At 45.3% G+C, this 140793-nt stretch overlaps 6 protein-coding genes across 8 annotated transcripts in view; 4 read left to right on the forward strand and 2 right to left on the reverse strand.

Moving 5' to 3' along the window:
• The first annotated feature begins 30790 nt into the window (after positions 1 to 30790).
• Positions 30791 to 44172, forward strand: LOC128946955 (excitatory amino acid transporter 4-like). Of its 3 annotated transcripts, XM_054290991.1 has the most exons (11): positions 30791 to 31012; positions 31878 to 32015; positions 32809 to 33013; positions 33845 to 33887; positions 34416 to 34756; positions 36942 to 37175; positions 38205 to 38399; positions 38828 to 38962; positions 40354 to 40457; positions 42653 to 42679; positions 43347 to 44172. In XM_054290991.1, exons 1-10 carry the CDS (start codon positions 30799 to 30801, stop codon positions 42655 to 42657), a joined length of 1614 nt encoding a protein of 537 aa, XP_054146966.1. In that variant the 5' UTR covers positions 30791 to 30798; the 3' UTR covers positions 42658 to 42679; positions 43347 to 44172. The 3 variants fall into 3 exon arrangements, with proteins under 3 accessions (XP_054146966.1, XP_054146965.1, XP_054146963.1); XM_054290990.1 differs by lacking the exon at positions 42653 to 42679; XM_054290988.1 differs by lacking the exons at positions 42653 to 42679; positions 43347 to 44172 and having other exon boundaries at positions 40354 to 40552.
• A 2836-nt stretch (positions 44173 to 47008) lies between these two features.
• On the forward strand, positions 47009 to 68459 carry LONP1 (lon peptidase 1, mitochondrial). Its single transcript, XM_054291079.1, has 18 exons — positions 47009 to 47214; positions 49178 to 49266; positions 49675 to 49794; positions 50941 to 51169; positions 51687 to 51748; positions 52313 to 52442; positions 52914 to 52997; positions 54687 to 54907; positions 56170 to 56308; positions 57048 to 57226; positions 60612 to 60699; positions 62543 to 62665; positions 63396 to 63512; positions 63800 to 63940; positions 64026 to 64191; positions 65131 to 65339; positions 66601 to 66765; positions 68069 to 68459. The coding sequence occupies exons 3-18, from the start codon at positions 49718 to 49720 to the stop codon at positions 68231 to 68233; spliced, it is 2295 nt and encodes a 764-aa protein (XP_054147054.1). The 5' UTR covers positions 47009 to 47214; positions 49178 to 49266; positions 49675 to 49717; the 3' UTR covers positions 68234 to 68459.
• A 956-nt stretch (positions 68460 to 69415) lies between these two features.
• RPL36 (ribosomal protein L36) lies at positions 69416 to 71128 on the reverse strand. Its single transcript, XM_054291100.1, has 3 exons — positions 70948 to 71128; positions 70105 to 70239; positions 69416 to 69546 (listed from the first exon to the last, which is right to left on the reverse strand). The coding sequence occupies exons 1-3, from the start codon at positions 71038 to 71040 to the stop codon at positions 69457 to 69459; spliced, it is 318 nt and encodes a 105-aa protein (XP_054147075.1). The 5' UTR covers positions 71041 to 71128; the 3' UTR covers positions 69416 to 69456.
• Positions 71129 to 89847: 18719 nt separating this feature from the next.
• On the forward strand, positions 89848 to 126631 carry LMNB2 (lamin B2). The gene is made up of 12 exons (XM_054291002.1): positions 89848 to 90088; positions 98048 to 98184; positions 110150 to 110306; positions 110991 to 111116; positions 113423 to 113593; positions 116642 to 116767; positions 116981 to 117201; positions 117769 to 118060; positions 118544 to 118651; positions 119459 to 119578; positions 120993 to 121094; positions 122183 to 126631. The coding sequence occupies exons 1-12, from the start codon at positions 89852 to 89854 to the stop codon at positions 122222 to 122224; spliced, it is 1839 nt and encodes a 612-aa protein (XP_054146977.1). The 5' UTR covers positions 89848 to 89851; the 3' UTR covers positions 122225 to 126631.
• A 2088-nt stretch (positions 126632 to 128719) lies between these two features.
• Positions 128720 to 129438, forward strand: TIMM13 (translocase of inner mitochondrial membrane 13). Its single transcript, XM_054291063.1, has 3 exons — positions 128720 to 128912; positions 129064 to 129132; positions 129208 to 129438. The coding sequence occupies exons 1-3, from the start codon at positions 128787 to 128789 to the stop codon at positions 129304 to 129306; spliced, it is 294 nt and encodes a 97-aa protein (XP_054147038.1). The 5' UTR covers positions 128720 to 128786; the 3' UTR covers positions 129307 to 129438.
• A 2039-nt stretch (positions 129439 to 131477) lies between these two features.
• TMPRSS9 (transmembrane serine protease 9) overlaps positions 131478 to 140793 on the reverse strand; it is a 16926-nt gene continuing 7610 nt past the window's right edge. Inside the window, exons 8-19 of the mRNA XM_054291156.1 lie at positions 140683 to 140793; positions 140366 to 140502; positions 138875 to 139190; positions 137891 to 138062; positions 136208 to 136479; positions 135393 to 135529; positions 134536 to 134893; positions 134331 to 134447; positions 133521 to 133692; positions 132943 to 133208; positions 132258 to 132394; positions 131478 to 131785 (exon numbers count right to left, since the gene is read on the reverse strand). The exon at positions 140683 to 140793 is cut by the window's right edge and continues 164 nt beyond it. Coding sequence (XP_054147131.1) covers positions 131624 to 131785; positions 132258 to 132394; positions 132943 to 133208; positions 133521 to 133692; positions 134331 to 134447; positions 134536 to 134893; positions 135393 to 135529; positions 136208 to 136479; positions 137891 to 138062; positions 138875 to 139190; positions 140366 to 140502; positions 140683 to 140793 — 2357 coding nt within the window. The 3' untranslated portion in view covers positions 131478 to 131623. The remainder of the gene's footprint in view (positions 131786 to 132257; positions 132395 to 132942; positions 133209 to 133520; positions 133693 to 134330; positions 134448 to 134535; positions 134894 to 135392; positions 135530 to 136207; positions 136480 to 137890; positions 138063 to 138874; positions 139191 to 140365; positions 140503 to 140682) is intronic.

Raw genomic sequence — 140793 nt, forward strand, 5'->3', positions numbered from 1 at the left:
GATAAGGATACCATGTGGGACCATGTCACAAGCTTTACAGAAGTCTAGGTGGACAAAATTGGTCATCTTCCCTTGACAATTGTTGCAGTAGCATCGTAGAAGGCCACCACAGTGGTCAGGCACAACTTGCCCTTGGTGAAGCTGTGCTGGCCGTCTCAGGTCAACTCCTTGTCCTGTATGTGTCTTAATATTGCTTCCATGAAGATCTGCTCCAGTCCCTTCTGTATCAGGGACTGAAGATGTGTCTAAGCCTGCCATATCTGGTCCGCTGTTATGTACGTTAACAAGATAATGTAGAAGAAGACCTTATTTTTAGTTAGTAAGACTTTAACCTTCAGAAATGAAACTATGTATTGGTCACCTGGCAGGGGATTCACTTGTGAAAGGGGAATGGTATAGAATAAAGCCATTGTTGGCCTGGAGGTGTTATCATGGCCTGTTGTGACCTCATCTCACACACTGGCCCCACATGAGATGATGTTGAAACTGGCCACTCCTGAGGAAGAGGTATAAGGTACGGTCCTGGGGTGGAGGGGAGAGGAAGACATGATGCATTCTGGTTTCATCCAGGGGATGCCCTGAAGGTGAGCTGCCTCCCTGCCCCTCCCACTCAGGAGCCATACTCCATCTCCTTCTCCTGTTCAGCAGCTTCTCTAGAATCCAGGGGCCAGCATGTATTAATTGCTAGTGCAACTAATAAAATTAATTTGCTTTGCAATTCTGAGTGCATCTTGAGTTTTTTGTGCACGGGCATCCTCCCTAACTTGTAACTCCTTCCCAGGCACAGAGGTGACAGTCACTGGCACACAGTTCCATGGGTCAAGACAGAGTTAATGTTCTTGCAGTAGCTATGAGGAGGCAGAGCCTGGAGCTGTGTGGGTGTGACCAGGTTGTAGGATCATTCTGTACGATCATTCTGTACGATCCATTTCAAGTCAGGGGTGAAGTGGGGGATTCTAATTTTTGAGAAAGAAGGGGTCAAAAGGTGGTAGGCCCAGGGACCATTTTACTCATTGTCTCAGAACCATGCAGCACCTGCTGGGTTGGTTGGTTAGTCCCCGAGCACTTTTTTAAATGTAAATCACCCTCTTTTTGTATACTTTTGTTATTAAAATTGTTGCTGTTATTGTTCATGTTCTCATCACATTACTGTTTCCAGTAAATTGCTGTCTCTGACTTTTGTTTCTCTCTTATGGGAGGGGTGAAAGGAGGTTGTAAGGCTGTATAAGGCTGAATTTCCAGCTGGACTTAAAAGCACGACACCTTTTTAAAAATAGGATTGATGTTTTCCTTTTTCCAGTCACTGGGACTTCACCTGACCACCATTTTCAAATAGGATGGAGAATGGCTTGGCAACTACACCAGCCCTCAGGACCTTAGGATGCATCTAATCAGGCTCCATAGATTTGTGCCTATTTAGTTCCATCAGGTGGTCTCAGATCTGCTCTTGCTGACGGTGGGAGGGAGGGCTGTGGTCCCCCAACCTTCACCCAGAGGTTTAGCAACTTCGGAGAGGTAGGAAGTCCAATGGCCAATGGAGTCTGAGGCAAGGTTGTGCATGGGTTCAAGTCTCTGCAGCTTGTGCAGCAGGAGAATGACTTACAGGGAAATTATTAAACAGCCAGGCTTGCTGATAACACCTTCTAACAATCAATACCTTGGGTCTCTTCAATCTTTACCTTCATTATGTTTTTAAAGATCCTTCAGCATCCTGGAACATAACAAAAGCAGTTGAGGCCTGTCTTAGCTTCAATCTAGTACTTAAAAAATATCATCAACTACAATTTGGAAAATTGGAATTGCAGACTCTGGACATTTAAAACTGTGGTGCATATTAAGGAGGAAATAAAAGTTTGGGGGGACGGTTGTCATGTGCATCATGATCAGTGTCTGTCCCAAAGGCTCTTGCTAGTTTGGGTTATCCAGTGTGACTTTTGCCACAAGTTTGTGATTACTTAGAATATTTTCTTGGGAAATCACTGAGTATTGAATTCCGTCTTGTATTCTAAATGGCATCTTTTTAGACTTGAGATGTCAGAGAAACATCTGAAGCAAGCAGAGCATGGAGCACACAAATGAAGCCATCTGACTAAGAATGGAGATCTGCTCATTCAGTTATGGCTCCATCTCAGGAGCAGTGTTTCTTCCTCTGGCCATGCTGAGCAGGGCACTCACTACACCTTTGTCAACAAGGGCACCAGACTTATGCTAGCCATGAACTAGAGCAACCCTGACCCCTCTCAGGACCCTCCCTGAGCAGCTGCAATTCATCACAGGCTTCCCATGTGTTTTTACTTTTCCAGTATGAATTCAAAGACACTCTTCCTTGGTTAACATCATGGCGGGCTTAGCCTCTGGGGGCAATAGGCATGGACACAGCAGCTTTCTGCTCAGCTGAAGTGGACAGGCTACACACATGCTCTCACACCAGGAAGCATGAAGGGTCAGGGTGCTGGAAAGGCTGAGGACAGGGTGTGGGGGACGATCCCAAGGTACCAGGATGGCAGCATACCTGCCCTAATTTCTCAAATCAATTTTCTTTATGGCCACTTGAGAAGGCTAGTGCAGAGATAACTTTTCAGAAGGCTACCTTGACACTGCTCTTGCTACCACTTACACCAGCACATCTTATCTTCAGGAAGATTACACAGTACGCACTGTGCAAGAGATGCAATGGGATATCAGCATGTCAGAGCTGTACAGGAAAGACATATGGTCAGTAATGAAAATCCTGCAATGATATAGACAAGCAACCCCAGCCTCACTGACAGATTGGGACAAGCTCCAGCTCCCTGCCTCTAAAACTTTACTCTGGGGCCAAGCAGAGGCCTAGCAGCAACATACCACCTGGAATAATGCAGGCACCTTGCACCACTCAGAGTAGATGGCACCAAATATTCCTGGCCAATTTATACCCTGTACTCCTGTACTGGAAACTTAAGAAACCAGCAATGCTACATTTGCCACCTCTGCCAGAAAACAGCACATTACAGGGAGCTGAACTGGACAGTCCTCTGCAACTTGCCCTTGAAGAGGGGTCTGCCAGTGTAAGCAGAGGGGTCATTGCATGGAACTCCCTCAGCACCAAAAGCCCCTTAGCTCCACTGAAGCTTCCAAAAGGCTCTAAAAGATGGAATAGACTTCCCTAGGGGAGGAGCTGCAGGGTTAGACAGCACAGCTTTTTGCATTCCTGTCTGGGACTAAGAGTGGAGAGAGTGTTTGTAACCATAATGACTGATTCTCCAGCAAAAATACCTTGGGGTATTCAGTAAATCTCTGAAGTTCAGTAAATATCACAAATACCGAAATTGTTACATGCTTTTGCATGTCTGTGCCCATAGCAGCCACACCCCTTGCTCCCATTGCCATGGATGGGGTGTCACTTCCCATGCTGGATGTGATCAGTGGTCTGTTTCCTTCTGCACCATGTTTGCTGGGTGCCATCTCAGAAGGTGAGTTACCCTTTTTCCAAGCTAAGTGCTCATGTGCAAACTGAAATGAGAAAGTGCTAGGGGGGACAACAGGACCTTTCAGATGTGAGATTTATGCGGAGAAGGCAACTGTCTCTGTACAACAAAAAGTTTCCTGAAATATGAAAACATGAATTTTGATATAAACAAAACATAAAAGGGAACACTTTTGCTGCTCATTTTTAATTTAAAAAAAAAAAAAAAAGCTTTCAGGACCTTTAAAGTTTGATGTAAACACATTCAAAATGTACTGTCAGCCTCCTTCCTCAGCTTTGCCAAACAACCTTATTCAGACTTTCACAGCAACATTGTACAAATTCAGTATCAGTATCCAGCAGTCAAACTTTTCATGTTTCAAAGCAGAATAAGTGAGCATTTTCTACAAAGATTATTCTGATTATTCTTGCCATTCTGCTGATGAGATCCATCAGCTTCCAGCAGATCAGAGCCACAACAAGTGTGTCTATAACAACTGGCCCAAGCTATTGATACTTGTTTATTTCTAGAGCCAGAAAGGAAATGTTGCAAGTGGAAAATTAGGCCTCTAAAATGCAGGGCAGTGGTGAACCTTCCTCAGGTATTGTTCTTCTCTGCAAAGCAGCATTGCTGACTGCCTTGTACCTCACTGGCCTAAAATAATTAGAAATACAAAACTGCGGAATTGAGCCTATGTAGCCATTTCTTCCTTGCTAATAGTGTGATCCTGATGGAGGTAGGAAGGCTGCAGATGATATGGCTATAATAGTGAAGGCAGGCTATGAAAAGTGCAGAGTAACATGGCAGATTGTTTCATTGGCTTTCACCCACAGTCAAGTCTGTGGAAATTGGTTCCTCCAAATTGGCAGAGAAGAAATTGTGTGTAAAATCTCGCTATGAAAAGCCAGTGTCCATAAAAGAGACAGAGGAGTGTTAAAAATGCCAATCATTCATTATTAAAATTTTAAAAGTTTAATAGTAATAAAATGGTTGTAAAAATAATAATGTAATTAGAGTAATAATAATTTGGACAATTTGGATTAGGACAATATAAGACAATAGAAACAAGAGTTATGGACAGTCCAGGTACCTTTTTCTGGGCAGCATAAGCCCGAAAAAGGGCCCACGTTAACAGAGGATTAACCCTTAAAAACAATAACCTGTTGCATATTCATGCATCTCATACATGATACATAAATTCCATTCAAACACAGGATTCTGCCTGGTCATCATCAGCTTCTTCCTCTTAATTCTAACCAGCGTCATCATGGCTGAGCAAGGAGGGAAGAAGTTCATTTCTCCTGATAAAAGAGCAATAAATTCTCTTTCTCTGAAAGATTTTCTGAAAGATTTAGTCCTGTGGCTGCTATCTCCCTGTGAGTCCTTTCTTTAAAAAAATATCTTACATAGCATAGTTTCTATTTTAACATTTTGTTATAACCCAAATCTATATTTAACACACTACTTAATAAAATTAATACAGCGTAACTTTATAACACAGCACATACAATATTCATTTCAATATTTGCGAAAAGCCAATCATAAAATATGCATTTTTCACAGGAGTCCTGCAAGTTTATTAAAATCAAAAAAGGAGAGAGTCCACTGGGACATATCCCCATGGGGTCTTTCTTGATATTTTGGAGGGTGCAGCCTCTCTTTTTATCCCAAACTCCCGGCCGCATGTTGCCCTCTTCCTTTCCCCATTGTCTGAAGTACTAGGAAGGTAGAGCCTTCCCGAACTGCCTATTGCATATTCCCCCTTCAAAGTGTCATTTTACCCCGAAGTTCCTAAGTTCAGGCTTGTGCTGAGTCTCCCACTTGTCTGTTTCAGGAGTTGGGCTGTCTGGGCTCCATAACAAACCTGCTGCTTGAAGTTAGGGGAGAATTAAGACCCATTTCGAATATGTCAATCCATGGAATTGTTTGAAAAGACATTAGCACACATTTGCAAGGTGTTATCAAGGCCTCCTGGCTTGTGTTTGTGTCCTGCCGCTGCAGCCCAGCATGTGCCCGGCATTTCCCCGAGCCCTACGAGCGCCTGCTCCAGCCGTGCCGCTCTCCACAGAGCGCCGGGGCCTAACCCGGAGCCCGCTGTCCGCGGCCGGCCCTCACGCCGTGCCCCGGGCCTGGGCAGCGGCCCCGCACTGGGCGGGGAGCAGGCCTCGCTCGCTCGCGGGGGCCGGCAGAAGTCACGGGCACAAAGAAGGAATAAGGAGCGAGCTGTGGATATGATGCTTGTGGCTAACCACTCCTCTCCAAAGGCTTTCTTTCCATCTTCAAAAGCTAGGTGCCCGGCGTTACCCTGCAGTTGGAAGTGGGCAGAACCTGTGATCCGACCTGATTCAGAGCTTGGTTCCTGAAAGAGTCTGAAATCCCCCCTTCCCCCGAGCCCTGCACAAGCTTTACTCCAGGTCTACAGTTTGAAGGTATGGTGAGCACCCTGTAAAGGTAATACTCTGCTCAATTTTGCATGAAGACTTTGTTAATCATACAGGAGATCCCAAATGTGGGCAGGATTCCCGATCCAGGGAATCATTAAAGATGTTAGGGGACTTGAAAGGATCAAAAATACTCTTTTTTATTTTTGGTTTTCAGAGATCTAGTGCATTTCCCACTATCACAGGAAGAGAGGAAGATGTATCACTAATATAATTTGTCCTTTCAGATTTTACGTGAATCCAGGTTTTGTGAACAGACGTTCATACACTTCTGACATTCAAAAAGTAGCTTGCTCTTGGACTGTAAAGGAGCTGAAGTGCCTAAGGCAATATATTGGTTATGCCGCTGCTTTCTATCAATCTTTTACATATTCTCTGACAGCTATGCAAAATATATATTTTAACCAGAACTCAGTATGTAATTTTTTTGTGCTCGATGCCTGGTTGGTTAGACTGAGCAAGCACAACTTCTTTAAATTTTATTCTCTTTTCTGACACCATATTTCAAATTATTTTACTCGGAAAGTGCTAACAGACCTTCCCATCAAGTGGTTTTTGAAACAGTGTTTTAAACATGTGGATGAAACGCATATTCATATAAAACTTCATCCAAGGGAAGCATATAATGGAATTGAAGCCTTACTAAATAACCTTGTTTCTGCGTACCTAAATAAGATCCCTCAGAGAACACGTCTTTCCTGAGGCTCGTTCCCCTCTTTGGCAGTGCCCAAGCATGTTTCCCCTCCGAGGTGGACGAGTGGCCTCCCCGCACCCCGCCGGGATCGGGATCGTTCGTGGAGGCACTTGCTCTGCATTTTCTCTTCCCTGCTGTGATCAGAGGCAGCGGTGCCTTGTGGCCATCAGCAAGTGAGACGCTCCATTGTATAGGAGTGTTAGAGAGAACAGTCTAAATAATATTATATGTTAATAATGGATACTTTATTTGCTGGTTTTGTATCATTTAATTGCACAGCGTTGCAAGGGAACCAGCAATAGCACATTCACGGTGTGTAGCATAGTTGCCAGGATTTAAAGCTGCGTAATTCCCATGGGGTTCACTCCCATTGGTTAGCACTGGCTGTGTGCTGGTGACCTGAGTGACATTGTAGCACAAGGCATTTCTGCCCAGACACTCGCACGCTTTTCTCACCTCTTCACAGGGAACTAAACGAGCCTGCTGTGAGCACAACTGCAGATTAGAGAGGTAAGAGTGTGTTTGAGTGTGGAAAAGCACCGGAAAGAGGGGCAAATAAGTCAAAGGAGAGGGCACAAAGGTTTTCAGACCATCAGCCGGGATTCCTGAATTCTTGAAAGGCTGGCATTTATTAGTCACTTTGTCATTCATATCTTCAAGTAAGAAGAGCCTGTAAGTCTGTAGGTTTAACCAATTTTACAGGTTTTGAGTTAACCTGGGATGAGGAGATGTCCAGAGCTGATCGCTTAGCACAGGTGCAAGGAGTGCAAGCATCAGGGAACAGGTTTCTTGTGCTCAGCATGCCCAGAGCTAAAGGAGAGGTCTGTTCTGTTGGTCCCCATGCTGGAGCCTCACCCTTCATGTTGCACTGCATTGACCGTCAGCAGTGCTTAAAAAATATTTCAAAGCCGAGCAAAGTGTGCAAGATATTGTTCCAGAGGCACTTCTTATCACTGTGCTAAAAGAGGGCTGAGCAGATAGTGCAGGTATCCTGGCAAATGTACACAATTCATGGGACCGAAGCAGAGCAGCAGCCTGGCAAGCAGATAAACACACTGCTGGTTTGCTTCCCAAGTTCTTCAGCCTGGTATGCTGTGATGAAGAGGAGTGGAATTTTCCATCTGGTTAATCAGACTTTGCATGCCATCCTGCCGTCTCCCCACCGTCGATGCTTGCAGATGCCCATTTAGCTGCAGGCTATGAACGATGAGATTTCTCAGGGGCTTCTCCTAGGTCAGGAACAATCACTGGAAAAGTAGATCAGAGAGCTCACAGAGGAGGTGGCCTGATAAGCTGGGAACGTGCCTTCCCTTCGGCTCAGTTTCTGTAATGAGCTGAGAGATAGCTTGTGTTGCCTGTGTTGACAGCTTGCAGCCAGCACAGCGCCACTCCAAGCTTTTCTGAGTAAGGACTTGAGACCCACATGCCTGCCTGAGCTCAGCCTAACACCTACAGGCATCCGGGGCCACCTTATGACACTTATGCTTTATGACCCATGAGAGGGGATGGGGAGAAAACTCCCTATGTGGGAATTTGGAAAGGATGCTTGGTTGGAGGCAGGAGTGATCCCATATCTGTGACTGCCTGTACGTGTCTGTGCTGTGTGCTGGCACAGGACAGCCAGCTTGGAGCACCCTTCCCTCTATGGAGACCTTCTGAATCACAGCCCTGTACTGTCTGTGCATGCTGCCTGCATGGGCCAGGGAGATCCAGGCACCAAATCTGTGCAGTCTCAGTGGGTGAAGTGTGCTCAACAAATCCTTGTATAGCACCAAAGGGGCCAAACCAATCCCTGAGACACCAGCCCTGGAGAACTGTTTGAAGAGGTGGCCATGCTTCCCCCTGTAGTACTTCAGAGATGTAGCAGAAGTGGCAAATCTTATAAAGCTGAGCCTGTTCAACTGTTAATTTGAAAGCTGCTTTATTGACTTCAGACTGCATTAATATGTTAATATATTAATATATAAAAGAGTGATTTGTCAGAAATCCTGCTGACAGGACAAGATACAAAGATAGGCAGATAGCTACATATGCCTTTGGTATAAGATACCATTTGACGACAAAAGCAGTTTGGCAAGGAGATGCACGTAAAGTCACCTGCAGTCTGAAAGAGGAGATCCTGTATCTTTCTGATACAGCTTCCAGGAGATACAGCCTTCCACAATGGGAAAGATTTGGAGATTCCTGCTGGATCAGGGAACCTTTGAGTTCTCCGCTTGGGGTCTTATGGCAAGGCTCTACCCCAAGGTGAACACATGTTTTGTCAAAATTAAGAGCCTAAGAAACATGACAGAAGAGTGTCATTAATGGAGTGAAATAAAGTGTCTGAAGAAGAGGAAGTTAGAGTGTGGTTTTTCTAGACAAAACTTGAGAGAATGAAATACAGTCCATGAGGAATGGTTGAAAGCAGATGGTTTTAGGGGATTCTGCAATTCAGTGAAGGAAAGCAAATGGGGTAGATTTCCTCTAGAGTTGTTTGCATTCTCTGAAGTCTTAGTCTCTGATACCTTAGGTGGTATCATTTAAATGACATATTACAATCAGACACTGTGTTGCAAGTGGAAGATACAATCATCCATTTAGATGAGCGAGGTATTTCCTGTATTGACACCAGAAAAAGACATGAGGAAAAAAATTCTGAGCTTATAACCATGGGGCCAGCCATCGCATAAAGAGCTGCAGCCCCTTCTGTAGATTTTCTAAGGTATAGCAAAATTTTAAGAAGTTGATCTTGCATAATTTATTTTTCCTGTCCCCAGGGAGGGGAGGAAGATTTTAATTCTGGATTTTAATTCTTCTCCTTCCAGAAAGCCATTCAATAACAGGGTAGACTCCCTGTTATTGAATGGAAATCAAATTGCAAAATCAAACCCCAGAAGTCAACATAATGCTTCAGTCTGTAGTTTAAGATCTCACTTGGAAGGAGAGGAAGAGGAACCATGTGAATCCATGCTGAGGGAAGTGGTGATTTGAGGGAGCATCCGGAAAAAAATTTGGAGGTGCTGCTGTCCCAGTGACTGCTGCAGGATCATCCACCTTGATTAAGACTTTCATACCACAGACCTCATTTGCATTGTGTCTAACTCTGCCTGCAGGTGCTGTATGCATGAGTGTTTGCCTGTCCATGGTGATTAAGCTTCAGCCTCTTGGTGTGTCAATGTCAGCATTACCATAAGCATTAGTAGCTTCCGTTCAACTCCTCTACAGCAGCAGCTGACTGCTTCTTCATAGTGATTATGCATCATTTCCAGGGTCAGGTAGACCCAGGCTTATATAATTTGCCTGAAACTGTGGTGAATTCATGACCACCAGAAGACAGTAATGCAGGTTCTAAAATTTCTTTAAAATAGTATATTCTACTTAAAAGAAAATTAATTAAAACAGGGCTATTCCTGTCCTGAAAAAGGAGGTCAGATTAGATGATCACACATGGTCCCTTTTGTCCTTGTAATACATATACAAATACACAGCATTGGGTGCTGTTGGAGAAGACCACAATGCCAATGGTAATACAATATGGAGAATGGCAAAGAAAATTGGCCAAGTTAAATCTGGACAAATATATTATCAGAGCAGCAGAGCAGCCTTTCCATCCTGTTTTCCCAGCTCAGAGGAGGCAAACACCCCATAGCAGTATCAGACCAAGCTACTTAAAGCAACAGAAAGGCTTTGTGACATCCTCTGGTTTGTACAACTTATCAATAGAGTATGCCCAAATGAGTGACATGCTGTTGTTGCAAAATCATGCAAGTTATTCCCTTGAAATAATTAATTGCTACTTCAGACATTTCAGTCTATTGGCATGGAACAAGGTGTATATGAAAGGTGCTCTATTGCAGAGTCTTAGCCACAGGAACAAACCATGCTCAGAACAAATAATAATTGTGTCCACTACTGTTCATAAGAGTGTTGCTGCTACTGCCAGTGATTGTTTGCTTTTTTTTTTTTTAATTGCTTGGCTACGTCAAACAATATAGTGTAACCTAAACATAGCTCCTCTCAACACAGCTGTTCTTCCAGTTTTGGCCTTCCTACTACCATGGTTGTCCTATGGGATAACAGCACTCTCTACTGAAGATTCTTGGGTTACCAGGGACCTTCTAATATCACTCAAGCCAGAAACTGTTCCAGAGTGATTGCTTCCAACACAATAATCTTTGCTTCTTAAGAACCCAACTCTTATTCTTGGGTGGGATTTCCTTCTCTCTAACCATTCTTTGTTACCTCATCATCACCCACCTGTGGTGGCAGGGAGTCTGGGGAGTTAGGGAAGAGCAGCAGGAAAGTGCTGCTGAGGAGGGAACAGAGCAATGAAAAGACAAAGTGAGAAAAACTACAAAGGTGAATAACCCAAGCTCACTAGGGATAAGTCTAGGTGCACTGCGCCGATGTCAGAGAGATGGTGTGCTAATGAGATCCTTCAGACTGTAATCTCCATGCTTGGGGAAGGGATGGAGATTGAAGTGGCAGCAAAGAAGCAAGGGTTGTTGATGGGTTAGAAACCATGGAATCATCTGAGAATGGTCACACAGGAATTAGGGCTTCTCCCTCCAGAAAGATGGTGGGATCAATAGGCCAACTGACGTGCCAACTGGGCACCTACACCAGTACCCACAGCGTGAACAACAAACAGGAGGAGCTGGAAGCTATGGTGCAGCTGAAAAACTATGGCATAGTTGCCATCACAGAGGCATGGTGGGATAACTCACATGACTGGAGTGCTGCAATGGGTGGCTGTAGACTTCTCAGAAGGGACAGGCAAGAAAGGGGAACTGTTGTGGTAAACCTGTGTGTGAGGGAGTGGTTTGACTGCCTCAAGATTAATGATGGCAATTGATGCCACAGGACTTTTGCTTTTTATATATATTTAATACATTTATAGCTTTGTAGACTATTGTTTTATTATATCATTATATAGTTTCATAGTTTACTTCAGTACTTTTCCAGTACTCTGTTAAAACAGATACATTCCTGGAATCCTATTCTAATCTTAGTTCAGTGAGCCAAGGCCATTCTTCTGCTTTCCTATGTATGTAGACTTAAACAATGTGGGCCTAGAACCAATACAGGAGGCTTCACTAAGAGGCTAAACCAAGTGGGGATTAACTTCTTATTGGGGATTCTTGTCAACTATGCTAATATGCTAAACTTATAAAAGTGTCATAGTCCTATATCACATGTGCATTTCAGTGTGCATTCTGCTGTGCATTTTGGGCTGATAAAGGCATCTCAATGATAAGGTTGAATGCTTATGTGTATGGTTAAGGGGGAATGTCAATGACTGTCATAGCCTGACCAACCCGGAGGAAGAGACAGACAAAACCTTCTATAAGCAGCTGAAAAAATCCCCACAATCACTGGTCCTTGTTCTTGTGTGGGACTTCAGCTTAACCAGATGTCTGCTGGAAATACAACACAGTGGAGAGAAAAGAGTCTATGAGGTTCCTGGAGTGCACGGGAGAGAACTGCCTGACACAGCTGGAAAGTGAAACAGCGGGGAAGCTGCCCGGCTGGACTTGGTGTTTGTGAGCAGGGATGGACTGGGGGAACGTGACAGCTGAGGCCATCCGGACACAGCGATGGTGAAGTGACAGAGGTTTTGATACTGGAGAAATAAGGAAGAAGGACAGCAGAACTGCCACCCTGGACTTCTGGAGAGCGACTTGGGTCCGTTTAGGAGACTGATTGAGAGCCCCTTGGGAAGCAGTCCTGAGGGGCAGAGGGGTCCAGGAAGGCAGGACACTTTTCAAGAAGGAAATCTTCAAGGCACAAGAACAGGCTGTCCCCATGTGCTGAAAGACAAGCTGGTGAGGAAGAGACTGGCCTGGCTGAACAGAGAAATTTGGCTGGAACTTAGGGAGGAAAAGAGCATTTATCACCTCTGGAAAAAAGGACAGGGAACTCAGGAGGACTTATGAGGATGTTGGGAGGTTAGGCAGGGAGAAAGTTAGAAGGGCCAAAGCCCAGCTAGAAATTAATCTGTCCCATGCTGTAAAAGATAACAAAAAGTGTTTCTATAGATCCATCAGCAACAGGAAGGCCAAGGTGAATCTCCATCCCTTATTGGATGTGGTGAGAAGCATTGCTACAAAGAATGAGGAAGAAGCTGAAGTACTTTATGCCTTCTTTGCCTCAGTCTTTAATAGCAAGAACAGTTGTCCTGAGGGTAGCCTGAACTAGAAGACAGAGATGGGGAGCAGAATCAAGACCCTAAAATCCAAGAGTGAATGGCCTGTAACCTGCTATGCCACGTAGACCAGCACAAGTCCAAGAGTACAGCAGGAGGTGGCGAAAGAGCTCACCAAGCCACATGTTTTACCAGCAGTTCCCAGTCAGCCAGAGACGTCCTAAGTCACTGGAAGTCAGCAAATGTGAGGCACACATATAATGATTGGAAGAAGGATCCAGTGAACTACAGGCCAGTCAGTGTAATGAAGTAGATCATCTTAAGCTGTCACATGGCATGTGTAGGACAACCAGGGTATCAGGCTCAGCCAGCGTGGGTTTATGAAAGGCAGGTCCTGCTTGACCTCCTTCTATGACAAGGTGAGTGTTTAATGGATGGGGGAAAGGCTGTGCATGTTGTACACCTCAACCTTAATAAAGCTTTTGACACTGTTTCCCACTGTATTCTGGAGAAACTGTCCGCTCGTGGCCTGGACAAGTGTGCTCTTTATGGATAAAAGCTGTCTTGACATCTGAACCAAGAGAGTGCTGGAGAATGGAGTCACATCCAGCTGGAACCAGTGGTGTTCTCCAGGGCTTAGTTTTAGGCTCAATCCTGTTTAAAGTTTTCATCAATGATCTGGACAGGGGGATCAAGGACACCCTCAGTCATTTCACAGATGACACCAAGCTGGGTGGGATGTTGATTTGCTGGAGGGCAGGAATGCTCTGCAGAGGCAATTTGACAGGCTGGATCAATGGGCCAAGGCCAACAAGGCAAAGGGCCGGGCCCTGCCCTTGGGTCACAAGAACCCCATGGGACAATCCAGGTTTGGGGTAGAGCGGCTGGAAAGCTGCCTGGTGGAGAAGGGCCTGGGGGTGCTGGTCAACAGTGGCTGAACGTGAGCCCAGGTGTGCCCAGGTGGCCAAGAAGGCCAATGGCACCTGGCCTGTACCAGCCAGTGTGGCTGCAGGACCAGGGCAGTGACTGTCCCTCTGTGTCAGGCACTGGTGAGGCCCCACATCAAGTCCTGGGTTCAGTTTTTGCCCCTTCACCCCAAGAAGCGACTGAAGGGCTGGAGCATGTCCAGAGAAGGGAACAGAGCTGGGGAAGGGTCTGGAGCACAAGACTGATAAGGAGCAGCTGAGGGAGCTGGGGGGGTTCAGCCTGGAGAAAAGGAGGCTCAGGGTGACCTTACCACTGTCTACATCACCCTCACTGGAAAGTGGAGCCGCGTACGGGTTGTGCCTCTTCCTGGGGAGCAAGGGACAGGACAGTAGCAAATGGTCTCCAGCTGCACCAGGTGAGGTTTAGACTGGAAAAAAATTCTTCACTGAAAGGGCTGTCCAGCTGTGTCACAGCTACCCAGGGCAGTGGTGGAGTCTCCATCCCTGCAGGAATTTAACAGCCGTGTGGATGTGGCACTCGGGGGCACGGGTTAGTAGTGGGCTTGGCAATGCTGAGGGAATGGCTGAACTTGATGACCTCAGAGGGCTTTTTCAAACTGAACGATATCATGGAGACCATGGAAAAAAAACACCTAAGGTTTGCTCCTCACTATTTGAAAGCGTGACTCAGAAGGAATGGAGTTAGATCAGACACGGCAGGAGATGAAGGGGTAAAGTCAGATGGCATTCATGTCACTCTATTGTGGGTATTCAGGTAACATGCTGGTCTGAAATGCCTCTTCCTGAGCAGATAGCAGTTTTTGGAAATAATGGTCTGGAGAAAGGGACAGTCTTCGTGTGTACACTGCTTTCTTCTGCCTCTGTGGCAAGGCACATCCAGTTTGTGCTGTATTGAAGTCCATTCTTCTCCACAGCAGGAAATTCTCTTATTGGAAGATTTTGCCTGAGTTTCAAGAAGAAATAATGTATTTGTAAGGGCAATCCATGGGAGTCATGCTGCCTGTCATTCTGGCAGAGTGTATTTCATAGTGCTTCAGAGGGTGTACAAAGATGGGCCCTGATAAATGCTTCTACCCACTATGAATTCACTTGCATTGCACTGTCTAAAGAGAGTCTTTAGAGCAGCCCGAGCAGTTGGCACATGTAGAATTCAGTTGCCCAAACTTATAAGTGGTGCAAGAAAACTTACTAGAGTAATAAAGAAGAATCTCATATAGGTATAAATAGTTATGTAATAGTTAAAATGCCAAAAACACACAGAGAAGGCACCTCTGGTATGTTGCCGAAACAGACAGTGATTTTCCAGCTGCTGTGACAAAGAACATAAATCTTGTGCTGATATTCAGCCAGGCAGCTGATGACTGTTGGCATCTTCACTGAAACTCCACTCTGCACAGAAACTGCAACAGTGCAGTGGAGAGAGCTGCTAAACCTGGGAGTCTGAGTACCAGGGAGGCCAGTTGTGTAGTGGAAAGCACAGCCAACCACAGGCTGCAAGAGGCAGAGCAGAGGTGGGAAGGAAGGAGAGATGCAGACTGATCATGGAAAGGAAGAAAGGAAAAGACAGTACCACATTGGCATTGGAATCGTCTCTGTGCAGCATAAGCAGTGGAAGAAAGCTGCATTCCCAAGTCATGGGAAAAACAAAATACAGTAGAATAATACAGTAAAATAAATGTGCAAATACAATAAGGCAAGTGATAATAAAAAGGTTTTAAGAAAGAACTTGTTTGTGACATCAAACCTGAATCAAGTCTCAAGTAGCTCAGGGAGAACAACTGCTAGTTTGTAGTGCAGCAGACAAGCACAGGTTTATTTCGCAGTGGCAGTTCAGTTTCTCAAACTGTATGAAAAAAATGGTGGTTTTGAAAAGTCAGGTATCAGAGTAACCACTGTAAGAATCTGCAGTTTGCAATGGCTGTGCCTGTATAGTGATTTAAAGGGATTGCTAAAAAAAAAAAAAGTACATAACAAATCACACAAACTCCCAATGTGGAACTCCTAGGAGTGTGCCACACAAGTTCCCAGTTTCCCAGTGTACCTGGAAGAAGCAGGGAGCATGAGCTGGGATTCAAAATAGCTAAAATGCCTCAGTCACACATACTCTCAGTAGAGTCAAGAAGAAAATGAGGGCACTTTAGAATGACAGAAACTTCAGCAATTCACAAAACTTTGTCTCACTCATCAGTTGAACCTACCCAGGCAAAATTTGGGGGTAATAATTTTTGCCTCTGAATACACAATTTTTTAGCTTCACTGTCTTTGTTTTGTTGTCCCATCAGAAATTCTAACCAAATGTCTTGGCAGATGCTGTCAGTGAGAACAACATCACATGCTCTTTCTCTTTTAGGGCCCTGTTCTCCTTGGCCCTTGCTCCTCCCTCCAGGCTGCGTGCAGGAAAATTCACCATAGCAGCTTGGCTACATGGGGACACTGCAGAGCACCATGAGACCTTGAAGTCTATAAAAAATGAGGTAAAAAAATTATGAGAGGCACTCACATGAAGAAAAACTGCAGCTCAGGTAGGAGTAGATTTACATCAGTCTGATCCAAACAAAAATATTTATTTACATTTATGAATTTTCATAAGCTTCATGTATGGTAAGAGTTGAAATTTTGACTTTTTGTTTAAAAATAGGGCAAAAATAGATGTTGAGAGATTGGTATTTCCCATAGGAAGGAAATTCCATTATTTGAGTAGCTCTGTGAAACATGAAGGAAGTTCATTTGCAGAAAGTCTGCTAACTTGTAATGAAGGTCACAGCTGCATAATTGGACTCCGTTCCCAGGGCCTGTGAGCAATGCAGGAGAAAGAATTAATACCAACCCCCAAATGAGGGTTACTGTAACAAGGAGAACAAGACTATAGAATTGCGAAATCCAGGGAGGGGAGGGCTGTAGGATTGCTGAACACAAAAAGAAATCACATCTTTTCTCACAACAATTAGCAGCAAGGAATATCCCAGTGGCTTTTTACACTCCAGCAGAAAGTATCCATGTCCTAGGACAGGTCTAGGTATGGATGGTCCATATCCATCCTCCCAGTCACCACATGTTCAGTTGACAGGGCTATGACAGTTACCTGCCATTCATTACATCATGGTCCTGAACGGTTTTTTCCCAGCAGTTCAGAAAAATCAAGTGCTTTCAAAAGACTGATATGCAAAGTGCTTGCTGGAAGCCAGGAAAGTCGTGGGACAGTGGATGCAACCATCTGCTTGTGTTTTGTGTCCTAGCCCCACAGCCTCAACGCCTCCTCCAGGTTGTGTGTCCAAACTGGACACTCTAACTGCATTCCAACAGAGACTGACATGGGAGATTTACCTTATTACACATTATGAGTCAACTCTTAGCCCATTTATAGGCGTTTTGCTTTTTAAAGATCCAATAGAAATTAGTCTTTCTTAAAAAGTAGAGGTGATAAAGGACTTGTTCTGCTGGACCTGCAAACCTGTCCTTTAGACACACAAGCCCTTTGTCAAAATTTGTCTCAAGAGTTATTTGCCCAGAACTTCACTCATTTAGGATCTGGGTCTTTCCAATTTGGGCAGAGATACTGATGCTGTCTGGATTTATACCTTTCTTTCTTTTACATATTTTCTGTATTCTTTACACATAAATTTGTAGCTTTGTAGTCTATTATTGTAACTTAGTTTCAATGTTTTCCTAGGCAGAAAGACAAAACAAATTCCAGTACCTTTATGCTGTCTTGGTTCTCCTTAGAAACCAAGGTTGAAACCAGCTCTTCGAGAAATATTCTTATAAACAGGGCCTGGTTCTTATCTGAGGGAGGAGGATTTAGATGGTGCTAGAGCTAGGGAGCATTACTTTATGGAGTGTACTTCTAATTGGGAGAGGGTCTTGTCAGATATATTAATTTGCAGAATCTATAAAAATGGTACATGGGTTACTTGGGGCAAGCATCTTCAGCATTTTTCACCTAATGGATTGTGGACCTAAGGTTCCTTATATAAACATACCCCTTTTTATCATCCTGTGTCTGGCTTCTGTTTCTAGGACTAGAGAAAAGGGCATCAATACAGACCGAGGACGTATCTAAGGATGGAAAGGGTGCAAAACAGCCCTGTCCATATGTAATACATTTTGTCAACTTGTGGAATTAGCTGAAATAATTCTGAAAGATGCTCAGTGGAGGAAATTTCCAGGGGGCTGATTTTGGAAAGCTGTTTCCCATCAAGCCCCTCCTTTATCTTCAAGCAGCTGTGCAAGGACAGCATCAGAACACCCTCCGGAAGGTGACTCCATGACAGGAGGTGCAGTTGCCATGTCTTTTGTCATTACCTCTCACAAGGTGACATTGTGAGTTTCCTTTTTACCCATTGTTGAAAACTTAGAGCATAATGTGGCCTCTGATGTGGATGATCAAGTGGGCCTGGCACTCCTAGAATGAGGAGAGACTTGGGAGAGTTAGCTGACCATGGAGTTTGTACCCAAGGATTGCTCTACCCTGGAAAGACTGTCTAGGCATCAGGCAGCTCCGTCCTGAGGGAGCAGAGCTCTTCACCTCCTCCATAGCTTCAGGCTGCTGCTCTGTGTCCTATTTAATAACTTTAAGTTGCCTGGAAATTGCCACAGGTACAAGTCAAAATATGGAAAAAGTTACCAAAAGAGAAGGTTTAAGGCACTTGTCACTGCAAGTATGGCTTAAAAAGGCCTATGGGTGCTAACCAGGGGATTAAAAACCAGGGCAGGAATTAAGAGAGATTCTAGGAGCCAAGCTGGACTTCAGGCATAGGAGGTGGAAAGGACAACCATTCACTGTTAGCTAAACACTGCTGCCTGAGGTGGAATCAGACAATAGAACAGCATTTGAGGGGTGGCCAAGTGTGCAGGTGCTGTGCCACTCTGGGTAGCACCAGAAATGCACTAGTCCCACATAGGAGTGCTCTGCTACAGGTCATCAGCCCCCAGCAGTTCCAACAGTGCTGTCAGGAGCCCTTCTGCCAGAGCAGCTTCTGGCCAAGCTATGTGAGAAGCAGAGGCATGAGGAATAGGAGATGCCCTTTCTCTGGGACTGCCTCAGCAATGGCCAATGTGAACCATCAGAAGAAGCAAAGAAAATCAACCATGTACCAGGTTGGGCCACCACAATCAGTCTCCCTGTACGTCTGTGGCTGGACTGCCTCTCAGACGCATCTCTGCAGGGTTTTGGTGCGTGGTACAGGCAGAACACACCTCTTCCCCAAAACTAGAAGCATTAATTTGGGAATAAAAATATTTTCTTTGGCAGCCCTTTCCAATATGTGTTTTTCTGGAAAGACGACTGAAACCTTGCAGGGCACAGTACTTGAATTTACAGTCCCCAGCTGACACTTGCATGACCTGAGATGTTCTTGAACTTTCAATAAAAAGATTAATGTCATTAGCCATGGAATCATGTGAAGACCAAGCAATTTATTGGGTTCAGAGAGTGTGTCCTTGTCTCCTAATGCAGCGATGCCTTGTGTCTGGAGCAAGTTTAAACAAGGGAGAATGACAGACACAGTCATGACTCCAAATGGCTCATTGAGCAAAGTCCCATCTAATCGCCATCCTGATTTATGGTTGCACTCAATGATTTTAAAGTTCTTTTCAAACCTAAACAATTCTATGATCAATGCCTGAAAAAGCCATTTGGTGCTGGGAGTTGTTGTCTAACCTGGGCTGAAGAGGTCCAGTTCTCCTCTTCCTACAGCTGATGAGGACACAAGATTTGGGGGGATTTAATTTCCAGCGTCATCTATAAAGTGAACATGATGCTTTGCCTTTTACCTATGCCTGACTAGATGAGTTCAAACTCTGTGGCAAGCTCCAGCTGCAGACACAACATATCAGCTTTGGTATGCCGAAGCCAGAGCACACAGCAAAATCCCTACACTGGGGCCACCTGAATTAAGGAGAAGCCTTCTTTCATTAAACAACTATGTCCATGGTGAATCATGTATCTGGTAGGACTAGAAACAGGGGTGCTCTTGTAACTTTAATGCTGTGGCTTGATTTTTGGATATAATTTTTCACTCTGCCACATTCAGAGGCCAGAGTGGGCTCTGTGGTGTTCACACCTGTAACGTGACTTGTGGTTTTGACATAGCGCGTTGATCAAAATTTTGAAATGTGGGACTTTCATCTAAGAAACTGCATCAGGAATCAATATTTAAGAAGCCAGTGAGCAGTGGAAGTTTCGCCTGCTTCCTTGGAAGCAGAGTCTGTTTCTCTGACAGACTCTGCAGCTACTGTATTTTCTTTGCATGCTCAGTGAACTGATTCTCCATAAGATGTGCCTAATACATTGAAGAGAAACTGCAGCAGTTTGGCTGAGGCACAGACACATGTCTATCCCCTAAGGCTGCTCTGGACAAACCACAGGAGTGTCTGGACCTCAGAGGTCCTGTACACACAGACTGGACCAGTGAAGGACCTGCCTGTCCAATACTCAGCTGTTGTTGCTGGATGCATGCAGCCTCCCTTGTGGAAGGAACCCTTGTAAGGGCAGGAATGGAATGGGGATGAGATTTGATTTTCATTTAACAGCTGCCTTGCTCTCTGTTATTGCTAGCTCTCCTTGAAGCTTGTGTGAGGAGGCAGAAGAAAGTGCATACCCACTGGTACTGTGAAACCCAATAAGGGCTCTATGCAACCTCCTGATGACAGGTGCTTTCTGTGCTCTGGTCTGGTGCAATCATCAAAGATTTTTTCTGTCTCCTCCTACATGCCACTCCCCCACCCCTTTCTGCCATGTATCCTGAGCATATACAGTCTTCCTTTCCTCTCTCAGGAGGTATTGCTCAGAGGTCTCTGCTAACACTGTACTTTGCTAGGGAGAAAATCCTGCTTCCTGCCTTTGAAAGAATTAAAGAACAAAACAACGCAGAATAATCCCCCAAGACAAAAACGTCTTGCTTCCCTCTGTGCTTGGCAACCTGCACTGGTTCCAGGTGAGTGGTTTTATCAGTGAATCTGAATGCATGAATAAGAGTGATGCCAGTAACAGGGGCTGAAGCAGGGAAGGAGATTTCCTCGGGCATCTTCATGACAGTGGCAGGGATAGCTCTCATCTGCTTTAGGACAGGGAGCTGCCCAGTGGGGGGTGCTCTAAAAATGGGACTTTGTGTCTTGGCTTGGGGTTAAATGCCTGGTGGGAAGCTTGAGCTAGACAACCTTATCACAGGACTTTGGCATGAGTAGGGAGCATTGTGGAGAGTGGCACTTGTCCCTCCAGTATTGTACTTAGATCCCAAACCCACTGCTCCACTGGTGTCATTGTAGAGCGCAACTGGGCTGAAATTCCTATTGTAGATTCCTCTCCCTTTAGCTGGTGCTCTCTTGTGGGATTTCAGCACCTCAGGACTGAGGTGCAGAGTGACCAAGACCACCCTTGGGGGGGCTCGGGAGTCCTGGAATGTTGCCAGAAGTGTCTGGTGGCTGGACTTTGATCCTACACGGGAGACGACACCTGTATGAGGATGGGAGGATTTCACCGGGGTAAATGGTGAAGGGATAAGTTAATTAGAGTGTAAAACACAGGGTTTAGGATTTCTGTACAGGGGGGTCTAGAGAAGTAAGATGGAGGAATTGGGGAGTGTCCTGTCCTTCTTCTTCTTCTTCTTGGCCTCCATCTTCTGTGGTGATGGTGGCACTTTGGGATTGGTTATTACTAAAAGTGCACCGGTCAATAAGGGTAAAAGGTATTGGAAAGAATAGGTAAATATTGTATACGTAATTTTGAGTATAAAGATAAGTGACCGCCCCGGGGGCGAGTAGTGTGCCCGTGGCTGGCTTGCTGTGCGGACCTCTGTCAGGCAGAGAGAAAATCTTTTAGATAAACAACCAATAAATACTGAAGTCCGAGAAAGACCTGAAGTTTCGTCTCGTCCTTTGAAGCGCGGGCTGCCCAAGGCCATCTCCGAGCCTTTCCAGGCCATAAAACAGCCAAGAACCGACACTCTCTCACAGAGATGGGCCAGTGGCTGGGCCCTGAACAGATCTGTTCTCTTCCTGGGTCCATTGTTGTGGTAGGAGTTGTCTGGGAGGTAGCTTGCTGACAGGTATCAAGAAAGAGAAATGCCCTACTGAGCAGAAAGCCCTTCCAGAGACTGCTTTAGCAATGCAAAGATGGCTGAGTTGGGTTTGTGAATGGAAATTTTCAACATAGGCTCTTTAGTTGCACTGCTTTCAGCTTTCCCTTCCCAAGGGCAAGCAATGGGCCAGGGTGCAAAGGATCTAATAGCATGAGGGGTGAGGATGCCTCCAGCCAAGGGGAGTCTATGAACCCTGTGAGGATAGAGATCCTGGTCCTCAGGACTGAAAAAAGGCAATAGCACAATAGCTGGATTTAATGCTCCTGATCACAGGCACTGAGCTATCGATGAGGGGATGTCAGGTGGGAGTGGGGACATCTGCCCCTCCTTTGCCATCTTTGCAAAGACAATCCCCACAAAGAACCTCTTTTTACTCAGCTGGCAGTAGGGGGACTGTAGCTTCCCACTCTGGAGTGCCCATGGTCTGCTTAAAAGCCAGTAGAACTTGAGAGCTGCCGACAGCAACTTTCAGACCACTGAGCAGAGTGATATACCCCTTCCTCATAAGCACTGAGCCTCCCCTCCCACCATGTGAGGATGGGCTATTTAACTCCTCTCCCTTGGTGACCCACACCAGAAGTCCACCTCAGAAAGACTGGCACAGATTTTTCAGTAACCCCTTGCCTTGCCCTTCCATATCTGCCTAACTCTGCATAACTCGTTCCAACACCTCTCCTTCTGCAGAGATTTCTCCTTCTTCTCCCACTTTGGGTGCTTCCTTGCTGACACCTGCAAAGACTTCCCTCACTGAAAATTCTGCTGGTTTTGATGTTGAACATAAAGCAAAGTTTCCTTGGAGACAAGAGAAACAGTGGACTCCAAGTGCCGGTTATTTCACATTCAGTCTGGCTTTCAGCAATGAGAACTAAAATGGGGTTGCCTTAGCAGAGGGAAGAGGGAGCCTGGGGCAGCTGTCATTGAGGGGGACACCTGACATGCTTTTCCAGTGTCATCCTTTCAGCAGCATGACTTGACCGAGTGCCATGTGCCATGCCCCTGGCAGGGTGTGATGGTACACACTGTACCAAACACTGCTGTCTTGGGATTATATTGCCTCTCTTCCACCAGCCCCTGGAGGCTGGCAAACCTGGGAGAGGGTTTGCAATGGGCATTTCTATTTTGGCTGACTTCTGCCAGTCCCAGGAGTAAAACTGGCTAATTAGATTAACCCCTTTTTGTGTTCTTCTACATAGACATTAGCAATAGTGGAGCAATGTGTAAAGCAGCTGCATTTTAGTCATTGTTTCCCATCCATTTTTTCTGAATACTCACAGCTGGGCCCATCCCAGCCAAGTGCCTGAACCCTCTGAAAAGTGGAGCTCTCCTCTGCTATGCACAACATGCAGATTTTTGCCTCTCTTGGGGCACATTATTTGATCATCAGCTGATATCTCTTGGACACATTAGTAATCAGAAAGCTGTGTCAGCATGTCCATGTGAGGGCAGGGGAAGCAGGCATGAGATGGCAGCTGTGTTCTGCCTCATGAGATAGTGGAGCACAGGGCAAGAAGCCAGACACAGTTTTCATCTGAAATTTTTGTTATTTTTTCCAATCCCACACACCATGGCAAGAATGCCCTGTAATGCCACGTCCTGCCAGTCGTCAGGAACTTCCCCTTTCCAAGAGGAGTGTCTCACAGTGGATCCACTTGATTGATTGCTCCCCCTCTGCTGTGTCACCCCTGAGTCATCACAATCTGTCCAGCAGCCACAAGTGGCATTTGGCTGTTTCAATGAAGCAGCATTTTCTTATTTGACTTTCAGTGCGGTACAGAAGTGCTGTGCAGGAGTCAGAGGGTGAGAGGAGAAGAGTGGAGAACCAACCATGTCTCTGTGCTAATTATAAATGTAAATCACCTCCAGGACACTGCCATGGACAGGATGTGTCAGTGCTGTCTGAAGTCTCATAAAGCTTTCTCTCACAGCACATCAGCAGAAGGAAGGTCACAGCATTGCTGAGGTTGGCAGGGACCCCTAAACATCATCTAGTGCAATCCCTCTGCCCAAAACAGACTCAGCCACAGTTGGTTGCTCAGGACTGTGTACAGACAGCTTTTGAATACCTCCAAGAATGGAGAACACCCTGCTAGCCCATTTGGGCAACCTGCCTCAGTGTTCAGTCTGTCTTGCAGTAGCAAAGACACTCTTTATTCTTAAGGAGAATTTCCTGGTACTTCAATTCATATCTGCCACCTCTCATGGTCACTGTGCAGCACTGAGAAAGGTCTGGCACTGAATTCTTCACACCCTCCCTGCAGGTATACATTGATAAGACCTACCCCAAGCCTTCTCTCCTTCAGGCTGAGCAGTCCCAGATCTCCCAGTCTTTCCTCATGGGAGATGCCCCAGTCCCTCCATCACCTTTGCAGTCCTTCAGTGGACTCTCTTCCCTATATCCATACTGGGAAACCCAGACCTGGGCACAGCATGCCAGCTGTGGCCTGACCAGTGCTGAGTCAGAGGGGAGGGATCACCTCTCTCAATGGGCTGGCACAAGCACAGCAGAGTTTCTGGACTCTAGTGCTGGTCCCACCTGGGATGTCCTGGGAGTTCTGTGGTCCCAGGGGTGATGTACCAGATGCAGGCCTTAAGAAACTGTTATTAGGGGTTTGATGTTGAGTTTTGTCTGGACCCTTTAAAGTAGTCAGATATATTTCTTCGTCCACCACGGCCTTTCTCTAACCATTACCTGGACAAAGCTAGGCCAGAGATCTCTGCAGCCCACCCCCACGCTCAGAGCACTTGCTTCTTTGTGTCCTCTGAGCTGTTGCATGTCTCTGGAATGAGGGCAGAGTTGCATACAGGCATGAAGTAGATTTATTTTTATTTCCCTACATATAGTTTTTCTTCTTGCCATGAAGTGGTATTAAAGCATGAGAAACTCACGTGAAACAGAGAATAATCCCGTTTGGTTCCAAACTGTCAAACAGCTTCTCTGCAGGCAGCAGAACTGTCTATTCTCCCTGGCAAAACTCAATGTACACTGCTCCACAGAACTGACCTCCTCTGGCCAGCCCCACTGCCCTGACCTCTTGAGAGATGTTTTCCATGTGGAACTGTGCCTTCTGCAGATCTACATGCTGTCTAGATCTGCATATGCAGATGCAAACTATCTCCTCCAGCTCTGCCCAGATCTTTCCTGCAGATGCCGCCCTACTGCCCCAGCACTGGGCTCTGCTCTGTGCTGATGCTGCCCAGTGCAGGCACCGCACCCACGGGGCTCTGCAGGGCTCCCCCAGCACCGTGGAACACAGAGACTGCCCAGGGGACAGGCTGGATTCATGACCAGTGCATTTCTGAGGAAAGTCTGCCCTCCATCTCTGCGGATAGTCTGAAACATGCACGGCTCAGGAGGAGCTTGCTTGTGAGCTCCCATGGACGCAAACTCTCTTAATACAGACAGTGCAAAACTTGGCAGCACATGAAGAAAAATTTATAAATACTTATAGCCTGCCTCTTGATGTTTTAATAACTGAATGCAGGAACATTTCAGTGATGACAGCTTTATAACAATCAAGCTGAGTTTTTTCTGAAGCTGAGCCTGCACAACAAAGAAAGTAAGTAATTGAAGACTTGCACATCAACTTTCCTAGAATCTGAGTTAAATGCAAAATTTCTTCAGCAAGCAACTTGAAATTTGTCCGAATAATTTCATTTTTCTTCTGTTGTTGTGATGTAGCAATATTTAAGATGTGTATATGGGTTTCTAAATACAAGTTTCAAGCATTTAATGTTGCAATGTGAAAGCTGTATCATTCCCACAAGTGAGATTCATGTCTTGGCATTTTCCCTTTATCAGAAGACAAAGTCTGAGATTATTCTCACTCTAAATTTCAAACACAGCACTGTAACAACTATTAGGAGGAAAATTAAATCCATCCCAGCTACCACTCATCCTCTCAGGGATGAAGTATTTTCTTCTTTGTCCCCTAATGTCTCCCAAATAATTCCTAGTACTTTCTTCTGTCAGTCTGTGCTTTTCTGGGTCTTTCCAGTTTCTTTGTGAGTCAACTCACAAATAAACTGGAATTGAGAGTTTTTCTCTCTGTGTTTACTGCTTTTCATTTATGCATAGAACAGATCATTCTTCCCATCACTTGTGATCAGATGGACAGCTCAGCCCTCTGCACACTTTCTTTTTGGAAATCTGAACTGAAATCTCTGTTGGCATCCTGTCACCAAAAGTGATGATGAAAAGGGGATCTCTCCTTTCATTCCCTTTCATATCCATTGCTTTAAAAACCTTTCATGCATGAGCCTTTACAAAAGTTTTTAAAAACCCTGACTGATCTGGCACTGAAGCCATATCCTTACTGATGTGGATTTTCCTTCAACTAGATGCATTTGAACATTGCTTTTTACTTCTCCTGCTTCCCTAGTTCTTCTTTTAAACAAGCTGGCCTTTTCTCTGGGAGAGGGGCATGGTCAAAATGTGGGAGGCTGTGTGTCTTTACAGAGCCTGTTGTCAAAGATTACATTCAAGATACTATTTCAAGAAGTTTCTCTGCTGTGTACAATATTTTACTCTCAGATTTTGAATGTGGAACTTTGTGGGACCAAAATTATACAATTTGTGAGAAGGAGATGCAAATCTGCCCTGATGCTTCCACATTTGGCTCTCCAGCACTGTGAGTGTGCCATGGCTATCTCCAATCTCCCTTCAACCAGAATTTTAATACCTTCTATCTTTAAAACATGCTCACAGGGAGATGCTGCACACTGAATGCTTTTTTGATGTCGGCTTTTCTGATGTTGGCTGCTTTAACAGAGACAAAAGATAAAGAGGACAGATGTCCTTCAGTGTTCAGTACAACGCGGAACAGATGCATCTCAGTTGATTCAGAGCTTCCCTGTTTTCTAGCTTTTTATAAGTGCTTAAGCTCTATTGCACTCCTCCCCCCATGTTGGAAATCTCTTTGGGTAGATGGGGAGATAAACACAGAAAAATCTGCAAAGAGCAGGACAAAATGTAGTGAAGAAGCCTTCCTTCCCATTTTTTACTTTCACCAACATCAGACTGATACCTCTAAAATAGCCAAAATTCCTCTGTTTATGTGAAACCTCACTGCCAGGAACTAGGTACTAGTTTTGCAACACTGATTCTTCTTGCAAAATATCTTGTGCTCCCTGCTCAAACCTTGTCGTTACCTCCAAAAATACTCTGTCAAATATCTTGGTGTTTCTGGCAGAGTGGAGACTGGTGACGCAGTCACTGATAAAACAACCTTCACCGAGAGAGCAAAGCCACCTTCTTCCTCACAAGAAGGAAAATCCAAGCCATGGACAAGAGAATTTTTGTGACTTTACTGCAAGAGTCTGAGAACTTCCTGCTCATGCAATAGAACATTTACAAAATTCCAGACCAGCATCACAGAGAGAATGTGCTGTGGAGGGGGCTGCTCTGTTGCAAAATATGCAAATAGAGAAAGGGAGCAAGACAGCAAGAGGGTGGGGACATCAAAGGAGCAAGATCTGCTAATGAGTTCCTTTGGTGCAATAACTTTTGCTCTAAAAGGCTGCTGAACACATGGTGCAACATGGGATCTAATGATTAATCCTGTACTTTCTCCTATCAAAATAGAAATTTCATTTTGTTTGGACAAAAATACATTTTCCAGATGGGGAGACATCTGGAGAAAAAATTGTGTGAGTCCTTTTATATCTGTGGGTTCTGCTCCCATCTTCCCTGTACAGGAAATTGTGCCATTGCTGTGGTATGGTCCAACTCTAAGAAAGGCAAGGTTTGCAGGAGGAGGAGCCCACTTTTCCCTACTCAAATGGGTCTTCTCTCAGGTCACCACAGCAAAGGAAAAGTTTGGTTTGTGTGTAGAAAGTCTGAAGTGGGTGATTTTAGAGTAATCAATGTGTCTTTTGACTTCACTAAACTGTTTGGAGCTTTCCACGTCAAAGTAAGGTAGTACTTCACATTACCAATGTGTGCTGGGTCATTTGATGAAGAGTGAGTGGTTTGGTAGTAAGAAGAAGAGTGTCTGGGCCTCAAAAGTTTCTCTGAAGTTTCTTTTGGAAGTGATTGCCTCAGTTGCTCTACTGTAGAAGCCACATGGCATCCCTGCTGAGTGAGAAGCAAGCCAGTGTTATTCTAGTCTACCAGAAAGGTGTAAGGGAAGACACAAAGAACTACAAAAAGACCGATGAGTCTAACCTCAGTTGCTAGAAAGATTATGGAGAAGGTCCTACTGAATACTACTGAAAAGTATTTGAAGAATAATGCAACCTTCAACATGGATTTACAGAGAAAAAGTCCTCTCTGACCAGTTTGATTTCCTTCTAGGATGAGGTCACACCCCAAGTTGATAAAGGGAAAGTGGTGCATGCAGTTTTCCTGGCTTTAGTGCAGCTTTTGATACTGTCCCTCACAGCATTCTTCTGGACAGTTGTCCAGCTGTGGGAGGGGCAAGTTGATGGTGTGCAGTGTAAAGAGCTGGCTGGACAGCAGGGCTTGAATGGTTGTAATGAATGGGGCTGTGTCTAGCTGGTGAGTGGTCACTGGTGGTGTCCTTGGGGTATAACACTGGGACCAGTATTGTTCAGTATTTTTATCCATGATCCAGATGCAGGAATTGAATGTCCCATTAGTAAGCTTGCTGACAAAATCCAACAGGGAGGTGCCATTGACTTTCTTGAGGAACAAGAGGCCTCAAAGGAGAATTTTGATGAATTAGACCGTTGGGCTATCTCAGGCATGAAATGGAAGTAGTCCAAGTGCTATTTTTTGCAGCTGGGAGGGAGTAACACTGAGTACAAATCTAAACTGGGAGAGGAGCAGCTGAAGAGCAGAGAGGGACCTGTGAAGGTCCTCAAACATGTCCAGGGGAAGGGAATGTAGAGTGAACTTTCTGGTGAAGAGCTGGACTACGAGGAGCAGTTGAGTGAGCTTGTCTCCTTCAGAGAAACAGAGGCTGGGATGCATTGCTTTCTGCAGCTTCCTCAGGAGGGAATGTGGAGAGGGAGGTGCTGGACTGTTCTCTCTGAGATCCTGGGGCAGCACAACTGGGAATGGTCCAAAGTCGTGCCAGGGAATGATCAGACTGGATGTTAGGAAGTCCTAATGCCCAAGCAAGAGGACAAGGAGTAATGGCCTCAAACGAAACCACAAAAAGTTCCACGTCAGCATGAGGTAGCGCTTCTTGACATTGAAAGTGGGAGACGACTGGAACAGCTGCCCAAGCAGGTCATGGAGTCTCCCTCTGGAGACATTTAAACCCACCTAGGTGTGTTCCAGTGTCACCTGTCCTGGGTCATTTGTTGAACTCTATATCTGGAAGGCTATAAATGATACGAGTTTATTGTGGGACACAAGGGGATCGAATTCATAGTTTCTAAACCTACTGTCAGGTTCAGGTGGCACAATCTCAATGAACTGAATGAATCTTGCCATTTCTTTTTCTCAGGTGTAGCTGTGAAAAACAGGACTGGCAGTGAAAGGAAGGAAGATAGGCAAACTTTTCACACAGTCTGGTGTATATTGTCTCCAACAGATAAAAGTGGGGTAATGGTAAGGTAATGGTAATAGTAAGGAATGGAATGCTTGGTCAAGCTGGAATGAGTGGATCAAAATCCATGGAATGCTGTTTGCTGACCTAAAAGCTGGGGTGACCACAGCAGCACTGCTAGGTTCCTGCAGCAAATACACATCCTCTTTGCCAGTGGCCTTTGTGCAGCTTAGCCTTGGGGCGCTTAGAGTGACCTGGCTGGGCCACCTCAGATGTGTCTGCTGTTCTGAACCTCATGAAGGCATTAGCATCTATGCAAACAAACCTTGTCTCAGAATGGAGGTTGATCTCCACCTTCTGTGCACGACCTTGCAATCTTGTACCACAAAGACGCTCCTCTTTAAGGCAATGTCTTCAGTTCACTATAGGCATTTATTTGGGTCCAAGTGGAAGATACTAGGTGTGTAATTTATGGAGAACATAGTCTCAATTTTAAGGGTTTCTTTGATTTAAATTTAGGATTACAAATGGACTAGCTCTTATTTGACTTGCAACACCAAAGGCTTTCCAGCACTTGCTGATGTGATAAGGTGACTTTGTTCTTCTTTGGTTTCATTTAGGTTTGTATTACCTTTGCAAATTCCTGGGAATAAGAATAATTTTCAGACCTTCCATCTGTCAAGGCACAGTGACAGAAGGAAAATGGCACCTGCATAGTTCAGCAATAATCTTCCTCATTATGTGAACTGTTTGGGTGGCTGGTGCCTTCTAGCACCCTAGAGGGGACTGATTTGCCTGTGCAGCCTCCTTATTCTTCTGTTCTGAGGAATATAGAAATAACAGCAAAAACTAAACCGATAAAGTACAGTAGACTGTCCAGGCCTTTCAGCCAATTGGCAATGGAGCAGAATTAATTCTTTATTTATCTCTTTGGAGTAGGTTTGATTTCAGTCTTAGTATTTATCAAGACAGAACATCAGGTTAATCCCATTAGTGGAGTTTGACAAGAGATACTACTTTAAAGTCCTGTTGTGTTTCAAAGGAAAGTCAGTAAATAAAGTCTTATCCTCAGACTTCATGTAAAGCAAGGGGATAATGTTCCTTTCTACAGAAACAGCCAGCACCAATTGCTGTCATGGGGAAGGTTGTTGTGGCAGGGACTTGTCCACCTTGGAGGTCCATCAGAAATGTTGTTTGCTGCTTGGTTTTCTTTGGAAGAGTGGTGTATGGGAGGAGAGTTTGTTGCCAGGTGATAAAAATTAATTCCATTCCAAAGTGGTCAAACTTTGAACAAGCCTGGCTGGCTGCGGAGCCCATTCTGGCTGCCCGGGCCAACATAAAACACTCCTCAGTCCAGCTTGGGTGCTATAGGGGCCAGAGCTTCTCTAGAGGCACCAAAGCAGTAGTGACAAGACCCTGGCAGCCCTTTACATACCCTTCACCAAGGGCTGCTCCTTGCAGATGGTCAGAGGAGGTCATTAATCAGCTTTAAATAAACCTTTGCAAGCAGGCCCCAGGGAAATGATCTAAAGACAAAGGCAAGGTGTGCTACAGCTTATGCTTTCCTGCCTGTACTTTTCCCTGCCCAGCCTAGGCAGAGCTGTGCTGACCATGAGCGAGCAGAGCCACGTCAACAGCCTGTTCCTCAACGAGGATGCAGCCAAGCGGCTCCACGCCGACAGCCGGGTGCAGCGGTTCCAGCAGGCTGTGCACAAGCGGGCGGCGCGGGCCAAGAAGCGGATGCACAGCATCACTGCTGAGAGTGCTAAAAGCTTCTTCAGGAGAAATGCCTTTGTCCTCTTCACCATTGCTGCAGTCCTACTAGGTATGGAGCTGGTGGCAACACCAGGCACCATTTATAAATATGGGGAAATGCTTGTTTATTTTACGAAGATTTTTATTTTATCACAGTGATTTGACTGAGGAGTTGAAGCTGATGAGCTGGCAGCTCAAAGTGCTGCCCACATAACGAGTACTTTTGTGCAAGAGCAAGGGACCCAACAGAGTGTGTATGTGGGAGGGAGTCCTTGTTGATCCTTTCTAGCGCAGTATAGAAACACTCTATGATAGAAAGAGTTTGATGGTCCAACTCAACCAATCCTTGTACAAATCATCCAGGTTTATTGAGAGGTATCTTGTGAGTGCAGCTGTAGGCACAAGGGCTTTTCAGATTTGTCCCAAAACTGTAGCCTGACAGGACCAGAAATGCTGCAAATGGCTGTGATACAATGCAAACCAAATCTGCTTAGCAGATAGCAGGTTGTCCATACCTTTTGATCCAGGCTACATGACTCTAACTGGCTGAACTCAGCTTTAAGAGGTGGGTAGACAAAGAATCTGAACTATGTAGTCACACTTATTTTAGTCTGTGAGATCATATCTCTCATCACAGCATTTTGTATTAATGAGCTTCCTGGGAACAGACTCCAGAAGAGCAATAGAGGAAGACCAATAGGGAACAAGGAGACCTGTGGTTTCGCACAAGACTCCTCTGCATATAAATACGTCAGAGAGAGAGAGAGCATATAATAAAAACTGGATGATAGCCTTTTAGAAAATGACCATTTGTTCCTTTGTAAAGAAGAACAACTGAGAGTAAATGAGAAGAGAAAAAACACATTGTAGGACTGAGGGACAGACCACTGGGTCACACTGTGCTACTTCCATTCTGATCCCTTGCTGATCCACAGGAATTATCCTGGCCTTCTCCCTCCGGCCCTACCAGCTGACCTATCGCCAGATCAAGTATTTCTCCTTCCCTGGCGAGCTGCTGATGCGTATGCTCCAGATGCTGGTTCTTCCTCTCATTGTCTCTAGCTTGATTACAGGTGAGAAGTATTTTCTGCTGCTTTCAGCCAAGACAGTGGTCAGCAAAGCTGTTGTTGGGGTACCTCTTCATGACCCAGCTGGAGGTGCTTGGATTAGCTTGGCTAGTAATGACGAGCCTGAATCCACAGCCATAGGGAACATGATCCACACTGAGACCCCTGCCGGCTCAGTAGTAGTGCAGAGAAGCAGAAGGACTTGTGCTTTCTCAGAAGACTGGGGAGAACACAATGCAGTGATTCCAATGCCCAGCACTAACAAGGATTTAATAACCTCAAATGGCTCCAAGTTTGTTGCCCAAGTAAATTTCAGGTTTTCTCCAACCTAGAGAAGGTTAATTTTTGTTAGTCCAAAAGGATTGAATTTGATCACTGGCTGGAGGGCTTGTTTCACCCAGATCCTCAAGTAAGACATGACAGACAAGTTTTCCGACAGCAGTAGGGATTGCAAGGTGTTCCACCTGCTGAAATCTCCCACCATTAGGGATTGAAAGGCCCAATGTACTAGGAGGGGGTAATTTCCCTTCTGAGAGCTTTAAAAGAAAATTGCTACATTCTCAAATGCAGACTAAGATCCACCAGTGCTATGCTTCTTCATGATCACAAGCCACATTCTTCCATATCAACGTTACCCTGGAACTCCAAATTCTGTTCCTTGTAGGCTGTGCTTCCTAGAGACCTTGGCTCCCTGTCCAAATCATGCACAAGCCTTGCACCCTTTGAATCTTCCTCAAGCTTTCCTTTTCTCTCTAAGATGATAGGCTTCCTCACATAGTCTTTCTGTGTGACATCCCAGGAATGGCCTCACTGGACAGCAGAGTCTCAGGGAAGATGGGGATGCGGGCTATCATCTACTACATGGTGACCACAATCATAGCTGTCTTCATTGGCATCTTCATGGTGATCATCATACACCCAGGAAAAGGATCTAAGGACAAACTTCACAGAGAAGGCAGAATTGAGCAGGTGCAGACTACAGATGCCTTCATGGACTTGGTGAGGTAGGTAAACAAGATGGTCTCATGTTGAGACTATATCAGTGAGATTACATTCCTCCATGGAGCATCCTTTTGAAGTATCACAGCTTTAAGCATACAGTCTTAGGGAAAGAGGTTAAAGGCTGAGTCTTGGCAAGCCTAGTATTTCTAGTTTAGTCTAGCTAACTGGCTTTGCCACTCTGAGACTGAGTACATGGCCTGGAATCCAGCCCTTCTCCAGAGGTATTAATGTAAGAGGTCATGGTGTGCTCCACAAAACAAGAAATGAAAACCATCAGTGGGCTACCTAGGTTTCAGAAATTCACCCGGCAAAGGCTACTCCAAATATCCATCTTTAATGACAAAGGAAATCAAGGAAGTGGTTCCCAAGACATTGCCTTTTCTTCCCTTGCTGTGACCTTACTCAGTGAATTGCAAAGCTGTACCATGTCAAGTGGTTTTTGAGGTGGATAACAGAGAGCTCACATGACAGCTGTAGAGGTGAAGCTGAGAGCAAGGCAGTGTATTAATCATTGTAGTATGGTATTGTTTCAAAGTTCGGTTTGCTTTGATGATGGTTTTACAATGTACCTATATCCCAGGGCAGTATGTGTGTCATCTCTTTCCACATACCTGAATAACCTTCTGGAGTCTGAAAGCAAGTAGTGGAAGTCTGACAAGTTGCAAGATCAGCATATTCCCTTCTTCTGTCAGTCAGACCAAAAGGGCTTAAGTGGACATTGTGAAAGTTGTGACCTCAGACATTGCTGCAGGACAAAGAAGTTGGCCAGGAAGCCCATGTTTTCTTCCTAGGCCAACAGGACAGTAACTCTTTCTTTGTTTTATCTACTGTAGGAATATGTTCCCACCCAACCTGGTAGAAGCCTGCTTCAAACAGGTATGAAATCTCATCTTTGCACCTTGTACCCTGGACCATGGTCCTATCTACTTCTCTGAGGGATGGAATAGCACTTTATTCCCCAGGTCTGACTGCTGCAGGAGGCACTGCAAACGTTAGTCTGTATTATAGCATCCCCCATGCAAGCTTTTCAAACTGTCTGTACATGGGGGCTTCAACCTCCCTCCCATCCCACAGAGGCAGGAAGGGTTTGCATGAGCTCGGGTTGCAAGCTTGGGCTGGCAGTGATATGGAATAGATTCTCCAAGAATCTATCTCTTCTGCAGTGCTAGTGCCCTTAGAAGCAGCACAAAAGGTTATCAGAGAAGCCAGAATATCTCAGTTCTAGCGACATGAGATGCTCTAATGGTCTCTTCTGACCTTCTGCTCTATGAACTTTCTGACCTTTCTGGTGAAAGCACTAAACTGGGGACCTTGAGAACAGGCAAAGCATATAAGAGCCCAGCATGTGTCCTGATCATCTGAACTGGAGCCTGTGAGTGCATTTGATAATCTGTGTCTTTTCAGTACAAGACTCAGTACAGCACCAGGGTCTTCACCAGAACCATCCTCCACAGCAGCAATGCCACAGCAGGTGTGGTAACCACTCAGATCCCTGTGCCTGAGAATTTCACCAGCATCATGGAGAATGTCACTCATGCCCTGGGAACCATCTCCGAGGTGCTGACCTTTGAAGAAGTCATTCCCATCCCAGGCTCAGCCAATGGGGTGAACGCGCTGGGGCTGGTGGTGTTCTCCATGTGCTTCGGTTTGATGATCGGCAGCATGAAGCAGAAGGGACGGGCCCTGCGGGAGTTCTTTAACTGCCTCAACGAAGCCATCATGAGGCTGGTGGCCATTATCATCTGGTGAGGAGCACGGCCGGTTGGAGCAGGAGGTCTGCAGGTGCAGTTTCTATTGACATGATGAGAAGTGGGGTAGCTTTAAGGATTTCATGCACAAGACAGGAAAAGCAGATGGGCACAGCTCTACTTTGGCTCCATCAGGCTGGAGGGAAAAGTCTGGATGGGATATTTGTTCACATTTCATTTCCTGGTTTGTTTTTCTTTTTTGTTTTTACCTTAGAAAGATCAGGTATACCAGGACTTGCTTTTCTCGAGGCCTCTGGAAACATCCTTGGAAGACCAGAGATCTGGAGTGGAAGATCTCTTAGCCTTACCAAGAGGAGTAGGGTGTGGGGCTTTCTCACCAGAAGCTTTCCTTCCAGCTATGTTCCAGGAGTTTGACTTAGCTATGAATCACAGTAACCCTTTGCCCCTTTCCTGCTTTCAGGGTAGCAGCTGTATGCAGTAATGCAATAGCTCTGAGAGCTGAGCTGGGTTGAGAGGATCAGCTCAACTTCCTTTCAGATCCTTCCCAGATCATGACTCCTCTGGAGCTCAGCTGCTCATTGCTTTCTGTGTAAGGCTGCCTATGACACATGGTGCAGACAAACAAGGCATTGCTGAGACAAGACTCTAGAAGACAGCATTTTACCAAGTATTGTTATTTTAAGCTTTTTACCCAGTTGGGGCTCAAACTTTTGTCAGGTACTGAAAAATAGGACAGATGCAGCTTTGGCAGAATACGTGCAAATGTCTGACAGGGAAGAAAACTGTCAGCCTGACACCTTCTCCATTTTAGATCACTCCAGCTTCCTTTCCTTGGAAGTCTTCTAAGTCTTATAAGTCACAGTCTTGTATCTCAAAGCAAAGTCCTGAGCACAGCAGGACAGGCCTTACAGAAAAAGGCATAAAGGGGAAGAATATCCCAGAGCTCATAGGAGATGTTGGGAAGCCCCACGCCCCCAGGACCCTTTACTCCATGTCTGAACCAGAATTTGGGGCTTTGCTTTCCTAAGAACAGGTAAGACTTGCCTGGGGGCACAGAAGCGAGAGCATGAGCACAGTGGAACAAACAGACATGCATACTACTCCAGAGACCTTCGACACCCCTTCTTAAACCTCCCTTTAGATGAAGGAAGGGAGGGTGTTTATGTATAGAACATTGATTACACTTGGGACACTGCCCGTGCATGCCTTCCAGTAGCCACACTCTGCAGACCATCTCCCAGGAGCTTGTTTTTCCTGGGGAGATCTGATCACTGGCTGCAGCCAAGGATGTGTTCTAACAGGAACATCAGAGGAAATGAAATATTTATTAAATCCTTTCCTGAAACTTTTCCAAACCTCCCGGGCTAAGCTGCAGTTTGGCATGTGGAACTCTGAGCCTTGTGCATGAAATGCATGTGAGCTCTTGAGCTGCAGAGTCCCAGCCCAGAGAGATGTGGCCATGAAGCTGGAATTTTCCTTGGTCTGATTATTATATTAGTGCCCATGATTCTCTCCATATCTGACTTATGTATTTTCTGTGGAATCTCAGTGCTGCTTGTTAGCTGCATTGTTATGGACGGGGGGAAAAAGACACGAGGAATGGAAAAGATAGCAGGATACCTCAAAATGGGGTTGTATGCGAGCCATGGCTGTTTTTACAGATGTTGGTGTGTCCAGTCCTTGTTACACCAGATCTGGAATCCCTACATGTTCATATTCCCTAAATGTGAGCATCTGGATAGCAAGGCTCATATCCCAGAGCCTATAGGATACTCTTGCTTTTACTCCCTGATTCCCTTTTTCTCCTGTACTTTCCTGTGCCTCTCAGGAAAAAAAATACGGTCAGCCCAAGCTGTGTTAGGAGAGGAAGGGACTCTGAAGGTTTCTCTACATAATCTTCCTTATCAATTCTAAAAAAAGTGTTGTAGAAATGTAGAAAACCCAAAAGGAGCAGGAAACCACCACTGCCCATGCTGTGTGCAAAACAGAGTGCTGAGGTCTCCAGGCATGCACCAAGAGCTGATCTTTGACCATGGGATAAACAAGTCCCAGCTCTCTCCAGGTTTCTAGAAAAGAAACCAGCAGTGTAATCCAGTGATTAGGCTCAGTGAGCACTTATGGTATGCTGGCTTATTGGGGATTTATCCAGAGAGCACGTGTTAAATCTGGTGTGAAAGTGTGGGAGCCAGTCCTGACCATCGACCTTGTGTTTCTGTCACAGGTATGCTCCAGTTGGGATCATGTTTTTAATTGCGGGCAAAATCCTGGAGATGGATGACCTAGCAGTGATGGGAGGCCAGCTGGGGATGTACACACTCACTGTCATCGTTGGACTCCTCATTCATGCCCTTTGCATCCTGCCTCTGCTCTACTTCATTGTCACTCACCGAAACCCCTGGGTGTTCATTGCAGGGCTCCTGCAGGCTCTCATCACAGCCCTGGGCACCTCCTCCAGGTATGATGGCTATGTAGGAGTGGGGTCTGAGCTGATACTATGTAGATACTACATCTCAGCATTCCATTGCTCTCAATGCAGCACTGTGGTCTCACAATTTCGAGCACTTGCAGCTTTTTGCTGTGAACCAGCCAAACTCATTAGGGAATGGGAAGGTTCACACTTGCCCTGCTCAGGAGCCCTACTCACATGACCAGCTCTGACCATCAGTGAATAGCCATATTCCTCCTGACCAACAGGAGGGGGAATTTGCTTACTACTGAAATACTGAGTTCAGGACAAATATCCTGCTGAATCACAGTACTATTCCACATGCACATACCTCTCACACACATGTACTTGCAGATATTTTCATGCCTGTCTCTCTCAGGCACACAGACTGTATGCAGCTGTCATTAACTTCATAGAGACCTGGGCAAAGGCATCAACACCAGTATGTTCAGTGACACACTGCCACGTTGCACAGCCAATAAGGTAACTTATTTCACTAAGTGCTATGTTTCTTGTTATATTGGTGTCCTGGCAAGCACATAGCAGGCTCTTTCACATACATTCCCATACTAAAACACACAGCATTTTTCCTGTTCATGTTCTCTTTCAGAAATAGTTCTTTGCTTTCTCTGCAAGATATATTCTCAAACATGTATCATTCTTGTCTTATGGACTGAGAGGGATGAGAAAGGGCTCAAGTATTTTTAACAGCAGAAAAAGGAGTTCTGGTCTTGACACTCTGCCCTATGTACCCTGAATCCTCCTTTTTTGGTGTTATACCAGCATCATCAGCCTCAGGGTTATACAGCCCCTGTCCCAACACCCTGAGAAAAGCCATGTCAAAATGTGTAACTGCAGCATGCATCATATCTGAGGAAGCCTTGCTTAGACTGTTCTTTCTTCTAGCAGCTTCAGGCCTCTGGCTCACATGGCAGGGTGAAAAAGCAGGCAGGTAAAGTCATAAACCAGGCAGAGGCTCAATCCTTCTTCCAAAGTTGGCATACATGCAATTCATGTGGTTTTGTAAATTCCTTTCAGCTCAGCGACTCTGCCCATAACCTTCAGGTGCCTGGAAGAAAACAATGGTGTGGACAGGCGCATCACAAGGTTTGTGCTGCCTGTGGGAGCCACAATTAACATGGACGGCACTGCTCTGTACGAGGCCCTTGCAGCCATCTTCATTGCACAAGTCAACAACTATGAACTTGACTTTGGGCAAATCATCACAATAAGGTGACTTTTGAAAGAGTTTTGGGACTACACAAAGGGTTTCAGTTTTGTTGGCTTATCTGAGGTGTGATCACATTCCTCTTTTGCTCAGAAGAGACAACAAGAAAAAAAAAATATGGGAAAGAAGGGTTGTACTACAGATCCAGGTGTCAAAGCACATGTGGACACCATGTCTTTGAGGCTCTACTTGAGCCCTTCTCACATGTCCAAGCTTTAGGAAAAGCTGTGGTGTGCAGTCTTTTATGAGGGGGTGTCTGGCAGGGGCAGCCTGGCATTATGTTGATGTCCCATGTGTCACTATCCTTGTTGGTGACCAGAGCAGAAAGGCTGCCAAGACAATGATGAGTTTGAGCTAATTCCTGACATTTCTGCAAAGGCGACCAGCTCTTTTCTTCCCTTTGCTGATAGCTCTGCTTTCCCATTCTCTCCAGCATCACTGCCACAGCAGCCAGCATCGGAGCCGCAGGTATTCCCCAGGCAGGACTGGTGACAATGGTTATAGTGCTGACATCAGTGGGGCTGCCTACTGAAGACATTACACTGATCATCGCTGTGGACTGGTTTCTGTAAGTTCCTTGCCCAGCAGGCATGCACATCTGTGCATTCCTGCCAGTGCTTACAGACATCATCTGTATTCCCGATATCTCTGCTAAAAACACGCTCACTAACTTGAACCATTAAGGTTAAAACACACCTGTGTCCCTGAGACCTTTGCACAGTAGCCCTCTCTGCCCATGCTGGAGTCTTTGCCATATGCTTCAGTGACTCAAGGCATCAGAGGTCACTTGCTGATCAGCCTGGTGACCAAATAGAATGTCCTCCATTTGTTTTATTTAAAATGCATCCAGAAATTATTTGCAGAGTCATAGGGAAAAGCTGTGCCAATAATAAGCAAATCCACACTACAGAATGATAGTTCTGGGTTACCAAACATTGAGAGAGGGATGAGACTGGGCTGTACAAAGTTGAAGAGTGTTTACATGGGTGAAGCTGGTCAGCCACACTGCTTCGTTTGTTTTCTTTCCCTTTTAAATAAAATCACTTGGGACAAGTGATTTTGTAGGAGTGCTCTTAGGAACCATATTGAAGAATGCATTTGTGCACAGTCCCACCTCTCTGTCTTCTCAAATACCAAAATCCTGACAGATGGATAGTGTCAGTGTTCTCCTTTTTCTTCTGTACCTTGTATTGTTGGTTTGTAGCCAAAGCAGGCAAACTCTGCTCCCAGCCATGGCTGACCAGTTGGAAAGAGTTTTGCGGAACACCTTCACTTCTCCTGTGGATTGTGCATAAGAACAGACTTGGCTGGGAAGAGCCCTGCCTCCTAATAAGCCAGGTTACTTCTTGTGCTTACTCAGAGTAGATTATTTCAATCAGTCTCCGCTGTTACTACTGAAGGATCTGATGGGACGCTGAACTGGTGACAGCTTCAGCAGCTCTGACATACTGTTGTGGTTGTGGAGAATATCTCATTGCAAAGGGTCTTTTAGATGTGCTGTTTTGCACAAAGAATCTGGTGCCTTGTCTTACCCCATGCTGAGTAAATCTGTGTCCACAGCAGTACTGTCATAGGATTGCACCAGAATTTCAGCACTTTTTGTAAAGCAAAACGCAACTTAAGTTAAACAGATGTGTTGAGGCCATCTGAGTCTGCAGCAAGGCTTTTGGAAAGGACAGAGTCCATGTATAAACACAGCAACCTTCATCTTAATTTGTGTCAAATCCAAAACTGTCCAGTAATAAGTTGGGAATGCAATAAAATGGGAATGAATGTGAGGCTTGAGCTCAGGGATGTCAATCAAAGAAAGCTCTCTAGGAGTAATTTTCCTATCAGTGTTGAAGTATCCATTATTAGAATGACTTAGAAAAATTTTCACTGAAGATGTTTCTTGAAATAATCTTCATCCCCTTAGCTGCTACTATGAACTCTATTTTGTTTTTCTCTCTGATTTTTCAGGGACCGCCTTAGAACGACTACAAACGTCCTGGGGGATTCTCTGGGGGCTGGCATTGTGGAGCATCTCTCCCGGCATGAGCTGGATGCGCAAGACTGCGAACTTGGTAATTCTGGGATACAGGAGAAAGAACAGCTCTCCCACCTGGTTTGCCCACAGAATGACACCCACAGGCACTCCAGGAGGGAGACAGCACTGTGAAATCGGGCAGCAGAGTGCAGATTAATGCTGTAAAAAGCATTAATGAAACAGAAATCCAGAGTGGAGGACAGAGAAAGATCCATTATGCAAGACGCTCACTTTTCTATCGCCTCTGCCACATGCAGTCTTCCTTAATCATGTTGTTCTCTTATTTCTGACTGGCATTAAAAAGGAGAAAATTAAAGTGCAAAGAAAGCCTAGTCATTCTTATGAGGCCCAATAGTTAGACCTGAGTAAGGAAGACCTAGTGAAGGAGCTGGACTCCTAGTGAAGGAGCTGGACTCGGAGCTCCTTCATTTCTGAACTAGGTAGCCAGGTGAGTTGGGAACACCACCATCTGTGGACTGGCACCAAAATGTTGCTGTAATTCTGTCCTGCAAGATACAGCTGCAAAGTCTTCAACTGGTTAGTACCTTCACCCAAATAAGCTTTTAGCATTTACCTCCTTGCTCACAGTCCTGGTGTTTGCACAGATATGCACTTGAGGCTTCCTGAGAACTCCACTGGCAACCTGTTTGGTTGCAGATACTAGAGTCACCCACTTCCTAAAGGAATGTGGGATCATACAGCTGGGACAGCTGGCTAGTAGCACCAATAGGGATCAATAGGCTTCTCATTAGTGGAAGATCCTAAAGGATTGTGAAAGAAGCAAACAGTTACAAAATTTATTATATCCATTATTCAGTCTTGAAACAGCTCTCTCCTCTACCAAGCTCTGCCAAAACCCAGTTAACTTAAATTCTCTTTAGCAAGCTCTTCTCATCCTACTGAAACTAGGAGGAGAAACACAAAGTTTAAGAACAATTTGCCCATTTGAGCAGCTGGGTGATACATCCATGCCAGGAATGACTCCCTTCTATGCAAAATTTGCTCAGAAAACAGTTTCACTCCTTATCACAGGATTCCTAAGGAAACGATTCCTGTGGTCATCTCTGCCTATTTTCAGAAGTGACTTCTCCTCAGTCACATTGCTTTGGAATGTGCTTTCAAACACCTCTATCTTTCTACAGATCCTTATCTTTTATAGGCAGAGACAAATCACTTAGCACTTGCACAGGTTTGCCAGATCCCAGACTTAAAAATTCAGGATATCTTTTTCGATTCCTACCAAATGGAATTCAGCTTCTGTTTAACACACTTGGACATAAGCCCAAATTACATCCATAACATATCAGAGTCTAAAGATATAAGTAGGGACCTGCTTCATCCATGCTCTCTCCCCCTTCCCTGGCATGGCCAGGAATACAGCTGGTATCTCTCACACCAGTGAAGAGGACCACTAGGACTTGTTCCATAACATCCAGGTCCATGAACATCCAGAAAAATGAATGTCTATAACTTAACCAGGAAGATGTTAAGGATCCACAGTGTTGGGGCTGCTGCATTATAGCTGTCCTGCTTTTAACAATGGCTAAGAGCAGGAATCGCAGTGAGCAGCCTCCTGACCCATCGAGGTACTATTTAAACTGGCCGGTTTCACTTGAGATCTGCTCATTATTCCCAACCCACTATCACTTACACCCCTCTACCCTGGCTTTACACATTGATGTTTTACATACCTAGCCATAACCATACACTCAGAGGTGCACATTGTGGAAGGAAGACCTCAGAGGCATTGCCCGAGTCAAGTTTGCCAATCACAACTGCACACCTGCCCCATCACCAGCCCTAACAAAGCTTCCTCAAACACATTTCTTGAGATGTTCAATGCCAGATCATGAGGCTCTTTTTAGTTGTTTAGAAACTGCAGGGTTATATACTGGTGCTGCTACATTCCACATCCTGCAGGCAGAGTATTCTATTTTTATTGACTGGGCAATTATTTGGAGATAAATGCACAAATGCATCTCTTTCATGTAAGACTGGTAGCAGAACAGGGTAACTAGAAGTGTGTTGTAACTCTGTTTAGCAATGGCTAGCTCCACACTGTAAAGCAGCAAGTTTTTTGCTGACTGTGGAAGGCAGGTTGCTTATTTTGACAAGAGATCTACTGTGGCAGGAGGCAACTGAGCTGGATAACAAATGATTATCCTTCTCTTTGTAGCACTTTTTAAAATCTTGTTTGAATACTTTTATAATGTCTGCTCTTCTCCTTTCTAGACTAAACAGATCCTGTATGTATCACAGGTAATAATCATTCATGTTCCTCTCCTCTGGACATTCTCCTTGCTGTTCTACATCTTTCTTGAAGTGGAATGACTAAAATTTGACACAACAATCCAACTAAAGATTTATTATTACTGAGCACTGAGGAAAGAATATTTCCTGTACATTAAGATTTAGACCTTGGACTCATGTTACTATGGTTGTTAGCAGGCTATGCATCAGCTGATCAGGATAACTGCCCCTGATGCATACATACAGCAATCTCAAGTCTGTTCATCTTATCCTAACTCTTAGCAAGGTTAGACTCTTACTTTGATGAGATGGCTCTATCTGAGGACTGGATCTTAATCAAAGAGTTTTCAGATACACTGCATCAGCTTGTATCTATAGTGAGCTAAGATAGCACTAGCTTATCAATAACACTGCTCAGCTGACGAGTCTAAACCTTCATAAAGAACAGACCTGCTTATAAAACCCAATGAAGTGCTTTATTTTTTAACAATAGCATGATAGCATTGACCCTAGTCCAGTGGTAATGTATGATAAATCCCACATCATATTAAACAGGACTGCTGCCTATCAAGCAATTTCCCAGCTTGTGTTTGTGCAGTTGATTATTACTACTAAAGTATAGTAATTTCAAGTTGTCCATATTGAACTGCTTCTTGGTTTTCTTTTTCTTTTTCAGACTACTTGTCCAACTTCTCAAGAAAACATTGAATTCTAATCTTGAAGTGACTTCCTGTATAAAAAGGGCAAACTGAAGGATGAATCAGAAGATTGTTGGATTGGATTCTAGCTCAAATGGGAATGAATTCTGGGAAGTCCTATGGCTTGGGTTACACAGACTAGATGGTCATAAGGGTCCCTTCTGGCTTTATAATATATGCACGTGCTTTCTGGCTTAGAGATATCACAAAGGGTTTTTCCAACCCAATCATTTCTAAAAGCTATCTGAAACAATTCTAATGATACTTTAATAAAACTCAGCAGGAGTCTAACCTGTTTTCAGTTCCTGTTAGCAGACATGTACACATATCACAAAAGGGACTCTCCATACCACATTGCATCCACATGTTCACAGATGTTCCCACAAAGCAGTATGCACCAAGCCTTGTCATTTGTGATTTCCTGCTTTCCACACAAGATTAACAGAGCAAAAACAAGTAGATGCCTCATTTTCCAACAATGCAAACCAGTATTCCTTTGGGAATTTCAGAATTCGGTTTATAGCTCTTAGCTCTAGTGTTTACCCATGCTGTAACCAGATTATGATTGGAATTATCGGTTTACAGTACCTGAACATCAAAATATTGTCAGAAATTTGCATATACTTACATATATATTTATAAATATATATGAAAGAGGTCTGTGTGTGCAAGCATATGTGTACATAGAATCCAATTTTTTGTTACTAATCCAAGAAGGAAAGCCAATATTATAGTCTCACTATGTGTAAAGCTGCATATTTCATTTTGGTGCACACCTGGATTTACTCATTTAACCCTGTACTTAAAAAAAAACAAACCCTGAGGCTGTTCTACTTCATTCCAGAAAAAACGAGTCTTTCAAAGCCAGATTTCCCAGAAAGGAGCTCAATGCATGCCAATTTAGACTTGTACCTTCTGGTGATGAAATGAGAACTTCTCAATGTATAGAAAAACCTCTCCACTGTGTCCTTGTCTGTACACATCCCAAAGACCCCCATTTGCACTGCATCAGTCTTGGCAAAGGCCGAGCTTTCAGAGCTCAGTCAAGAATACTAAAGTATTTGTACTTCTTCCAAATCCAGTGCTGACCTTGTACTAACTCAGCCTTCAAAACTGGATAATTGAAAGGTTTTTTATAATTTTATCCACTGTCTTTTAAAATTACCAGATATTTGTGAGCTTATACACTCTTTACTACAGTCCTGCTGCTTCTACTTGCAAAACTTTCTAAGTTTCTCCTATTTGCAAACAGATCTCTTCCTAATGGTTACAGATGGGATGAAACAGAGAGCTATCTCAATGCTAAAATTCACAAGTAGCTCTTGGATAAGGACATACCTCTTCAATACTAATTTGAAGAGAGAAAATCCAGGAAGAATATGGATTTTCAGTTAGGCCACATGTCACTTTATGTATGTTGCACATTGCTCCAGGAGTAAGAGCTGCCCACAAAAACTGACCTGAAATTGTATGTATTTCTGCTCTGCCCAAAGAAGAACTGGAAATCAGTACTGTACAGTGTGTTCATGGCATTCGTGCAATTTGACTCTGTTAATTCCTGAGGGCTTTTTCTTCATGCTGTTATTTTCAGTCTTAATACAGATAGTTTCCATATTTGAAAAATAAAGGAAATTTTTTCCACAATACTTTTCCTTTTTTTTTCCTATTTTTTTTCCTCAGTACTGTGACCTTCCAAAGTCAGAGACATGACTTTTCGCATGATATATTATACTTTCTTATCTCCATGTGCCTACGTCATGGGTCAAATACCAATCTCAGATTTTGACAAGGCCTTTCCCTAAAGCTTCTTCTTTGATGCCATCTTTGGCATATGTCCATAAACTGACAAAGTTACATGAGGTTTGCTTCATCTGCACCAAACAGCACATAGACACATACTTCCATCTCAGAGGCTTAAACAATAATGGTTTTACATTACTTGCTAAAATGTTGCATTAATGGCATAGCATCTGCAGAAAGTGAAAGCTGTTTGTTCTCCTCTTGATATCCCTTGTTCTTGTTTTCTGTTCCCTAAGGGACAGGAATCAAGCTGAATAACAGGGATGCTGGGGAAAGGGCATCCTCAGTCCCACAGCACCCAAGAAAGGCAACAGCACAGACTCAGAAGTCAGACCATAAGACAACAGCAAGTTATGAGCAGGTCTGAGGTGTGGGTCCCAAGGCAGGTTGCTCAGGGCCATTAAGGCCTAATAGTCCTCTTGGGGTACATCTGCAATCTAGCCCACCCCTCCTGCCCCCCAGCCATGCAGACTCCTGTGTGGTAGCAGCAGCTTGGCTGAGGGGTCTCTGAAGATGCCCAGTGCAAACCCCTCTGCTCAAGAGCAGAAGCAACTTGGGCAGGCTGCTCAGAACTTTGTCTGATTGGACTTTGAACATCCCCAAGGATGCACGTTCCACACATTGTTCCAGCACTCAATCACCCCCATTGTAAAAATGCTTTTATTTGTTTAAATAGAATTTCTTGTCTTTCAATGTGTGCCCATTGACTATTGTCTTTTCACCAAATACCACTGAGACAAGCCTCAAGGCTCCTTTGAATCTTTAAATTTAATTTAATCTTTCAACAGGATGGAAATATGGGTTGACAGGAATATCACGAAGTTCAGTGAAAAAAAATGCAATGTCCCACAGCTGAGGAGGAATAACCTCAGGCACCAGGACACACGAGGGCCAAACTGCTGAAGAGCAGCTCTGCAGAAAAAGACCTAAGGGCTCTGCCGGTGCCCGAGTTGAACCCGAGTCACTGCTGTGCCCCTGCCTGTCCTGGCCTGGTGAGGTTCAGGGACAGGAGCCTTCCCTGAGCACTGCGGAGGCCACGGCTGGCGAGCTGTGTCCAGCTGTGGGCTCCCCACTATGAGTGCCCATGGACACACCAGGAAGAGTCCGGAGAACGGCAGACATGATGGAGGGACTGGGCATCTCCCCTCAGGAAAGGCTGGGGCACCTGGCACTGCAGCCTGCTGAAGGGAAAGCTCGGGGGTTTCATAAATGTACAGCAATACCTACCTAGGGGAGGTGTGAAGACAGAGCCAGGCTCTTCTCAGTAGTGCCTGATGACAGGACAAGAGGCAATAGGCACAAAACGAAAGACGGGAGGCTCCCTCGGAATATCAGGAAAGACTTTTTTACACAGACGCTGCCGGAGCAGTGGCACAGGGTCATTAGAGAAATTACGGAGTCGCTATTTTTGGAGATATTCGGCAGCTGTCTGGGCAGCCGACTGCAGGGAACCGAGGAGGAAAGGGAAGGCTTGGCAGTGGCCAAAGCCACGGTCAGGCCGGCTGCGTCCCTCGCTCGGGTACCCGCCCGGCCGGGCGCCGGACCGGGGCTCGAACACGCGCTCACGGGCGGGCTCAGACGTGCGCGCCGCCACGCGAGCCCGCGCGGGCGGGGCGGGCGCTGCCGGGAGAGCGGAAGTGAGGCGCGCGCGCCGGCAGCATGGCGGCCGCGCGCTGGTGGCGGCTGTGCGGGCGCTGGCGGCCTGCGGTCACCGGGCCCGCCCTGGGGCCCACGCGGCGCCGCCTCTGGGCCCCCGCCGCCGCCGTCCCGGCCCCGCTGGGCTCCGCGCCGCCGCCCCACGCTGCCTTCAGCGCCGGCCCGCGCTGGCACCAGCGCAGCCCTGGCGGTCTGTCGGGGGGAGACGCACTGGAAGGCGGCGGCGAGGACGGCGGCGGTGGTGGTGGCGGTGGCGGGGCGGACAGCGGCGGGGCCGGGCCGGTCATAACGGCGTTGACGCCGCTGCTCGTCCCGGAGCATTTCCCCAACGTCCCGCTCATCGCCGTGACGCGCAACCCCGTATTCCCGCGCTTCATCAAGATCATCGAGGTGAGCTGCCGCCGAGCCTTCGGAGGGGCCGCGGGCCGCCGGGGCTGTAGATGCTCTGGGCTGGCTCGCAGAGGGGCCGGAGGCGGCTCAGCCCGGCCTTGCGGCCTCGGGCGGGGGTCCCGGCGTGGTATCACCCCAGGCCGTGCGGGGGTCACCGACCGAGCCCGCCGCTGGCGGCGCCGCATGTCCGGGCCGCTCTCTTTGCCTTGGCAGGTTCCTTGACCTGCAGAGCAAGGCAGCCTCGTGCGTGACCTCCACGGGCAGCCGCTGCTCGGCCTTTGGCTCGGGCTCTGTAGCCGAGTCCTGTCGGGATAACGGTTTCTTTTGCGCCAGTTGAAGTTTCACAGTTATTGCGTCAGCAGCTCTGCTTCTAACGGAGAAGGTCGGCGATTCGCACATTATCTCTCGAAGTTCGCTGTCATTTTTGTGTTCTCTGCTGAAGGTTAAGCAAACGTGTCCTTGTTTCGGCGCCGTAGGTTGGTGTCAGAGCACCGAGACCCGTGTTGGTGAAGGCAGCAAGCTGTAAGCTGCAAGGAAAAAGCAGGAATTCGGTGTTGAACAGTACAGCTGCGGTGGGAGAAGTGTTGAGTGATGGGGATGGTAAACACCATTTCAGAGTCTGATCTTTTCCCTCTGCACCCCATAAAGATTTTAAGTTATGAATTATATCACTGATGTGTGACTTGAGCTTACAGGCCAGAAATACTTTTTCCTTCTTAAATGACACCCAATCTGGAACAAGTACTTTTATTTTTGTGCCTCTCTGGTATGTTGCTAGTCTGATTTTGATGTAAATGTAGTATGAAATAAATCAATATTTTCTTGTTCCTGTAGCATTATTTAGCATGATGTTATTTCTACTATATATTTTTCTGCATATCCAAATTTAATATGTGCAGCTTTATAGATGTGTCAGGGAAAGGAGAAGATTATGTATTATTAAGAGCATGCAGTCATACAAGACTTATGTACAGAAGTCATCAATTTCAATGCTTGGGTCAACAATGTCTCACAGAATTGTTAAATGTTTTCTCTTATCCTGTGAGTTCATTGTGCTGCAATTTTCCTGACAAAGTCGAGTCTCTACAGTGCCTATGGAATTACTAATTTTCTTCCTGTTAATGTCTCTGACACTGGTGAGCATATTTTTCTAAACATTGTGCAAAATTAGAATAGGTGTGCTGAGATTAGAATAGGCCAGCGGTCGTGGTATTACTCGTGCTGTTCTGTCAGAACCATGCTGGTTGTTAGCAAAGCGTTGAGCAATGCAGCTTATGTCCATCACTTTGAAGAGCAGGGTGACTCCATGCAACAGCAGAATTCACAATGAGTCATTTTCTTGGTCACTGAGGATTCAGCCTGTTGTGATTACAGTTCCAGTGGTGCTGGGAGATCTGCCAGGGACAAGTGTGTGGCATCTAGAGATCAGAGGGGAGGAAGAAGGTAAACTAGGAAGAAATACTGGCTGAAACTCAAGGCAGGAACTCGGATTTGTGGGTGTAGGAGAGGAATTGAGCAGAGAAGGCTTTGGAGAAGAGGATTTTAACTAGGGTTTTTGGGCAGAATTCAGGCCACTGATAGGGAAGGGTGAACTAGCTCCCCATCAGGAGCAGGGAGCTAGGACGTACAGGTATGGGAGGGGAAGGGAACAGTGATAGCAAAAGAAATTTATAAGATACTGTTCAAGTAACTCGGGTTGTACAGATTAGGTCTAGTTCCTTCCCCAGCCTTTGAGCTTGTCTTATCTTGACTGGGAAGTGAGTTGTTTAAAATACTTAAATTTCATGTTTATCTACCTTTTTTCCCACTTCTATATTACTGTGCTCTAATGGAGGCAAGAGTAGAACCATACAAGCTCCAGCTTCATAATTTAGTTGTAGGATGTCATCGTGCCTGGCCTTACAACCCTGGGAGTGCAAAGATAACAGAAAATCCACCTCTGATTGCATACCTGTTGTCCTAGGTGAAAAATAAGAAGCTGGTTGAACTGCTGAGGAGGAAAGTTCGTCTTGCCCAGCCTTATGCTGGTGTTTTTCTTAAAAAGGACGACAAGTAAGTTGTTTCTCTTGATCTTTTTAAAAAACACAGAAAAAAGCTGTCCAGGTTTCATTTACACTAAAAGCTGTCATCCTAAATGCCCTGCCTTGGATAGCATTGCAGAAATTGTGGCTGATCTTGGACCATCCTCATGCTATGAAGGTCTTTGTTGCCACCAGCAGCACTGCTGGGAGCTGCAGTCTTGGTTTAGAAAAGGGTGTTTTTGTTTGGGGAGGAGATGAGCTGTCCAGATACTTGGATAATTTGGAAAGGGGTTACATGGTGATAGCAATGGGGATTAAGTGTCTTTGCCCCTAGGTCCAGTTTAAAGTTCTGCAACCAGTGATTGTTTTTTTCTTTTTTAATCTGACCTGCTATCTCAAGTTTCTGAGTATCTACTCCAATTTTTTTTTTGCTCAATAGCAATGAATCTGATGTGGTGGAGGATCTGAATGAAATATACCAAATGGGAACTTTTGTCCAGATTCATGAAATGCAGGATCTTGGAGACAAGTTGCGTATGATAGTCATGGGACACCGAAGGTTGGTTACTTGTACTTCACTACATCTCACCAGACTGCTGTATAAACAAAGACATCAGTTTCACCACATACATGCATTTTTTCTACACAACTTGTGTATGGCAAGTTTCTGCTTTGTTACCATGCCATATCCTGAGAGTGCCAGGATATTCCATGTACTGTCACAACTGTGACAGGTTAGCTGCAAAACAAAAGAGACAGTGCATGTCATTGTCATATCAGCTGTGATATGATGCAAGCAAACATTCATTAAGCTGAAGTTTAGCAGTTTGACAATTACAGCAAGGCTTAGTAATGGTGAAAAAAAATCTCTGGAATTAATTCAAACCAGTATTTTTGCTTTTAAAAAGAAGGAGTGGAGGGGGGTCCAGAATTTTAGTTATGTCTTGCCCCAGACGTAATTTTGCCCCAGAACTGAAATGAAGAAAATATGATTATTGCTGAAAATCTAGTTTTAGCCATTTATGCTAGATATTTTTAACAAAGTTAAGAAATTGTATTTTTAAAAGCATCAAATAAGTAATTTCCATTAGAAGGAAAAATACAAGGACAGAAACATGGCAGAAGAGACAGATCCAGCATGAGTTTTGCTTTGAAGCATGGGGTCTTTTCCATCTCCTCACTTTTCTTCACTTGCATTTGTTCTGGACAGCCAAGAATGAGCAGTCCTGTCAGAGCTAAATTTATGTGAATTCACAAGTCAGTTCCTTTTCAAATGAAATCTTAGACCTCTTGCTGCATTATCAAAGCACAGCCATATTTAAATGCATTTTGGAAATGAGCTACTGGCTTGGGGTTACTTGGAATAGAAATATTTCCCTATAACTCCAACGGGTTTGTTATATATTCCTAAGATGTAACTTGGGGATTGGTCTTTATATTTGATTGAGATATGGAGCGCTGGTCAATCATGTCCATAGGAACCACACTAGGTACCAGATTTGAGGAGCATTTATAGGGAAACACACAGAAAAGGAAACTCCTCTCTAAAAGCCAAAATAATGAAACATGGTGTCTTGCAAATGTGTATCCTTTCTAAATTTTAGCTTGCTCAAAATACAACTTAGTCTTTGTCCTTTTCATGCTGAAGAGCTGAAATCACATGTAATAGGGAAATAGATTGTTGCTGGTTTCTTTTGGCTTTCAGGATTCGTATAAACAAGCAACTAGAGGTTGAGCCTGAGGAACCTGAGAACAAACAAAAAATTAGAAGGAAACAGAAGCGATCTAAGAAGGAGCCTGAAGAGGAGACTGGAGCAAAGGACCAAGCTGTGGAGCTGGTACTAGATCCTGTAGCTGCTTCTTCAAAGGAAGTTCTCATGGTAGAAGTAGAGAATGTGGTTCATGAAGATTTTCAGATCACAGAAGAGGTTAAAGTAAGTGAATTAGTTTACAAGCTTGGACTTGTCCTGTAGAATTGCACGTACACTTCTTGCTTAAAAGGAGAAGTTCTAAAATCAGGCTCTGATGACACCTGCAGAAACTAGCACATACTCCCTTCTTCTCACAGTCCCTGCACAAGGGGATTATATGAAAGTAAAGAATTTTCATTATAACAGCTCAGTTCCTTAAAACTGTTGACTTCAAAATGTTGCTGAATGAAGAGGCTGGTCTGTGCTTAAATCTGTGCGATGACCTCCATCAAACTGAGTGTTTCCTCAAAGATGGCTTGGGTGTTCAGCCTGATTGTATCTTCTGGCCAAGAGCCAGTCAAGTTCTGTGCATGCAGAAAGCCAGTTTCTAGGCCTTGTTGCCTTTCCTGAGAGCAGGAATTGCCCCAGTACCAAGAACCATCACAGCCCACCACTGCAGTGTGTGGCTGGACTATATATTTGTGCTAAGATCTTCCCTATCCTTTTCCATTTTTTTTATTAGATTTTGTTGTGTTTATAGGCACTTACTGCAGAAATTGTTAAAACAATCCGGGACATCATTGCCTTGAACCCCTTGTACAGGTATGTCCTTCCCATGCTGCCCTGCTTTGGCAATAGCATGTTCTCAGACTGAAAGATGCTGACATTTTCTATACCACTTGCCTTTCTGTTGTAATGAAGTAGAGATATTTGCTGAATTGTTACATAGACTTTTAGTGTGGAATGTAAACTCTGTCTGTTGTTGGAATCAAAGTTTTGAAAACCTGATTTGCAATTTAGAAACTACATAGAATGATTAAGTCCTAAAGATCTGGATCTAAGGGAAACCCACTGCAATAAGCATCATGATCTGATCCATGTCTTACAAGCAGGATCAAAGTTTTGGAATCCTGGCCCAAAAAAATCCTACATAACTGTTTGGAGAGCATTTCAGATACTTAGTTTTATATATTGGTCATCATTCCTCTAACCAAGTGATTTATCTGTTTGTTACTGAGTATTGATACAGTCAAATTTCAAAAATAGTTTGCTATGAAATTGAGCTATGTTTCATTTTATTGTACTGTCATAACGAGTAAATTAGGATATTCCCTTTTGAATGTAAATTTACACAGCATTTTAGGGTTCTTTACTTTTTGTTTTCAGAGAGTCTGTACTTCAGATGATGCAGGCTGGACAGCGTGTGGTAGATAACCCTATCTATCTGAGTGACATGGGTGCAGCCCTAACAGGGGCTGAATCACATGAACTTCAAGACATCTTGGAAGAAACCAGTGTAAGATGAAGTATTTAACTCAAGCAATGTGAATGGAATCAGTACATCTGTTGGATGTCACCTTTTCTTTACCAGCCTCAGTACAGAAGAGACTTCAGTCCTACTTTTGATGATGTGTTAATATCAGTGACTAGATTCCTGTTGAAGGATTTAGTAGGTCATTAGTACTGATTTACTGTGGGTAAATCAGAGTGCCGTGCATCTTTGGCAGGAAATAATTTTCTTTGCATGCTGTGGAGTTCCTACATGTTGATGTTTCCATATCTGCAAGTGCTGTAAAGCTTCCCCAGACAACCTGTTGTTGGAGTTTTTTATGCTACCTTTCTCTCTAGGACAGAGAAAGTATGTATATATGTATGTGAGAGTGTGTGTGTGTGTGTGTGTATATATACACACACATATATATGTGTGTGTGTGTTACTTAACAAGGGTATCACATCTCAGAACTCATTCTGTGTCTATCTTCTGCAGATTCCCAAACGGCTTTATAAAGCTCTTTCCCTTCTAAAAAAGGAGTATGAGCTGAGCAAACTTCAGCAGCGTCTTGGAAGAGAGGTAAGTTTCAGGAGTAACAAATACCTTGTGTGTATTTATATTGTGTCCACCACTGTGATGCTTAGTATGTGTATGTGCTCTAAAGGGTGCATTATTTAGATTTAAGGTTTTATGTTCTTGATTTAGAAGTGTGTTTTTTCATGCACATGGTAGAAGTAACAAGACATGAGGCTACAGCATCTGCTGTTAAATTGTGTCTAAGTTGCATTTTCATGCAAGCAGATAAATCTAGAGGTGTGCAGTTTACCAAGCATCGGTGCAACAATGTACAGCCTAATACTGTATGTAGTGTGTACTAACGTAAATTGCACAATGTTATTTCAAATTACCTTCTGCTAACTCTTGTGAACTGCAATAGTTTCGGTCTGTTGTAAGATTTAATCAGAATACAATAACTGTATCTAAATGGTAATGAAGTATGTGAAGTGCAAATATCTGAGAATATTGAGTCATGTTTTGTTTGTTAACTCCCAGTAACTGGGGCTTTTAGAATTCATGTTAAGTGCAAAATGCTTTTAGACCGGGATTGGAATGTTTGGAGACTTCTTAAGTGAATTGAACAGTTGCAGTCTGTGGGACCAGATATGCATCCAAGGATGCTGAGAGGGCTTATCAATGTCATTATTTTGTTTTTTCACTCATCATTAAAGCACTGTGGTCATGGAAGAGGTTTCTGGGAAACAGAAAAAGGTAAATGCCATTCCCGTCTCCAAGAAGGAGAATCGGGGAGACTGTAGGCATGTTAGCCTGCCCCCAACCCGCAGGAAGATTATGGGGAAAATTCTCCAATAAGTCCCCGACAGGCACATGAAGAAGGACATGATTTGGAATGGCCAGATTTCCCAAAAGCAAACTGCCTAATTGTCTTCTCTTATGAGAAGGCTGAGAACACAGAAAGGAAACATGGTTTAATGGTGTGCTTGGCAGTGCTAGGTTAATCGTTGGACTCAATGATCTCAGAGGTCTTTTCCTACCTAAATGATTCTAGGATTCTAGCAATGATTGTTGTATATCTTGACATTTGCATGGCCTTTGCTGAGGTCAACTGTAATAGTAGTCTGACTGAATTGGGATGTTACAGACTGGAAGTATGTAGTATGAGGTTGGTGAAAAAAATTGGCTAATGGGCAGCAAAGGTTGTGATCAACATGGTAACTTCAGCCAGCTACTAATGGTATCCCCTTGGGGAGTCAGTACGAACCTACTTAAGTTCTGCCAAGAGAAATTCATAGTCCCAGACCAGGCCTGGAATAATCAGGGTAGAAAATAGCTATACAGGAAAGGATTTTGGAGCCCTGATGTGGGGGAAGCTGACCGTGAATTAGTAGAGGAAGGCCAGCTGCCTACTGGGCTTCAGTTGCCTCCGTGTAGGGCAGCAGATGGAGAGTAGTGCTTAGCCCTCTCTGGTACTAAGGTGATCACATCTGGATTACTCTGCCCAGTTTTTGGTCTCCCCAACACAAACAGAACATTGAAGCACTGAATCAGGGCCAGTGAAGGCCACCAAGATATGGAGGGTGCTGGAGTATGTTTTTAAGTCACTTCTTGTGTTAGAATACACTGCAGATGAGTTCCAAGTAGTATTTTCAGTTGCTGGGAATGTCATAACTGAGAAGTATTTGGAAGAGTTTGAGGTTAGATGGGCTGTACCAGGAACACATTAGTTACTGTATTTGTTGCTTTGTCTAGGTTGAGGAGAAGATCAAGCAAACACATCGCAAGTATCTTCTTCAAGAGCAGCTGAAGATCATTAAGAAGGAACTAGGTCTGGAAAAAGAGGACAAGGATGCTATAGAAGAGAAATTCCGTGAGCGACTAAAGGAGCTGGTAGTGCCAAAACACGTCATGGATGTGATTGATGAAGAGTTGAACAAGTTGGGCTTGTTGGATAATCACTCCTCAGAATTCAAGTGAGTGCCTGGCCATGTCATGCTGTCAGGGTTCGTTGGGAGAGTGAAACATCAGTGCAGTTCTGTTAAGCACTTACCTTAGTCCCTCCCCGCCCCTCTGTTCCCTGTAGCATGTCATTGCATTATAGTATTTTTTCTCCAAATTGTCTGTGTTTACTTATGTAGTCTACCTCTTTTGATCATTTTAGGTCTTCTGTCTTCTCTTGCAGTCTGATGCTAGAGATTCAAAATGTGCAGTTAGTTCCTCATGAGGTGTGCAGTGATTCTTTTTCTGCCTTGTTTTGGCTCTTCTTTCTTGTACTTTGGTGTCTTCAGTAGATGTGAGAGAAGTGATACATGTCATTGGCTACCTGAGATGGTCCTTGAAGTATTGGGGCAGGGTTGGAATTGCTAAGGAGTGAATGAATAGTTTGTAATATGTGTTCTGTGATGTGAATTGTCAGAAACTGAGGTTGAAGTGAACGTTTCTTGTCTGTTGAGTCAGGGTAAGCTGTATTATACAGCAGTTGGTGTACTCATCAGCTGTCTTAATGTTCTGGGTCTCTGCTTTTAAAAGTATCTTTTACAGAGTAAAAGACTGTGTTTAAGGGCAAGCATGCCTTTGGATGAGCAGCATCTTGGCCATCATAGAAAAGACATACTCGGCTTCACAGGCAGTGTTAGTACCTTTCCCTTTCCTTCAGAGTTGTAACAGTGGTTGCAAATTTGCAAAGCAAGTACTTGGGAGAAAAAAGCCAAAGCTCTGGTGGCATGGCAGTTGTCCTCAGGTGGATCCTGAGCTCAGACAGCCCAGCTGTGCTTCCCTGTGTCCATGACTGTGCACAATTTGATAGTTACTGCATTGTGCAGACCTTCCTGTAGACTTGAATTTCTGATCTAAGTACGTAGTTTTAGAACAGTGTTTTAGAACAGTGAGTAGTGGTTGTCGTAGCAGAGTGCTGTGTTCTTTTGAGTTTGTTTATGCTGATTATCTCTACTGTTAACTTCCATACTGGCATCATTTTCCTCATCTTAAATCTTTCTCTGTGGTGTTGGAGATTATTTATTTCAGAAAAGCAAAAGCTGTGGAAAAAAAAGCTTTTTTTTTTTTTTTTTGGGAGGAAGTTGAAGACTGTGAAAAAGGTTAGCAGTGACAGCCCAAATAGTGATGGCTCTTTTCCATGAGTAGTTTATATCCCACTTGTTCTGGATGAGGCTGTTTTGGAAGGTGGTGGAGGAAGACATGAGCTGGTCAATCACTCTCATTTGTGTGTTTCTGTCAGTGTTACACGGAACTATTTGGACTGGCTGACATCTATCCCATGGGGTAAGTGTAGTGAGGAGAACCTGGAGCTGGCTAGAGCCCGAGCAGTTCTGGAGGAAGATCACTATGGAATGGATGACGTCAAGAAGCGAATTCTGGTAAGGCAGGAGTAGGCACTGTGTCCCATTTCACATTGCTTAACATCAAGCATTTTAGATGTGTTTTAGATTGCAGTTGCCATTTAATTGGTGCTAATTCATGCATCAAACAGAAAGTTGCATGAAAGACCCAAGTGTTCTGGTAATCAGTGCTTAATTTCTTGTGGCAGTGAAGGTTGCATTCTCATTTCAAACTGCAGTATTCTGGTTTGCACTAAATGCTGGGCAAGAAATGACTTGCACAGTTATTTCTTCACTGTAAGTGTATAATCAGTTGAGGTTTCAGTTTTGAACTGTGGTCTTTTGATTCCTCAACTGTTTGGTGTTACTTGAGGGTTGTCTGTCACAGAAGTGTGAAATAAGACAAGCTTAACTTAGCGCACGGGAGTGGTACAGTAGGAGATGCTCACATGTCGCTTGAGAGACTCAGGTGAGAACAAGAGAAGCTGGGAGAAGAACTTAAACTCTGTCTTCTCACTCCAAGGCAGTGGAGAGAGACTGCTTCTTCTGGTGAGATTGATACAGAGCACAGAACCTTGGTAGGGGACAACCAAGCATATAAATAACCAGCGGCAGAACAGATGCATCAGTATCCTGACTTAGCCTCTCCCCTTGCCTTCCCCCAAGTCCTTTGAGAGCCAGTTTCATTTTGTAATCACTGCTTGACCTGATAACAAATGTGTTTTGGTGTTGCTGATCTTCCCTTCTGTTCACTGCTGGTGCTTTATCTGTTCTACAGGAATTTATTGCAGTCAGCCAGCTGCGAGGATCCACCCAGGGGAAGATTTTGTGTTTTTATGGTCCCCCTGGAGTTGGCAAAACCAGTATTGCTCGCTCCATTGCCAGAGCCCTAAACAGAGAGTACTTCCGCTTCAGTGTTGGAGGGATGACTGATGTTGCAGAAATAAAAGGACACAGGTCAGTGTAACTTGAAAAATATCTCTATCCAGCAGTTTTTTACTAAAGTAAATAGGAATCTAACTGAAGTTGGACAATGTATGTAATTCTCATCTCTGTTCTGCCAACCCTTGCTGACAGGAGTTGAGATACAGAAGGAGGTGAAAAAGATAACAAAGGGTGGAGTTTGGAAGATAATTATATTTGTGCTTTTAAGTGCAGTTGCTCCCTGTTTCTTGTGTATTCTCAGTTTTGACAAGCTGAGTGAGCTACCCAGAACCACTGGAGTTTCTGTAGATGTCAGAGGTAGAGAATGGTGACAATTTAAGCAGGGTCATTCATATGTGTGTTCAGATGTGCTTGAGACTTGGTTTCCAAATAAGCAGGATGGAGATGAGGAAAACCTGGAAACAAGAACATTCATGGGGATAACAAGAAGTGAATAAAACATTGGTAGATTCATGGAGAAAACAAGAAGCTAATAAAATGGGTAGATCTGACCCTTCCATAGGTTTATTTTCCTTCCACATACAAAAAATCCTTAAATGGTTGGGATTGAAAGTGACCTCTGGAGATCGTCTAGACCATTCTCCTACTAAAGCAGGGGTGAAGGCAGAAGTGCTTAACACCTTCTTTGCTTCAGTCTTTAGTGGAAATATGGCCTGTCTTCAGGACAGCTGTCCTCCTGGGTAGGTAGATGGTGTCAGGGAGCAGAATGGGCCCCCTGTTATCCAGGAGGAGGCCATCAGAGAGCTGCTGAGCTGCTTGGATGTTCATAAATCTATGGGACCAGATGGGATCCACCCCATGGTGATGAGAAGCTGGCAGATGAGCTTGCAAAGACACTCTCCATCATTTACCAGCAGTCCTGGCTCACTGGGGAGGTTCCAGATGACTGGAAGCTGCCCAGTGTGATGCCCATGTACAACAAGGGTGGGAAGGAGGATCCTGGTAATTATAGGCCAGTCAGTCTGACCTCAGTATTCAGTAAGATAATAGAACAGTTTATATTGAGTGTCATCACACAGCACTTACACAATGGCCAGGGTATCAGAGCCAGTCAGCAGGGTTTAGGAGGGGTAGGTCGTGTTTGACCAACCTGATCTCCTTTTATGACCAAGTGACCCACCTGATGAATGCAGGAAAAGCTCTGGATGCTGTCTGGAAAGGCTGTGAATGTTGTCTATTTGGACTTCAGCAAGGCCTTTGGCACTGTCTCCCACAGCAGACTCCTGCAAAAGCTGCAGCCCAGGGCTGGGACAGGAGCACTCTGTGCTGGGCTCAGAACTGGCTGCATGGCTGGCCCAGAGAGTGATGGTGAATGCTGCTGTATCCAGCTGGCAGCCAGGCACCAGGGGTGTCCCTCAGGGCTCCTTGGGGGGGCCAGTTCTGTTCAATATTTTTATTGATCAGATGGATGAGGGGATTGAGCCTTTCATTAGTAAATCTGCAGATGAAACTAAGCTGGGAAGGTGTGTCCATCTGTTAGAAGGTAGGAGGGCTCTGCAGGGAGACCTGGAACAGTTGGAGTCCAGTGAGATGACGTTTAATACGTCCAAGTGCCGAGTTCTGCATTTTGGCCCCAATAACTCCCTGCAACATTATAGGCTGGGGACAGAGGGGCCCAGGCAGAAAGGGACCTGGGGGTACTGGTTGACAGCCAACTGAACGTGAGCCAGCAGTGTGCCCTGGTGGCCAAGAAGGCCAATGGCTCCTGGCCAGTATCAGGAATAGTGTGGCCAGCAGAACCAGGGAGGTCATTCTTCCCCTGTACTCAGCACTGGTGAGGCCAAACCTTGAGTGCTGTGTCCAGTGCTGGGCCCCTCAGTTTAGGAAGAACGTTGAAATTCTTTAGTGCATCCAGAGGAGGGCAACGAGGCTGGTGAGGGGCTTGGAACACAAGTCCTATGAGAAACGACTGAGGGAGCTGGGGTTGCTTAGCCTGGAGAAAAGGAGACTCAGAGGTGACCTTATCACTCTCTACAGCTTCCTGAAAGGTGGTTATAGTCAGGTGGGGGTTGGTCTCTTTCGCCAGGCAGCAACTGATGGAACCAGAGGACACAGTCTCAAGGTGCGCCAAGGGAAATTTAGGTTTGATATTAGGAAAAAGTTTTTTACAGAAAGAGTGATAAAGTTCTGGAATGGCCTGCCCAGGGAGGTGGTGGGGTGACCATCCCTGGATGTGTATAAAAGAGGACTGGATGTGGCACTCGGTGCCGTGGTTTAGTTGAGGTGTTGGGGCTGGGTTGGACTTGATCATCTTTAAGGTCTCTTCCAACCTGGTGATTCTGTGTAAAGCAGGTTCAGCTACAGCAGGTTACACAGGACGGTGTCCAGACAAGTTTCGAATGTTTTCAGAGATAGAGATCCCACAGCCTCTCTGGGCAGCCTGTTCCAGGGCTCTGCCCCCCTCAATGTACAGAAGTTTCCCCTCATATTAAGGCAGAACTTCCTGTGTTTCAGTTTGTGCCCATTAGCCTGTGTCCTGTCACTGGGCACCACTGGCAAGAATCTGGTCCTGTCCTCTTGACACTCACCCTTCAGATATTTTTACACCTTGATAAGATCCCCTTTTGGTCATCTGAAAGCTAAACAGTCCCAGCTCCCTCAGCCTTTCCCCTTGAGAGATGCTCCAGTCTCCTAATCACCTTCACAGCACTCCACTGGACTCTCCCCAGCAGTTCCTTGTCTTTCTTGAACTCCTAAGTCCAGAACTGAGCACAACACTCCAGGTGTGGCCTCACCAGAGTAGAGGGTCTGCATCTGAACATAAAACCAGCGGTGTTTTCAAACCAGTAAGAGTAGCCACTCTGCAGAGTAAATTGAACCTGCAGGGCTCTGCCTTACCCAGAAGCAGAGAAAAATATTTTCTATGTTTTTCAGTTGTTCTCTGTTCTGTGCCTCTTGGCCTTCACTCTGTTGTTACCCTCTTTGCTTCTGCTTGTTTCTGGATACCAGAAACAATCTCTAGCAGGAAGCTTTTATTGTGCTATTAGCAATTTGTTCCTTTAGTATCTTTTGCTTTACACTGGTCTTTTTGTCCCTGTCAAGTGAGGAAGCGAAACGTTACCTCTTCTAACATTTCTTTCCCAAAACCTATGAAAAATCAAACATCTCTATTCTCAGCCTAACCTCTTTGCTTTTCTCTAATTGAGAAGTGGTTTAAACTAAAGATAAAAACTGTAGTCCAGGAGTGTTTTGCCAAAATTCATGTCAGTTCTTTACTAGAAACAGATTAGGTGGGTCTTGATGCTTAATATGGTGATGGAGAATGCTTTTGGAGATGTTGAAGAAATAAAGAGTTGTTTCCCAACAGGATATACTTGTTCTGTCAGCTGTGTGATGTATGCTCTGATATATGCTGTGGTTTTCAGTGGTTCCCTAAATACAATCTCTGGTAAAACAGGAGGACATACGTTGGAGCAATGCCAGGAAAAATCATCCAGTGTCTGAAGAAGACCAAGACAGAGAATCCACTTATACTGATTGATGAGGTGAAGTATTTGGTCTTTCTTTTAAGTTTTGCTCTTAAAGACTTGTATCAATTTGTGATCCCCAGAGAAAAGGTGAAGCACAACAGTCTTAAAAATCCCAGGTTCTTTCTGTTCATATGAGGCTGGGCTTTTAAGTTCTCTGGGTGACACTGGTACCTTAGATGTTTTGTTTTCTCTCCTTATAGCAGACTCCAGCTTTAAAATTCTAGTTGTGTCCTTCTGATTAAATTATACCTGTTTGGATTGTAATGGACCTGGCTGGATATTCAGAGTTTCCGTAGTTCTTGTGTTTCCTTCATAGGTGTGAGCACATCACTGTGCACAAATCCACTGTTGCCTGTGTGATTATTAGCAAGAGTCACTCTCAGTAGGTCTAAAGCAGGACTCTAAGGAATAAGATGCTTACAGACAATTTGTGGTCTGATTTGAGAATAAATGAGTCAAGGCTACCAGCCTAATGCTTTGTCAAAAAGCAAATAAAGACAGGATATAATAGCAGGTGTTCAGAATAGAGTCAAGGTATGGCCTTCTTGTGTGCCATACCTGGGAAGGACCAACAGCAGATGTAGCCTCAGGTCTCTTCACAGAGAGCAGCAGGCACAACTCTGTCCTGGGATTTTTCCTGGGAAAGGCAGAGAGAAGTTCAGAGAAGAAGAGATAACAATTCTTATCTCTACTTGCTGCAGCCTGTGGTTTGGCATGTGTGGAATGTGTTATGCAGATTGTTTACCAAAAGGAGTTTGTTAATTGGATTCTGCTGATGATTGTTTTGATTGATTGGCCAATTGGGTCAAAGCTGTCTCCAGACAATCTCCAGACAGTCACAGGTTTTTCTGTAGTATCTTTTCAGTATAGTATCCTTTAGTATAGTATCTCTTTAGTATATAATTTAGTATAGCATTAGTGTAATATAGTATAGCTTAATAAAGCATTTGTTCAGCCTCCTGAATCATGAAGTCAGAGCACATTATTCCCTGGCTGGGGGATCACCTGTTTCTGCAATAAGCAGATTCTTGGGAGGAATGGTATGTAGGACCAATAAACTGTCATCTGTTGCAGCATGATGTAACCAGTGAGCATCATGATTTGAAAGGTAATGGAACCTGTAGGTTATGATACTTGACTGGTGTTGGTCAGAAGCCCTGCCTTGGCTGTAGCAGTGAATTTCATTAAGGCCATCCAGTTAATGCTACTCATAAGGGAGAAGAAGCAGCAGCCCTGTTTGTATCCTCAGAAGGAAAGTTCACAGTGCTAGATGAGCCGATGACCTTGGCCATGGCCCTGGGCAGCTGGCTCTAGTGGCCCTACTTGAGCTGTGGGGTTGTTCAAGATGACTTTGGCAAGTCCCCATGAGCCTCAATCAACTTAAGACTGACAACAGCCCAAGGCACTAATGTGGCTCTGCTTGAATGGCTGTGTGTAGGCTTTTTGAACCTTGGGCAGAGTAAGGAGTGTGTCTGCACTTGCATATTAGGGAAGTGGTGTAAGCTCACACTCTAGTCCTCTCACTGTGGAGTATGTGTTCTGGTCTGTGCCTATAGCTTATCTCAGTTTAACAAGTAGTAGCCCACTAGTAGTAGTGCTTTTTATTGTATGCACGTTGGCTGAGACTTCATAGTGATTTTCTGCAACATTCAAAAGTCCTTTGTCTTCTCATGCATGTCATGTGCTCACACAGGAAGATAGTGGGGACTTGGATGAGTGCACAGAAAAGTGGTAGACTGGTATTGGATGTTAGTGAACACTCATGAACATTTTCAGATGGAGCCTTGAAAAAAAATCTTGCTTGAGAATTTATCATGGTGGGAAGCTTCTTAGAGTATTAAATTCTTTTCTCCCACAGGTAGATAAAATAGGAAGAGGCTATCAAGGGGATCCATCCTCAGCCCTTCTAGAACTATTGGATCCAGAACAGAACTCTAACTTCTTGGATCATTATCTTGATGTTCCTGTGGATTTGTCAAAGGTATTTATCTTTTCTGCAGAGATTGTAGAGCCAGAATGTCTGAATGTGTTTCAATGCAGAGATTTCCTGTCCGTGAAAAGATGCTGACATTCCGTTGGAAAATCAGATGGAACATAAATGGTACACAGCTGTCTCTGTAGGAGTTGGTTTTAACTGAAGTGTCTGTATACGAAATAACATGATCACCCACATATGTCCTGTAGCCCTAACTCCCTGTAAAGGCAGGGACAAACAGATGTGTGGTTTCCACTAGAAAAGGCAAAAGTTTTCCTTTACATGATGATTGGCAGAGCTGCTGTCAAGGGAGGTGGCCTAATGCTGTGAAACTTTTGAAATTGGTCATCTTTGCATACTGTTGCACATTTTGTGCAGCTGACATAAATTACAGAATTGACATATTAGGAATAGGTATAGATAATTGGGTCATTCTGAGCTAATTTCCTAGAAGGTAGAAAGAACTTCTGAGTGAGATCTAGATCTCCCATTTTCTGGTCCCTATCAAACCATTCCAATTTCCCAGTTTGTGCATTATGTATTTCTAAACATTTATTTTGGGGGTATGGAACATGCTAGTACATAATTCTAAAATCCAGACTTTGATTAAAAACTAATTCCACAGATAGGGTGATCTTGCTCTTCTCTTCAGAGAAACGCAGAACTTAGGAACTAGTACTTGAGGTAAAGCAACTGGTTAATGAAAGTTCTTAATAGGATCTTCTAATGCTTCCAGGTACTTTTTATTTGTACTGCCAATGTAACAGAAACCATTCCAGAGCCACTGCGGGATAGAATGGAAGTGATCAATGTGTCAGGATATGTAGCAGAAGAGAAACTTGCAATTGCAGAGGTAAGGGAAATCACTGTTGTGCTTTATGTGAATTGTATCTGGTAGATTTTTTTTGGCAGATTAAGGCTTACATATTTACATCCAACTATGTCCAAAAAAATTAGGCACATGGTATTTTGCACAGAGTTCCTTTGATTTGAACACATAGTTAAAGTAACTCCAGTGTGCCATAGGCTGTGGACACCAGAAAGCAGCATTGAGCTAACAGCAGAAAGTTGAGTGAATTGGAACCACTAGGCTTTTGTCACAAATACTAAGAGAAGGATGTGGGGGATTATTTCTTTCAGAGATACTTGGTCCCTCAAGCACGAGTTCTTTGTGGCTTGGATGAAAACAAAGCTCAAATCACATCAGATGTCCTGACTGTTCTCATCAAGCAGTACTGCAGAGAGAGTGGGGTGAGGAATCTGCAGAAACAAGTAGAAAAGGTGAGGGGAAGTTATGTGTAACTGTTACCACTGTGCATCAGCCTTCTCAGCTTTTTTTACAGAGATAAATTACTGTCTTGCCCAGGTATTGAGGAAATCTGCCTATAAAATTGTGAGTGGAGAAGCAAAGATGGTCCAAGTAACACCTGAAAACCTGCAGGATTTTGTAGGAAAGCCCATCTTCACTGTGGATCGCATGTATGAAACCACTCCCCCAGGAGTGGTGATGGGTCTGGCCTGGACAGCTATGGGTGAGACAAAATTAATTTTGGGTTAATGCCTACATTTCTGTGTAATTTTCAAAAGTTGAATGTAATAGTCAAACAGAACTGAGTCCAGTGATGTTATTCTACAGGCATCAGTAAAAGGAATTGCCTTTGGCCTTTGAGTCCTGAATACTACTTCCTTGAAGATAGGAGCCTTTCTTTTGCCCTTACCCAGGCTCATCTTAGCTTAGGGCCAGCATGTTTTCTCTTCAAGCTCCATATCCCGTACAAATGATGTACATTAGGAACATCAGCAGCAGGAGGTGCCACTGTGAGACATAGCACAGCTGAAGAACGCCATGTCTCATCAGTGATGTGCAACACTGACTTGACTTCTGGTGTTGAGGGCAGGTGTAGGTGTTCCAGCACTCTGTGGAGTGGGGGCAGTTGACTGCTACCATTCATTGGATTACTCCCCTAGTAACCTGTGGGCTTATGTGCTCTACAGGATGGAATACAGCACACAGCAAAGGAAATGACCTCTTCATACTCAAATTGACCTTGGGTAGAATTCAAGTAGTTAAGAGGGAAATTATCAGTATGGTGAAGAAGGTGAATAGATACGTGGCACTGGAGAACTGAAGAACTGAAGTGGCTAAAAGTGTTCTGTGAACTCAGCTTACTCTCTGGAGGAAACAAAGAACATGAAACCATTATAAGAACTTGGTTTTTTCCATTAAGTAGGGATTGCATCTGTGTTCCTAGAAGGTGAAGTCCAAAAAAGCAATGAATGGAGACTGTTGAGATTTCTAGCTGGCCTTCTTGAAGGTATTTAAGGAACAGGTTTCAGCTGCTCTCTACTCAAGGTCTAGTGTCTCATCAGCGAGCAACAGTTCCAAATGCCTGACATAGCTTCTGCATCACCAAAACCTTCTAGTTTAATTTGCCTTCAACTTTTTTCAGATGTTGTTTTTCTTTTTTTAGGAGGTTCCACTCTGTTTATTGAAACATCCCTGAGGCGACCCAAAGACAAGGAAAACAAGGATGGGTCACTTGAAGTAACAGGGCAACTGGGAGATGTAATGAAGGAGAGTGCCAAAATTGCATACACATTTGCAAGAGCCTTTCTGATGCAGAAGGAGCCCAAGAATGATTTTCTTATATCTTCTCATATCCACTTGCATGTGCCAGAGGTAAACTGATGCAGAGTTCACAGAGCCTGTACAGCAACCCGACTGGTTTGCTCCCTTAGATGTAAAGCTGGAAGGTGCTTCATTTGTCCATATGTTGTGCAGAATGCCCTCTTCTAGCAGTAAAACCAAGGAATGAAGACATTTTCTTCAGGTTCCTGTGAAGGTCTTATGAGCCATGTTTCCATTCCTTTCTACAGCAAGCATGTGGCAAAAATACAGGGGCTTGGATAATTTTCTAAAGAAACCTAAGCTTTTGTTGCAGCTGTTGGCCCTGTTGTGCAGGTGGGGAAACCATGACATAACATAGAGATAAGTGATTGGGATAAATGCTTGGATAAAGTTACAAAGACGTCAAAGTTTAGGTCTCTGTGTTACCAGGCCTTCTTAAAGGCTTCAAGTCATTTACACATAATTGGAAATACTATTCCTGATCTCCATGCCGTGCTTCTAGTACGTGTAATGGCACTGGTTGCTTTGTGCAGTATTTGGGGCTGGAAATAAACGCCCACGGTGCTCAATGGCTCACATGCTGTGTAACAAGCTTTGGGCAGGTGCTTTACTGAAGACAGATTTTGAGCTGTGATTGTGCCCCAGCTTTACTTCTGGATTAATGAGTGCTCTGTGTGCAATGTCTTTGTTGCAGCTTGCTCTGGGTCTGTCCAGGTACACATTGTTGTCTGTGAATTCATTCCCCGAAAGATGAGAAAACAGCAGACATGATCTCTGTCTCTACTCCCTCTCAAACATTGATTTCTTCTGTTCTTACTACAAAGAGGTTTGATCTCAGATAAATCCAGACTGTTACTAGTTCAGGCCAGGATTTTGTGGGGCTTTACATACTGATCTTTTCTGCCTTGAATGATTTTTGATGTTGTCCTCCACTAGTTTGTTACTCTTGACACTCTCCCCTTGTGATGTTAGACTTGGGTCTAACAAAGAGCTTCAAATTCTTTGTGCTCTTTTTTCCACTGATGTTGCTTACTCAAAGACCTGAGCTCCGTGAGTATGGTGGTGGCATCAGGCCAGAAACCACATTTGTGAACTCATTTGTGGATTATTTCTCATGAATAAGGTGAGGAATGTCACAGCTGTTAATATATCAGCCAATTCAAATAACAGGATTCCATCACACACACATGCAAAAAACTTTATGAGGCTTCATGAAATTTGACAACGTTAAAACAACAAGGACAAGAGTACTGTCTGACTCTGCTGCTTCTTGAATGAGCAGGGGAGTTGTGCTTTGTTTTTTTTTAAACAGGGAGCAACCCCGAAGGATGGACCAAGCGCAGGATGTACCATAGTAACAGCTCTGCTGTCCCTGGCCATGAATTGCCCAGTGAGGCAGAATGTAGCCATGACTGGAGAAGTGTCATTGACTGGAAAAATTCTTCCTGTTGGTGGAATCAAGGAGAAGACTATTGCAGTAAGAGCTCTTCTCTCATCTCTGTGCATTGTCCACAGCAGAGCCCTGGGTTGGACTCCGTGGGGACGGGGACAGCCAGGGAGGGATTGCTCCTTGAACTGGAAGAGGCAGATTTCATTCCATACACAGGTTGGAAAAGCCGGTGGGATCTTGGTTGTGTCCCTGGTTGTGAGGAAAGGGATGGGACCCCAGGCTTTGTGCCAAGGCATGTATGTTAGCCTAGCTCAATTCCACCTACACTGGCAGAATTGAAGGTGACTGACAGCTTTAACTGGCTGTCAGAGCTGTCTGCTCCATCAGACTAGTGCAGTTCAATCCCCTGTGCTGTGCTGAATTGCTTGTTTCAGGAGGGTACCCATAGAGCTTTGACAGCATCTCTAAGTAACATTCTTAAAATCAAGGCTGTGTTCCGTAATTCCAGTGTGAATTTGTTTGAAATTTTATACAGATGTCTTAGATAAGAGGAACTTAGATTTAGTATTTGTAGTTTTGGTTTAATCTGTTTTGTTTTCAGAATTTCTTTCCAAGCCTTCAGACTCTCTCCCTACTTTTCACCTGCACAATTCTGGCCTACGTAAGCCTTGCACCACATATTTTTCAGTCAAGAATGTTATTAGGTCTTCCTCCATTGAGCTGGGGCTTCACATCAGCATTCTGTCACCAGATATATTTGGGCTACAGCTTTGTACAGTGTGATTTCTTTCCCTTGTATGACTTAAAAACGAGTAGTTGTTTGTAATAGTCAGTACAGGATTAACCTGTTCTACGGCACTGACTGGAGGAGTGCGAGGATCACCCCTAAAGCAATGGGTACAAACCTGTCCTGGGAGGAGCAGCTCTGCTTTCTGTGCCCCTTCCAGGGAAGGTGTCCCTATGAAAAGGATCTGTAGAATTGTACTAAGGGTATTGATGGGGTAGGATGGTTTGACAAGCTGTTTCTAACTTTGCATTCATCCAAGGCTTTATCGTCACCCAAGCTGGAACAGATACTTAGAACTCTGTGGAATAGTAGGAATGTTCTGAACAATCCCCCGAGCTGCTGACATAGTCCAGCTGAAATGCCTCCCCTCCTGATCTGTCCCTGCAGCTGAGATGGCACTGGAGACTATGTTTGAGGGGGGAATCTAGAACATGTTTCACCCTGGCGACACCTGTCACGAACGCCCTTGGTGCTCTCCATAGAAGAGAGTAAAGCTGGATCATGCTCCAGAATAACTGCTCTTGCTTTCAGAAATGGGGATGGGTGTTTCTGGTACATGGAAGGATTCCTAGGACTCAACAGACCAACTTTTTCTCCCCACAGGCAAAGAGGGCAGGTGTTACCTGCATCATTCTGCCATCAGAGAACAAAAAGGATTATTATGACCTTGCTGGATTCATTACAGAAGGACTGGAAGTGCATTTTGTGGAGCACTACACAGAGGTATTTGATATAGCATTTTCACGGCTGGATCTCACTGGAGGATGACGTGCGGTGCCCGTGATGGCTGGAAGGTGTTCTGTCCCCAAGCACTCGGCCCCCACCTAGAGATGGGTGACATGGGGCAATCCTGAAGTGGGACATGAAGCTATTGCTGCTGCGCAGCTGCCAAAATGAATTATGGCTCTGCTAGAATAAAGTGTTTCTCAGTCTTTAATACTGAATTATGATCCACAATAAAGGATTTCCAATTTTGCCAAAGGAATGGGCATATTATCAGCCACCAGCAGTGGGGCTAGTCTGGTCTTTTCTCATTGAAGATGTTTCAGCTATTTCACTGTAAATTTCTGTATGACTTGTGGGAAAGGACTGAACAGTACACCCAGAGCTAGGCTGATGTACATATTCCTGACGTGGTAGAAGGCAAGTTAGCTCTCACAACCTGTCTCTATTTAAAAGCCTGGGCCAGGCTGAAAGGACACTGAAATCCTAAGATAGTTCAGCACAGCTAGTACAGTCAGCTGATAAAGGGACATGGTTCTCTAGGTTCAGTCACCAGGTCAATACCACCAGAAAGAACTCCAGGCTAAAGAGGCAGACCAGCAACATGCTCAGCATCACCAGTCAGCAGCACTGTGCTGCACCACGGAGGGCCTGTGCCCCTCTGCAACAGCTGTCTCATATTCAGGGAGTGAGAAAAGGAGTTAAATATCTTGACTGTTATACATCAGTAAACACAGGCTTGGGGGCTGGAGAAATTGAATACTTCATCTTACAGTGAACTCTTAAGAAAAAGGTGTTCTGAGCCAAGAACAGCTCTTGTCATCTCAGCAAGGGAGCCCTTAGGGGACAATAAAGAATCCAGCTACTGAAGTCCAGGGAGCTCTTGCTGACTCCAGGTGTCTTGACTTCTTGCTACCACACTGCAAAACACAGGCCTGAATAGAGGGTACAAGGGGAAACACATGAGCAGGCTAAGCTGCATAAGGAATGGACTGATGTGCCCTGCAGAAGTGCATAGTAGTTACTATTTTCAACAGCCATTTTTGCCCACTTCCCTCCTACCACCATCTAGGTCTGAAGACAGACTAGGAGGTAGAAGGCATTATTCCAGAGATTTCCAGTCCTGAGACTGCACATAGTCATACAGGATTCCCCGTTCTGGACCTTGTCAGCATCCCCCAGCAGCACCTACTCAAGTAGATGTACCAAGAACAATCACTACCCTGGTTTTGGGAGAGAGGACTTTATTGTGTTGAAACCTGTGCATCTCAATCCTTCTTTGCAGCAGCTTTCCTCATGGCTGCCAGGACATTACTGAGTTCCTCTCGCTTCCTCTTGGCCCGAATGTGAGTGCCGACCTGCAGGGAGAGAGCAGAGCTGTCTTTACCCAGTGCAGACTGGACAGACTGGGAATGCTGCAGGTGTCCTGCTGTTACACCTCAAAACCAGGCAGGACGGTAAAGTCCTGGAAAGATGGACTCGACCTCCAGCCAGGAGTTTGCCATTATGTCTCAGTAGTACCTCAACAGTTATTTGGACATGAAAGGGGCTGCTTTCAGCTCTCATAATCATTACAACTCAAGGAACCCTATTTAGTCTCCTGGTTAATGGCACCGAACCACTATCAGTGCTGCTCTCATTCTCCCCACAGCAGACATGCAAACCATGGAAAAACAGCATGACAAGCCTTAATCCTTGAGCTCAGGGCCTTTTTAGCAAAGTACCTTTGCATCCATCTCCTGCTGTCCCGCCCAGCCCAAGAACATTCTCTCCACTTTATCATATTACACCAGTTACTTTCAAAACAAACAAAAAAAAGGTAATTAATTAAATAGCCAAACAGTCCTAGGAGAGGGCAGAAAACAGAAAACTGACATACAGCAGTTTCTGCCATCCATGTTAGTTGACTGACTCACCCGCTTCTTGATGAACTTCAGAGCACGTTTGTCCTTGGACACTTTGAGCAATTCCATTGCACGTCGCTCATAAGGCGCAAAGCCACAGACTTCCCTGATCATGTCTCGCACAAACTTGGTGTGTTTGGTCAGGCGCTGTGGGAAGGGAGGGAGGATCTTGGTCAGCAGGTTACAAGGCACTATGCAGAGGGGACTGCCAGGGGCTGTGGAATACTCTCAGCTAGGCTTCAACACCAGCCCATGCTGTTGCCGTGTCCCAAGAAAACGTCATCCCTGACACATCCTGTGGAGCATTTGAGCTTGGCTAAGTGTGCCAGTCTGCCTTCAGGCTCAGGTCCGGCCGTGTCGCACACTGGCATAAACCCGCATTTTTGGAAAAAGCAGGTCCATGAGCTAAGCAGGATTTGCACTGCAACACACGGGAGATACCTCAGCTACACAGAGTATTTAGTAAGAATGAATAATGGGCCCAGATGCATAGCATCGTGTCCCGTAACACGCATCAAACCTAGACAGCTCCTAGTGGAGAAATTCGGAGCAGTTTTGTGGAAGACTGCCTGTTGTTACCAACAGAAGCAAAATACCAGAGACTCCAGAAGGCACACAGTTTCACATCTCCCCGCAGCCCTGCCCGGCCGAGCCCACCGGCTCGCCTGGCCCCGCAGGCACGGGCAGCGCGCGCGTTCTGAGCCGCTCCGTGTTCCGCAGCCCCGCGGACGGGGCCGGAGGCGATGGGCGGCTCCGCGCCGGACACATGAACACACCGGGAGCAGCGGCCTCGTTCGGCCCCCACAGTGGGAGAGGCAGGCCCAGGGCACCGCGCCAGCCGAGTCTCATACTCACCCCACGGCGGCGACACTGTCGGGGCTTGGACACGTTCTTCGTTACTTTGTAGCCCTTGTTAAGGCCCACGGCCATAGGGTAGCGGATGGCCATGGCTACGGCGCCCGGGCCCGATGGAAACGGATGGACACAGACCCACTCAGCCGGACCCGCACCGCGATGATGGCGCCGCACCGGAAGGAACGAGCGCGCGCGGGACAACGGGACGTGGCCATTTCCGGGGATGGGCGGGGCCGAGGGCGCACGGGGGGAATTACGATGGGAAAGGGCGCCTCCTGGCGGCGCGGCTGGTGTTACAGCTATGAGGGGCTGGGGATCACCCCGCGGTGCGGTCACTGTGGCTGTGAGGGGACAGCGGGGATGAGAGCAGGGTCACCCCGCGGTGGGGTCACTGTGACTGTGAGGGGACAGCGGGGATGAGAGCAGGGTCACCCCGCGGTGGGTGGTCCGACAGAACCGCTGGTTTCCCTCAGCTGCGGCCGGGGGGCTTTGGGTGCCAACCGTACAGAGCTGCGCAGCCCCGCACGTAAAGATTTTTTTTCCCATAAATTATAACTTTGGTATCACTTGGCCAGGATTTGATAACGTTTGAGAGACAAACCTAAAGGAACAGATTAAACGATTTTGTTGGAATGAAATATACTGGATTTTCTTACTTCTGAAAGAGAGCTGAGGTGAACATGTGCAACTCAACTGTTTTCTGCTTTCAAAGACAATTTAATTTGTTGAAATGGAAAATATTGGCTTGAAATTGAATATATTGGATTTTGAAACAAATTATGGAACTTTACATCCTGCTGTAGAGATCGTCTTTTCACCACTGGTTCCTTCCATCCCAGGGCAGCGGTCCCAGCTCAGGCAGTCGGAGCTGCTGGACTCTGTCACCCCCTCACGGCACGGACTCCAGCAGGAATGGCCATGGCTTAGATGGTGGGACAGGTCTGACTCCGATGCCTTTCTCCTCAGGAGGGCAGCGTATGAACAGGCGTCTGCAGGGTAGACTGTCCTACACAGGCAGAAGGAGCTGCCTTTCTGAAATACTTCCTAATGTTTCTGAAGGTCAACAAAGAAAAGTTACGAATGCCAGTTTTGTTGTCAATCTGCACCTCTAAAATCAACATGAGTTTGAGATCATCTTTGCTACTGAGAACTATCACACAGGAGAGCTAAAGGTCTCCCCATCCACGAGCTCTGGGTTCCTCACAGGAGGAGCTGTTGCAGCCCTGGGCTGGAGGAGGTGTCACCTCTCCTGTTACCTTTCCTGCCCCTGCCGATGTGCATGGAGCTGCCTTAGGATGGCTGCTCACTCCCCTCTGAATGTGCTGAAGAAGGGCCCTCACCCGCTCTGGCTCTGTGACCTCATCAAATACAGGTGGCCCTAAAATAAACATTTGCCTGGAAGAGGAGGCAGTGGCACTGGCTGCTTCCTCTGCCTGGTCTGTGAGCACCAGCCCACCAGCATCATCTGCATGGGGCTCTTCCCTCTCACACCCTGACTATTGCTACCTTCCTCTCAGGACATCTTTTCCATTCATGCAGAAACATATGGATCTACAGTTCCCAGACTCCCAGTGGGTTTCTCATAATTTGATCTTTCTATGCTGCGCTGGACACCCCTCAAATCCTGCCTTTTTCCTAAGAAAGGGTTCTTGCCTCCTATTGTTGCCTTCACCAAGTTCCTAATAGAAAATCCAGGGTTTCAGTTTCCAGAAGCTTTTGCCCCATTCCAACATTGCTAAATGCCTTCTTCCACATCTCAGTGTTTGCAAATGGTTTGCATCTCTACTAGATCTTTCTTTGGATTCTGCATTACATCTCTTCACTCTTTGTCTTATTGCTTTCCTAAAAGCATTACCGGTAAAGTGTTACTCATCAGGTGAGCCCAAGGACAGAGGGGCAGAAAAAAGGTAGAGGAAGCCTTGGGATTTGAGCTGAATCCGAAGCTGGGATGGATTGGCTCTGTTGAGATGGACAGGGAGGGCTCAGTGGACCATAAATAGAATGAACATCTGCAGTGTGCCCTGGCTGCTGCAGTGATGTCTTGGCCTGCACGGAGAGATGCAGCTGGCAGGGGCCAGGAAGGGATTGTTCCCTTTACCTGGCACTCATTGGATCGCACCAGTGATGCTGTGTTCAGGCCTTGCAAAGCAAGAAAAACTTGCATTAAGTGGAATAATTTCAGAGGAAAGCCATGAAGATGTCTGAAGCCTGGAGCATGAGGAGCAGTGGAAGGAACGAGCCTTTTTAAGCCTGGAGAAGTAAAAGTGAGCTGAGGTAGATGTAAAACAGCCACCTGAATTTCTGATTAACCAATGGAGAACAAGTGTAAGAGTGATCCATCCCAATGTTCAGCAAGTACAACAGGAGGCCAGACAGACTGAGTGGAAAACTCTGGATCACATTTAAATACAAAAATTAAGAATGTGGGGGTTGGAAGCAGCATCAAAAGTACCCAAGAGACATACACTGGCATTGCAAGGACATCAGGAGCAGAACTAGAAAAGCCAGAGTTCCTCTTGACCTCACTGAAGACCAAGGAAAGAAGGAAAAGTGCAGCACCTTACCCTCCCCTGGCAGCCCCAAGTTTATGAAGAGAGAGCCTATTGAAGGTTAGGATTGTTCTTTTTCTCTCAGGGATTTTTCTCCCATCTGTTGCTAAGAGAAAATAAGGACTGATAGTTAAGAGAGGAAAGAAGAGGCCAAGGTGGGGAGAAAGCCAGCAGTGTGCCCTGGTGGCCAAGAAGGCCAATGGCTCCTGGCCAGTATCAGGAATAGTGTGGCCAGCAGAACCAGGGAGGTCATTCTTCCCCTGTACTCAGCACTGGTGAGGCCAAACCTTGAGTGCTGTGTCCAGTGCTGGGCCCCTCAGTTTAGGAAGAACGTTGAAATTCTTTAGTGCATCCAGAGGAGGGCAACGAGGCTGGTGAGGGGCTTGGAACACAAGCCCTATGAGAAACGACTGAGGGAGCTGGGGTTGCTTAGCCTGGAGAAAAGGAGACTCAGAGGTGACCTTATCACTCTCTACAGCTTCCTGAAAGGTGGTTATAGTCAGGTGGGGGTTGGTCTCTTTCACCAGGCAGCAACTGATGGAACCAGAGGACACAGTCTCAAGGTGCGCCAAGGGAAATTTAGGTTTGATATTAGGAAAAAGTTTTTTACAGAAAGAGTGATAAAGTTCTGGAATGGCCTGCCCAGGGAGGTGGTGGGGTGACCATCCCTGGATGTGTATAAAAGAGGACTGGATGTGGCACTCGGTGCCATGGTTTAGTTGAGGTGTTGGGGCTGGGTTGGACTTGATCATCTTTAAGGTCTCTTCCAACCTGGTGATTCTGTGAATTCTGAATTCTGTGAAAGGCACAGCTGCACTCTGGTTGCTGAGGGGGCTTTCTTTTGGAAGAGCAGAGATATCACGAGATTTTGGCTGGGGTGTGAGGGGATGGATTCAGTTCTTCTCTCTCTCGATCTCAGGATTGGAGGGAACAGTTCTGCAAGGCTCAGGGCTGTGTGGTTCTGCCCTGTGCTTCACATGTTTTTCCTCACAGTATTTCCCCAAGTGATGAAGCCTCTCTGTCTTCCAGGAAATAATTACTCACAATAGCAGCCATCAAAAATCTCTGCATGGGGTTCATCACACATAATATTTCTGCAACTGTGGCCCTCTCAGTCAGGGATGGAATTATTCCCATGCACAACAGAATATGGCTTTGAAAAGAGGATGTGGGGACAACAGAAATGATATCTCTCTTTACGAGCTAATAAGTGGCTGTGGCTGTAAGACACAAAACCTGTGATGATGATGAGCAAGGCCTCTCTTATAGGCACACAGTGCTGTGATGTCCTGTCCTAGGGTAACGTTATGATGCTTGTATCCCCATCCATGTGTTCTGTTTCTGCTGGATATTATGTTCTGTGCCTTCAAGACTGGCTCTGAAGAGCGAATGTTTTGTTTTGGTTTTGCTCTCAGCCGCTCCCCCACGGCTGGCAGAACACAGAGACAGGGCAGTACGTGGTGCTGCTTTTGCTTTTTGCTTTGCTTTTCGCTTTGCTCTTGCTTCTGCTTTGCTCCTGCTTTGCTCTTGCTTTTTGCTTCTGCTCATTAGTTGAGCTAAGCAGGCCAAATTTTCCCTGGACTGTTTCTCCTTTCCCTTTTTTGGACCTACTTGAACCTGCTCCAGACTGGGACCTGAGAAACACCGAGAATTTGCACCTTGTGGCTGCAGCAGCTGCCCCAGCACCAGAGGGACTGAGAACAGAGCGATCACCCCCGAGAGAGACTTTCTGAATTTGTCATCTTTTTCAGAGTGGTGAAAGAGTGGTGTCATCTGGTATTGTTCGTTTTGTGTGCTGGGGGGTGCTGTGCCTGTTCAATAAACAGGTTCTGTGTGCTGGGAGTGCTTTGCCTGTTCAATAAACAGGTTATTTCCACTTCTCTCCAAAGAATCTTTCCCAACCCGGCTGGGGGAAGGGGCCGTGTGGATTTGCTTTCTGGAGGGGGCCCTTTGGAGGTTTTCTCCCAAATTTGCCCTAAACCAGGACGTGGCCCTGCTTGGGCGCTTGATGGTAATTGCTACTAATGCTCCACTGTGCTCTTTCATTGTCCTGTTTCGGGCAGGAGAGAGCTGGACAAGGGTCTGTCCAGCCTCTGTTGGTGAGATGACAGAGGTGGAGGAGTCCCTGGTGCGTAATAGAACCAGGGAGCAATCAGAGCCAAACTGAGATTTTGTCCCTATTAAGAAATGACACAGAATCACCAGAAGGCTGGTTTGCATAGCACCCCATCTTTACTTCAGATCCTCTTTTTTTATACATTGTTCTGATACAGATAGACCTGGTTGGTCAATTGATCAATACATTTCACCTGACTGGCTAATCAACAAGACACCTTTCTTATAAACAATCTTTGAGAAAAACAAGAAAACAGAGAGTAGGAAAACAGCATCTGCAGGTTGTTAATAATAATAATCTCTCATTGTTTATATTCAACTCCCAAAAGTCTCTCAAGACAATTCTGGGAAAACTTATCTAGTTTTCTTGCTCTCTGACTAGGCTGTCACATCCACAAGGCTCTTTGCTTAAACTCCTTGGTAGGCAAGTAAAGATCACTACAGAGTCCTCACTGCTACCTCTTTTAATAAAAACAGCCCTCTCCCACTGGAATGATCATGCTACCTTTGGATGCTGTCTTACTGAATTTGTGTTGCCCTCAAACGAAGGAATGATGAATCTGACTCCATGTTCTCAAAAGGCTAATTTATTATTTTATTATACTATATTATATTAAAGATTACTATACTAATCTATACTAAACTATACTAAAGAATACAGAAAAGGATACTTACAGAATGCTAAAAAGATAATAATGAAAACTTGTGACTCTCTCCAGAGTCTTGACACAGCTTGGCACTGATTGGCCAAAGAGTCAAAACAACCCATAGCAGAATCCAATGGAACAATCACCTTTGGGTAAACAATCTCCAAACACATCCCACATGTGAGCAAAACAGAGGAGAAGCAAATGAGATAAAATTGTTTTCCTTTTTCTCGGAGGCTTCTCAGCTTCCCAGGAGAAAAATCCTGGGTGAAGAGATTTTTCAGAAAATGTGAATGCCACACTGTCTCTCCCACACAATGATTGCTGCAGCATCATTGCCTCTGGCTGCCTTGTGCTGCACAGCTACTGTGTTCCTCACTGGCTCTCTCAGAGGTTTAAAGCCCTGCTTTGAGGCAGTCAGAGACTTTAACTGCTGTCTTTGGTGGCGGTTTATTAGTTACATTCAAGCACATTTTTAAACAAAACACTGCCCTGCACATCACATCACATCCTATCACATCACATCACACCACAGGACAGTTTTTGCACTGGTCCTGGGGTCTTCTAGGTGAAAGAGTTTGAACCTGACTTTAAAGGAAATGGTCCTGTTCATAAGTAAACTGAGGTCTAGACAGTCTTCCCCAGAAGTATTTGGTAACTTGCAAGACTTTGCAGCCAGATCAGAAACCAACAGCCTCTACCACCAAACCCAGAAGAATCAGCGGGCTAAATCCTTCTCCTACATCACCCCACATGCAAAGGCACCAGCAGCTCTGCTCAAGCCATTGTCTGCCTTCTGGAGCAGCACATGTGCACGGACACAGGCACACACAAAGGAGCCATGCAAGTGCCCTCCTGTGAGGAGGAGAAAGGCAGCTGCCCCTGCAGCAGCTCCCTGGTCACCACATATAACACCCATGAACAGGGTATTATAGGTCGCTATATTTCTGATGTTCTGTTTTGTGCAAGGTCTTTTACAGCACATGCACACTGCTAAAGCTGTCATTCATGTTGCCACAGGCAGCAACTGTTCCCAAATCCAGCTGCTCTAGGAAAACCCGGAAAACAACCCTTGCCTGTGCCTTGGAGCCTCTGCTGAATTATGGTTTCTGACCACTTGGCCAGTCCAACTGCTTGCTCGGCCTGAGCAGAGGACTGCAGCTGCCAGTTCAGGCAGGCTGCTCTTGTCTTGTGAAGGAAAGGATTTAACCCTTCTGGGGCTGCACTGAGCCTTACAACACTGATTTAACAGCCTCACCTCTGCTGCCATGCGATGGAATTCCCTGATTTTGTAGCCATTTCTGCAATTATTGATGCCTTAGTTTTGGTCTTACAAGTTGCCAATCACTTCCAAATTAAAAGTATATCCTTGGATAAACTACATTTATTTTTGTCATTGAGAAGGCAATGCCCTGCCTTCTCTAGGGGACCCACACAAAAGAGGTTTCTCCTACAGCCACTGGTACAGGGAGTTTTACACTGCTTCTCCCCTGGGTATGGTGCAGTGTGACTGTGGGAAACTGACCTTTCCTCCTTGCTGGTCTTGCTTCACCCTTATCAGATGGGAAACACCATTTATAGACCCACAGATTTCCCTTGGAAGTAGTCACTTTGGACAAATGCAAGTTCCATTTGTATTCCTGCTGCCTTTTACAAGGTGGCCAATGCTTTGCAATGGCCAGATGCCATGTAGCTAGGAATGGCTTCTGTGGGGATGAGGCTATACCTCAGTCCCTTGGTGGGCCAGCTGAAAGTCACTGCTGTCAAGGGGGAGCAGGCTGGATGGTGTGGCTGGAGAAGCCAGGGGACATTGCCCCTTTGGGCAGCACTGGGAGGCTGGATGAACTCTGCCCGATTGTCACTCTGTACCAGTGGGGTCCCGGGCTGTGCAGCCTTAAAGAGCTTCCAGAGAGAGGCAAGAGCACAAACTGGCATCTCAGTGGAGCCTGTGAGGACCTCAGACTTCAGACAAATGTTTGAAGCTGGTCCTCATTTCTAGCTTGGTATGTTCTTGGCCCCCACCCATACCCCTCCCTGACCCAGTACATTGGTTTGGCCCAGCCTGGTTTTTGGTAGCAAAGGGGGGGGGGGGGATGGGGAGAGGAACAACAGGGGTAGCTTCTGTAACAGGTTGCTAGAAGCTTCCACCATGTCTGACAGAGCCAATCTCTGATGGCTCTGAAGATGGACATGCTGATGGCCCAATTACTGATGTTGGTAACACCTCTGTGATGACGTATTTAAGAAGAAAATCAACACAGCGCACACACAGCTTTTTTCAGGGATAGTGAAGCACTGCCACTGGGGCCATCGCTGGCATAACTTGTAGCAATGCACTGCCGTAGCTGCAGCCATCTCGGTGCAGCCCGCGGTGAGCCTTGCCCGCCTGGCCACTCCTAGCCAGCTGTGCCATGGGCAGAAGGGCAGGGGCAGCAGCGGCTCCCCCTTCCCGGTGCACGTGGAGAGGCGTTGAATGGTGCCAGCGCCACGGCAGCCACCACTGCCTGTGCAATGGGGCAGAGCCGCATGGCTGGCAGCAGAAGCATGACGAGTGATTCCCAACGTGGAACCTGGACGAGATCAACTTCTCAGCGCTGCAGGATCCTGTAGGAATCTTTGAACTCGTGGGATTTGTTGGCAGTGGTACCTACAAGCAGTAGCTCTTCTTCTAGTCAGAGAAGAGGAGGAGGTGAGGACTCGTGAGGGAAAACAACATGGCGGCACCAAGATCAGTGGTAAAGAAAGAGGGGGAAGAAGTGCTCCAAGTGTCAGAGCCAAGATGCAAGCTGTACTGAGGACTGTGGTGAAACAAACTGTCTACTTGTAATGCATGAAGTCCACCGGGGATGAAGAGAGCCACTTGTAGCTCATGGGAAAAGTGCTCACACTGGAGCGGGTAGATGCCAGAGAAAGCCATGATCCAGTGGGAGACCAAACAGAGAGACAGGGGCCCCAGCTTCCAGAGACAGAGAGAGCCCTTGCTGCCAAACTAGAGCAGCCTATCCTTAGGGGACTGCACCTCTTGGATGAGTGACCCACACCACAACAGTTTTGGGATGACTGTTTGCCCGTGGGAGGGACCCCATGGCATAGCAGAAAAAAGACTCCTCTCCCTGAACAAACAGAAGATCTTGAATGATGAGCAGACCAAAACCCCCACACCCTGTTTCCCTGTGCTCTTGGTGGGTAGGAGGGAGGGTCTGCGGGGAAAAAAGGTGGCTTAAGCGCTTGCTTTACTTCTCATTATCCTCTTCTGACTCTGTTAATAATAAATTTAATTTGTACCTTTAAATTTAAACCTGTTTCGCCCTTAGAGGGTTTTTCTCCTAGTTTTTATCTCAACTCATGAGCCCTTCATTAATTTTTTTCCCTCTCCTTTGCCCAACTGTAGCAGGAGAGGGTAAGTGAACGACTCTTGTGGGTGCCTGGCATTTGGCCAGTGTCAAACCATGACACCCGGGCATGGTGCTCTGGGCCCGGTCCTCCAGGCCCAGCACGCAGCTCTTTGCTGTGCAGGAACAGGGCACAGGAGAAGGGGTTGCCAGCACAAGCCTTTGGGGAACCTGACTGTGAAGGGGAGGTTGGAGGGGAAGATGGGTTGAGATGCTCAGTCTGCAGCATGGACAAGAGACATGGGCAGCACTCACAGGCAGTGAAGGGGACAATTGCTGCAAACTGCTGTGCCCTGCGCAGGTGGGCTCACATAGGTCCTGCAGAGGCAGGAGGCATATCTGCAGAGGCAGAGTGCCTGTGTGAAGGATCCTCCACCATTTTGGCACAAGTTTTCCTGCAGCCTCGTGGTGACCTGGGCTCATTTACCTGAGCAGCCCCAGGTGCTTCTTGTAGGAGAAGCTGTTTGGACACTGCCTGCCCAGGCTGAGTCCCACTGAGAAATGGTACATCTCTTACCCACCCCAAGAGGGCCTTGAGTGGCCACAGTGGAGGCAAGAAGAGCTCCTCTTCATTCTCCAGTCAGTGACACCATTCCAGAGGAGCAGCTGTGTGTGAGCTGGCTCTCAGCTGTGCTATTTGCTTGTACCATATGACACCAGGCAGCTACAAAGCAGTTTTTCATGACTGAGCTCATGACACAACATGGTTAACAAAAGCTTAGAATTCTAATATTTCTTGCTCCTTGTTAGCATGGATGGATGCCCACACTTTATCCTTGCAGACTAGGAGCATCTGCAGTGTCTGGGGCATACCTGTGACCTTCTGCAGGGCAGGCAGCAGCCACTGGTCACTGAGGTACTGAAGCCAGGGGAAGTCAGAAAAGCAGCAAAGGTTGAGGAAGATAGGTGAACTGCAAAGGGGAGGTCCTTCCTAGAGTGAGTTCATTCAGACAAAGACTCACCAATATGCCAAGAACTGCAGGGACAACCTGGCAAGACTGTTTCCTGGGGAGATAAGAGTAATGGGGTATCCATCTTCCAATAAGGTGTTGGTCCTTCCTTGTATATATATCCCAACAGCAGAGTCCTGTAGAAAGCAAATGTTGCTATTTCTTTTACATTAGAAGGTATTTTTTACAAGAACTAAAAGGAAAATTAGTCATGAATTGGCTGGTGTGGCCAGGGTGCTACCTGTCATTGACACAGAAGGAGAAAAGTGCAGGGTGAGAAGGAGAAAAGTAGATGAAAAAGTAAATGAAATTCAAGAGATTTATGTAACAACAGAGCAAAAGTAAAGGGCTCAGTAGTCCCAGTGCCCATGGGTGGCCCACAGAAGTATGGATGCTTCACACAGAATTTTCTCCTTCTGGGTGTCCTAGTTATGAAGCCAAATATATCCTGAGGCTGGCTGAGCACCTCTAGGCACTACACTGGAAGGTGCCCAGGCACTGCAGTGGAAGGACGCCCACTCCTTGCCAGATGTAGGGTCAGGGTATTCTCCCCAGTGGCCTCAGGCCAGCCCTCCAGACCCTGCCACAAGTTGGGATGGCCACTGAACCAGAACAGGCAGGGATATCCAAACATATTTGCTTAGCAGGGGTAGAGAGGGAAAATAGTGATTTATGTTCTGCAAGATGCAAACTTGCCAGGCTTGAGCAGATCCGAGATTCTGCTTCTCCAGGCCTGGTCAGATCAATACTGGCACAGATGAGAAGATGCACACTTCTAGCCATTTGCACTATGACTCCTGCAAGTGGAGGCTTATCTACACGATGTCCATCATGCATCACTGACTTAACTCTTTATTGCTTTTTAGGTTAAATTGTCATTATAAACTGTCAATGGCCTCACTGGCCATGTAGCCTCAAACTGATCTCTCTGCCTTTCTCCATTCTCAGACCATTTAAGTGTCTGCAGTTTTCTAGCATTTCCTGGCTTCCCACTCCAAACATGTTATAAAAATGCAAACCCAAGCAACAGCTGCATCATGGTTTATCAACTGCTTCCTTATTACCCAGCAAATACCAGATTATTTTCATGTTTAAAGCTGAGTCTCACATGTCAGACAGGTGTTGTCAGGTAGACTGTTCTCCAAGATAATTGCCAAATTGGTGCTAGACCTCAAGCAGTCCTTAAGGATGTGGCCACATGTGTCATGGGGTTGCACACACATGCACTGGGGGATCATCTCTGGGTCTACAAGTGGCTCTTGGTCTGGGGATCATGTCTGTTAATGGTGTGAGTAAATCCCCAGAGATGGATGATCATTTATGATGGGAGTATCACAGATCTATCCACACTGCTGGGAGAGATAGGTGTGAACACCACGCCTGTGAAACTGGGGCAATATTTCCTGGTATATTGAAGGAGAACTGGCCTGGTCTCCCTGCCACATGTCAGTGAATCCATGCCACTTGTTAGTTCTCTACAGTTTGGGAAGCCCAACACTTTGAACACAGCAGTTGTTTTTCTGGATTCCATGGGGTTATACCTTTTGCACTTGAAGAAGCTCAGAGGTTCAGTCAGAACAGGCCCAGACTTAATTTCCTGCACTTGGGCAGATTATCCACCGAGTGAGGACATCCACCCAGCCCCCGAGCAATGGCCCTGATCTTTCCAGGGCACAATTTTCTGCATGCCAGCCTGTCACACTACACTACATAGGGCCATGCTGAAGCTGATCTTTTTTGTACATTCAAAATTTCTCCAGACAGTATAAAACAAACTAAATTCCACAAATCTATGCTATTCTCACACTCAAAACTGGGGTTTAACAGTGCAGAGGAAGCCTGGAAATATCACCATCAAATGAAAGCCTTTCCTCATTTGCTGTAGCTTCTGCCCATTTACTCCATCCAAGCAGATCTCTCATGGCTGCTCAAAACATCTGATTCTTGCACCTGCCCATCTACATGCATTCTCATGGTAAAGAAAGAAGTGATGTGATGCTGCTAGCCTTCAAAATTCAGTACAGAGCACAGGCTGCAGGAGAGTGGGGTAGGGCACGGTCTCTACTGACTGTACCAAACTCAAGACAGCAAATGGCTTCCTGTAGGTTCATGGTTAGCTGGGGCTGTTCTTTAGGGATATGCAGCTCCAACACAAGTGTTAAGTGAGGCAGTGCTCCAGCACTTCACTGTTGTTCCCAGCTGTAGACGGGAAAAATATTTTCCCATGAGACAGATGTATTGACAGCCCCTAAAAGGGCCCAAGAGAGACAGAGAGGAACTTTGGACAAGGGCGTGGACAAAGGGGAATGGCTTTCCACTGCCAGAGGACAGGGTTAGATGGGATATTGAGAAGAAATTCTTCCCTGTGAGGGTGGTGAGGCCCTAGTACAGATTGTCCAGAGCAGCTGTGGCTGCCCCATCCCTGGAAGTGTCCCAGGCCAGGCTGGACAGGGCTTGGAGCAGCCTGTGGAAGGTAAAAGATGTCCCTGGCCATGGCAAGCAGATGGAACAAAATGAGCTTTAAGGTCCCTTCCAGTCCAAACCCAAATCAATCTGTGATTCTATTACTCTGTGACATGAAAGCCAGGTTCAAAGAGCTACTCCATGAAACTCTAAACATACAGACATTAACTGAAAAATCTTCATGGTCATCTCAGTTTTGTTGCAAGATCATTATAAAGCTTAATGAATTATCCTTTGTAAAATACTTTGAGATCTTGGGTGGAGCACACTTTGGAGTTGCAGAAAGCATTCCTTTCATCTCCTTGATTAATCATGCAATATATCCAAGAGAGACTGATCCCATGCACAAACCTAATTATCTCCCTAGGCCTGTCTTCTTCCTTCTCACATATGTTTTACTCTGCAAACTTTACCTTTGACAGAATCTCTGGCTTAAGTAATCAGCACTCCCAAATACATGTAGCATGTTATAGTGCATGATGGGATAAGGAGATAATTCTCTTTCAAAGCGGAATCAAAGGTTTCTACTTTGACCTTTCTACACTAAAAACTGAACTCTGGTGGGAGCTGGTTTGTTTGTTTAACAGCATAAGACTGAAATATTTGTCTCCAGTGAGACCATGACAAAAGCTGACAAGATATGAAGAACAGAACAGGTTACTGCAGCTGCTGGAGGAAAATATGTAAATAACTCTACGGTGGTGGGCACCTAGCCAGCTGCAGTTGGGCTGAGGATATGAAAATTAAGCACCAAATGGTTGTCTTGAAAAAAATGCTGGGTTTGTTTTCTTTAGCAGATGAGTGCCAGGCTTTATATAATAACAATTCAGGGGTGTGAGCATTGCATGCTCCCCTCCCACAGCTCCACTGGCATGGCAATGATTTAGGGGATTCTTGGAGCAGAGCTGGGATTGCTCCTGGCTGATAATGCAACTCAGCCAGGAGTTTGAACTCAGAGGAACTGCATTCAGAGCCAGCCCCCACCCTCCTTCACTGTCCTCTCCAAACTGTCGAACGGCTAAATGATGACGGGCTGGCACAGGAAATGAGGGAACTTGAACTCCACAGGTTGCTGAGAATTGGGGCTACCCTAACAGTTGGATTACTGGAAGTCTAATGAGAATAAAATCCAGCTCTGTTGTGAATAACAAAACTCACATTGTTAGAGATTATTGGCCCAATATTTCATTAAAAGTGATGTGAATAAACCCGTCTCCTTCATTTTAGAATAATGTTACTTTTTATCTCTTTTAACAGCAGCTGCTCTGCACAAGTCCATGGTCTGGCTCCAAAGGCTGACACAATCTGGAAGGAAGCAGTGGCATTTTTCTACCTGGACAGCTCATCTGTTTTCAGCGGTGCTTTCATGGTATTCAGCTGCCAAGAAATCTGTTTTCCTATACGTTTGGAAGAATTATTGAATCCTGGGGAGACCCAGCCCCAGCCCCAGTCCCAGCCCGGCCCCGGCCCCGGCCCCGGCCCCGGCCCCGCCTCTCTCGGCGCTTTCCCCTTTGCTGCAGTTCCGGGCACAGCCGGCAGGGGCGCCGGTGGCTCCCGGCCGGGCGGGGCGGGTGCGATGATTCCCCCGCGGCTGCAGGGGGCGCTGTGGCGCCGGCCCGGCCGCCTCTCCACAGGGCAATGGCGGGCGGGCTGCATGGCGGGAAGGGCTTGCAGCAGAGCCTCGGAGCGGTGGCTGGAACCGCAGGGACGAGCGGACTCCGGGGTAGCAAACGAAATGGAACAGAAACTCCGCAGCTGTAGCAGGAGCCGAGGGGAGGCCCGGCAGGCAGGGCTGCTGAGTTACAGCGCAGTGAAAAGCCCGGAGCAGTGGCAGAGAAGCGGCGGGGCTGGGCAGGGGCCGCTCGGCTCCCGAGCGCCGCCGGGAGAGGCTCCCTCGGAGCGGGAGGGACTCGGGGATCCCGGGGTGTCCCCTGAGGGGTCTACCCGAGTAGATGGGGAGGGTCCTTTGTTAGGTTAGGCAGGGGTTAATAAGGTCCCAATTCAGTGGCTGCAGTCACGAGCAAAACCCTCACCCCACGGCAGAAGAAGAAGCAGCAGGACCGGGCTGGGCTCCCGCAGGGGCAGCGCCTTCCCGCCGCAGGCGGCAGCTCCAACCCTCCTCCTCAGCCGAGAGAGCAAGCGAGCTTGCAGCTTCCCCGGCCGTTTCTCGTACCAGCCCAGTTCCCGCAGTATCTCTGCCTCTCCGAGAGAAACTCAGATAAGAGAAGTGCAGCCAGATACCCTTCTCTCCCCCGAGCGTGGCAATTTTTTTTGCCCTTAAGTACCTGATCGTTATTGTTTCTCAGAAAAAAAAAAAAAAAAAGAAAGCGGGGGGGGGGGGGGGGGGGGGGAATTCCCTAAAAGAAAAGAAAAACCAAATAAAAACTCTAACCTACAACATGCTATTATAAACAAATCACTTTGTAGAAAAATGACAAAGTGGAATTGTAGAAAGTTGGGAAGCCCTGAGCACTGACCTCTCAGCATCTTCTTTTGCCCCTTTTCTGTTGAAATGTTGGGAAATGTGTAGTGTTTTTTGAATTAAATTCTCATGTCTTTCTGATCACGTGAGAACAGTGTCTGGTTCCAGTATGCATCTGAAGGGCCACACTTGGAAGTTACTCACCTTCCTGCCACAAAAGAGGGAACAATTCCAAGCACAGACCAGAATTCTGTCTGTCCAGACTTGGTTGGCACTTCCCCCAGCATGATACAGCTTGAATTCTACCTCAGTAAGGAGGTAAATGCTGTAACAAAATAGTATTATTTTTCAAAACTCCTGTCAAACAGTACATGCTGGATTCAGAAAAACCATACCCTTTACACGTTACAGCGTAATGTCTTGTCTTGAAAAAAGCCCTTGTCCTACAGTCAGTCTGCTGTTGGCTTTAAGCCCACAATTGTGTGCCATGTTCCTCTTTGCTCTTTTCTACATCTCAGCAAACTTCCTCGTAGTGCATGAGGAAGGTTTCATCCATGACTCATGGTATACCATTCATTTCTCTACTTGCTTTAGTACTTTTTGTCCTGACACTGCTGGAAACTATTTTATTCAATGAAAGATGAAATTCAGGAGCAGAACTCTGTGGTGAGATATGAGTACTTATTCCAGACTTGGACTCATTGCTAGCAATTTTTTGAGCACTAAAATTGAGGCCAGATTGAATTTGGACTGATAGGAAAATGTTATGTGATATATGTTCAATCCCGTCTCCTTCCTGAAATTAATGACAATATTTGAGACAATCAATGAAACTTTGTCTGGCTTTTTGAGCAAGGTGAAGAACAAGAGGCACAGGGGGAGTTAGGTGACTACAGGAAAGCTAGAAATAATCCTATTCAAGACGTACAAATAAAAGAGGGTAAAATGAGAAATGGGAGAACATAGTAGCAACTGCTGAGAAACAAAATCAGTAAAGAAATAGCATTGGAAATCCTGTATCTTCAGATTTATGAAAATGTCAGAGTCATTATGAAATCCCAGATAGCATCAGAAAATTTGTTACACCCAAATGTACAGGAAACTGGTCAAGGAATGAGAAGGTGCCCTGCATCAAAGGGTACACAAGGTTTCCCTTTGTCTTTATTAGGTACTAGAAGCAATTCCTTAATTTATCTGGTGGAAGAAATACTCCAGACCTAAACAGAGCCAATCTCTACTGTCTGTGTCAGACATCCCAAAAGTTTATTTCTATCCTATGCAGACAGTCAGAAATGTTGCAAGTGTCTTTGAGCTAGAACTTCAATACTGAACCCAGGGCTCTTCCAAGTTCCTCACTTTCTATCAGGGTGGGATCTGTATCTGCAGCAGCTTCCTCCTCTGCTCCACTTTCCACAAAGGGAAAGCCTGGGAGAGTGGGCAAGGCAGGAGCTGCAGTGTACTCTTTTTTCTTTCTTTTTTCTTTCTTTTTATTTTTTTAAATTATTTTCCTAGCCAGGTGAGGCTGACACATCCTTATACCATCCCTTTGTCAAACACTAAATTATTTTATCTTGGGATAACAAATCCATTCTACCTGCTCAAAACAGAAGGAGTTTATTGTAAAATTGTTTTGGGTAGCAAAGACCTGTCAAGGTCTCTAATGAAAAATTAATTGCTAAATATTAAGAGATAAGTCACCATATTGAGCGTGGTGCAATACTAAATCCCTATCATAGGAGGGATCCAACAGGACCAGTATTTAAACAGATGCCAAAACCACAACTGAAACTTGTGTTGCACTCCCTGGAAAACACAGCTGGTGAGTGGGCACTCAGCTTTTCCACTTCCCTTTCTTCCTTGATGCTTCCTCTCCCCATCTCACCCCCCAAACCATTCTCTTCATTTTAGAAGAGAGGAAAAGTGAACATACATATTCTGTTAACAAGTGGAGATTGGTGTCAGGGATGAAATTGTGCAAGTGTTCAGGTTACTGCTAAAGAAAGGGACTTTCTAAAATATGTAGAAAATATCAGGTATAATTATTGATGCATATTTCAGGAAGTATATTTTGATAAAAAACTTTACTTCAATACAGTTGATACCAACACTGTGAAAAAAACCAGTAACACTAGAAGGAAAAAAAACTAAACCAAACAGAAAAAAACCCCCAAAACAAAAAAAGGGAACAAAACAAACAAAAAAACCCACACAAAACCCCCCAACCCAAAACCAAAAAACCACAAAAAAGCCAACCAACAACAAAAGAACCCCAAACCAAAAAAAAAAAAAAAAAAATTCAAAGCACACAAATTCTTGAAATAAAGTTTCTAAGCCATTTTCTCAACTTCATGAACAAATGGAATTTACATCTCGTTTACATTATCAATCAAAATTAGGCAAAAAGCTTAAAAGAATTTCTAAAATATGAAAGATGCACAGATGATCGCATCAAATAAAAAGAGAAGTGAGCTAACCCAAAAATGCTTATACAGTGGCTTTCATCATTCTTAAAATATTTTTTCTTGTCTTAACACAAACAGAGTTTATGGCTGGTCTTTCACAAATTTGCAAGTGTTGGAAACTGAATGTTAAAGAGAGAAAGCGGGGAAAGTGAACTTTAAGAGCACCGCTTGATGCTCAGGGGTCTCTTTTTGGTTTGCTCGGGAGAAGCCAGTGCTGTTAGAGACGACACGGACTACGTGGGGCAGGAGCAGGGCTTGGGGCTGGGGCTGGAGCCGGTCCAGGAGCAGTTCGGTTGCAGTTTGCAGACGGGCGCCAAAATTCAAACCACGCGCTGTTCTGTGCTGCAACTCCCGGGCGCGGCCGGAACGAAGCGCAGGAGGCGGATGGGGCCGGGCCCGCCCTCCCTGCGAGCGGCGAGCACAGCACCCTGGGATTTGTAGTCTCTGCTCGCTGCTTCCTTCCCCGATCCGGGCGGAAAGCTGAATTTCACCTAAGTCACCCATCATATCATCAGATCTCACTGGCAGCGCCCTGCCGGCAGTGACCCTCATGTAGAGGGTTGTGCCTTTCAGAAACTGCACGGGGAGTGTTCTTGGTTCCATTTTAGCTGTCACTCATAAACACCCTCCGGGGGACCCATTGATACCCACAGCTCCACAGACTGGTGTGGAAATTCTCGGTAGGAGGCGGAGGTGAAGGGACACTCAGCGCTGTCCCGGGAGAGGAGAAGCCCGAGCAGGTGGGACAGACACTCTGCTGTCTCACACAGCCAGGACAAGTAGTTTTGTACCAGGTGGACATTTTGAGGCAAGCACATTCATGTGAAAACTTGTGATTTATGCAGTGATTGCTAGAGAGACTTACAGCTATTTGCCCACGTGGATATTAAGCATCCAGAATTCCTGGGTTTATTCCAAGGTTTTCCAGTTTGAGGTGTACTTGATACTAGGATTTCACATTAAGATCGTTTTAGTTCTATTTTGAGACCAAATAACTACTACCTACTTTCTCACACTGGGTCCCTAAGTTTTCACATTGTATGCTGTATTTTCTTGCTGTCTTTCCAGTTTCTCTATCCAGACCTATACTCCCGCCTCTGCATAATGCTCCTGCTACTTTTTCTCTTTGCCCTTCATACAGATGACGGACTTTTCAGTCTGTTTTTTCAGCTTCTCCTTTGTCTCAGCCCTCCCTTCAGCTCCCTCAGCTGAAAGGCACAAGACCAGGAACAGCTTTTGGGAATGGTAATCTAATTTGTACTAGTTAAGGTGCAAGAATGGACAGAATTTGAGGTTTTGGGGGAAAATACTGCTCCAAATATTCAGGAACAGAAAACTCAGTGAATTCTAGTTTGTACAAAGTTTGACTACGTAGCCAAAAAACATCTTTTTAGGCATTAGAAAAATATCAACCTTGGGGATGTCCAATCCATGTTTTCTCCATTTCAGCACAGAGCTGGACCCTGGCCTGTGCAGAGCCGACAGCAAACAAGGGCAACATCTCAGAGCGCACAGGCGGCTGTGGACGATATTTTAGGGAATTACAGTGAAAACACACAAACACGCCCTTTCACGGAACCCCTCAGCCCACAGGCCTGAGCCCCGCGCGGGATCCGGGCTGCTGCTCCGCCAGGAGCGGGTGAAGGTCAGTCCTGTCGGTGGGTCCGGTCTCTTCCGCAGTTGCCACCAAAACCTCTTCGCTTCAGAACCAGCCCCAGCCCGGTTCTATCCTTGACGCGCAGCCCGAGCGGCACCCGCGAGCCCCGATCGGGCGCAAAATGGCAGGCGCGGCTGCAGCCCGCGGCCATCTTGGCGCGGGGACTGCATGTCCCAGGCGGCGCCGCGGCGCAAGGGGCCGCCCGCCCGCCATCTTAGCGCTCCCTCCCCCGGTGCGGCGGGATTGAATGAGTCGCTGCCCGCCCGCCTGCCACCCCAGCGCCATGTCAGGCACTCCGAGCCGCGGCACTCCCGGCGGGACCCCGTTGTCGCCGACCCGTATCTCCCGGCTGCAGGAGAAGGAGGAACTGCGGCAGCTCAATGACCGCCTGGCCGTTTACATTGACCGTGTGCGGGCACTGGAGCTGGAGAACGACCGTCTGCTGCTAAAGATATCGGAGAAGGAGGAGGTCACCACCCGGGAGGTACGGCCGAGTTGGGGGCGAGCAGCGACTGCTCCCGTAGCGCCCCACGCCTCCGTCCCGGGGCGGGTCCGCGGCCCGGCACTCGCCCGGCCAGCTCCCGCCCGTTCCCTGCGCGGCGCGCGGTGCGCTGCGACGGCTCCGTGTGGCCGCCGCGCCATGCCCGTCCGCCGCGCGGGGAGCGGGGGCCGTGAAGACCCAGCACGTACCCGCGCGACCCCTCGGGGCGGCCGGGGGCTCTCTGGCCGCGGTGTCGCGCTGAGGGGCTACTGGCGACACACTGAAGGCGTCTGAGGCCGGGATTCGGCCCGGGGAGGAGCCCGTGGCGGGAGCGGAGCGGGGTGGACACGGCGCTGCAGGCGGGACTGGCGGCTCCCGCGCCGGACGGGCCGCACCGCGAAGCCGGGGCCGGGGTCGCGGGCGGTCCGAGCCCTCCGTGCCCCGCGCCCACAGCACACGCGTGCTCTGGTACCGGCTCGTTGGGTGTCCCCTACGGCCTCTGTCTTGACGGCTGATGCAGTGGGGTGGGAGATTTGAAATGGTTTGGGCTGGCTTTGCCTCTGACCGCAGGAAATCTTTTACAGACTCCGTAAATACTCGGAATCAAGTCCGTGTAAGCGACTCTGATTTGTTTCCTCGAATTTTGGAGGCAAAACTGCATGATTTTTTTCCCCAAGTTTAGCTTTTCCCTATTCTGTGGCGGCTGCTTTCCGCGGTACTCTCCTCCCCCTGTGGCGGAAGGATGTAGTCGGTGACACTGAGGACCGTCCCGTCCTGGGCAAGCCCAGACCCCCTCAGCAAGGTGCGGTGTCCCACCGCTGAGATGATGTTAAGGTGCTGTGGAAAGTCTATCAACAAACTGCCTGGACTGTAACTTCTGGGATGTGATGGATCGCTGTGCCACTGTGTAGCTTTTAATTTTTTTTGGTCTTTTTCCCCTTTTCACCCCTTGAGATGCTGATTTGATGATGCTCGGGGTGTTGGGAGGAGGATTTGATTTAATTTAGTTTAAGGTAGAGCAGATGTTATAATGTCTTATTTGGGGATGCAATCAGTGCATGTATGCCCAAACCAGAAGTACCTTTAGAGTCCCTTTGTATCGCTTAATGATATATTGTAACTTCCATGCTTTCAAAATCGCTAGCTATTTCTAAGCATGAAGCATAACTTACCGTGTGAAATCATGCTATACACAAAATAAACACATCTAATTTAGGAAGCTTCTAAGCTGTAGATCGCTGGAGGCTAGAAGGAGTATCCCTTTGAAATGCAAGAGTGAGAATGTAAATCTGTTGATGGTAGACATGTGCAAGAGTAAGAGGACAAGCAGACAACGTTGATATAATTTCATTAGACTTTTAGCATGAGTTTAAACCAGTTTGTAACAGCGTAGTGTGTGAGCAATTCTGAAAAGTATTCTGATGCAGTAATCAGAAAATAAACTTGAGAATAGGAACCTTTTGGTTACTTTGAGCTTTCTACTTCTGTGTTTTTCATCCAGACTTCAAAAAGGTCTTAATCCTCAGACATAACAAACTTCTTCAGGATTTATCAAGCTCTTCTTTGGCACTGATGCTTTGGCTTGTCTCTGGACCACCTTTGTTAAATACTTTCCTCATCCCTTTAGGAAGGTTTATTTATTCTTTACATATGTCCACAGAAGGAAACTTTGTAGTTTTATTGTTTTAGTGCTGGGCAGTGGACATTGGTTTAGGACTGTGGAAGCAGTAAGCCTTCACATAGTTGTCAGATTTCCTATTTACTGGAATGGGAGAACCCTGTCCTTTCACTTTTGGGACCAACCTAGTAAATTGGATTTTCTGCTGGCAATTCAGCAAATTCCAACAATTATTAACTGTTGGAATTTGCATTCATAAAATGATTAGTCTTAATGTGAAATAAGATATTAATTAAAAATAAACCCTCCAAATCCCACAACCTCCCCCCAAACAAACCCCAAAGAAGCTCTAACTTCTGTGTAGAAGCACAGTTAAACATAGTCCAGTGAAATTTGCATACTGTTCTCTCTGCATTATTAAATCTTTATATGTGTAAGCATCTAAGCTCTGCATGCTTATAGGAGACTATTTTCTTTTTCCACAGTGTTCAAAATGCACATTCCCATTTGTTGCCCTCAACTGTGTGTAAATTTAAGTCTGATCTTATTTACTATTTATAAAAGCTAATTGAATATTCTGTTATTTTTGGCTTTTCTTTGGTTCTGGCAGAAGATGTCACCTGCCACTGTGGTAGGTGGCATCGTGCACATTGTGGGAAGCAGACAGAAGCACTGCTCAGCAATGGGCTGTTGTTCCTACCTGAGACTTTTGCCTAGAGAGCAGATGATGGAGTCCATGATCAAAGGTGGATTTCTCAAAGCTAAGGACAGCTATAGCAAACAGTACACGGAACCATGGTTATCATGAGAGAGATGTTTGTTCTTTGCTTGTCACTCAGGTATCCCTCAGGGACCATACCTGAGCTGGCAGAGACTGTTACTTACTGACATGACATGTCCTGAGTAATGGGTTCCTGACACCCCCTGCCCCATCCCTGCATGTCTGGGAACAGTTTTGCTCTGTGCTCAAAGTTCTGGTTTAGGGTGGTGTCTTCTGGATGAGAGAAGTTCTACTGATGCTGATCAGGCAAGGAGTGTAGTTATTGTTCTGCCAGAGATTCTTTAATCATCAGCTGATCAGGATGTTCTTTTTCCTTGTTGTTTCAACTACCAATTTGAACAAGATTGCAGAAAGCAGCTGTTTGTGTGGCAGTCCCAGCATGGTCTTAGAACAATATAATTCCTGTTCTTCTTGATGAACACAGGGCTGCCATCTCTTAACAGCAGAGAAAAGGAGCTTTGCAGTTGATTAATCTTCAGGTCTTTATTAATTATAGCCTTTTTCCTAACCCTGTCCAATGCTGCTTTACTTGTATGCAGTAGGCACCTAGACAAATAAAAAGTGTATACTGTAAGCCCTCAGACAGATGCAAAAAAAAGTTTACAGATGTGTCTGAGGGAACCTCTAACTGTCCTCATTCCTTCTCTGTTTGCTTTCCTCCATCACTGCCCTTGTGTAAGTTAGCCTGTGACAGAAGAGAAATGGAGCTCATCCCCTTGTTTTTCTACATCCTTAGTACATGACTGACGCTGTTCTCACTGTGTTGGGGTCACTGTTGCAATAATCTGATTTGTGAGGCTGGGAGGGGACATAGTGGAAGAGCTAAGAGAACAGTCCTAGAGCCCTCCTCAGTTCTGTTTTACTGACTCTCTGCTCTCTTCTGTAGTGCTCATGGTTGTAGCCTTCTGGAACAGATGTTTTGATGGGGACAAGAGGGATTACTGCGCTGTTCTGAGGACACCCCACTGTGCTCATCCCCTCGAAGGAGAATTAGAAAAATAAGGTCCTCGGGAGCCTCAGCTACTGACAGCAATTGCCCTTGTAACAAAAAGAGGATCTGTGGGGTTCCCTCTTCGCTCTGTCTTCCCATCTCTGTGGGTGTGTGTGCAGGTGGCTGCAATCTCACATGCTTTCCTCTTGCCTGCCAGTGTTGGAGCTACCATGCCCTTTGTGTGCACTACGTGTGGTGGCCAGAGCTCCTGTCCTGACCAGGATATGAAGGTCTGGTGTTGCCTAGTTGTCACCTGCAAAATTCGTACTTAGATGCTGCTGTGGACGTTGGGTCACTCAAGTTGCATCCTCTAAAATATTGTGTTAAATGATTTTCTGACACTGTAGGTGTCATCTGGGAGTTGACATAACACATATCTTCATTGTTCTTGAGAACTTGACTGATATTTTTGGTGGGCCTGAACCAGAGCTGACTGGCAGTCCTTTGTCAGTCTGTAACTGGCTAAATTAGAACATGCTGAGCCACACTTGGTGGGAATACACTTGTGCTTTGCACGTTAATGTATTCTTATGAGATTAACGTTTCTTCAGCAGATTTGTCTGGAGTCACTTGTGGTTGGCTGGAACATGTTTCTTGCCTAGCATGTTGGTTCAGTGCCTTCTTGATGTGTTTCAAGTCTTCACTGAGTGACACCTTGCAGCTTTTCTCAAGTGGGGTTGCTTTGGGAGGGTCTGTGTCAGTGTATCTGCCCTTGACCCACTGCCTAGTGAGCTTTGAATGCTCCCAGCACAGGTAGGTGAGAGCATCCAGCAGCTGTGTCTTTCAGTCTGCTATGGAAGCATCTCTGTTTTCTTTTTCTATTTCCTTGTTCCCTGTGTTGCCCAATTACACTCGCAGGCTCTTTTGCCAGCAAAAGAGAGGGTAAAAAAGCGAAAGCACATTTGTAGTGCAATAAGGGTGTCTAGGTTGGCCTCTGTGCAGGAAGATTTATGCTAGGGCGCATGGACATGAGGTGGATTGGGCTGCAGCATGTCCTTTTGTTTTGTGCTGAACATTTTAGGGTTTTTCTGTTGCTTTCAGAGGGAGTTTCCATTTTCACAGTTGAGGGACCCATTTGCTGGCCTAACCTGTCATCTGGGAAGGTTTGTTGCTGCTTCCCAGGGCTTGTATTCTGGACATTGTAGAGAGACTGCTGAAGTTCACAGGGCCAAATGAGTTTCATCCCTTCTGCTCTTCAATAAAGGGATCGGTGCTAGTGGCAAGAGGGACCTGAAGAGTGTCAAACACACGGACATGGCTCTGGGTGATCGTTGGAAGTTAGGGGTGGGTTTTGTTTGGGGTTTTTTTTGGTTTGGCTTTTTTGGGGATTTTAGTTTGTTTGTTTGTTTGTTTTGTTGTTGTTGTTTTCCCTTTTCTTTCTCTTATGGAATGTTTCTCCCATTTGTTGCCTAAGAGGCTGGAACTATAGATACTTGAGAAAGACAAAGGATGTGGCCAAGATGTGGGGAGGGGGTGCAGGTGGCTGCAGTCCCTGTGGTGGGGAGCTTTCTCTTGAGAAGTTCAGAGACACTGTGAGATTTTGGCTGGGCTCAGCTTCTCACTCACTCTCGGGGTCGGAAGGCAGACAGTTGGGCTGCTGCTACTGCAGGGAGAATTTGCTGCCGCTGCGAAGTTCTGTCCTGCACAGCTTCTACTACCAAGGGTGAGCCTTTGCTTATTAGAGTGGCCATTGAACTGTGACCTTTTCAACACCCGACCTCACCGGGAAGGACCCTCGGGGTAAACCTGGAACCCTGAACCCCTCTGAGGGGGTGTCTCCCGGGTCTGCCTGACCCCTGCCTTCCCTGGCACAGCTCCTGAGTTTTTGCTACACTGTTTGCCACTCTGGGTGTGCCTACTGCTGCTGTTCCAGCTTGCTGCTCCAATGTTCCTGCTCCAGGCCGTTCAGCTTCCCAAGTGGCGCTGAGACCGGCTGCCCACTGAGGGTTTGCAAAGAGAGCCCCTTCTCTCTCACCCGCCATTGCCGTGTGGGGCTGGGGCTGGGTCTGTGCTTGGGGCCGGGGCTGGGTCTGTGCTTGGGGCTGTGCTTGGGGCTGGGGCTGTGCTTGGTCCCGGGGCTGTGCTTGGGGCTGGGGCTGGATCTGGGTCTGTGGTTCTGTTTGTTGTTGCTGTTGTTTGTTTGCCTTGTTATACATAACCATACTACTAAAGAACTTTACTCATTTTCTCATACCTTTGCCTGAAAGTCCCATAATTTCAAAGTTATGATAATTTGGGGAGAAGGGGTCACATTTTCCATTCCTAGGGAGGAATGGAAAGACGTTGGCATGAGAGCACAGGTGGTGTGGGGAGAGTGAAGGGCTTGAGGATAGCCAAGCAGATTCTGCAGATCAACCCTGGATTACACAACTGCTGTTGGCAACAGGGTTTTGGATTCTACAACGAACCAACAAATCCCAGGTGCAAATTTAGGCTGGGTGAAGAATGAATTGGGAGTTCCTCTGGGAAAAAGGACTTGGGGGTGTTGGTGGGTGAGAGGCTGAACCTGCTCCAACCATTGGCACTAGCTGCCAGAAGCCACCTCTGTGATGGGCTAAGCCCCCGGTGTGGGCAGCAGGGCAGGGGGGATTCTGCACCTCTGCTCTGTTCAGAGAAGCTGTGGCTGCCCCATCCCTGGAAGTGTTCAGGCCAGATTGAGGCTTGGAACAACCAGGGATAGTGGAAGCTGACCCTGCACATTGCAGGGGGTGGAATGAGATAGGCTTTAAGGTCTTTTCCAACCCAACTCATTCTTTGATTCTTTGACCATGGAACTGTCTTTCAGGATTCACAACTGCTTCAGAGAGACAGGATTCACCTGACTAAATGTCCAGCATAAAGCTGGATAACCCTGTCACACTCTGGGTGAGGAACTGGCTCACAAGTTGGGCACAATGGGCTATAGTGAGGGAGGGACATCAGGCTGACATTGGTCACAAGTGGAGTGCCACGGGTCTCCACCCTCAGCCCATCAACATCTTCATCAATGATCCTTGGATGCAGGACTTGGAGGGATTCTAAGAAAGTTTGCCAATGGCATTAAATTGGGGGGAGCCGTCAGCACCTGCAAGGGCAGAGAAGCCCTCCAGAGAAATGCTGACCAACCAGAGAGATAGGAAATCACCTATGTGAAGCTTAACAAGGACAAGTGCTAGATGCTGCCCCTAGGATGGGGCAGCCATGGCTGTGTGGATGGACTGGGGAATGAGAGGCTGGGGAGAGGCTGCAGGAAGGGACCTGGGGGTTCTGGCTGATGGCAGGTTGGATCTGAGCCAGCAGTGCCCTGGAGCCAGGAGGGCCAACCGTGTCCTTGGGGGCATCAGGCCAGCTGAGTGAGGGGAGGGGATTGTGTCTCTCTGCTCTGCACTGGAGCAGCCTCACCTCGAGTTCTGGGGGCAGTTTTGGGCACCACAGTATAAAAAAGACATTGAGCTAGTAGAGGAGTGTCCAAAGAAGGGCCACAAGGATGGGGAAGGGTCTAGAGGGGAAGGTGTATGAGGAGCTGCTGAGGGCACTCTGTTTGTTCAGCCTGGAGGAGACTGAGGGGAGACACCAATGCAGCCCTCAGCCTCCTCATGAGAGGCAGGTCCCAGTCTGTACACTCTCATGACCAGTGAGAGAGCCTGAGGAGGCAGCATGGAGCTGAGTCAGGGGAGGTTCAGCTTGGATGTCAGAAGGTTTTTTCCCAGGAGGTGGCTGGGCACTGGACAGGCTCCCAGGGGAAGTGCTCAGAGCACCAAGCTTGCCAGAGCTCAGGGAGCATTTGGGTAACACTCTCAGGCACAGTGTAGGATTGTTGGGGTGCCCTGTGCAGGGCTGGGAGTTGGACTCTCGATGCTCTTGCAGGTCTAACTCAGCATATTCTCTGATTCTGTGAAAGTTGTTCTGGCATCCTTTCACAGAAGCAAAAGTAGCAATCTTACATGGTCTGTACATTTTAGCTGTCTGATATAACTTTCAAATAATCTTGTCTTATAAAAAATATAAAGGCATAGCAGACTTCAAGGTGCCTCATGCAGTCTGTATTACTGATTATATGTTAGGTTATTTTGGGACAGGAAGAAGTCTGTAGCTCTTTATCCTCTGAGATAGAGAACAAGAGTGGAAGCTCATTTCTGAACAGTTCACATTTCTGTAGTTCATGTGGTTTCAGACACTTTGTAGTGGAAGAACAGCAGAGTCAAAATGGGTCCTTGGGCTTGTATTCTACAAAATGTCTTCACGTGTTTAAAAAAAAATCTCCCAAAGCAGCAGTATTGGGAATAAGGACAAATAATTGAAGTTAAGATTGTAAGGTGCACTGATCTTGTTCAGTTTATCTCTTGGGAAGGTTTGGACATTTCAAACATAGTATGTTTTGTTGCATTGGTAATAAAAATGAAATCTTTGTGTTGCTTTTTAATTGAAAATGTTCAGTATAGAATGTTCTTAAATGGCAGAAATCATATCATACACCCTTTTTCAAAGAAACTTTTGTGTAACCTGGTCCTATGTTTCAGTTCTTTGATAGTTGTTGTGATGTTACAGCACACAAATACTTTACAAACCCAAATACTTTTTTTTTCCCCTTAGGTGAGTGGAATCAAGAGTCTCTATGAGTCTGAACTGGCTGATGCTCGAAGAGTTCTGGATGAAACTGCCAAGGAGAGGGCTAGATTACAAATTGAAATAGGAAAACTGAGAGCAGAACTCGAGGAGTTCAATAAAAGGTGAGGAGGGTATTACATTTCTTTTCTTTCAATTAGAACGGGCAATATTTGCTGTGGAAATGATACCAATGATGCTTCTTAAAACACCTCCTGGAAGCAGATCCATGAGAAGATACAGGTTTGTCAGAGGGGAAATCCTTCAGCTTGTTGGTACAGCTGGTCAGAGCACATAATTCCAGCAGTATATACACAAGTGTATTTGTAAATATTAGATGAATGTTATGTGATGTGAGACTCAAGCAAATGGCTGTGCCTGCTTTGTCCTGTCCTGCCTCCCCTGACGTGGATGTGCATGTGTGCAGCTGCTTGGTAAACTGGATCGAGAAAGAGATCTAGATTAAAACTGATCCATTCAAGGAGGGTTCATGAATGATTTTTATTGTCTGGCTCACTGTATGAGTGATGGGAGAAATGGAAGAAAAGGGAAGGGGTTGGCCCTGAGCAGTTTGGGAATATGGAAGCAGTGTTGCCTTGAAAAGACATGAAGCTACAATGTATATGTGCCAGGAGAAGACCTTGTACCCACTAAATAATTTTAAACTGCCATTCAGTTTGTATCACAGAGAATTGGCATAACAAACTAGTTCCTGAAACCATGTAGAATTTATTATTTCAATTCCCATGGGAATTATTTGTAATCAAATACTGTTTAGTAGTAGAAACTTCATTTAAAAATTAATATATGTAGTGGAAAATAAATTTTTGCTTCTAATTGAATTTTGCTACCTATTTTAATACATGAGATTTGGGAATGACAGATTTTTCCTGAGCAGGTCATTATGTACATCACCTGTTTATCAATGTTGTCAGCCATAAAATAGGTTTTAATGTGGCAGTGCCACTAAGGCCTACTGTAAGTCTCTCATTTCTTCATTTGCAACTAAGTAGTTATAAAAGGACTTAAATGTTTCCCTCCCCTGTCTTTTTTTTTTTTTTCCTGGCTATCTAGTTAATTTATGATAAAGTGTTTCACATTTTCTCTGTAAATTTTGCTATATCACTGAATACTCATTTTCTCTGCTGGGCCCTTTTTTTAAAGTCAGCCATTGGAGATATTTTTGGAATTTGCCCTAAAACATCTGTCCAAACATGAAATAGTGATAGTGTAAGCATCTGCATTTGAGTTGGTGTAAAGTCTGTTGAAGTACAGCCTATAGCATAGGCCTGCATGTGGTCAGGCAAGCTGTGTGCTGGTATTTGTGGACTTGGTTAGCTCAGCTTTTGTTAACCATGAAAAACTCCTCTGGTAACTAGGTCAGCAGTAAAACCCCTAAAGTGCAGTGAGGTGAATCCCACCCAGCCCTACTGGGGTGTTGCTGTTGGAGCTGTATATTCTCTTCAAAGCCTCAGGCCAGCAGTCTTGGCATTTATTTTGGATAGTGTATTTTGCATGGCAGTTGGCATGTGCATGGCACATGGACTTTAAGGTTGTCTCTCTCATCTTGTGATAGCAGGTACTCTTGCTTGGCTTTTAAAGCAAGCTCCATAAGAGAGCAACAGTAGTAACTGGGAATTTGGTTCACCTCTCATATTTCTCTATTTTGATTAAGGTCTCCTTGTAAGAAGTATCTTCACTTGGCAGATAACGAGAATCCAGTTGATTCCTGTTCTTTAGACTTTTGATAGGCATAAGAGACTGTACAAAATCCTTTGTGGTGGGAAACTGTGCATGTAAAGTGATGGAGATAGTGTTTTCCCTTGGATCACCCCCCTCAACCATTGCCTGGACAACTGAGTTGCCCCTTACCAGTCACTTCAATGACCAAACTAACTTCAGCTTTTTGTTTGCTTGTCTTCTGCAATAGGTGAGGAAAAAATACCTGGTTTCTCTCTCTGTTTACAGTTCATAGCAGTAGAGTCGAATTCCTCAGCTTCAGAGTTTCTTCTACTTAATTCCTTCCAGTCCATTGAGATGCTTGTAATTTTCTTGGAATGTTTGTGGGGTGTCTAGCTTGTGATGTGGCCAGATTTTAAATATGACTCTCGTAAGTGAAACTTTCAGTTTGTTGTCTGATTTGCAGTGTTCACTTGACATGTAGCTCATTACTGAAGCTGACAGTCAGATGCTGCTTCTCTCAGTATTGTAGCAATGGGGAGTAATGAGCATTGACTCCATGATTGCAGAAGGCTGATCAAATGCTTTATTAAGCTATACTACACTACACTACACTGTATAAAAAACCCTTTGTCCATGCCAGACTGTCCAATGCACACATGTGGATCCAATTGGTCAATGAATCAAAACACCATCACCAGAGTCCAATTGGGAAACTGCCTTTTGGTAAACAATCTCCCTAACATATTCCACATGTGCACAACAACAGGTGCAGAGATTAAGATAAGAATTGTTTTCTCTGAGCTTTCTCATAGCTTCTCAGGAAAATCCTGGGAGAGAAGTAAGTCTCTTTCTGTTCAGAGAATATGTGATTACCACATCTCAGACCAAACTTGCTTTGAGAACTGTGTAGTGGAAGGGTAGGTTATTGCATAAGTTTATATTCACTATTATTGCCTCTCCCTCTCTTTCAAGCTCATAACAGAGAAGAGATTTAAGAATGCCAGCACAGTCTGGCCAGGAGCAATCCCAAACACTGCCATTCTTTTGTTTGCTTGGAATACATTGGGTTGCTGGTACAGGAGATAATAGACTTCCCTCGCAATATAGGATCACAGTCAACCTCCTGGTTTATTAGCAGATTCCCCATTTCTTTTTTTCCTCCCCAAGACTGAGTTTGTGAGCATGGAAAGCTCTGAAGGCACTGAAGATACTCCAGGGAAGCCAAAGGGTATAACATCAGGCCTAGTGTGGTAACACCAGGCCCAGTTTGTGCCCAAAGGTGTCTGAGGCTTACCCTGTGTTTAGTTCCTTCCTGGAGCTGTTTACTTGCACAATTTCAACTTGTGAAGCAGCTGACCAACCTACATCAAGAGTCTTGGACAGGGCACAAGGATTTGGGACAGAGCCTGTGGTCTAGGAAGGAACAAGGTTTCTCTGTCAATGTAATGGACGTAAGAGGAAGCGCTTCTGCTTATGTCTTTCTGTATCTTGTTCAAATACTGACAGATAACACTACACCAGGGTTCCATATGAGTGCCAATTCAACTCCCAGGGTTTGGATTCTGGGGCACATATTTGTTTATTTTAGATTTTTTTCTCTTACTGTGTTACCAGTGTTGTAATATTTTCTGGGGGATTTTTAGTGTTTGAGATAATTGGATATAATTTTCCCTACTAAGTCAACAAGAAGCATCTTTTTCTAGAGTCGTTTGTTGTGGCAGGGTGGTGCTGAGGGTGCTGTGACCTCCCTGAAGAGCATCCTGAGGACGGCTCAGGGGCACAGGCACGTCCTTCTCCCAGTGATAATGAGCTCTGGCTTCTTCTGTCAGGTGATGTGGAGAAAGAGACTGGGGCTCTGTATGGTGTTCCACAGAATAGTGGCCTCTATTAAAGGCAGGGACCTCTGCAAAGGGAAGCAGGAACAGAAGCGCTCCCAGCTGGGCAAAACCAGGGATTGATGTAGGGAAGGCGGGGGGCGGGGCAAAGCCAGTAACCAATGGGATGTGGGCTCAGGGGTGGAGCATGAGGGGAGAACCAATGAGCAGCAAGGGATTAACATAGAGCGGCAGAGGCCTCTGAGGTGATGTACTCACCCCAAGGCAGTGGCTGGGGGTGTTGTGGTTTGACCGGAAATGGGACATCTGGGATATGTTGTTTTTGCTGTGGTTACCAATGGGTGGTCGGATTTTAAGATGAGCACCTGGTTTGACCAGTGGGGCATTTGGATCCGCCTCTTGAGACTACAAACCCAAGGAGTTAAAAGCAGGGCTCTTGTCCTTCAGAGTCCTCTTGGGATTTCCGGCGTGAAGCAGTTGAGTCTCCCTTCCCCGGCCCAGTTGCTGGCTGGGCTGGGGGAGGGGAGAGCCATGTGGCCCATCTACGGTAGGCCCGGATTCGGAGGAAGGGTGGTGGAGCATCGAGCGACCTGTTTATTCCGCCCCCCCCCTCCTTTGGAGACGGAGAGAATGCAGCCCGTGCTTGAACTGTTACCTTGAAACTTGATATCATGTGCCGGGAGCACGGCTGGGAGGAGAAGGTGGGGGGGGCAGCGAGCAGCCCAGCCGCCTGGGAGAGCTTTTAACCCTTGTGGAAGATGGGAACTTCACGGAACATTACCTTTCCTGGGAAAGGGATAAGAGTGGAAGATGAAGGAAGAAACAGGCCAGTAAGGGGGTCTGGCAAAGAGAAAGAGAGATGTTGAAGGAATGGAGGAAGATGGAGTGGCAATCTTGCTGGACTCTTTTGTTGTATTTCCATGGACTGTTTCCTGGTGATACAGAGGCTGCAGTGCAGGGGGAAGCGGAGGCTCGGAGTCAAGAGAGTTTGTTTTTGAGACCCCTCGGCCCCAGGGGGTATAGAAGAAATGGGGGGGACAAAGGTCCCAGAGATGAGACTGTGCTCTGCTTGGAACGAGATGAGGCATCCTTAAAAGGCCCTGAAGGCAGGCCCCTGCCCCATCCCATGCCTGGTGGTGAGAGCACCTCGGCATGGAAAGGAGATGTCACGAGATAGCAAGACTCCGGGCGGTGGCTGATTGTGACAAGAAGTCCGTGGCACAAGGAAGGACTCCGTCTATCCCTCATGAGCTGAAGATTTGATTTTTTTGAAAGGGTGGTGCCAGATCGAGTGTGGATAATTTTGGGAAATGTAAATGTATTGGGGATCTGGTAGGAGGAGGAGGGGGAAGTGTTTCTGTGTAGTTTTCATTTTCCTTGTGGTTTTTTCCTATTTCTTTTGTAGTTTAGTTTTTGTAGTCTAGTTAATAAAGTTTTTTTTCCCTTTTCCTTAAGCAGGAGCCTGCTTTGCTTATTCCCGGGTATCACCTCCCAGCAGATGCCAGGGAGGGGGAATTTTCATGAAGGCACTGGCATTGTGCCAGTGTCAAACCATAACAGGGGGTTAGCCCTCCAGGGCAGTGCTGCCAGCCCCTCTTTGGCTGCCTCTTCATCCCTCACAGTTTGTGTTGAATTGGACCAAAGGTCTGCTTAGCCTGTTAATTGATCTCTCTTAAAGGCCATTTGTCTAGAGAAGAGAAGAATGTAACATGCATAGCAACAGCTCTCGGGAATACTCTTCCAGTCTTCAACAATTCCCTTCAGCTGAGGGACTTTGTGATGTCCAGCTGGATTCTGTGTAATAGCCATTATGGGTTTGCATTTCATAGTGTGACCAGCTATTTTGTGGAGTTATTCTGAGACCAGCTGTTTGTGGAGTTCTTAGACATAGCAAAGGGATTCTGAGTTTATCTATGTATTGTATGAAGATGTTGTTCAATCTGCCTTTCATTTGTTCATTTATCCCTTTTTTTTGTATTCTTCATCTCTCCTAGGATTTTCTCTTTAATGATCTCTTTTTTTCAAGTGGAAACACCTTACTGCTTAATTGCTTCTACTCCCGAAGCTGCTTTGTGCTTTCAATCAATGTTTTATCATCTCTGTCATTTTTACTGTTTTAGTGTATCCTCTTGGGAAGGAAAGCTGCAGAATTGGAACTTCAGCCAGTATTCAAGATGTTATTGTACCATAACAGTGTTCTATGTCTTGTTCTGTATTTTATTTATGAATAATTTCTCAAACACGGTTGCATTTTGAGTGCTTCTGAGCTGCTGATGTGTGAAGAAGGGTAAGCTCCAGGTAGTATTTTACATCAGATGTCTCCCAAGACCCCAGTGAGTGGCAGGAGTGCTACAGAACTCAGAAGTGTTTTGTGGTAACTATATTTGCTGTGGCCTCTTTAGGCAGAGGTGAAATAAGGCCCTCTCAGAGCCCTTCTGTGCGGGGTTTTTACCCCTGCTTATGCTCCTTGCCTTCCTTTACAAAAGCCAAATTAGCTCTGAATTTTCAAATTCTTTATGTTTATGCATATGCCCACTACTCTTCTTCGTTGATGCCTTTGTCTAATTTTACCTGTGCAATCAGAGAAGGATTTTGTGGGGGGACTTTATCAAAGGCCTTACAAAATATTGTCCAGACAGACAATACTCATAGCCCTTTCACAATTAAGTGACTCCCCCATCAGTGGGCAAGGGAAGGCCACTAGGTTGGTCAAGCAGAACTTGAAGAAGCTGTACTGGATGTCTTGAATCATTTCCCTGTGCTCTGTATGCCTTTGCAGAGCTTTTGGGAGGATCTGTTCCATGATGTTCCCAGGTACGGAGGTATGGCTGGCAGGTCAGTAACTCCTGAAGTCCTCCTTCCCATCCTTTTGAAAAATGGGCGCAATGTTTCCCTTTTACCTGGGCCTTCATCTCACTGCCATGAGTTTTCAAATGTCATGGGGAGTGGCATGGCAGCTACTTCAGCCAGTTCCTCGGGACTTTAGGGTGCATCTTGTCAGGTCCCATGGACTCAGGTTCCTCAGGTGGTCACAGACCTAACCTTTTCTTATAGTGTGAGCTACTTTGCCTTCCCAGTTCCTGTTTTGTGGTCCATCTACTGGAGAGGTTGCCATTGAAGGCTGAGGCAAAATAGTTGTTGAGTACATCAACCTTCTTCTCGTCTGAACCACTTTGCAAAGGCTTGTTCATCGAAGAAGTACACTTGCTTTGACCTTCCTTTTCTGACTAACATACCTGCAAAAGATCTCGTTATTCTTGGTGTCCCTTGCCAAGTTCAACTTCAGCTGCACCTTGGCCTTACTGACCCTGTCCCTTCACAACCAGGCAATGTCTCCATACTCTTGCCAGGATACCAACCTGTACTAATATTGCCTCTTCTTTATCTTCTTGCCTTTTAGTTTCACCTGCTGGTCTCAACTCATTCTTGCTGGTCTCTTGCCTTCCAGTCCTGAGGATCAAGAGCTCTTGTGATGTAGAAAATTTCCTAGAAGTTCTTCTCCCTTGTCCCTGAGGGCAGTTTCCCAGCAGGTGCTATTGACCAACTCCTTGAACAGTAGGCAGTTTGTTTTCCTGAAACTCATTCTTCATTTCTCTTCACTTGACCCATGTCTCTCAGGACTGCAGACTCCTGGACTGCATGATCACTGCAACCCAGGCTGCCTCCTGTCTGACATCACTGGTTGGCTCATTTGTGTTGATGACCATCAGGTCCAGTATATCATCTCATCTGGTAGAGCCATTTATTACCTGGCTTGACAAGCTATCCTCAGTCCTCTCCAACAGCCTCCTCGATTGCCTACAGCTCACCCTGCTGCTTTTCCAGCAGATGCTGGGATGGTTGAGGTCTCACAGCAGGCTGAATCTATGAGTGCAATGCCTCCTGCAGCTGGAGAAAAAGGCTCCAGTTGATCAGTCGGCCAGGAGTAGATGCCAACTACAAGGGTTCCCATTGTTGCCTTGGTCTCTGATTCTTACTCATAGGCTTTCAAAATGCTTATGGCTGTTTTTTAGAGACAGCCCTTCACATTCAATCCACTTCTTGGGGAGAGTAACCCCTCCACCCCTCCTTCCTCACCTATCCATTCTTGACAGCTTGTAGCTGTTGATTGTTGAAGTCCAGTCGTGAGATTCGTTCCACCAAGTTTCACCAGCAACTAGGTTGCAGCTTCCCTGCAGCACAGTGACTTCCAGCTCCTCTTATTAATTGTCCACCCTGCATGCATTGGTATAGAGAAACAGCTGGATTGTTGGCTGTATCATCTTCTTAGGTGAATGCCCCTTAATTTCTTGGCAGTATTTCACTGTATTTCCCTTTTGGCTCCTGTTACCTCAGGAGCCACCAGCTCATCATCTCTGGAAGTAAGACTTCCAGAGTACCCTGAAACTGAATGTGAAACTAGGGCATGAGGGGGGCACGGGGCAGGAAGCACTTCCTTCTAACAAGAAAGAGCAGCCAGCCAAAACATGTGTGGTGCAGTTGATGCATTGAAGGGAAGGGATGCCATGTAAAGAGATGAGGACACGCTGGAGAAGTAGGCCTGTGTGAACCTTATGAAGTTCATCAAGGCCAAGTGTAAGGTTCTGCTTATGTGTTGAGTCATTCCCCTCACAGACACAGGCTGGGTGGAGAATGGATCAAGAGCAGCCCTGAGGAGATACAAGTATCAATGGGTGAAAAACTGAATTGGAACTAACAATGTGCACTTGCAGCCCTGAGGGCTGATCAAACCCTGAACTGCATCAAAAGAAGTGTGGCCAGCAGGTCAAGGGAGGTGATTTGCCCCCTCGAGCCCGCCCAGAGTACTGCATTCTGTTCTGGGGACCCAACATCAGAGTAATGTGAAGCTGCTGAAATGAGTCCAGAGGAGGCCATATGTTCTGGTGTTTTGAGGGCTGAAGCTCCTCTGCACTGGAGCAGAGTTGGGGAGTGTTCACCTGGAGAAGAGAAGGCTCCAGGGAAGCCTCAGAGCCCCTCCCAGTGCCTAAAGGGGCTCCAAAGAGAGAGAGAGGGACTGGGACAAGGCAATAGTGGTAGGACAAGGGTTGATGGCTTCATACTGACATAGGGCAGCATTAGATGGGATATTGGAAAGAAATTCTTCCATATGAGGGTGGTGAGGCACTCAGTCATAGAATCATGGAATATCCTGAGCTGGAATGGACCCCACAAAAACCATCAAATCAACTCCTGGCCATGCCCAGACACCCCAAAATCCCACCCTGTGCCTGAGAGTCTTGTCCAAACTCTCATTGAGCTCCAGAAGCCTTGGGGCTGTGATCGTTCCCTGGGGAGCCTGTTCAATGCCCCAGCACCCTCTGGGGGAAGAGCATGATATCCAACCAGCTGTGGCTGCCCACAGCTGTGTGGAAGTGTTCAAGGCCAGCTGGATGGGGCTTGGAGCCAACCCGGTCTAATGGAAGGTGTCCCTGTCCATGGGAGGGGTGAAACAAGATGAGATTTATGATCCCTTCCATCCATTCTGTGATTCTGTGTATTTTACATCTACCATACATAAATGTATCCACTATTTGTACTTGAATGCAACTCATGAATGTAAAATTTTTTCTTTTGAACCAAGTTCATAATTAGGTTCATAAAGCAATTAGGTAGTTTCATTCTATAAAAAGTTAAATATCTTTAGGATGTTCAAATAACCATTTATATGATGTAAGGAACAGCTTCATTTTTGTTTAAAGATGTTTGTATCAGGTGTAGGGACATATTTTTAAATCTAGAATTAAAATATTGTTGTAAAAATAGCCATTCTCATTACTGTAGCATGTATGGTTCTATCCTATATGCTGTGTAATGGCTTCCAGTGTTTGTGTTTTCATCTTCAGCTGTTTGACTAAACTTTTGACTGCTGGAGGGAGGGGATAAGTGGAGGAGGTATGGATGGGAATAATTAATTTACTGGTGAGGTGCACAAAACTTCTGCTTGGGTAGAACACCACCCTCCCACGAGACTGTTGAACCAGACCTGGTGAAGTGAATAAGGTCTATTCATTGATAACAGAGGTAACTCTGATGCCATGGTGAAGGAAAGTCTCCCGTCCTGTTGCTCATGAAGTGTCAGTTCCTGTCTTTACCAGTGCCACTTTTCCCCAGATCAAGCCAGGTCTGAAGGTCAGTATCTGTCAGGTGCCATCATTTTGCTTGTTATAGCAGTCTTGCTGGAGCTCCTGGCTCTGAGAGGGGTGAATGTCATGCTGTGGCTTCCTCTGCCTGCTGCCTGCCTATAAGTAGGGACAGAACAACAGGGCATGGCTTCAGACTGAGAGACACTAGGTTTAGATTTGATGTTAGAAACAAATTCTTCCCTGTGAGGGGGTGAAGGCCTGGAACAGGTTACCCAGAGCAGTTGTGGCTGCCCCATCCTGGAAATGTTCAAGGCCAAGTTGGACAGGGCTTGGAGCATGACAGGGTTGGAATGAGATGGGCTTTAAGTTCCCTTCCAACCCAAACAAAGCTGTGATTCTGTGGTCACTGAAGCATTTCCCTGAAGCAAACTTGGCTCTTTCTGGGGAAAAAAGAGCTCTCAAGAGTTACCCTACTTGGAGAGTTGCTTGGTGTTCCTTGAAGCATTGACACATCTCACCAGGTGGATTGACTGCTGGTGGGAACTTTTTAAAATCTCAGAGACCCCCAAAAGCAATTGTACCTTTGTAAAACCTCTGACACATTTTTGCATGAAGGCAATCAACCAGGCTAAAATTATAAGTGAAAATAAAAATTAAAATGGCTTGCCATGTTGTCAGTGTCCTTGAGGGGGCCAAAGTTACCACTGTCAAGAATTCTCTATGGTTCAAGCTGTACATCAAACACTTCTATTCATTCCCATCCCTGGGAGCAGTCTCTTGCTGCCTGGCTTCTGCACGTGGGTGGAAGCAGGAGGCTGTGTGAGCACATGCTGCTGTTCATGATCAGAGTGAAGCAGCATTTGCCCTTTGAGTCCTGTACAGGCAGAAGGCTCCCAGGTCTGATTGGTTTGACACAAGCACAGTGGCTTGTTTTACAACACATGTGTAACGTAGCACTTGTGACCTTCTGACTGCTGCTAAATAACTGTCTTTTAAATACAAGCCTTGTTTTGTCTGTGCCTCCAGCAAGCTGCTGAGTGTGAAGACACTGCACATATGTTGCAGAACAGAATTCAGAGTGACAGATTGGACTGATGATAAGAAAAACTGGTTACAGTTAAATGAAAACAAATTCTAAGATCCACACCATGAAATGCCGAGAGAAAACACAAGCTGAATGCATCACAGAATTAAGATTTCAGCTTAAAAAAGAAGCACATCATGCTGAACCATGTAAACCATTGGTAAACCACTGTACAAGCCAAAGGCAAACCACTGTGTGTAGGACACACAAATACCTGATAATGGAGGATTTTCATTAAGTAATTCTGGCCAATTCAGGCAAATCAGAAATTCAAGAAGACAGTACAAGTGATAAGGATTTTGGGAGCCAAGCTTCAGGATCCAGGCTGGGCAGCAAGGTTTGTATTAATCTAGAACACTGGTTTTCAGCTTTTTTTTTTTCTCTTTGCAAACATAATAGTTTTTTTCCACATTTGGAGTTGCAGATTGAATACAGAGGTTTTAAAAGCCTATACGTAGTAGGAATTCTCTTCAAACTTATTTCTGTGGGCCTTTAAAGCAGCTTATGGACCATAGGTCCAAGCTACATAACTATAGATTACAAGTGTGAAGAAAGGAAAGGAGAAAAATTGTCTGCGGTTACTTAAGAGAAAAAAAATAATAAAATTGTTCCCTTTGTTCCGTGTGGCGTGAGACTAAAACAGTGAGCTTAAGCAGCAACAAAGAAGGATTATAGCACATAGCAGATCAGTTTTTTACTAACATAATGATACATGCTGAGAAAAGCTGCAGAAAGTCACTATGTTAGATGAAAAGACTGATAAAATTACTTAGTGAGCAGAAGAAAGATTATCTTGGTCATATCTGCAAGTTGGATATAACAGCTCAATTAATGATATTTAAAGCACTCAGACATGCTTTGCCCATAATGAATACTGCTGAAGAAATACTGGTTTATTCCTGAAAGATGACCACATTTTCATAGTGGATTATTTTATTTTACTGCTTTTTGTGGGACTACATCATAAGGCATATGCTTGACCACATCAGATATAAAACCTTGGGGATGTTCAGGCCTCTTTGGTGCTTGCATGTACTTTGCTTTGTGGGCTGTACTGTAAAGTAAAAGATATCAGCTGTGTAGCTGCCAGATGAAGAAGTACTGTTTACACCTTGTGTGTATTACCATCTCTTAGCTGCCAGATTTGCCTTCTTGTTTTTCCCTTGTCTGTCCATGACATTTTTTTACCATGCCATGCATTTACAGAACATGGTACCAGCTGCACATTTTGGAGGTGTTCCAGGTCAATGATCAGCAGCATTTGTAGGGTACTGCAAGAGCCATATAGTGGTGAGCTGGTCTTGATAAAAGGTGTCTGGTAACAAAATACCTGTGGCTGTAACCAGGACATGCTCAGGATATGTGTGCACCCATGTATAAGTGTAATGTACTTTTGTTTTTCCAGCTACAAGAAGAAAGATGCAGATTTGTCTGTGGCTCAGGGTCGTATCAAGGATCTGGAAGTTCTCTTCCATAGAAGTGAGGCAGAACTCAACACTGTCCTGAATGAGAAGCGCAGTCTGGAAGCAGAGGTGGCTGATCTGCGTGCCCAGCTTGCTAAGGTATGGTAGGGAATGTTCTCTTGCTTCAGCACAGGACAGCCTGTGTAGCATAAATTCCCTTTTTTCTTTGCAGTTAGTTTATATTCTGAACATCAATGATGCACCTTGTTTACTGCTGAATCTTTGGCTGCCCCTCTTGGATACAAAACTAAATTGTAAGAAATCTACTTAAAACAACCAAAGCAACACAATGTTTAGACGTTTGGTTGTCGGAAGCTTTTGTTTTAAAATTTCTGATGTTTTTATATCTTGAGTCATTAAATATTCTTTGTAAGGTCCTGTATAATTTTACACTTGTGCTGGAGTACCCAGTGTGACCATGCTAGCAAGAAAAAGAAAGTGCAACATATTGTGCTTGAGGAATTAATAATCCTCAGCTCCTGTATCAGAATGTATTGAACTAATCCTGCATTTTAAATAGCTGGTATGCAAACATATAAGCTTGGTTTAAATGTCAATTAATACACTCACACACACACTGGTTTTTGTTTGTTTTTTTTCTGGGGCTTTTATTTATTGTGTTTCTTTCTGGTGGTGGTGTGGATTGGTTTTCTTTATTCAGTGGCTTGACATTAGTTTTGTCATTATGAGTAACTGCTCCAATGACATCAGATGAAGACTGTAAAAGGTTTATGGATGGAAGATAGGAATCCAGACAAAATTATCTTTAAAATTCTTTACTAGGCTGAAGATGGTCATGCTGTGGCAAAGAAGCAGTTGGAGAAGGAGACACTCATGCGTGTGGACCTGGAAAATCGGTGCCAGAGTTTGCAAGAGGATCTGGACTTCAGGAAGAATGTATTTGAGGAGGTATTATCAATCTAGTAATCTTGTCACTGTCCAAAGTTAATGTAGCTTTTAATCAAATTGACTATGAGCAACTACTAAGTAGTCCAGGTAAAGAAAATCAGTATTATCCTTCCTATAAATGGGTTGAATAATAAAATAGGTGAAGATTTTTTTACCTTTTACATGGTAAATCAATGGTGGAGTCAGTATGAGAGCCAGGTGATAAAAGTACTGTTCCATGGGCAGGTGAACTGGAGCCAGCTGACTGCTGTGGGAAAGGGAAAATCCTTTTCCCTCTCTCTGGATCTGGTAGCATGGCCCTGCTCTTTACTTACATCAGCTTTGGTTGCTGGACCTGATTATAACCTGTTCTTATTGACTAGAATAGTATGCAGCTGCCTTGCTTATTGCAGAGGTAATTTTCTGCCTGTTAAGTGAATAGTACTAGTGAAGACCAAAATTTCTGTGATATTGGGACTTGGGAGAGGAAAGCATGACTTTCTCTCTGTACCCAATGCAAAGTGTTATGTCTGTTTATTCCATCTCTGGCAGTTCTGCAAGCTCATTCAGTGAGTGGCTGCTGAGCAGTCGCCACATGCTTCTGCTGTTCTTCTCCCCTGCTCCAGGTGTGATGCTTGGCTCACTGTTCACCTAACCATTTCAGCCAGATTAATTAGAAACATCCTAAAGTTTTCTTGGTTGAGTTTAATTTTTGACAGCTTAGTGGCTGAGTTGATTTACCACAGAATCCAAATGAGTGCTCAGACTGGTTTAAGGGATGGGACAGGGCTGTGTGGCTAAAGACAGGGGACAGGGGCTGGAGCAGGGCAAAGAAACCAACCAGGGAGATCAGCCTGAGATGTTCTGACCATTGTCTCACTTCCATGCTCTGGAGTGCTTGGATTGGTACACTGACTGCAGTGACAGATCCTTGTTTGGTTGTAGGATCTTGAAATAACTTTTCTTCTTGGGAAGAATGTGTTGCTATTGACCGAAGATCAAACTAAATGAGACAGCAGAAGCTAATCCTAAAGCTTGCTGTGCTCAAGGGTATGTTCTTTAGCCATCCCTGAAGCTTTTTGATTCTTGGATGTACCAGTTTGACACATGAAGCAATAAATTGCTTTACGTTACAATAAATTGATTTCCTTTACGTTAGTGAATTTATTTGGTTTACTGAAGGGTCCAAATCTCCATTAGAATTGAGTCATGGTGATTGGGAGTGTGACAAGTGAGGCCTGCTTATTCTAGTGGTGTTGAACTGCTGGATCAGCTCAGCCCTTCCCCTGATCCTTTGTAGTCCCCCAGGAAATTCCTTTGGCTTCTGAGCTGTCGTTGCCTGCAGTTACTGAGAGACTGCTGCTTGCTAGTTTTCTTGGTGTAAAAATTAACCAAAGAAAGAAAAGCTTATTCCATATCACTTCAGAGCACATTGCTGCTAGTAAAAGGACATGTTTCTGGGGATCTTTTTTAGATGCAGAGCATTTCTGCAAAACAACTAGTAAAGTTGCTTTGAGTATGTGTTAGCCTTATATGACTCCAGTCTAGCAAAACTGAACCTTGCTTCACTTGCTGTTGTTCCTCATGGCCCTGTTGTAACTTCAGGCCTCCTCCCAGTACTCAGAACCACTCCTTGGTTGTTTGTCCTGCCCTGAAGGAAGAAATTGTTTTTCTCATACCACACATTCAGACCTGGCCAGATCTCTGCGTGAATAAGTGCATGAGTAAGCCTTACCTTACTAGTTTGCAACCAGTGTTCTTAAGCACAGAAAACTCACACATTTCTAAAAGTGCGAGTTTCTTAGTGCAAACTCTGATCATAAAAAATTATGTCTTCAGGATTGCTTGGATTGCTGTAATTAAAATCTAATAAGAAAGGGTCATCAAGTATATAGAACGTAGATGGCACCCAAATGTGCTTAAGAGTGAAATTTGAAGATGCAGTTTTTCTCTAGAATTTTTTAAAATATATAAGTGGTGTACATTTTCATCTGATTCCTTGTAGACTACTATTGTAATGTCAGGATGTATATTGAGAAGGACAGGGTTTGTAGCAAAGCAGTGAAACAGCCCCTTACTTAGTATATGGCTATTTTTGAAGCTGGTGTTAAGTTGGATCACTTTTAAAAATTACATCCTGACAAATGAGAACAGTAACTTGAATCTGTTACTGCATGCAGCAATTCCCAGGCTTAAATGCCTGTAGTACTGTAGCTCCATTATGCTAAATAGTTAGTACTGCAGTAGTTAATTGTTGTCTGAATGTAACTGCTTGTGCTGTTTACCTTAGTGTGGGAATTTGTCCCTCTTCTTTTGTGTGTATGTAGGAAATAAGGGAAACAAGAAAACGACACGAACATCGTTTGATTGAGGTGGACACAAGCCGCCAACAGGAGTATGAATCCAAAATGACTCAGGCTCTGGAGGATCTGCGAAATCAGCATGATGAACAAGTCAAACTGTATAAGATGGAGCTGGAGCAGACATATCAGGCTAAGGTAACAACTGCTGTCCACAGCACTGTCAGACTGGAAGCCCGGTTTGTGAGATAAAAGCCACTTCTACCAGCTCTACTGGTCTTAAGGAGATGAGTAACTATAATTTGAGGAAATTTTGTCCAAATGTTCAAATGCTTTCCCTGGGACTCGTGTGCATGTGCATTTCCAGGGAGGTTATAGCCAGAGGTAATAGAAAGCAATAGCTTTAGCCAAGAGAGGTCAGTTAGTGAGAAAACATGTGGGGCTGTTGTCTCTGCAGAATACACAGTGGGAATAGTGGATGTCTAGGTTAGACATCCACTATTCTGATTAGACAATGTCTTTTGCTATAAGAGTTCTTTTTTTACATCAGTAGATCCAGTTTTTCTTCACAAATGGAGGGGGTTGGGAAAACTTGCAATATGTGCAATCATTGTGCATAAGAAGCTGGAGGGGGGATTGGAGAGCTTGGAAGTGAGTGTGTCTCAGTATGGGCTTTTGCTTGGATACAGTGAGCTTGCAAACTAATTCAGACACACTGGAAGGGGCTTCTTATCTAAGGGTGCATTGTCACTTTGCTCTTATTGTGGCCGTTGCAGTGTTCTTAATCACGCCAATACACTTTTAAATATGTCTAAGCCTTGCAACATTTCAATGATCTAAGGTAGTTCTGGACTGGAAAATTACTAGATGCAGCTGTGAAATCTGTGGTGGCAGGGAAACTTCAGGCAAGATATCAGACCTTTCTTGACCAGCTTTGGTGATGAAAATCATGGTATGTAATTTGGAAATCATAGAATCATAGAGTGGTTTGGGCTAGAAGGGACCTTTAAAAGCCATCTAGTCCAGCCCCCTGCCTTGAACAGGAACGTCTTTAAACTAGACCAGATTGCTCAGAGCCCATCCTGGCAATTCTGGCTGTTGAAAGTACTTGTCAATAGTTGCAGCCACTTCTTTTTCTCTTGTGCTGGAAGAATGATGGTACTGCTAACATTGTTCTCTCCCACTCTTCGCTGAGACTCCCTTTGAATTCTTTGAGTTGATAATTTGGTTTAAGAAATATGATCTACAAATATTTAACTATTACTTATGGCAGCAACCATGTAGATAATAGATACTAAAACCCCAAAATTAAAATTAAAACCCCCAACACAGGTGGCAGGGTTGAAATTACTCAGAGAACTCTGGAACATGTAAGGAGCTATTGGGATTGACTTGCCACAGTCTGAAGAAGATGCAGGATAGAAGATGCTTAGTAGAAAAAAAATTAAAAAGGATGCAATATACAGACTTAGAGAATGAAAAAGTGACAAACTTTGAACATGGGAATGAACAAATTAAGCTGCTTTTTCCCTGCATAAAGGTGGTTATGGATGAAGTTGGAATATGGAGTGAAAGGGGTTTAGCTGTGAACCTAATTTTGTGATTTCTGAACAAGGACGTGTCCCTGTTAGAGAGCCAAAGCTGGGGAGGAATATGATGTCAAAGCAAATCACTAGGTTTAGCTACTGAGCAGCTCCAGGATGAGATGGTCTTGGGTAAAAGCACACATCTTGCACAGGGCAGATGTGGAGTGGCTGGAGAAAGTCCAAAGGAGGCCACAAAAATGATCCTGAGGACTGGAGCACCTCTTATGGAGAGAGCTGGGGTGTTCAGCTTGGACAAGAGAACTCTATTTGAATGTGACTTTTGAATACTTAAAAAGGGCTTCTAAGAAAGATCATTATGATCCGTGATAACAAGCAATAGAAATCCTAAATATGAGTACTTGGCACTATGCCAGCATGACTGTAAGGTAGTGAATGGTTGTCAGATTTCAATTATTTTTTAATTTTAAAGTTTACAAGAAATAATGGAGTGTGTAGTTGAAGTTGCTTCAAAATCTGTAGCCTAACGAAGGCTCTGTGTATGCTGCTCAGAACCTAGTGAACAGCAGATCTAGTGAAGATTGATTTTATAAACCTTTGTGCTGTGTGGCTAAAGAACATCTGCCTGTAACTGTTCTTAGAATTAGATTGGTTTAGTTTTTGAGTGGATTCCACGGTGTGGCAAAATTGTCGAAGTCCAGCTCTAAAGCATGCAAAGGATGGTTTTTTTTGCTCTCTCTGTTTTGGTTAAAATTAACCACTAGAAATTAAGCTTGTTCACTAGGTGAATTTAACAAAAAATTAAAACCAAATCATATATTGGCAACTATTACAAAAAGAGAATAAAACCAAACCCATGGTTTTGCCTCTGGGACAGGATGTCATCTGGAGTGCTGTGAGTAGTTTTGTTGCTTCTTGCAAAGGTACTACAGAATTGACAGAGACAATTTAGAGTGGGAAACAAGTCATGCATGAGAAAATTTTAAGTAAAACTTCACCTGGAAAAGAGATACGTTGAGAGAAGTGAAAGATACAGTGGATGTCTGTAAAGGGATAAATAGCATGGGGGAAGGTAAATTGAGGAGTGATTGGTTTTTTTTCAGTAGGAGCAGGGATGGTGAATGTCCAGTGAGAATGTCCAGATAGAGAAGAAACAGAAAGTATCGTTCTGTAATGTAGACCTAAGCTCATTGCCCCAAAAATTCAAAAACCAGAGACAAATTCCTGCCTGAGAAATCCACTGAGAGATAGTAAGCAGTAAAATACTGTCCCTGACTGAGGAAGTCCCTGAGTTGCCTATAGCCAGCAGAGACATAATACCCGTGAAATATTTCATTGAGTTACTCTCTGGGCATCCAGGGAACTGTTGGAGCAGGACGGGAATTAGGTAGGCAGCCTTTGCTGTCACCCATTGTGATTTGCCTTAGGACAAACAAGCAGAGCACATGGTCAGTTTTTTAGAAACTAAGTTTGCTTGTATAATGGAAGGGTTAATAGAGTATTTTTTTAACAGCATAAGCAAATCCTGAAATACGTTTTTCTTCGGTCCTTAGGGCATTCCTTAATGTGATGCAGTTCCTATCCTAAACTTACCAGACCATTTAAAATTTTCTGAATTTAAATAGTTGCTACTCTTTTACCAAAAGGATATTTCAGGATTTCTAACTCAGCACAAGTGAGCTGTATAAAACTTTCTTTCCAGCTGGAGAATGCCAAATTGTCCTCTGACCAAAATGACAAAGCTGCTGGTGCAGCTCGAGAGGAGCTGAAGGAGGCTCGCATGAGGATAGAAGCTCTCAGCTACCAGCTTTCTGGTCTTCAGAAACAGGTAAAGGGACTAAACTGGCTTTTATCTCAAATACACAGCTGTTTTGTGTGAATATATTAGCATTTCTGACCCTTCATATTTTCTGAATTTTGCACAGAGAAATCTTTGTTATGTTCAAAGATTTGAACATAACAAGGGAGGGAGAGGGGTTTTAACTTTTTGAGTGGACCTGCATGGATGCCAGGTGGGCTTTTTCTTGTTCTGTGTGCCCAGGCCAGTGCAGCAGAAGATCGCATTCGGGAGCTGGAGGAAATGATGGCTGGCGAGCGGGAGAAGTTTAGGAAGATGCTGGATGCAAAGGAGAGGGAAATGACAGACATGAGGGACCAGATGCAGCTTCAGCTTACAGAGTACCAAGAACTGCTTGATGTTAAATTAGCACTGGACATGGAGATCAGTGCTTACCGAAAACTCCTGGAAGGAGAAGAGGAAAGGTGTGTAAAGATTCCACTTTCTTTTCTAAGGACTCTCAAGTGTTATTTTCATTTCTTGCCCTTATTTTTTTACCACTTGAACGGGAATGCCCAGATTACCTTTAACTGAAATTATATTGGCTTCACACCACAATGTTGATGCATGGAACACTTGTTCTCAATTGAACACTGTCCTTATTTTGGGTTTTTGTAATGGTCTTGGAGTACAGTGAAATATATCATTCTGTGCTTGGTCTTCATATCATCTTTTTACTTAAATGCTTGTACTTCTATGGTTTGAAATCATGGGGCCCAAGAATAGTGTGTTCAGTAGTAGCTGTACTGGAGGGAGGGATTAAGGGATCACTGTTGCTGTCAGTAGCACTGCTTTCCATGTCACATGGTCATACTGCCAGAACATTCCTCAGGGATGGGTAGCCCCCTCTTCCTCATGTGTGCAGTCCTCTTGGCATACAGAATGAGGATACTGTCAGCCTTGGAACATATTATGGTCTGGTTACTTGAGGATATTGTAGCTTTGTATTTCTCTGGGTGAGTTAATTAAGATGCTTTCTTGGTTGTGTTAAGGTTGAAGCTCTCTCCAAGTCCCTCCTCCCGTGTCACAGTCTCTCGGGCTACCTCCAGCAGCAGCAGCAGCAGCACTTCACTTGTTCGCTCTTCCCGAGGCAAGAGAAAACGCGTTGAAGCAGAGGAGCTCTCTGGCAGTGGAACCAGTGGGATCGGCACTGGAAGCATCAGTGGCAGCAGCAGCAGCAGTAGCTTTCAAATGTCCCAGCAAGCTTCAGCTACAGGAAGTATCAGCATAGAAGAGATAGACCTGGAGGGCAAGTATGTTCAGCTTAAGAACAACTCAGAGAAGGTGAGCATCAGCAGAACTCACAGAAAACAAGCAGGAGTTGAATTAGGCTGCACAGCCCTTTGCAGCATGAGTAGGGGCGGCTGTGTGGAGAGCGGGAGCAGCATCTCAGGGTGCAGCCTCCTGCAGGAATTAATGGGGGCTTTGAAAAGTTGAACATAATGGTGGGCTAACATGCTGCAGGAAGAGAATACAATCTGTGTCCCAAACGTGTGCTGGGACATTGCTCACAGAAACAGCCTGCTGTCTAGCAGAACTTTGTTGTGTGAAGTGGTTATCTTTTAATATTTTACTGAATGACCTTATGGGGTTTACAGTTTAGACTCCGACTGGATGTAGGCCAATACTTTCAAGGTAGAATGCAAATGCCTAACAACCATATAAATAAATTTATATTCTCATTATTTTAATAACAAAGACCTAGATTCTGATGCCTGTTTGTTCTGTTTTGTTCACTCTGAATAACTTTCTGACTCCCTCCATTAGGACCAGTCTTTGGGTAACTGGAGACTGAAAAGACAAATTGGAGATGGAGATGAAATTGCTTACAAATTTACTCCTAAGTATGTCCTCAGAGCTGGGCAGACTGTTACAGTAAGTTGTATTTACAGTATGTCAACAACATATTCTTCTGTTCATGCTGTGGCAATTGGAATTCTTGAAGTCTGGTACAGCCTGAATTGGTTTCATGGGTCTCACTCTAGAGGAGCAGGATTTCAGTTATAAAAATGCAAAACAAAAAATTTATTTCTATATTAGTACTTCAGTATTTATGACCATTTCTTTGGACACATAGAAAGTTGAAGAAAGAGGTACTTTGGGGGATTAGTCAAGAACTATTTGTTTCCAAACACCTTTGCCCAGGTTCAGAACCCTAATCCTGCTCAACCTCTTAAAGAATTGGGAACAGTTCAGAGCATTCATCCAGACTGTAGTTAAGACTGGAGATTGTCAGCATTAACTGTAGTTAATGCTGTAGAACAGCTGCTTTTCAATAATTTTGCATTTTATTTTCAGTCTGCAACAGATGTTCTTTTAGGAAGAAACAAATGTATCTTTTAATCACTTGCAGCTATTTCTACTTAAGTATCAATTGTTCAGATACATATAAAAGATTTAAGTTGATGCACTACATGCTGCTTTTTGCCTTGGCTTCATACAGTATGGTTATTGAGACAGTGGTAGGAGAAATTTGTTCAGAAAAGAATTCATTACTGCAATATTAGATTTTTTTAATACCTTACTACAAGTAATAGTGTAGTTAAAAGTAGGGTAAAACTGCCATTGGAATTCAGAAAAGACGCCTAGTATGTAGAGAGAAGTTGGAGAATTAGGGGGATATGTATATTTAAAAGAAAAAAATTGGATAAACAGCTAATGACAGACTGTCGTTCTCTCTAGATCTGGGGTGCAGATGCAGGTGTATCTCATAGCCCCCCTTCTGTTCTCGTGTGGAAGAATCAAGGCAGCTGGGGCACTGGTGGAAATATCCGCACTTACCTCGTCAACTCTGAAGGAGAGGTAGGCTGTGTCCATGGATTGGGTTGTCTCCCAAACTCTTCATTTCAGAGTGGGGTGACGTGACACGATGACAAAATCCTGATTGTAAGATCTCCGCTGTTGTCTTCTAATATGACAGTTTATAACACTGACATAATTACATATTATTTTTGTACATATCTGACATTTTGGGGATATTTTTGAAAACTGTGACCATCATGGTTATGCCCATAGACACTTTTTTCCTATTTTAGAAGAATACCCTGCTAGTAGAGAATTTGTTTGGAATTTGAGCATGTACTTTCAGAAGAGACAAAGAAAAGAAGCATTTCTGCCAATTCACAGTTCCATTATATAGTCCCTATGATGTTTTGAGGTGCAATATAAATATGAATGTTGGAAGATAATTGTCCTTTCCATGTTAGAAGCATATCATAAGTTGTCATTTGGCAGAGGTTCATTAGCATTCTGCATTGTCCTACACCTGCCCACAGTTAATTTTTTTTAAATCATCTCTGCAGATGACTTTTGCAAGGGAGAATTGTGCCTTGGCTGTTACTCATAACCATTATCCCAGCAATCTGATAGCAGTAGGAAAAGGAAACAGACCACAGTCGTATCAGTTTTTGTGTTGCCTTTCTTGCTGGCAGTTTTCTGGAAGAATTTGGTGGGCAGGATGAGGTAGGAGGGGGGGTAATTTGTACAAATAGAAAGGTAATGCTCTCCGTATTCAATCTGTGTGGTCAAACTAGTATCTGAAAAAATTTCAAATCCATGTCTGTTTTCACTATGGTTACCTTTAGTATCCCTGCTTAGGAGTGTATGTTAAGGGCAACTTTTTCCACAATTACAGATTTTCATCTGTGATTTCCATGGTGCAAGTAGGCAGAAGAATTTCTTACTATTTATAAGTGTATTACTATTTATAATTTAGTAATAAAGGAAGCTTCCTGGGGTTTTAGAATTTTCTTTAGTGCCTGGCTTGTAAAACTATGCTGAAAACCAACATATGCAATTAACATTGAATATTTATTAGAAACTGGGAATATTCTTTATGTTGTGTAATCATACTGAGAAAGTTTGGTTTCTCACATTACACTGTATCTCAGACAGCTCCTACCTGTTTCTGCTGTGACCTTGTGTAAAGTTGACTACAATCACCTGCAACATGTCTACTTCCTCTTAAATCCCAGAGTAATGAAAAAAAAAATCAAGTGGCTGAATTACATTACCATGCCTTTTAATGCACAGAAATAGGAATGATGTGGCTTGCAGGAATATAGCTGGTATTTGCTTGCATAGCTAGTGGCTAAGTCTAGGCCAAATTGCTTTAAACTCTCCAAAATTTAATAAGGATATTATATTGATGATATGGCAGAAACTTAACAGATAGATAAAGACTCCTGGCCATCTCCTTATCTGTCATTTTGCATAGGAAGTTGCAGTGAGAAGCGTTACTAAATCAGTAGTTGTGCGAGAGAATGAAGAGGAAGAAGACGAAGCCGAATATGGAGAGGAAGACCTTTTCAACCAGCAGGTAATCAGATGCAGACCAGATGTTTAACTTGTGCCTCATTAGTTGGATCAATCCAGCAGAAGATTTAGCAGGGGGATTCCCCTTCAACTTTTGCCAACTCTGAGCTTCCCGGTCCTTTCTTCCTTTCTTCCGATGGCTGCTTGCAGCATTGCAGTGCCCCAGGAGAGGACAAAGTGGGCAGTGCTGCCAGGAGTTACTGCTGGGATCCATCAGCACAGCTCAGGCAGTGGCTGATGCCACCTTAGGGTATCTGTGCTTCACAGTTTGAGCATTAGCAGGCAGTGTTCCTCCCAGTATCTGCTGCTCTGTGCAACAGAGCTGGGGCATTCTTGCTGGAAGCAGGATATTACCAGATAACCACTGAAAACCAGGAATGGGGATGCTTCTCTTGCTGCAAGCTTCAGCTTATTGGTTTATTTTCTGACACTATATAGCTTCTGCAACTGAAAAAAACTTGGTTTTTCTTAATAATACCACCTGTATGTTTTGATAACCTTCAGCTTAATAATGTGAAATAAGTGACCAGGAGTTGACAGAACAAAAAAAGGAGAAGGATATATAGGTGATACCAGAAAATATTTTAAATTTGAAACCTAAGGGATTTGTTCTTCTGATCAATGGGCATCAGTAGGTCTTTTCACAAATAACCCATTCTGTGCAGGTTTGCAGGTGAGTTCTCAAAGCTTTTTTGGTCCCAAAGATTAAGCAGTGTATTTGTAGTATAAAACAACTGATTTTTCTTACCCAAAAAAGCAGCTATATAGCAGAGATCGCTCTCAAACCAAATCAGCATTTGAAATACAGGAACTTGCTGGTCTTGAGCTAATGACATCACAACTTTCATGTGTCATCTGTATCACTGTTGGAAATATGTCAACCCATTGCAGGAGACCACAACCAGAGGAGCAGTGTGTCAGTCCTGGCAGCAGACCAGGGCATGTACTTTACTTCCTCTTATGTAGTGATGTCCCCTTAATGTAACTAAACTACTAAAAAATGCTTTTGGCAATTGAGATGATAACCAGAGTCTAGGCTTACAGTCTGCATAGTGGTAAGAACTGAATTCAACTCTGTCTATCCTTTTTTAGGGTGATCCCAGAACAACCTCTAGAGGATGCTCAGTGATGTGAAGAAAGAAGAAAGAAACTATTATTTACGCTTTTCCCTCTTCATTTATTTCCTTTTATTTTTGCTATTTTTTCCTTCCAGAGCCACTGAAAACTATTTTTATATGCATCACCTGATTTCTTTGACGTTTACTCCTTGGTACATTTTTATAAAAAAATTTCAAAAAAACTTTACTGAACAAAATTGCCAGGATTTTTAATAGATTTCTTTATTTTTCCCTCTTTGTTGAAACATTGTCTCGGAATACAATATTTTTCCCCATACAGAATTTAAAGTCTTACATAAAAACCTAAAGCAGAAAAGAGATTTTAGCCAAAATGAGATGAGACTCCTTGAGTGTAAGGTAAATCTATAATTAATATATAATCAGTATAATACCCCCAGAAAAAAAGTTTAATGAAATGTATTCATTTACAGGGCCCTGGGAGAGATTCACAGAGTGTTTCCTCAACAGTTGTAGAAAAGCTAGTATTTTGCCTGGCATCCTCAGCAATTCCCAGCTTAGGAAAATTAGACCATAGATTCATTCAAAGTGCTGCTCCATGATTGCAGTGACGGGGGAAACTTCATTTTAGGCATTTTTGACTCAGGACCTTGCCATTGTGTCTTTCTCCAAGGTTTGACAGCCTAATGGTAAAACATCTGGGTCTGTCACACCTGAGCTCCATGTCATCATTTCAGAAGTTGAATGGTGGGTTCTGCTTCCTGAATACACACACCATCCTAAGTTGGAAGTGTCAAGCCCAGACGTCGAACTGTTTGATTTTTAGGGGATTTTGCCATTGTCACAAGTTAAATCATAGACACAAATTGTGATATTCAGTATTTATAATTTAATCCTTTTGACACATTCAGCTTTAAACATATTTGATTAAGATTTTAGAAGTAAAACATATTTATACTTTTGGCAGTGATAAATATTGGGGATTTTAAAGGTTATCCAATGTAAATGTTGACCTTTTTAATCAGAGCTTGATATAGCTTGTTCATACTTCTGTTAGGTTCAAAGGGGCATTGTCAGGTATCCCAAGGAGCAATATTTGCAAAATAGAGCAGAAATAGTTGAATGACTTTTAAACAGTTCAAAGGAACTGCCTCTGTTAAGGATGTAAGCAATGCAGCATTCAAGTGCTGAAGGCAAAGTCTAACAAGGAGTGAAGGGAGAATAATGTTTTTTATAAAAAATGCATTGTATGGGTAGCAGGTGATTTTTATTTGAAGAGGATGCATTTTTTACCTGATAGTGTCCATTTAGGTCCATTTCTGCTGCTGCATTTCTCTGGAGATAACTCTGAGTCCCATAATCTTTAAGCACGAGGAAAAATACTTGACTGCTCCAAAGAATGCAAATGTTATTTCAACAACTAGTTGAAAAACAAACTTAGTAGTTTGGATAAAAAATTTGGACACCATTTGATTTCAGCATAGAATCCTGTTGTTACCTGCGCTCTTGAACTCTGATCTTGTCATTCAAAATGTGAAAACTCATCAGACAAGTGACAAGGTTTGGATGTTTTCGGTGGCTTTTGGACATTATGTTCTCTGAACAGTATCGTGACTGACAGATATAACCTAGAAAGTCGGTTTAGTGGCTCGGATTGATGGCTTTGTTATGCAAGCAGGGTGGGAACAAAAGGGGCTTTAAGCTTCAGGATTTATTTTGTCCTTTAAAAATAAAGATGCTACTTTTCTTTCCTTGAGTGGGATAACTGAGTTGCTGAAGTTAGCTAATAGACATTTAGAATTATGTTTTAATCCATTATCAGAAGACCCATTACAAAAAACCAGGATAAAGATTCAGCTGTTTGGGCTGATGGGATAACTGAATTGATGTACTTGGCCATCTTTCTGATGTAATTTTCCCACTCTGCTTGTGTAGAAGGTTAAATATGTAGTAAATCATGTCTCTCTCTCTCTCTGTAAGATATATCTAGTGAAATTATGTTTCTCAGACATACTGTTACAATTACCATTTCTAAATTCATTGTTATGCAAATGAATGCAATCAATGTAGAGTTATTTTTGCAACACACCTTCCAACCACTGGACACCATTTCCCTTTTCTGACCCACAGCTTCTATAAGATACTGACATAGCGTTTGAGGGCTTTTTTGCTTTTTCCCTAAAGATCTGTATTTATTTTTTTTTACATGGGCCAGTTTTCAGACTGCTTATTCCTTTAAGATTGTCCTGTAAATTTAAGATTATTTTGTGATCTTAAATACTAAAGTAATGAATGTGTAGTTAATTTACATTTTTTTTTCTGTGGTTTTGGGGTTGTTTGTTTCCTGTAAAGAATGGCCTCAGAAAGGCAGCTCAAATGAAGAAAAACCTCTTGCTACCTGAGCCATAGTTTTCCTAAGCAGCTACTGTATGAGGAATATGTCTTCTTGTAGCCTTAAGAACTGGTGCTTGCAGATTTCTTGTAATGAGCACTGTGGCCTTGAGTAACAGTCTGCAGAATATGTCCTTAGAATTGGAACTGTATCCTTTAACTGTGGAAACAGTTTATTTGATTCTTTGGGAGCATGCCTAGGTATATACAGGTCACATAAACCTGTGATAGACACTGTGGGAAAAGCCAAGTCTGAATGTGGATAATTCTGTTACTATAGTGCTTTTTAATAGGCTACTGCAAATATGATAAATAACTCCTGGCTGTAAATTACAAGTCACAGAAGAACTACTGTATTCCATGTACTTTGTTTTTTGTGTTGCCTTCTCCAGACACCATCCCAGCCTCTTGCTTTTGATGCTGAGCTTCAGTCTTAACAGCGCTGTTCCAGTCAGACTGGGAGGCAGTTTTGTGGCTTTACCAACCCAAAAAGCATTGTTTCTTTTTTTTTTTTTTCTGTCTTTCCAAGACTTCTTTCCATTTTCAGGATATTTAAAGTTTTTTGTTCATACAAAATCCAGTGTCTCCTTGCCCCCTTTTTCTCTTTGATCCTGTATATGAACCAGTCTTGACGAAATTAGTAGGGTGGACAACAGTTCTACTTCAGTGCTGGTACCTGGCATAAAGCTTGAAGGAGAAATAGATTTGACTTGTCTGGAGAAAAATGATTTTAAGGTGTCTCTGATGAGGGAAATGAAGCTTTTATCAGAGTAGTTACTAAAGTGCAACTATCAACATGGATGTTCTTAATCCAGAAATATAATCTTACTCTGATTATGAATGAAATAGTAAATAGTTTTTCCTATGTGTAGCTCATAACAGAATATCATATAAAATACAATAAGCACATCCTGCCTCCTCCTAAGCTCATGCCACATGAAAATGCTTGTCTCAGAACAAGTCCCTCTATTTGCAGACCTGTCAGGGAATGTGGTACCTTCTGGAGTGAATTGTGGCCTCAGAGTTCCTGGCATTTCATGCCTTTTTTTTCTCCCTTGCTTCTGCATTTGTTCCTTTAACTGTTGCATTGCAGTGACATACTCCAAGGAGTGGAGTGGCTGGGATTCCCTTGTTCCTGCACATCCATATTTCCTGTGATTCCTTTGCTGCCACACAGGTGTATTTCCTGTTCCCTTTGTTGCTTCACAGCTCTATTTCTCAGCAGGTCTCTTTATGCCTACATGGGGCTCCAGCTTGGCTCTGACAGAACCCATCATTTGCACTGAGATGTTGCTCACTTACCTTCAGCTCTGTGTTACCATTAGATGGGCAGCTGGCTGCATATTCTGTGTTTGCAGCAGGAAACAAAAGTCTCAGGAAGAATATAAATATTCCTGTGATGTAAAAGCCAGCTGATTGTGCAATCAGCAGCAGTGTGGGAATTGTACTGCAATGTGAAAGGAGATCACGCTGTGGTGTCTGTCCTCAAGCATTGGGACACTTCATGTTCAGTTCAGGGATCTTACTGGGTTTTATACACCCTTTTTCTTTTTTCTGCTCATGCTGTATAAAGGCCCTTTAAATGCAACCTTAACAGAGATTGCAGGTTAGAAGAGACCTGTAAAAATCCTCTCTACACCCCAGGACCTTGTAGAATCTGTTAACTTTATGCGCATCAGAAAGGTTTTGATGCTGCAGGAAAACATGCATGCTGTATGTTCTAGATCTCTTGTAGCCACTTCTCTCATGTCTTCACTGTTAAACCATTCTATCTCTTCTTTCTGTATCTTCTTTTGAAAGTCTTATCTCTAAACAAAGGCATATCCATATTTGATCCTGCATTTTACTGACACTGTTGGGTCCAAACTCTGTGTGAGCAAAGCCTTGTGGACCAGTGAGCGGAAGGTGAGGTAGTGATTGCATTTTTCAAAGCACTCTTTTAGCTGAATGTCAGGACAAATTATATTGGAGAGATTGTTTTCTCATTATATTGGCCTGGGAAACAGAATTTTTATTTGCCCTTCAATATGCTTAGCTTTAAACCAGTTAAAAATTATTTAAAGGTGTTCATTGTTTTTTTTATACAAGATTATATTTACATGCAATTATTATTTGTAAACGTAATTCTTTTCTTGAAATGCTAAGGTCTAGAGTGAAAAAGATGCAAAAGCCTCCATTCAGAATAGCACAAGTAGTGAATTGACTTGGAGTTCCAGAAAAGATATTGTTTACTGAACTTCCAGATTTATTGTTAACTATTACTGAAGTGACAAGTCCATCTTGGTAATGCAGATGTTACTATCTATTCAGATACCCAAATCATTGCACTGAAATTACAAGCAGTAATCTATTTTGAGCAAGTTTAAGCCAAAATGCTTTCCATTTGGGCACAAAATACAGTTGATCTCTTATTTTCATAGTAGTGATGCCTGGTGACTTGAATTGTGATTTTTATTTTTAAAATTTTTAAACAAAATTTTGATTTAGACAGATCTGGCTTGAGGGTACCGCAGTAACCACCTCCAGTCAGCTGCTGTGGACGAGTTTTTGGAAGGTTCAAGTTTTTTAAATAGGGAATTATGAAAAAGGCTGTTAACAGAAACACAAAGACAAAACAATGAAAGTGTTCACTTGAAACTTAAAAAAACCTACATCATGACCTAGACTTTATCATTTCAAAGTGTTTTTTTTTTCTTTTTAGAATATGCATGCCAAATGTCTTGTCTTTTTCAATGATTTGTAATATACATTTTATGACTGGAAACTTTTTGTACAACACACTCAAATAAATGTTTTGCATTTTATTGGTTTCCTTCTGTCTATTACCCAACACACAGGTAATGTGGGCTATTTGAGATGATTCATCCAAGGAGGCCTTTAAGTGTGGAGAGAGGACACAAAGAGCTGCTGTCTGCGCTCCTAACAGTGATCAGCTGAATTGTGTTTCTGCAGGGATCAACAAACCGCTTTCCTTAAACGTGACAGAATGCTGGTAGAACCTGCTGTCCTCTCTGATCAGTACCAACAAAAGCAGGGGCAAGAATAGCTGGAGCTGGAGCAGATAAACCTTCCCTTGCTTTCTCATCACCGCGGCACTGAAGGGATTTTTTGATTTAACCTACTTGATGCTAAATAAGAATGAGAGCAGAAACCGATCCCTGGCAGGGATGGATTCTTAGGGATACACAGAAGCATTGCCACGAGGTGATGCATTTGCCAGCCTGGCTCAGCTCCCAGCCCACTTTCGAGTACGGACTTGAAAGTGGGCTGGAAGCTGAGCCAGGCTGGCAAACGCATTTAAAAATTGCTTTTTAAATTCATTTTAAACTTGTACCTTAAACTCATTTCATTTTAAACTTGTACCTTAGGTGGCTGCCCCATCGTTAGCACTAGCTAATGATGCTCCTTGCAGGGTGATAGGAGTGCCTTCTGTTTGAAGTAGGCAGGTCCAAATACAGGATGATGTGGTTTGCAATACTCTGATTGTGGGCTCAGGCTAGTGAAGATGAGCACAGTTTTGGCTTCAGCTCTGCTGTGGTACTCAGTGCCCTCCTCTCCTGCACAGATGCCATCTCCTACCTGCACATCACATCTCCCCCATGAAAAAGAGCTCCGTAGCGTGGTCTTCTCCCATTCGCTTCTCCTTCGTCCCACAGCATTCTTACTTAATGGAGGGAAGCGTAGTGAAGCTGACTTTAAGGGCGTGGACCTCTCACTCGAGTCACGTAAGGCAGAGGAAAGCCTCGAAGAACAGAAGGATGAATTCCAGAGAGAACCCAAAGCAGGGTTTCCTCTCTGCGGGGATCTCAGCAGAGCCGGTGTTTCACCACGGGGCGCAGCTGGGCAGCGTTTGTGTCTCTGGTGATGCCGCTTTAAAGCCCCTTCCCGCTGCCCTCGTTCGTGGGGCTGCGCTGAACCCCGGTACTCGAACCCCGGTGTCTGAGCCGGGCCCGACTCGGCCCCGGGGAGTCCCCTGGGAGCTCGCTCGATGCCGCCTCCCCCGCGGCCGGCGGTGACAGCAGCGCTGGGGGCCCCGGGCCGCGAGTGGCGGCGGGACGGGCGGCCCCGGGCTGGGCCCGGCGCGGAGCGGCGCCGCTGGGGCGGGCGGAGCGCGCGGTCCCGCCCGGCGCGGAGGCGGAGGAGGCGCGGGGCCCGCCGGGAACCGCAGTCCGGGCGCCGCCATTTCTCCCTCCAGCAGCGCAAGGGCCTCGGCCGCGGTGATTCTGGCAATGGAGAGCGGCTTCGGCTCCGATTTCGGCTCCGGAGGAGGCGGCGGGGGGAAGCTGGACCCGGGGCTCATCATGGAGCAGGTGAAGGTGCAGATCGCCGTGGCCAACGCACAGGAGCTCTTGCAGGTCAGGAGGGGCGGCGGGGCCGGGCGGGACTGGCTCGGTCCCGGTGCGGGTCGCGGGGAACGGCCAGGCCGCCCCGCTCCCCTCGCAGCAGGGGCGGCGGCTGCAGCCGGAGCCCCCGGACCGCGCTGCCACTCTCGGGCTCTCTCCGCAGCGGATGACGGACAAGTGCTTTCGGAAGTGCATCGGGAAGCCCGGCGGCGCCCTGGACAACTCCGAGCAGGTGAGGACGGGCGGGAGAACTGGGCACCCGCGGCCCCTTTGCTCGGGGCCGCCGCTGAGGCTCTGTGTCCCGCAGAAGTGCATCGCCATGTGCATGGACCGGTACATGGACTCCTGGAACACAGTTTCGCGAGCCTACAATTCTCGGCTGCAGCGAGAGAGAGCCAACATGTGACGCCTGCCGGCCTCCGGGCCGAGAAGGGACCTTGTGGGGAAGGGACAGCGGCCAGTCCAGGTGGTTAGGGGTGAATCCTGCTGCCTTCCCATCCCCTGCCATGGCAGAGCAATAAAACCTCGCTGAACCTTTTGCATCCATTGGCTTTTCTTAGCACCAGCTCTAGGAGAGAGTGATTTTTTTTTTTTTTTTCCATGAGCTGCTTGACTTCTTGTCCTTCCCAAGTGTCCAGATTGGCCCAAGGTATTATATCAATTGATAAATCCCTGCTGAAAGGGCTGGGACAGGCAAGGAGCCTTCTGTGGAAAACGGGGGCCAAGCCAAGCCAGCAACACAGTACCCTTGCTTGGGATTCCAGCATGGACCCGTCCATAAGGTCATTACTCAGTCCCTCTTCATTAGTGGAAAAACTGCCAGAAGATTGTCCACATGCCACCTTGGCTCTTTCATCTCCTATATCTGTATGGCGCTTTGTGGGGTTATTGTGGGATTGTAGGCTTTGACTCAGCTCAAGCACAGTGCTGGAGAGCAGGACAGCCTTGCAAATAGTTGTATGAGCACAGCTAGGCATGCAGGGTTGGGAAGTACTTAGGTTCTTTTCTTTGTAGAATAAAGTGTGTTGTGTGGCTCTAATACTCTGTAGTTTCTGGTTTAGCTCTGGCACAGATGTTCCACCTTGGAGCCTATATCCTAAGCATAATTTTTTTGAGGGAGGAGCGTGTCTGCAACAGGGAATGTTGGTCTGCTTTGGGGCACAACTCTATTTTTGTGCTTCCACACTGCTCCTGAAAAGGTGGGTTCATGCTGCGTGGTCACCAGTGGATACAACAGCTGGAAGAAGAGAGTGTTAGAGATCAACACTGCCCATGTTTGTTTTCTTTTTAAATCCTTTCTTTTGAAGCTCTTCTGTATTTTAGAAAAGATTTCGTGGTTTGCTGGACACAGAGACAGACTGGAAGAATGACATCTCCGTACCTCCTAGGGCATTCACTGGGATGTGGTAGAACCTAAAGTGTTCTCACACCAGGTAAACTATGAGGAGATATTTGGGTATTTGGTCTTACTGAAACTGGAGTTTCCTTTCTAGACTGTAAGAATGACTACTTGAAAATAAAGTGCTTTCAGACATGTTTGCTTAGGGGGCTTTTTCCTTTATGGCTGTATGAATTCTGTGGTACTGGCTGTGCAGCAGTCCCATTTCATTCATAGGAGCATCCCACAGGTGTTGTAGCCATGCATCCAAACCCGTCTGGAGCTGAGCCATGCCTGGAAGCCGGGTCTCCCACCTAGCTGGTGCTCTGTCTCAGAAAGTTGTAGATCTTGCTGCCAGCTGGGTTCGGATGGAGGAGACCTCTTGTTATGCCCAAATGCAGAATTTCAAGCACCAAAAATGAAGAAGGGGTTTGAGGTACAAGAAGTTGTTCGGTTTTGGTAGCTGAATCAATGGGGACATGTCTAAGTCTGCTCTGCCCAAGTCTCGGCACATGAGCTCTGCTGCAGTTCTTTGCTTGTGAACAAAGTTGTCTCTGTGTCTTATCCTGGCTGGTAGGACCTGACAAGTGTACTTGCACCACTATCTCAGCACTTTAAATTTTTCCCACCTAGCTTAGGCCTAGACAGTGGTCTGTGTGGCCATGCCTTAATCTTTGCCAGTTTAATCACCTGTTACCTAAGGCTAAATGAAGTGCGTGGGGGTGTGTGGAAAGCCCCTCCTTATACTCTAGTACAGGTCAGGGCCTGTGGAGTCTGAACTCCCAAGTGTTCTAGTCCTGCATTCTCTTAGGATCGAATGGTGAGCTGGAGGTCATCACTGAGCTCTCCAGTCCCACACACTAATTGGAAACAGCATCATACCCTTCCCAAAAGCCACTGCACAGCACAACAGCTCCATCGAGTCAGTGAGGTCTGAAGCTTCTGCAAGGGCATAACTTTGGGCTGGGGCGAAGGTCCCAAGTCTGCTGGCTTGGCCATGGGATGACAGCTCATAGGCAGGGATCAGCCAAACTCCATAAATTTCTGGCAGGTATTTCTGGCACCCATCCAACTAGGAAGGTCATGTTTTAATGCACAGTATATTTGGCCAGGTCTTAAGATGGGACAGGCTTCATTTATTTATAGAAAAAGTTTAGAATGTGTACCTTTCTATGCAAAGCAGTTATCAAACGCTTTGATAACAACCAGCAGGTCACACAACACCTGCAAGGCTGTCTTCACCCCTTTGCAGCATCAGAAAAATGTACAGTAGCTGAGGGGTTAGTGCATCCTCTGGCAGTTACTCCTCTCATTCACCGCCTTCCCTGAGTGGTGAAATGCAGTTTCAGAGCTTGAGGTTCTGCACAATCCAGCCTTGGACAGCTGTCACTTTGGTGTAGACACCAGGGAAGAATGGCCTGGCACAGCCATAGCCCCAGCTTGTGATTCCTGCTAGAAACCACTTCCCTGAAGGTTCTTTACATGCCAGGGGCCCACCTGCATCACCCTGCAGAGAGAGGAAAAGGATCCAGTATCAAGCCACAAGTAGTGCAGCTCCCCCAGGCGTGAAATGTTCTTTCTCTCTGGGGCAGGGGCATTTGCTGTCCTGTTCCCCACTTCCCCAGGAGCTGCATTCCAAGCTGGAGAACTGCTCAGTGATGTACCTGCATGAACAATCTGAAGCTGGGGTTCTGGAACATAGAGGTGTGTTTAGAGGTACTGTAGGGTCATGGAGCAGGCCCCATGTGGTCTCCTAGCATTATCTCTCTGTGTATTTCCCTGACCTGTCACAGGTTGGTGGGGCAAGCAGCAGGAGGTGTATGCAGGATGGACATGCATAAAAGCAGCAGCCAGTTGATGGACAGACAGACATCTGAGCTAGGGGAGGCAGGGCAGGGCCCTCCTGAGACAATATAGTCTAGGGACTTGGCACAAGTTTGCTGTGTCCCAGCCACAGCATTTGTTGCTGTTGCACTCACTGAGCAGCTGTCGACGGTGCCCTGTGGGAAACCAGCACACAGCATCCTGCTGCTGATCTGGACAGGGTAGAACTTTTTGCAGGCCTGGTCTCCGATCACGTTCACTGCTGCTTTTTGCAGATGCTTTGACATGAGACCTGAGGAGACAAGTATTGCTGTTAGCTGGGTGAAGAGCACATGGGAAATAGCGGCATGTGAAGTGGGGGCTCTTACTTGTTTGCCAGAGGGAGAGACCTGCTCTGGGAAAGTGAGTCACCTGGTTCAGCAGAGCAAACTCCGGAAGGTCCCTTGGGTGTGTCATTTGTCAGGCAGCTTGGCTGACCAGACACAAATTGGAGTGGTCCAATTTGGTATTGGGGTGGTCCTTGTACTGCAGAAGCACAGCTGGAGCAGCTGCTGTGGGGGTGGAGAGCACAGTGGCTGGCAAGTAGAAAGCTTGGGAAAGCTTCAAGAGGAAAGAGGTGTGATAAAATGGAGGAGCAGTGTGCATGGTAGCTGGGGAGGAGATGATGGTGACACCAGGCCATGCCCAGCTTGGTATCCTCTGCAGCATATGGCTTAGGATGGGAGTACTTGGGGCAGTGGTGTGGGAACTTTGATGTCTGGGCTTGCAGTGTTGCAGTGTAGGTGGCCAAGCACTGAGCTTGGCCATCATGGTTGCGGGAGGGCCCTCTTTATCCAGTACCTCCTTCCTTTGTGGAGCCCCAGCCTGTGATGAAGCATCTGGCCCCTTCATGGAAGATGTGAGAATTGTCTGGGAGACATATAGGTCTGATGGTGCTGCCGAACGTGACAGGTGTGCTCAGCTCCAGTAGTGCCACATCATAGTCCAGGCTGTAGACGTTGTAAAAAGGGTGTTTGTAGATACGAAATATTTTCTCCATTTTGCCATCGATGCCACTCAGGAAGGGTGTTCCTAGATAGGCCACCCACATTTTGGGGTCACTGTAACTGCAGAAAGACAGCAAACCTGGCTGTTAGGAGCACAGCCTCACTAGGAGGGCCATCCCTCCACTTGTGGGGCTGGCCACACCTTAGGAGGTCAGGACCCCTCTCTCCAGAACCAGTGAGTGTACTCAGGCTTCGTTCCATCCATTCCTTTTCACACTTACCTCTAGGGGCATTTCTCTGATAGGGGGTGTGTGCTTCCTGTGGGGCACAGCATGCCAGCCAGGTGCTGGACCACAAGGGAGGGGAAGGGCAGGTTGGCTGATGGCACTGAGGCAAGAGCCAGCTGACTTAACTGGCTTATCTCAGACTTACATGTCAAAGCAGTGAGCTGCAGAGAGCAGCCACCGGTCAGCAATAAGGACGGCCCCACACTTGTGCTCCTTCCGCCGGAGCCAGAGACTGACTTGCCAGGGCCACTCTCCTCGAGCCGCGCTGCTGCCGCCCACGATCTTGCTAAAGGCCAGAGCTGTTGTTGAGCCACAGTCTGGAACACAGGAAGAAGCACCATGGTTTTAAAAAACCATAAATGGAAGGAATTACTTCCTGCCTTCCATAACCTGTGCTGTGGGACAGCCTTCTGGGGGAGCATGTACAGCACAGTAGGATGTGATGAATTCAGTTCACCCATCTGAGGCAAGGCTTAATGGACAGGGTGTATTTTGCAGACTTGTTATCACAGATCACACCTTCCAGGGATGTGGTATGTGAGGAGCAGGTATTTGGATGGCCTGGCTCAGCTATCAAACAGCAAGGAATGTGCAGCCCAAAGTGCAGTCCCAGGGATGCCAAGACACTTTCTGGGCTGCCATGTTGTGCAGACCTGTCTTGCCACCTTGTGCTACCAGACTGACTGGCCAAAAGGCCTGTGTGCTGGGAAATGGGTTCTAATGTCTGTAGCAGAGTAGAAGAGGCTGCACTTTCTGGTAGTAAATTTGGATCCAGCTCATCCAGCTGTATCTTGTTTTAGGCTCTGGCAGAGCAAGTATGATCTGGACCATAGTGGGCTAGCCTCGGACCCCAGTGTCTGGGCCCAAGACAGCCAATGTTAATATGGTGGGTACCACTGTGGAGTCCAGGTCATGTAGAGCTGGCAGCAGCCACGGGCTACAGAGGAGAACTCACCACAGTTGTGCTCATCGAAGCCATTGCTGCAGTCCACAACACCATCACATTCAGGATTTTCTTTTCCAATACACACCTTGCTGGAACACTTGAAAGTGAGGCTGGTACAAGGCACCACTAGAAGGCAATAACCCATGACCTGCTCAGCACCCTCTGTGCTGGAGGCCTCCTGCCCACATGTCAATGCATCAGTTCTCAGTTTTACCTGGGGTTTGGGTAGGCTTGGCAGTCTCGGTCGTTGTCAGAGCTGTAGAAGTTTCGCTCATGGTTGTATTCATCTTTGTCCGCAGGGTGGTTCTGCTGGCTGGACCTGCAGCCATTGTGCTGGGCTGGATAAAAACGGCTGTGGTAGAAGTTCTAGGGATGGCTGAGCTGGAGGGGATGCTTGTGCCACCACTGGGCAACTGGGAGATGGTGTCCAGGATCCAGTCTGTGAGTTTGGTAATTCTGGAGTACACACCAGGTCTCATAGCCTGGGCACAACCAAATCCCCAGCTCACGATGCCAGCAAGGTAAAACACTCCTGGAGTCACCTCACAGGCCAAGGGCCCACCTGAATCTCCCTGCAGAAGAAGCAAGGCAATGGCTGCTCAGTCCAATCAGGTCTGCCCTCAGACACACCAGAAGCACTTAACTGCCCTCAACTCCTTCCTCCAGCCTTGTGGGCCTGTCTGCTGTCATGCAGTGTGTATGCAGGGCATGAGCGTGGAGAAATTGAAATTGGGGTCAGTGACTCAACCTGGCTCCTGTCAGCACCTTTCCACAGCTGCCACCAACTGCCACTGACTCACTGCCACAGGAGGAGACCTGCTTCATCCAGGATTTGTCTGGCCAGACAGAGTGGTGGGAAGTTGGTTTAAGTAATTCTCAACTTGGTGGAGCTTTATTTGCTTTCCTAAGTCTCCAAAGAAGTGGGCTGGGGTTTTTTTTGTGCTCAAGTACATGTGAATTACACAGCTGGATTACAGCAGCTCAGTAAATATTTCACAAGGATCTGCTGAAAGCAGAGTTAGCCCAGCTTTCTAGAACAATCTACAGCGTAGAGAAATACCACACTTTTACCTGGCATGAGTCTACCATCCCCTCCATGAAGCCAGCACAGATCATTCGGTCAGTGAGGGAGAAGTTGTAGAGGAAGTTGCAGGTGTTCTGTTCTATGATGCCCACAGATGCTTTCTGCAGGATCTCGGGCTTGGTGTCTGCATGAAAATCACAGAATTAGAGAATTAGTGAGTGCAGCAGAGGGAAGGAGCTAGCTAATGGCTTTTAGACTGACTCAACACATATTTTGGGAAAACAGGCTCTAATCCCACATGGGAATTGACACCTATAAAACCTGTTTTCTCTGCAGCCCTGAAGCTTGGCGCTCACCCCAGGGTGCAGTTTCGTGTCTGTGCTAAGGATTCTGCACAGTTTGTGTCCCATGCTCCTGAGAGTTTGTGGGCTTCTTGTCAGCTGGACTTGTTTGGTAGCACATGTGCCACTCTCAGGCTTTCTCCTTATAGTGGGATCTTTGCTTATAGTGGGATCTTTGCTTATGCTCATTGCTTGAACACCTCTGTGACTGAGTGGCTGACATGCCATCCTGCCAGAGCTGCAGCAGGCTCTGAGGCAAGCGCCTGACACTTGTTTAGCACAGCAGAGCTACTGAGGGCGGTCCGGCAGGTTCCTCCTGGCTCCCACCAAGCTGCCTCTCCTTAAGGTAGTGCTCTGTGTGCCTTTATTCTTGCTTATTCTTGTGTTTCTGTCAGTTCCTGACTGTCCCTGTTACTGATCCCTGCCCTATACATTCCCAGGAATGTGGATTGAGCACGGGCTTTGCTGCTCAGGGTATCACTGCTCCAAGGCAAACCAGCAGGTAATGCATTACTGCTTACCATTCCCTTCCTGGAGGTCACCCCATCCAGAAATAAGGCATTTCTTGCCAACAGGAAACTTCTGCATGGCAAGTGGGAGGCACACAGGCTGTATGTATTTGTTGAAGACAAGAGGTCTTGCCAGTTCAAGTACAGCCACATCAAAGTCCAGAATCATGGGGTTGAAGAGGGGATGTGGGATCACTCTTGTTACATTGACTTTCACTGCATTCTCGTCTGTTCCGTTTATTGATGTTGTTCCCACGTAGGCTTCAATCTCTTCTGGCATTGTCCTGCAAATACATAAACCTAAATGTGCACACTCACACACTTATCCCTGGCATGAATTCTGACATTGAAATTAGAGACCACTTTACATGATCAGCATGCAGCAGAGCAGCCCTACTAAGTCAGGCCCAAAGAACTGTTTCCAGCAGTGGCACCTGTTGGATATTACCTGAAGAGCAAATAAATATACAATAATAATCTCTCTTCACCTTCAGGAATTTATGATTTCAGGAGTATTCTGGCACACAGGTGGTGTCTCTCTATTCAGTAGATCTTGCTGGATTTTTTGGTTCTATTTGGATTTTTCTAATGTTGTGTTTTGTTCTTTTTTTAACCCCAGGTGAATTTTAAATATTTAGCTTAATTACATTTATTAGAAAAACTGCTTCCTTTTGATTGTTTTCCACCTGCTCTTGGCGATTATTTGGTATCTTAAAAAGACAGTCAAAAGGCATTCCCTAAACACTTTGTACCCTTCATTATTGTGCAGTCCCATCAAACACTGCCTTCCCATTAGTTGTTTTTTTTCCCAGGTCTAGTCTGATCTATTTTGTTGTGCTTGTTATGATGCTGCTCCACACCCTGCTCATCCCTGAGCCTTGTGAACACAAGCACACGGTGTTACTCTTGCCCTCCCTGTGATGTTGGAGCAGTCGGTGTGCTGTGCATTACCAGCAATATCCCACTCATCTCCCATGTTTTTTACTGCATTCCTGTGCTCATTAACTGCCTCTGCCACAGGACTGCAGCTGTCAGAGCAATATCCACATGTTTCTGACCTCTTGTTTTGAACTGCAATAGCTGATGGACGCTCATCTTCATTCAGCACTATTGGTTTTGCTGTGTACCTCATTTCACACTTGCCTACCTTGCATTTCACTTGCTCCTTTATTGCCCAGCTGTTTAATGTATGAGGTTGTCTTAAAATCCTTCAGAATTAATAACCCACCTTTTCTTCTTTCAGGAATTTATTCTTGACAAACATTATCTTCTTGCTACTCACTTCTTTAGGCTACTTATAAACCTAGGCTTGGGTTCTTGCAGTTTAACAGAACTATGCAGGATTGAACTGACCATTTTCCCTTTACCAGCTGACCATGTGTCTCTATTTCACATATTACAGACAATTTTTTAAGGTTAAGTTTATTAAAGAAACTCTCTTGTGGCACTTTCTTCCACCCCTCTTAGATATGTTGTCCTTTCTCCCTGATCAGGCTGCTTTAACCTTTCTCTGCCTCATTCCAACCTCCCCACAAACTCCTTTTTGCTATGAATGTCAAGCTATAGCAAAAATTAATGTCCAACATGTGTTCTTGATTTCCATTTCTTGGCCCCAGTGCCACACTGTGGATTTGGCTGTGCAGCTCTGTGCCGGTGGGCAGGTGAGCTGGAGCAGGGACAGGGATGGGCTCTTACTCATTGAAGCAGTGAGCTGCTGACAGCAGCCAGCGGTCCCCAATGATGGTGGCTCCACAGAAATGTCTGGAGTCTTCTTTCAGGCTGACTTGCCAAGGGATCTCTCCTCTGGAAGCATCTGTTCCTCCCACAATCTTGCTGGGTTTAGAGAACCCGGGTCTTCCTCCACACTCTGAACAAAAGTCAAAGCATGACTTGTGAGTATTGCTAGCAGAAGATAAGCAAGAAAAGACTTCACTCTCTAACCAGTAGGGCTTAGCAGGGATAGGTTAGGCCTGAGGTGTGAGATATCTAGCCAAGCCCTGCTGGCTGATAGTGGCAGTGCCTGATGGTGGCCATGTACAGCTGGACTTTCACACAAAATGCTGTTCTGCATCTTGCTCTCAGCAAGTTGTGAATCCCGGGCCTTTCTTGAAGGCAGAGTAATCAGTAGCTCCATGCCTTTTAGCCTTGCCATTCCAGATAAAATATTATTCTAGATTTAGAAAAACACCCTTCATTTGCATTTCCTTGCAAAGCTGCTGGGAGCACTCCTTGGAGTGGACAGGTCATCCTACAGACACTTGCCCTCCTTCCCTTCAGGGAGCATGGCTGCTGTGAAGGGACAGCTATCAGTTTTGAACTGCTGGGAGCTCCTTAGGTGGCAAGCAAAAGTAAGTGATCAACAGATTAAATACTGTCAGATGCTGCTGTGCCTTAGTGACCTGTTCTGGGCCTGCCAGAGCAGACCAGTTACACAGCAAGATTACACAGTCACAAAAGCAAAGGAGCACGTGGAACTGCAGAAGTACTGAGTGGCTTTGCCAGGTTGCTCTGGACTCAGCTAGGGCAGCCATACAGTGGCTTTGTACCTTAGCGCTTTGGCAAAGTTGTGTGGCTCACCCTACAAAAGGTCAGCTTAGGTTACTGGAGGAATGAACCTGATGCTTGGACCTATACCAGCCACTCTGCCTGCCACGATGCACCCACTGTGGGTGCTCATACCTTGCAGTCCTGCTGCAGCCCCTGGCCTGCTGGCAGCTGGGGCTGGTAAGGTGGTCAGGGTTGCTCCGGTGGTGGTGTTGACCTCTTCAGCACTGACCATGTTACTGTTAGTCCTCAAGTGCACTGGAGGAACAGTACGGGCTATGGAGGTAGGGAAGGCAGAAATAGCATCCAAGATCCAGTCTCTGAGTTTGGTAACACGTGTGTAAACCCCAGGCCGCCTGGCTTCAGCACATCCAATACCCCAACTCACAATTCCCGCCAGAAAAAACCTGCCAGATGGTTCTTGGCAAACCAGAGGCCCACCAGAGTCACCCTGCAAGAGAAAGCAGATGGTGAGCTCTCCCTGGGGAAGCACTGAGCTTGCCCTGGCCACCCTCAGCATCCCTCTACCAGCTGGAGTCTCTCTGTCCCTTTACATTTGCTTCAGCCTAGTGATGAGTGGAGCATCCGGGTGCTGGCCTTTGGGTGTTCCTCCATGTGGGCACGCTGTCCTGCTATTACACAGAAGCCTCGTGCCCTTTATATGCCAGAAGAACAAAGGACACAATCTGTAAAATCTAGGATTAAGCATTTCCACTGCTTTAATAATTTGTTATACCTCATAAAGGTTAATCCTAGCAGCCCATATACAACCAGATGATGGGTGTTCATTGCCTGATACACAACCCAGGGAGACAACATTAATGTTTGCATCAGGTTTTCTTCATGTCAGAAGTGGTTCAGTTCTTGGTTCTTGTGGGGCCCTGTGACCATCACTGATGGGCATGTGGTGTCCGTGAAGCTGGTAATGCCTTCTGGGGATGAGATTGCTCTCGATCAGTAATTAATAACCAGATGGATCATGTTCATCACCCAACTTTGAATCTTCAATTCTTGGCCCCTTCTCTGGTGTTTGTGCTCTATTTGGTGCAGAAATACAAAGCACTACCACCAGAAAAGTGCAGATTTGTTTAGCTGGTTTCTGTTGGTTTGAAAGTTCCTGCCAAGCCACAGAGACAGACCTGGAAATCACAGTCCTCCTCTGGCATCACAGTTCTCCTCTCTCCATACTATCAAAGGCAGGCCTGTCTCCAGCTCACCACTTGCAGAATAGAAAAAACTAAAAAACCATTCTGTTTTTCACCAAAAACTGTTGTGTATGTTTTAGTTTCCACTGCTGCCCTTTGCCCATCTGGATTTTTATCTGAAGACCTGTGTGGAATATTGGTAGGGCCAGCCCTGATGACAGTTCAGGAAAACAAGAAAAGTAGTTAATTAACTGAAAGAGCCCCTTAAATAACAGTATCCTGCTCTAAGCAGTAAAGAACATATCCTCATTTGTGTCTTCTGCAGTCACTGATCTGTACCTGGGTCCAAGGCAGGGCCTCAAACCTCAGTGGGAAACAGTGACCATAGTGTCAGTTCTGCTTATTGAGGTGTCACTTGATGCATACTGGGAGGGAAAAGCTTTATGTGGGCAGGTGTGCCATCTTCTCTGGCAAAGCTTACCTGACAGGAGTCAACCTTCCCCTCCAGGTAGCCAGCACACATCATCCTGTCTGTGAGGACATGGCTGTAGAGACTGGAACATAGGTTCTGGTCTAGGAGCTCCACTGTTGCTTTCTGCAGGAACTCCGGTTTCACCACTGAATGAGGAAGACACAGTTGTGAGCTCAGTGCAGGAAGCCCTGCACAGGATCAGCAGCTCAGGGTACAGCCCACCTCAGCTGGCCAGAGCAAGGCCCGAGTTCCCTTCCCCTGATGCCTTCTGCCCCACTCACACCCCACCACGTCTGCTCTGCTGCCTGCCTGTAAGCTTTGCTTACAGAAATCCTCCTTGAGGTAGCCCCAGCCAGAGATAAGGCACTTCTTGCTGGTGGGGAAGTGATGGCCAGCATCTGGCAGGCACACGGGCTGGATGTACTTAGTGAAGGTCA

The sequence above is a fragment of the Melozone crissalis genome, unplaced genomic scaffold (genome assembly GCF_028551555.1).
Source record: "Melozone crissalis strain CALT ecotype California unplaced genomic scaffold, PUWL_Pcris_2 ptg000088l_1, whole genome shotgun sequence".
NCBI lineage: Eukaryota > Metazoa > Chordata > Aves > Passeriformes > Passerellidae > Melozone > Melozone crissalis.

Coding starts and splice junctions, on each gene's coding strand:
- LOC128946955 (XM_054290988.1), top strand. CDS start 30,799: ATGAGCGAGCAGAGCCACGTCAACAGCCTGTTCCTCAACGAGGATGCA. Junction 31,013..31,877: donor CATTGCTGCAGTCCTACTAG/GTATGGAGCTGG, acceptor GCTGATCCACAG/GAATTATCCTGGCCTTCTCC. Junction 33,014..33,844: donor GCCTTCATGGACTTGGTGAG/GTAGGTAAACAA, acceptor TATCTACTGTAG/GAATATGTTCCCACCCAACC.
- LONP1 (XM_054291079.1), top strand. CDS start 49,718: ATGGGAACTTTTGTCCAGATTCATGAAATGCAGGATCTTGGAGACAAG. Junction 49,795..50,940: donor ATAGTCATGGGACACCGAAG/GTTGGTTACTTG, acceptor TTTGGCTTTCAG/GATTCGTATAAACAAGCAAC. Junction 56,309..57,047: donor ACGTCAAGAAGCGAATTCTG/GTAAGGCAGGAG, acceptor TCTGTTCTACAG/GAATTTATTGCAGTCAGCCA.
- RPL36 (XM_054291100.1), bottom strand. CDS start 71,040: ATGGCCATCCGCTACCCTATGGCCGTGGGCCTTAACAAGGGCTACAAA. Junction 70,240..70,947: donor GACAGTGTCGCCGCCGTGGG/GTGAGTATGAGA, acceptor CCCTTCCCACAG/CGCCTGACCAAACACACCAA. Junction 69,547..70,104: donor TGAAGTTCATCAAGAAGCGG/GTGAGTCAGTCA, acceptor CTCTCCCTGCAG/GTCGGCACTCACATTCGGGC.
- LMNB2 (XM_054291002.1), top strand. CDS start 89,852: ATGAGTCGCTGCCCGCCCGCCTGCCACCCCAGCGCCATGTCAGGCACT. Junction 110,307..110,990: donor TGCGTGCCCAGCTTGCTAAG/GTATGGTAGGGA, acceptor ATTCTTTACTAG/GCTGAAGATGGTCATGCTGT. Junction 118,652..119,458: donor GAGCTGGGCAGACTGTTACA/GTAAGTTGTATT, acceptor CGTTCTCTCTAG/ATCTGGGGTGCAGATGCAGG.
- TIMM13 (XM_054291063.1), top strand. CDS start 128,787: ATGGAGAGCGGCTTCGGCTCCGATTTCGGCTCCGGAGGAGGCGGCGGG. Junction 128,913..129,063: donor ACGCACAGGAGCTCTTGCAG/GTCAGGAGGGGC, acceptor CTCTCTCCGCAG/CGGATGACGGACAAGTGCTT. Junction 129,133..129,207: donor CCCTGGACAACTCCGAGCAG/GTGAGGACGGGC, acceptor TGTGTCCCGCAG/AAGTGCATCGCCATGTGCAT.